General features: G+C 39.5%; 2 protein-coding genes and 2 long non-coding RNA genes across 10 annotated transcripts; 2 read left to right on the top strand and 2 right to left on the bottom strand.

The window, feature by feature from the left end:
* The first annotated feature begins 36,383 nt into the window (after window positions 1-36,383).
* LOC128256352 (uncharacterized) lies at window positions 36,384-38,060 on the top strand. Of its 2 annotated transcripts, XR_008267750.1 has the most exons (5): window positions 36,389-36,595; window positions 36,786-36,820; window positions 36,896-37,158; window positions 37,268-37,383; window positions 37,447-38,060. It is a non-coding gene; the product is annotated as an uncharacterized LOC128256352 (long non-coding RNA). The 2 variants fall into 2 exon arrangements; XR_008267751.1 differs by having other exon boundaries at window positions 36,384-36,595; window positions 36,902-37,158; window positions 37,268-38,060.
* LOC128256353 (uncharacterized) lies at window positions 37,385-38,882 on the bottom strand. 3 transcript variants are annotated; one of them, XR_008267754.1, is made up of 3 exons: window positions 38,737-38,882; window positions 38,056-38,250; window positions 37,385-37,994 (listed from the first exon to the last, which is right to left on the bottom strand). It is a non-coding gene; the product is annotated as an uncharacterized LOC128256353 (long non-coding RNA). The 3 variants fall into 3 exon arrangements; XR_008267752.1 differs by having other exon boundaries at window positions 38,056-38,641; window positions 38,737-38,853; XR_008267753.1 differs by having other exon boundaries at window positions 38,056-38,568; window positions 38,737-38,835.
* Window positions 38,883-39,673: 791 nt separating this feature from the next.
* On the top strand, window positions 39,674-41,467 carry LOC128256350 (cyclin-K). 2 transcript variants are annotated; one of them, XM_052986650.1, is made up of 2 exons: window positions 39,674-40,137; window positions 40,189-41,467. In XM_052986650.1, exons 1-2 carry the CDS (start codon window positions 39,781-39,783, stop codon window positions 40,963-40,965), a joined length of 1,134 nt encoding a protein of 377 aa, XP_052842610.1. In that variant the 5' UTR covers window positions 39,674-39,780; the 3' UTR covers window positions 40,966-41,467. The 2 variants fall into 2 exon arrangements, with proteins under 2 accessions (XP_052842610.1, XP_052842609.1); XM_052986649.1 differs by having other exon boundaries at window positions 39,674-41,467.
* A 417-nt stretch (window positions 41,468-41,884) lies between these two features.
* Window positions 41,885-85,259, bottom strand: LOC128256348 (uncharacterized). 3 transcript variants are annotated; one of them, XM_052986646.1, is made up of 5 exons: window positions 85,006-85,259; window positions 83,516-84,931; window positions 83,169-83,456; window positions 82,978-83,104; window positions 41,885-42,521 (listed from the first exon to the last, which is right to left on the bottom strand). In XM_052986646.1, the coding sequence occupies exons 1-5, from the start codon at window positions 85,144-85,146 to the stop codon at window positions 42,367-42,369; spliced, it is 2,127 nt and encodes a 708-aa protein (XP_052842606.1). In that variant the 5' UTR covers window positions 85,147-85,259; the 3' UTR covers window positions 41,885-42,366. The 3 variants fall into 3 exon arrangements, with proteins under 3 accessions (XP_052842606.1, XP_052842605.1, XP_052842607.1); XM_052986645.1 differs by having other exon boundaries at window positions 83,516-84,924; window positions 85,002-85,162; XM_052986647.1 differs by having other exon boundaries at window positions 83,516-84,920; window positions 85,002-85,134.
* Window positions 85,260-144,179: the final 58,920 nt, after the last annotated feature.

The raw sequence follows: 144,179 nt of genomic DNA, 5'->3' as shown, positions 1-144,179 counted from the left end.
TTAGTCCAGACTGGCTTAAGCGTTGAATTGTAGAGCAGGATATTGAAGTCTAGGCAGAGGGGGGAGCGAGTGTTTATCAGCCAATGAAGGCTATTGGATTTTAGTTTTAGATGAATTTTCTTAGCTTCGATATGTCTCCGCCATGTAAGTCTCCTGTCTAGGTGGACGCCAAGGTACGTTACATCGTGAGTTTGTGGAAGTGGCGTCTTATTCAGAGTTAGCGGGGGGCACGTTTGTCTGTTAAGAGTAAACGTTATGTGCTTACACTTTTGCGCATTTATTTTTATACGCCAGTCTGATAACCACCTCTCCACTACCACGAGATGATCAGCTAGTAGTACTGTTGCCTAAATTGGACATTTGGACGGACTTAGGATCGCGGTATCGTCTGCGAATGCAGAAGTATTTAGCCGCTCGTTAGTGGGAATAGCTGAGGTGTAAAGGTGGAACTCCATCCTCTATCGTGGAATCGTCGGATGTTGTAGTGTTGCATCTCACGGCGAAGGCTCTGTTGTAAAAGTACGATTCAAGTATCCTGTGAGTGTTTTCCGGCAGTAAAATTCTGATTTTTTGTATAAGGCCATCGAGCCAGACTCGATCGAAGGCCTGAAAAACGTCAAGGAATACTGCACTGCAATATTCCCGAAGCTCGAATGCAGTTCGTATTTCTGTTCTTAAACTGTTGACTTGCTTTATTGTTCCATGGCTTTCTGGAAGACCAAATTGATGTGCCGGAATATAGTTGTGCTCATTCAGATATGGGATTATGCGCGTGAAAAGGCATTTTTCAAGCTGTTTTGACAGACACTAGAGTAAACTTATCGGTCTGTATGAAGCTGGTATTGTGTGATCTTTTCCTGGCTTTGGGATCATTAGGATTACAGACTTTTACCATTTTTTTGGGAAGTAGCCAAGTCGTGTACTCCCGTTCAAGAGTTTACAAATTACCTTAACTGCACAGTTTGGGAGTTCAATTAGCATCTTAGGAGCTATAAGATCACCGCCTGGGGCCTTTTTTGTTTTTAATTGCTCGCTGATGACTTTTGCAACTTCGTTTGGTTGAAACAGAATTGGCGCCGTCTCAGTTCCAATTCGAATTGACGGCGACGGTAGTGTGATGGAATTATTTGCAGGGTTTGGCTGAAAAACATTTCGAAGGTGCAAAGCAAATGTACAGGCTCTGTCTTTGTCGCTTCTGGCCCATCTGCCTGAAGAGTCTCTTTCTTTCGGCCGGCGCACTTAGATTTGGGTGGGCCCTCCACAGGTGATGCTTGGTGCTGGTGGGTGAAAGTTTCTCAATGTACTGGCGTTGTGCTATTTCTTCTTCGTGCCTTAGAGCCCTGGTAAGTCTGCGACCAGCTTCCTTAAGACTATGTTTTGAGGATGGCGATCTGCTGGTTTGCCAAGCACGCCTCAAACGTCTTTTCTCCAAACAAGCTTTTCGATTTCATGGTTAGTTTTATGTTGGTGTGTGTGCCCATCCCTCCCTTGCGGTGTAGAGACTTTGGCTGCTGCGACGAGTACAGACTCCAGTGCATCGGCATAGCAGCCGATGTCCTCCTTGATGTTGAGCTGTGGAGTTAGTTCAATGTGGGAAGTTACTTACTTTTTTAACTTTAGCCAGTTGGTTCGATGCGACGTCAGCCTGCAATGGTGCTCGATTAATTCCAGGTTTTGAAGAAAAGTTATTAGCACTGGTGAGTGGTCCGATGATAGATCCAAAAGCGATTTTGCAGATATTAGATTGCGAGGAATATTTTTTGTCACAGCAAAATCAATTAAATCAGGTAGTTTTCTAAGATCTGTAGGCCAGTATGTAGGACTGCCTGGTGAAACGAAGTCCAGTTTGTTGCATATTTTGATGAGTGCATTATATAGTTGCCTTCCTTTGGGGTCACAAGGCGGGATCCCCAGTGTGTGTGCTTGGTCTTCGGAGACTATAAGGCGGGGTGGGCAGTAGACAGCGGCAATGGCGAGGTTGCAGTTGCCCAATTTTATCGATGTAGCTTGCAAACCGTTGGTGAAAGTGGTGTTTGATGCGGTCTCTTATTAGGATGCCGGATCCGCCATGTGCTTTACCATCTGGATGCCGTATTTGAAAGTAATATTTGCTGGTGAGATGCGTTTCTGCCAGAAAAATAAAGTCGATTTGGTTTTCGTTCAGAAATTGAGTTATTTCAGATATATGCCGTGAAACACCGTTGGCGTTCCACAGAGTTATTCGAAGGCTAGGCATAATTTATTTGGACTGCTGAGCTGCAAGCATTTGTAACAAGATATTTTGGTTTTGTATTATAGTTTGCATGGCGGTTTTCATGAAGGACATAAATTCCATCATATTTTGTTGCAAAGTTATCATCATAGTTTCCATGTTACTTTGTAGCTGTCCCATGGCCTGCTGTATGTTATCAATTTTCGGCTCTATGTGAGCTGTGCCTGATCTTAGAGCACTGGAGTAGGAAATGACGTTGGTGGTAATTGAAGGCCCAAATTATGACCTGGCTGATTTTGCGAAAAAAATTTCCGGTGTCGTTTGTGATTTCATGTAAATGTTCTGGCGTGCCGTTGTCACTCGTTGCATACGACTTTTCATCTCCTTGAAGACTGGACAGCCTCTGTAGTTCGCTGTGTGGTTTCCTTGGCAATTTATACACTTTTTATTGAAAAAGTTTCCACAAGCTACACAAACTGGCCTGAGGGTGCAGTACGCCTTGGTGTGTCCGTATTCCTGGCAATTTGTGCATTGCACTGGCCCGTTCCGTTTGTGCGGCTCTTCTACTGTGATCCTACGGTGCAGAAGGTACTCCAACTTGTAGATAGAATGCACTGCGTTTTTTTTTTTCAAAGTTCTGCTGTCTGGCTCCAGCTCGACCTTGAAAAGTGGTTGCGGCTTCTTGTTTTTGTTTATAATATTTATAACTTTTTTTGCGCAAAAACCGTTTTCTTTTAAAGCCTCTATAATTTCGAAGGGGGTCACATCGGGTTCTATTCCCGTGAGCACAACTTGTAAGCCTTTGCAACTTTTCAGCTGGTATGTGTAGTAATTCTTTTTGACATCGTTTAAATACTTCGACACTGCTCGGAAATAATCTTCTGTTTTGGTTTGAAGTTTGGTTTCGCTTTTATTCCCTTTCATAAGCGGAATAACATGAAAGATATCTTATACGACAAGCTCCACTACTTTGTTGACTAGGACGTTGGAGATCTTCTCCCGAACAGAGATAGGTGGGGGCTTAAGTTTCTTTGGGGCTAATTCTTCAGACTCTGTTTCAGGCTCCGCAAGAATGGAAAATCTATTTTCATTTAATGGCCCGAAACTTTCAGGGGCTTTGTTGACACGGTTTTCTTTTGGGCATATTGCCGTCAGATTTTTTTGGGGGTGTTAGCTTGCGCTTGAAAATATTAATGTAGCGATCCATGCCTGTCTGCATAGCCGAACCCGCTTGCAGAATTGACATTTCACCTACCGTAGCTTTGTTTTTGCCGTTTGACCCGATTTTTGAAGAAGAGAGTGGAGTCGTTTTTGCATTGTTGGCGGCAGAGACCGTTGTAGTTGACGTAGTAGTTGCTGTTGTTGTTGCACTAGGTGGCAGAAGCTCGGTTGGAGTTTTGCATTGCTCACTCCATGTCGTTTGAGCGGTGAAAAGTAGGGCGGGTGAGCAAAAACTAGCTCTCTGGTTTTCGGCGGTCAGTAAACTTGCACTTTCTTGCACTTTCGGTTCTAGAGTATTACTCGTGAAAGATAAATAAGCATTGTTACGGGCCAAGGAGAGACGACGTTTGTCTTGCTCTCTCTGAGATTTTTCACGGGCTTCGTCTTGTTTTTTTTTTGGCTTTGAGTGCGCTGATCCACGTTCTTACTCATTTGTTTATTGTTTGTGCGTAAAGATTAATTAATTGGTTAATTATAACTTTAGCTTAAGATATGCGAGTTGAGTTGTTTTTCCGGAGCGTTAAGAATACACTTCTACACGCGACCGGAGCTGATTGACGAATTGAAAGAAATAAAAAAAATTTTTTCATTGACAGTCGTTTTGACGTTGATTGTGCCCTGGCCCAAAGCTGACAAGGTTTCATTACCAGCTGCTCCGATCCAACTCGGATACTCAAACTTCCCAAATTGCTCGAAATACTTCGCAGTCTTCACAACGTGTTTCGTTGCACCGTTGTCTATCCACCAGTCGAGCTCTGAGTTCGCTTCTGCTGCAAACACGCCATTGTGGCTGGTTGCTCGGCTTCGGCCGTCCATCCTCTTTCCATTTTATGCAGTTCCTGACCCAGTGACCCTTTTTCTTGCAAAGCGGCAGATATCAAATCTCCGACCAGATGCTCCTAAATCCTGACGGTGCTCCTTTTGTGCTGTGGTAGAAAAAGCCTCCCGGTTTTGCTTTTCGTCATTTTCTATTGTTCTAAAATTCATCGAAAGTCTTTTCTTCTCCTTTTGTCAGAAGCATCCAGCTTTGACGAAACGTTTGAAAAGTTTTTGGCAAATATTGCAGCGTTTTTCAAACAAGTATTATACCTGACAGCTCATTTCCATTTTTAGCCATAAGAGCTGGATTAAAATCGTTCAAAAGACTTCGCAACTATGTGGGTTGATACATCGTTACCTGGATTCCAAGCGAAAGCGAAAAACTCGTTGCATATCCTGAATACCTGGTCCTTTGTTGTTGCTTCAAACTGATTTTTCAAAGCTTCACACGTATTGTGTGCCGTCTCTTCTGGTACACGTAGTCCGTGACCGCAGTGGTAATCATGGATTTCGCATAGCTGATGGCCTTTGGAAAAAAATTGCTCTGCTCCTTGTGCTTCTTTTGTATTGCTGTTGAGGCACCTTCTATGAAGAGATCCGATTTGACGATCTTCCCGTTCAACGCGTCGAGAGCACCGCCCTGATAATCTATCAGATCTCAAATTTTTCTTTTCCAAATCGTTCAATCGGTCGCACTTGAGACATTCGTAAAGTGCTTCGCCAATTCCATCGTAATCGAGAAAAATATACTTTTTTCTATTTCTTTAAAATGAATAAAACGTTCCTGCGCACATAACCTTTTACAACTTTTACTGCTTTAGTTAAACGCTTGTTTCTTTACTTTCTTCGATAGCTTCTTGGTGTGTACACATGTGTGTGCTTATAGAACGAAGGAATACAGAATAGTTTTGGATGTGCGTGGTAGCGAGAACACATTTTGCTTATACATAACACATCTCCTCCTTTAATTAAGAACTATTTAGATTTTCTGAAGTACTTTGGCTTAAAACGATCGACTTCCTGGCGAACACGGCTGCTTTAGCGTACTGGTATGCCGGAAAGACGTCGTGTAGATTGTTTCTGCCTCGGCTGCTGGGTAGGAGCTGCTGCACATTCAGGAGGACGAGAAACGGGAACAGGATCAGGTTGCTGAACAACTGGCGGGGTTGGCGGTCGATCTTGTTGCTGTATTTCTTGATTGAATGAAGGCTTTGGCACTTCAGGAATCCACCACAACTCTGGAGGTCTCTCGATTGAGTTGTTTGCTGACAACTTTTGGTTTCAGCTGGTTGAAACAACTTTGGTACTCTCTTGGTGGTGTAGGATTGTTGCACTTGCAGATGCTACAAGACTGAGCAATGCTTTTGATGTCATCGTCTATTGTAGGCCACCAAACATGTTGTCTTGCCAACTGCTTCATTCGAACAATGCCCCAATGTCCTTCATGTAAGAGTTTTAAGATATGGGCACGTAGACTGGCTGGAATTATAATACGATTTGCGTCTGTGTGTAGGCAAAGCAGTTGTTTGTTGATTGTGAGAGCAAACTTTCGGTTAAAGTAAGGCAATAGGGCTTCATTGCCTGGCTGGAGTTTTTCTGGCCATCCTTCAGATAAGTACTGCAGGACCTGCTTGAGAACACTGTATTTGTCCATGTGGTTGCGAATGAGCTCAGAATTTATCGGTGGTGACACTTCGTTTTAAGTGCGAAAACAATGGGTTACTCCCCGCCACCTGGCTGAAAATGCGAAAGGTCTACCTGTTGTGGACCAAAAAGGAAGGCTACGTCTTTTCTGCGAAGTTGGTTCAATGGAGCAGCCAACTGCGAATAGTTCGGAATAAAATTACAATAACAATTAACTTTACCCATGAATGCTTCCAATTGTTGTAAGTTAGAAGGCGGACACAATAGTTTTACAGCCGCCAAGCCTGAGCTGTCTGGGAGAATGCCGTTTGCGCGTTTCTTCGCCCTAAATATTCTATTTCGTCCTTGAAAAAAAAGCATTTTTGCCTTTTCTTCCGTACCGTTCTCTTGAAGAGGGCTTAGAACTCGGTCGATTCGGTTCAGATGTTCCTCGCTTGTAGGTGCTGAGATGATGATGTCATCTAAATAGTTGCCAAAACCTTCTATTCCCTTTAGAAGTTGCTCGAGGAATCTTTGGAAGATGGCTGGTGCGCTTGCAATCCCGTAAGAAGACGCTGATATTGAAATAGGCCCAGTGGTGTGTTTACCAACATGATTTCCTTCGAAGCCTCATCTTATTTCATCTGCAGATAGGCATCCTTGAGGTCTATCTTGCTGATCTGCTTACCATGACGAATGATGTGAAATAGAGCTTCTTTTGTTGGTGTTTTAATATTTCAAAATCAATAACTTTACTTCACGGTTATTTACTTGACCCGGCCATTTGACATTTGACTTGACATACTTTGACATACATACGCCTGAACTTGCATTTTTCTCTCTGGTGAGTTTGACCACAACCAGAGCAAGATTTAAGAACACCTTTAAACGATCTGGCATCGTTTCCACTGCTTGCTGGCTTTTTTGTGTTGGTGTGGATCGCATTGATTGGATCCTGTTTGTATATGTTCTCTTTTAGCCCTGCAACGGTTTTTGTTGTTGTCTCATAGGTATGAGTACATATTCAAGAGTTGGCTGTGACTTTTGAAGAGCAGATGTCCGGACTGCATCATACGGAGTACGTACTATGATCTGAACTCGTATCATCTCATCTACATAATTTGACAAACAACCATTTGCGTTGCAAACAAATTGGCATTCACGAGCGATCCCGCGCAAGTCGGCTACCCACTCTCTATGTGTTTGTGTGTGCTTCTTGTCTCTTTTGAAAAACTCGTAGCGCGCTGCTACAATATGACGTTTTTGTGGAATGGAGGACACATAGATAATTCACCCGCGTGGTTTGAATCACTAGCAACTGGAGAAGCGTTTTTTCTAGGATTGGTTGCATCCATGTTCGTTGTTGTTTAATAAGAGCTGCTGTACATTCTTCCTGTTGAGCAAGCATTGTCTGGATTATATTCTGATCTGCGGGTATCTTGATGAAAACCAACGACTACGCGACACTGTATTACACAAAAACGATGTGTTTTTGCGGCTGATAACACGGTTTACACAAGAATGTTGTATTCCTGCGGCGGCTTTACGATTTACACAAAAGCGATATATTCTTGTGGCTGAGATTCTTCTTTTTATCCTCGTCGCCAATAATGTTGTGCTTGGGAAGAAGCGTTCTCGGTGAGTGCTTGGTACAGACTGACTTTATTCGGAGATCAGCGAGAGAATGAACATGAGTAACTTGTATGTATACATCTGTGTGCTTATAGAACGAAGGAATACAGAATAGTTTTGGATGTGCGAGGTAGCGAGAATACATCTTGCTTATACATAACACAATCGATGTGATATTTAAAGCGCCCTCTGACTTGAAACATGTATCTTCAACAGAAATAATATTATAGATTTATTATAGTCATTACATAGTTCTCTAAATGGTTTATGCATATCATAGTTTGATCTACAGTGTTTAAAAAATAAGAGGAATATAGTGATACGATTGAGCACTGAGAAATGTAGGCGGCTCAGTAGCTCGGTACTCTTTACATAAGATAAGGTTTGCATGCCAGTTAAGGCCCCGTAATGCAAATACTAAAAAGTTATTTTTTCACAGACCCTATTTCGTCTATATGCAGACCGTGTCGGGGACTCCAAACTGGTGGGCTGTACTCCAGGAGATTTTTGTGACATACGGATCAACGAATTCCTTTGACCACCTTCAATAGAATTTCATAAAACCATGTTTAAAAAATGTCAATATCCGTTTGTAAGTCTGAACTGCGGAAAATATTGCAATACTGCAGGCATAACTTAACGTCATCCGCGTACATATGGACGCGCGACTTTGTCAAGACTAAGGACAGAATAACATGGGATGGAATGGAAAAACTATAAGAATACAATTTATTTTAATAGGAAAGAAGGAGGTGGGAGTTTAGTTCTTTCAAGAGGGAGCAGAAGAGGGAGCTGACGAAGTAGATGGCAAACTAGTCGGGCCCCGACTGGGAAGACTGACTTACCATTATATGTTGCGGCATATGGTTTCAAAAAGCTCGTTTGGGACAGTGATTTTGAAAGATAAAATGTCCCTAGCGAAAGAAAAGTTTAATTTTTCCATTTTAACAATAACATTATCGGCTTTATTTTTATCTTGTATAAAAACAAATATTTGTTTCCCAAGTGAAGCCACTGAAAGCGCTTTCAGAACAACAGCCGGTATTCCGGACAAAATATACACTTGGGGGATACTTGGGTTTTGTGGGTTCATTGTGAAACCACAGCGGACAAATAAAAAAGTTGGGAAGTTCCTGGCTGCACACTCTCCGCTACTGATTTGCTTGCTGATGACTGCAGGGTGATCACCTTTGGCTGCCTACAACCAGCGGCCTTTTTGCGCTTAGGGGACTCCGTTAATAGCTTACGGCTATTGACCTGCGAGTCCAGCGCAAAGTGCAGCTCATCTGCTAGAAGGCCGCCTTTAGTTTGTCGCATTAACGATTGTAAGGATGCTCTCTGGCCGGGGTACAGATCTCAGTCAGATCCAGGAGTCCTTTACAAGAAATTTGTAAATCACCGAAACACCGGACTAGAGAGTTTCATTCAACGAGTGAATGAGTCGTTTGGCTGGGTCACGCCGAAGGTTCTCATGGACGTCTCGAGAGAGAGAGAGTAATGTCCGAGTTGATCGCGCCGTATCTTGCTCCGAAGTTAAAAATCCCACGGGCTGGGCCTTGGGGCTAAGCCAAGCCAGGCGAACGATTTCACGAGGGTGGGAACGCCGGATGATCCCACTGGTCACTCCCGCGATTGGGACATGTAAGTCGTTTTCCGCGTGCTGGAGGCCAAAAATCCACCGGGCTGGACCTTTGGGCGAGGCCAAGCCTGGACACCATTTCGCGAGAGTGGGGCTGGCAGGGGACTTCACGCGCAAGTCGTTTTCCACGTATCGGAGGTCAAAAATCCACCGGGCTGCACTTTCGGGCGAGGCCAAGCCGGGTATAATTTGTCGGACGTGGGGGGGATTAAAGGGAAAAGGATGGCGGTATGGTCGACCAGTCGGGAATGATGTCCGCGCACAGGTCTTTTACACTACGAGGAGGAAAGCTAGGTTACTAGAACAGACGGGCCGGGTGTCCGCGTGCCGGTCGCAGGCGCTACGAGGAGGAAAGCTAGGGTACTAGACCAGACGGTATGCGCTACGAGGGGGGGAAATCTAAGATACTAGACCAGACGGGACGGGTGTCCACGTGCGGGTCTCAAATACTACGATGAGGGAGGCTGAGATACTAGACCAGACGGGCCGGGTGTCCGCGTACAGGTCTCAAATACTACTAAGAGGGAAGCTAGGATACTAGACCAGACGGGCCGGGTGTCCGCGTACAGGACACTTCCCCAACTGTGCTCATCCGATCGACCCACTCATCGAGTGGAAAGATCGCTTGCTCGACCAGGTCCTTATGGATATTTTGGAGATCGGTTCGACCGAATCCGCCGCCAGGGATACCTCGCCGAGTGCGAGCGACCGATGACGGTCGAAGCAAGCGCCGTGCCGACTTCTGCAATGGAGTTGGCGGAATCAACGGAAGGGGAGGATGACCTCTGCCCATTACCGGAGGGCTGGATTGGTGGCAGCGGCTTACGTTACCTACCCAGACGTATTGTCCAGGAGATCAGGAGGAAGGCTGCGACCCGGGCAAGCCGCGGACGCCGAGTCCGAATAGCCGTAGGAGGCGACGGACTCCGGTTCATTGTCACCATCAAAAGCGACGGGCGCCTCTTTATCGCGAAACGGAAGAAGGGGGGGATGTAACGTACACACCTAATACAATAGTTGGTAGTATGTAAGGTTATAGGTGTAAGCGACTTATCATTAATAATAAATATTAAGTTGGTAGTATGTAAGGTTATAGGTGTAAGCGGCGTATTATGGATAATAAATATTAAGTTGAGACCGAATATAAAGCCATAGTTAAGTTCCAAACCCGAAAGGGCAACGCTAGCCGATATTTATAGCCTGATTCCATTGCCGCATTAGTGGACATTTTAAATGTGCCTGATTCCATTGGCGCATTAGCATTTAGTTAATGCTACTCCGACATGTGAGTGGCACGAGCAGCTGATCTGGGTTTGTTTACTTTAGCATTTTGGCAAATCCAAAAGAAATTAATCAAAATTAATGAACATGAGTGAGTTTACTAAACTCTGAAATACTCAGCAGGACATCCATAATGCGACCGAGGCATTTGCCAACTTGAACGACAAGGGAGAGAAGCTGATTGCGTTGTTATGACGGGTTTGCAATGTAGACCACCACAGTTTCTATAAAGGGCAAGGATCCTCGTATATGTGGGACTTATTTCATGCCAGAGATCCAGCAGTAATGCATTGTGGTACTGCGAGCAGAATTTGCAGCGTGCGCTCTAGGTTTCAGTCATTTTTATACAAAATAGATTTTATATTCAAAAGACATCAGAAATTGCGCCAACCTTGCATATAGAAAACAGCTGTTGTAGTGGTGGCACGAACAAAATATCGTTCAACATCGGTATTTTCCGGTATTTTTTCTAAAAATGTTCGGGGCGAATGGTTTTTAATCGCATTTAAAAATCGCATTTATTTTAAATGCGGCATTTAGCCTTATGGGATTCCCTGTGTAATAGCCTGATTCCATTGCCGCATTAGTGGACTTTTTAAATGTGCCTGATTCCATTGGCGCATTAGCATTTAGCTAATGCTACTCCGACTTGTGAGTGGCACGAGCAGCTGATCTGCGTTTGTTTACTTATGCATTTTGGCAAATCCAAAAGAAATTAATTAAAATTAATGAACATGAGTGAGTTTACTAAACTCTGTAATGCTCAGCAGGACATCTATAATGCGACCAAGGCATTTGCCAACTTGGACGACAAGGAAGAGAAGCTGATTGCGTTGTTATGACGGGTTTGCAATGGAGACCACCACAGTTTCCAAAAAGGGCTAGGATCCCCGTATACGTGGGAGTTATTTAATGCCAGAGATCCATCAGTAATGCATTGTGGTACTGCCACGCTGCATTGCAGCCTGCGCCGTAGATTTCAGTCATTTTTATACAAAATAGATTTTATATTCAAAAGACATCAAAAATTGCGCCAACCTTGCATATAGAAAACAGCTGTTGTAGTGGTGGCACGAACCAAATATCGTTCAGCATCGGTATTTTCCGGTATTTTATTTTAAAATGTTCGGGGCGAATGGTTTTTAATCGCATTTAAAAATCGCATTTATTTTAAATGCGGCATTTAGCCTTATGGGATTCCCTGTGTAAATAAATGCGCATTAGGCTAAATGCGTTTTAATGCGTCAATGGAATCAGGCTATAGTAACTTAATAGAAAATACTAGAAAGTAAGGAATATACCAGAAATCCCGAACGTGAGAAAAGGGGAGCGTGGGGAAAGTGGTCATACAACGATCGAGTTGGCGGTCTCTTGTGTCGGAATCGTAAGACGGGACGGACGTGTCTCCCGCAGTAACTTTTGGTGTAATCCGAAGTAACGCCACGACCGAGCGACAGCACGCGGAAAGTCAATAAGTGGGCTGATCAGTGTTTTGAGGTTAGTGTACATAATATTCCTCTCTGTTAACCAAAGACGGTGTAGCGGACTCGTAGGAGGGTATTCGATAAATAAAACAATCTAGCAAAAAATATAGAAAAGAAGTGAAAGTGAAATCCCTCGTTTGTGAGGTAGTCGATCAGTAGCTTCTCTCCCCGTAGTGCATGTGACCTGTACGCGGACACCCGGCCCGTCTGATCAGGTATCCTAGCTTTCCTCCCCGTAGTATTTGTGACCTCTACGCGGACACCCGGCCCTTCTGGTCTAGTATCCTAGCTTCCCTCCCCGTAGTATTTGTGACCTGTACGCGGACACCCGTCCCGTCTGCTCTAGTATCCTAGCTTCCCTCCTCGTAGTATTCGTGACCTGTACGGGGACACTTGTCCCGTCTGGTCTAGTATCCTAGCTTCCCTCCTCGTAGCGCACGGACACCCGGCCCGTCTGGTCTAGTACCCTAGCTTTCCTCCTCGTAGTGCATGTGACTTGCGCGCGGCTGGTCAATCATACCGCCATCCTTTTCCCTTCATTCCCCCCGCGTCCGTCAAATTCTACCAGGCTTGGCGTCGCCCGAAGGTCCAGCTCTGTGGATTTTTGCCTCTGACACGCGGAAAACTACTGTAACGAACTGATTTCTTTGTTATCTGCTCGCTACGAATATCGTGCGGCTAGCTCAGAAGAAGTATGTGTTCGTCCCACCAAATATATATATATGTGACCGCCCTGTTGCTCAGTGAAAACGCACAGAAAGATTGGGAGTATACAGTGATCTTTTATTCGCTGACTTAACCCTCGACCTGGGTGGTGTATTGATAATGTAGAACTATGTTCTGCCGTCGTCTCCTTCCCACGTTGAACGTCTCGCTGGATCGTGCTGGCTGCGAAGTGGGGTCTCCCTCGCCGGTTTTGCTGGTGGTGTCTTCTGCTGCCTTTGGCTCGGCGGGTTTATAGGGATTAGGGATGCGTCACCGTTCCAGACTAGGGTGAACAGGCACTGTGCTCTCAAGGCGTACGCCTTTCGCAGCCGCAGCCGTCCTGTCCCTTGCTCTGCCCCGGCCGGTCGCACCGGTCGTCGGCTCAGTTTCTACCTGACGGTTCAGGCGTACGCCGGAAGCCGCCAACGCAGTCCCTGGGTCAAACGCCAGGTTCTAGACGAACGCTTCCACCCTACCCTCTCTGCCGCAGGCTTAAGAATTCGAAGTTCGTTGTTCGTCGTCCTGGGGTCATCGTTGTCCTTGTTCTGCCTCCAGGTATCTCGACCGGCTCTGCTCCTTGTTGGCGACTCGGTAAGCTACCGTTCTGGGACTCTAGCGGTGGACCGCTGTGCTCTCAACGCATACGCCTTTCGAGACACCAGCTGAACAAACGCGCGTCCTTCCGGGCTAGTCGCACCAGGACCTTGAACAGTTCCTGCAGGACGATCAGGCATACGCCGGAGTTCGCCAATGCAGTCCTTGTAGGCAGGCTCCGCTCCTTGTTGGCGACTCGGTAAGCTGCCGTTCTGGGACTCTAGCGGTGGACCGCTGTGCTCTCAACTACCGTTACTGCGGGCGAATTCGCCGCGTAACTGGTAACTGGTAAGCCACTGCTTGCATGCGCTTACTCTGCTTGCTTTCTAGCCTGCGGGGAGTTATTCAACTCCTCACATTCTCCCCTTACTTCGGGAATGAAAAAGAGACTCGCTGTTCTCTCTGCCTTGGTATACTCCACATTCTGACATCCTTCCCTCGACGTGTCTTCTAATTGTACTTGTCCTCGTTTACTTGTAGTCTTCTAGTCGACTCGCTCCTCCAGATGGTTCCCACGACGCTCACAGCTCCTTCTTGAGTTCCACAGCGCCGATCCTCCTTCCAGATTTTGAATCTCCCGCCCCAGACGTTTCCCCCGTAGACTTTAAATTCCCGCCCAGACGTTTCCCCGTAGACTTTTGAATTCCCGCTCCAGACGTTTTCCCCGTAGACTTTTGAAATCCCGCTCCAGACGTTTTCCCCGCCCCAGATGTTTCCCCCGATGACTTTCTCGATCTCCGTGATTTGTCCTCTCCGTCGGATGGTCACTCTACGTCGTGCCGATCGGTCTCCAGTTGTTATCGGTGCCGTGACCCAACGTGGCGTTGCCACCCGATGTTATCGATGTTCCACAGTGTGACTCCTTGTGCCGATATTTCCAGTATTTTGTGCCCACCGATCGACACTATCGTCTAGTGCCAATCGGCCGTCATGAATCGAAGTGCCCCCATCCCTTGATTATAGTGATTTCGCACAATGATATGGTAAGCGCAATTTCCTTTCTATTTCTTGTTTACTTATTGTCTCTTTCCTTCAAAGCTTGGCGCAGGACTGCAGAGTTGACCTTTCCTGCCCTTGGGGCCGGGGTCAATGACCCTGCTAGGTTCATCACTTTCTTGCGTCGTTCTGTGTTTAGTTGGCAAGTGGTTTGTTTCCCTCGCGACCCCGGTTTTCATGTGTATCTCTCATTTCAGATTGCCGGATCAGCTGTAGTGCATTCTATGTGTGTGTATTTTCCTTCTTTTTTTTTAAATAGTGGCCGTTTTTGTGTGTGCGCGTCATTTTCGTGTTTTCCGGCTTGGCATGCTAATTAATTTAACTGTGGCCGTTTATGTGTGTGCGCGTTATTTTCGTGTTTTTCCGGCTTGGCATGCTACGGTAAAGCTCTCGAGCTGTACCGTCTGGTCGTGGTCTTCCGCGATTCGTACAGAGTCTGCCGATGCTACGGATTATTGCTGGCCTGCGGTCTTTTCGGTTTCTTGTCCTGTGCATCACCTAATTCTTCGCGGCGTATTAACGGATGACTCTGGCTTCATGCCCGACGCAGAATCTGTTTGCCTCGTTGTCTGGGTCACTGTACCTCCTTGTGTCCTGCGTTCTATACAGACTCTGGTACTTGTGCCCGACGATATAGTCCGTACTTTTTGTCGTTGCATGTTCGTGTTGTCCTTGCTTGTCTGTACCGAGTTCTTGTGTTTGTTGCTTAAGCTCACTGACGTGGACGGTTCGTTCTTTTTGAGTATCCTTGTGGCGGATTCTACAAATGACTGGTGAGACGAAGTCTATAACCGTGTACGGTCCGTCATATCTCGGCGCTAGCTTCGCCGCGAAACCCTCGGCTGCCTTTGACAAATGGTGCTCCTTCGCCCAGACTGTGTCCCCTATTGTTGGATTCCATTGCCTCCTTCGTATATTGTAATGCCTGGCTTGGTCCTGAGCAGCTTTCTCCATGTTCCGGCGCACAATTTCGAAGATCTCCTTCATCTTATTGGCCTTATCTTCAAGTGTTTCCGTCTGCTTTCTTGTGCCGATGGTTTTCCTGTCGTACAGGGCGCTGGGCAGTCGAGGCTCTCGAGCCTGCGTGAGGAAACACGGGGAGTACCCTGTTGATTCCGACGTACTTGAGTTTACCGCTAGCATAATCTCCGGCCACTTCTCGTCCCAATTCCACTGGTTCTGTCCCGCAAACTGCACTATCATGGTTTTAACTGTTCGGTTTGCTCTTTCCGTTGAATTCTCCTGCGGTGTATATGGTGCTGTGAATTGTTGCTTAATGCCCATTTCGTTGAGGAACTTTTTGAATGCGCGGCTGGCAAACTGAACTCCATTGTCCGTTATTACCACCTTTGGGGCTCCGAATCTAGCGATGACTCTTTCTCGGAACGCCTTTTGAAGTGTTTCTGCCGTTGCTGCTCGCAGTGGCACCAACTCTGTCCACTTTGAAAAGCTATCTATCAGCACTAGCAGCATCTGGTTGCCATGCTTCGACCTGGGCAATGGTCCGACAAAGTCTGCACATACAGTTGCCCATGGTTCTTCGGGTATTTGCGTCAGCATTTTCCCAGCTGCCTGCATCTGGTTAGGCTTGTATTTGAGGCATGTCTCGCATTTCCGTACGTGGGCTCGGGCGTCCCTATGCATTCCTGGCCAGTAATATCGAGCCGCCAGCCTTGTAATCGTTTTCCGAAATCCCACGTGTCCAGCGGCTGGTGCGGGATATGCCTGTATAACTCGCCTCCCTCTATGAGGTAGTCCGGAAACTTCTGTGGCTGTGTGTTAATCTTCTCACACATATCCTTGATCCAGCTGGATGTTCCCTGCGTGTCCTCCGGAGTTTCCTTGGCTATCCTCAAGGCTTCTGGCAGAGGCTGTCTTGACAGTGCATCAGCGACCACGTTAAGCTGCCCCTTCCTGTACGATATTTCAAAATCATACTGCTGCAGCTCCAGGGCCCACCTCTCTATTCTTCCTGAGGGACTTTCGATGCTGTTCAACCATTTAAGCGCCATATGGTCAGTCACCACTTTGAAGTGGTGTCTCTCCAAGTATGGTTTGAGCTTCCGGATTGCCCACACGATTGCCATTCCTTTTCGCTGGTTGAATAGTTCTTTTCCGCGCCATTCAGGATCCAGCTTGAATATGAAATGACTTTTTCGTCGCTTTCAGTTTCCTGCGTCAGGACTGCCCCTATACCATAATCGCTTGCGTCCGTCTGCAGTACGAATGGTTTATCGAAATCTGGGCACGCCAGCACAGGATCGGCCACTAGCTTTGCCTTCACCTCCTCGAATGCTTGCTGGTGCTCTGCAGTCCATGTCCATTTAGTGCCCTTCCGCAATAGTTTATTTAGTGGCTTCACTATTCGCGCAAAGTCGGGCACGAATCGCCTGTACCACGATGCTAAGCCCAAGTATTGGCGCAGTTCCCGGATGGCTTTGGGTGGTTCCAGCTCGGCTATGGCTGCTACTTTTTCGGGATCAGTGCCGATTCCTTGGTTTGTAACGCGGTGTCCCAGGTAAAGCAGTTCGCTTTTGAAGAAATGACATTTTTCGGGATTTATCCTGAGGTTTGCCTGTTTAAGGCGTCGGAAAACTTCTCTCAGGTTCCTTCTGTGTTTTTCCAGTGTTCGTCCGATCACGATGATGTCGTTTTGGTATGCAAACGCGTGTGGTGACATCTTTGATCCAATAACCTGGTCCAGTGCTCTCTGGAAAGTCGCCGAGGCTGAGTGTAAGCTAAATGGCATTACTTTCCGAATTCGATCTCCACCTCGAGCTGCGTGTTTATCCCGCTGCACCTGCCATCTGCCAACCTAACTTGCCTTCTCGTCCATAGGCAGCCAGTATATCCGCCAGCTCTTCGCTTATAAAACTCGCTGTTGCTCCGGTGTCGATTATGGCTTTGTGGGAGGTTCCGCCAATCTTTACCGCTGCGGATAACTGCTGCTCTTCTTCGATTAATTCGCCAGTTAGTTTGGAGAGACAACACCTTGCGACCCCTGCTCGCCTCTCTGCGGCTGAGATCGCGGGCCATTTCCCGATCTCTGGCAGCACTCTACACTTCTAACACCAACCTTGCCGCAATTCCAGCAGAATAATAGACGCTGGTTTTGCCATCCTCTGGCCCAGTTCCCGTAACCGCCACACCGCCTACATGCTTCGTGTGGGTTCACGATGTGTGTCTGTGACTTGTGGTTTCTTGGTGCTGCGCTGGGTGGCCTCTGATTGGTAGCAAGTGGCCTCCATAACGTGTTCTGGTGGTTGTAGGTGTTTGGAGTCTATTGGCTTGGTCCGTCGATGGGTGCTTGGTGTCCGCCTTCTTCTTCGCATCTTCTACACGCGACTTGTTGTGGTGCTGTTGCTTTGCTTCGCGAGAATTTGTTTTCTTGAATAAATGCTTCCCGCTCTTTCTCGAGTTCTTCATACTCGTCAGCCAGCACCATTAGAGACTCTAGATCGTCTATCTTATACGTCCTCAGGGAAATCCTCAGTTCAGGCGTGCAGTTTTCCTTTATCAGCTCAAGTGTTTCCTTTGCGGAGTAGCCGAGTGGTCTCATCATGGTCAGCATGTCAACCATATAGTCCTTGAACGACTCTCTGAAGCCCTGTTTCCTTTGTTTGACCTGATCTGCGAGCTTTGAGAATAAACCCTTTGGCAGGAAATACGCTGTCGCTGAACTCTCCCCATATCCTCCAGTGTTTATTGTTTGATATAAACCACTTTAGGACCTTGCCTTGCAGTAATTCAGGCATGGCTCGGGGAATGAGGTTCAGGTTCAAACCGTATGTGTTTGCTGACCATTCCACTTGTTCCAGAAACTCCAGTGGTTTCTCCGTGCCGTCAAACTTGAACGACCATTCCCTGTATTGCTTTACGACTCCTGCATAGTCTGGTGCGCTAGGCCTTTGCTGTTCTGTTCTTCTTTCTTGGCTTGGGCCCCTGGATCTTCCTGCCTCCTTCATGCTCTCCACGCCCAGGCTAGCTATGAGCTGTTCGGCGTCTGGGACTTGCAACTTGCCGCTTGAGCCTGGTTTGTCGTACAATTCCTCCAGCTCAGCTTAAATTTCCGCCATTCCTGGGTCGTTTTGTGTCTTCGTAACATACTCTGAAAGGGCTTTTCGCATGTCGTCTGACCTGCCTCCCAGGATGATGCCAAGCCTGGCTGCCACCTTTGGGAAATCCTCTTTCTTGTGGAGATAGATCCAATTTTTCCCCATTTATGTATAATGCTGTATTTTCACTGTCAGGACAATCAAGTTGGGCGCCAGATGTAACGAACTGATTTCTTTGTTGTCTGCTCGCTACGAATATCATGCGGCTAGCTCAGAAGATGTAAGTGTTCGTCCCACATCTGCCCTGTTGCTCAGTGAAAACGCACAGAAAGATTGGGAGTATACAGTGATCTTTCATTCGCTGACTTAACCCTCGACCTGGGTGGTGTATTGATAATGTAGAACTATGTTCTGCCGTCGTCTCCTTCCCACGTTGAACGTCTCGCTGGATCGTGCTGGCTGCGAAGTGGGGTCTCCCTCGCCGGTTTCGCTTGTGGTGTCTTCTGCTGCCTTTGGCTCGGCGGGTTTATAGGGACTAGGGATGCGTCACCATTCCCAGACTAGGGTGAACAGGCACTGTGCTCTCAAGGCGTACGCCTTTCGCTTTGTCCCGGCCGGTCGCACCGGACGTCGGCTCAGTTTCTACCTGACGGTTCAGGCGTACGCCGAAAGCCGCCAACGCAGACCCTGGGTCAAACGCCAGGTTCTAGACGAACGCTTCCACACTACCCTCTCTACCGCAGGCTTAAGAATTCGAAGTATACGCTGCTCGCACGACGCTCGTTGTTCGTCGTCCTATGGTCGTTGTTCTTGTTCTGCCTCCAGGTATCTCGACCGGCTCTGCTACTTGTTGGCGACTCGGTAAGCTGCCGTTCTGGGACTCTAGCGGTGGACCGCTGTGCTCTCAACGCATACGCCTTTCGAGACACCAGCTGAACAAACGCGCGCCCTTCCGGGCAAGTCGCACCAGGACCTTGTACAGTTCCTGCAGGACGATCAGGCATACGCCGGAGTTCGCCAATGCAGTCCTTGTAGGCAGGCTCCGCTCCTTGTTGGCGACTCGGTAAGCTGCCGTTCTGGGACTCTAGCGGTGGACCGCTGTGCTCTCAACGCGCATACGCCTTTCGAGACACCAGCTAAACAAACAAGCGTCCTTCCGGGCTAGTCGCACCAGGACCTTGTACAGTTCCTGCAGGACGATCAGGCATACGCCGGAGTTCGCCAATGCAGTCCTTGTAGGCAGGCAGATAGTTCTAGACAACTTTCCTTCTGAGCCCACGGTTCTTCGTCGAAGGACTCTATTTGTTTTAACTCTGCCGGACACGCCGGGTGGGATGCCAAGCTCAAATCGCGACTGAAGTTGTGACTTCAGCTACCTGTGTCTCAATTCGGAGACTTTAGCTCTAAGTCCCAAACGTCTCGACGTAGCGATCTTGTTTCCTTGATGACTCCGCACGGCTGTACTTGCTCCTTCACGTTGTTTCACTAATTACTGGTTCACTTGATGACTGTTACTTGTTGACTTGGTAGAAATCGACTGATCCAGCTTCTTGCGCTCGGCCGGTTTATATAGGCCTCCATTTACCGCTAGTTATCGGCGTCTCCTTGCCTCCTGGTCCAAACTCCACGGTTTTACCGTTCGACCTTTCGCCCTCTGCGCACGGCACCAATATCAGGGTCCAAAGTCCGGTGCCGTCCCCTTACTTCCTTCTGCCCACGGCCCTTCGCCGCTCTCTTCTATTGCTGTCCCTCTCGGACTCTCTTTGTCCTTGTCTGGTGCTCAGTGCACCACTCTCTCTCGCCGCACAACCGTTACTACGGGCGAATTCGCCGCGTAACTGGTAACTGGTAAGCCACTGCTTGCATGCGCTTACTCTGCTTGCTTTCTAGCCTGCGGGGAGTTATTCAACTCCTCACATTCTCCCCTTACTTCGGGAATGAAAAAGAGACTCGCTGTTCTCTCTGCCTTGGTATACTCCACATTCTGACATCCTTCCCTCGACGTGTCTTCTCATTGTACTTGTCCTCGTTTACTTGTAGTCTTCTAGTCGACTCGCTCCTCCAGATGGTTCCCACGACGCTCACAGCTCCTTCTTGAGTTCCACAGCGCCGATCCTCCTTCCAGATTTTGAATCTCCCGCCCCAGACGTTTCCCCCGTAGACTTTAAATTCCCGCCCAGACGTTTCCCCGTAGACTTTTGAATTCCCGCTCCAGACGTTTTCCCCGTAGACTTTTGAAATCCCGCTCCAGACGTTTTCCCCGCCCCAGATGTTTCCCCCGATGACTTTCTCGATCTCCGTGATTTGTCCTCTCCGTCGGATGGTCACTCTACGTCGTGCCGATCGGTCTCCAGTTGTTATCGGTGCCGTGACCCAACGTGGCGTTGCCACCCGATGTTATCGATGTTCCACAGTGTGACTCCTTGTGCCGATATTTCCAGTATTTTGTGCCCACCGATCGACACTATCGTCTAGTGCCAATCGGCCGTCATGAATCGAAATGCCCCCATCCCTTGTTTATAGTGATTTCGCACAATGATATGGTAAGCGCAATTACCTTTCTATTTCTTGTTTACTTATTGTCTCTTTCCTTCAAAGCTTGGCGCAGGACTGCAGAGTAGACCTTTCCTGCCCTTGGGGCCGGGGTCAATGACCCTGCTAGGTTCATCACTTTCTTGCGTCGTTCTGTGTTTAGTTGGCAAGTGGTTTGTTTCCCTCGCGACCCCGGTTTTCATGTATATCTCTCATTTCAGATTGCCGGATCAGCTGTAGTGCATTCTATGTGTGTGTATTTTCCTTCTTTTTTTTAAATAGTGGCCGTTTTTGTGTGTGCGCGTCATTTTCGTGTTTTCCGGCTTGGCATGCTAATTAATTTAACTGTGGCCGTTTATGTGTGTGCGCGTTATTTTCGTGTTTTTCCGGCTTGGCATGCTACGGTAAAGCTCTCGAGCTGTACCGTCTCCCCTCTTTCCTCGGGAAACAAAGATCTGGTCGTGGTCTTCCGCGATTCGTACAGAGTCTGCCGATGCTACGGATTATTGCTGGCCTGCGGTCTTTTCGGTTTCTTGTCCTGTGCATCACCTAATTCTTCGCGGCGTATTAACGGATGACTCTGGCTTCATGCCCGACGCAGAATCTGTTTGCCTCGTTGTCTGGGTCACTGTACCTCCTTGTGTCCTGCGTTCTATACAGACTCTGGTACTTGTGCCCGACGATATAGTCCGTACTTTTTGTCGTTGAATGCTCGTGTTACCCTGCGGTCTATATAGACTCTGGCTAATGCCCGACGATATAGTCCGCACTTTTTGACGTTGCATGCTCGTGTTATCCTGCGGTCTATATAGACTCTGGCCTATGCCTGACGCTATAGTCCGCACTTTTTGTCGTTGCATGTTCGTGTTGTCCTTGCTTGTCTGTACCGAGTTCTTGTGTTTGTTGCTTAAACTCACGGACGTGGACGGTTCGTTCTTTTTGAGTATCCTTGTGGCGGATTCTACAAATGACTGGTGAGACGAAGTCTATAACCGTGTACGGTCCGTCATATCTCGGCGCTAGCTTCGCCGCGAAACCCTCGGCTGCCTTTGACAAATGGTGCTCCTTCGCCCAGACTGTGTCCCCTATTGTTGGATTCCATTGCCTCCTTCGTATATTGTAATGCCTGGCTTGGTCCTGAGCAGCTTTCTCCATGTTCCGGCGCACAATTTCGAAGATCTCCTTCATCTTATTGGCCTTATCTTCAAGTGTTTCCGTCTGCTTTCTTGTGCCGATGGTTTTCCTGTCGTACAGGGCGCTGGGCAGTCGAGGCTCTCGAGCCTGCGTGAGGAAACACGGGGAGTACCCTGTTGATTCCGACGTACTTGAGTTTACCGCTAGCATAATCTCCGGCCACTTCTCGTCCCAATTCCACTGGTTCTGTCCCGCAAACTGCACTATCATGGTTTTAACTGTTCGGTTTGCTCTTTCCGTTGAATTCTCCTGCGGTGTATATGGTGCTGTGAATTGTTGCTTAATGCCCATTTCGTTGAGGAACTTTTTGAATGCGCGACTGGCAAACTGAACTCCATTGTCCGTTATTACCACCTTTGGGGCTCCGAATCTAGCGATGACTCTTTCTCGGAACGCCTTTTGAAGTGTTTCTGCCGTTGCTGCTCGCAGTGGCACCAACTCTGTCCACTTTGAAAAGCTATCTATCAGCACTAGCAGCATCTGGTTGCCATGCTTCGACCTGGGCAATGGTCCGACAAAGTCTGCACATACAGTTGCCCATGGTTCTTCGGGTATTTGCGTCAGCATTTTCCCAGCTGCCTGCATCTGGTTAGGCTTGTATTTGAGGCATGTCTCGCATTTCCGTACGTGGGCTCGGGCGTCCCTATGCATTCCTGGCCAGTAATATCGAGCCGCCAGCCTTGTAATCGTTTTCCGAAATCCCACGTGTCCAGCGGCTGGTGAGTCGTGATTCTCCTTCAGGACTGTTTCCCTCAGCCTTCGCTGCCTGCTCTGTGCGGGATATGCCTGTATAACGCGCCTCCCTCTATGAGGTAGTCCGGAAACTTCTGTGGCTGTGTGTTAATCTTCTCACACATATCCTTGATCCAGCTGGATGTTCCCTGCGTGTCCTCCGGAGTTTCCTTGGCTATCCTCAAGGCTTCTGGCAGAGGCTGTCTTGACAGTGCATCAGCGACCACGTTAAGCTGCCCCTTCCTGTACGATATTTCAAAATCATACTGCTGCAGCTCCAGGGCCCACCTCTCTATTCTTCCTGAGGGACTTTCGATGCTGTTCAACCATTTAAGCGCCATATGGTCAGTCACCACTTTGAAGTGGTGTCTCTCCAAGTATGGTTTGAGCTTCCGGATTGCCCACACGATTGCCATTCCTTTTCGCTGGTTGAATAGTTCTTTTCCGCGCCATTCAGGATCCAGCTTGAATATGAAATGACTTTTTCGTCGCTTTCAGTTTCCTGCGTCAGGACTGCCCCTATACCATAATCGCTTGCGTCCGTCTGCAGTACGAATGGTTTATCGAAATCTGGGCACGCCAGCACAGGATCGGCCACTAGCTTTGCCTTCACCTCCTCGAATGCTTGCTGGTGCTCTGCAGTCCATGTCCATTTAGTGCCCTCCCGCAATAGGTCATTTAGTGGCTTCACTATTCGCGCAAAGTCGGGCACGAATCGCCTGTACCACGATGCTAAGCCCAAGTATTGGCGCAGTTCCCGGATGGTTTTGGGTGGTTCCAGCTCGGCTATGGCTGCTACTTTTTCGGGATCAGTGCCGATTCCTTGGTTTGTAACGCGGTGTCCCAGGTAAAGCAGTTCGCTTTTGAAGAAATGACATTTTTCGGGATTTATCCTGAGGTTTGCCTGTTTAAGGCGTCGGAAAACTTCTCTCAGGTTCCTTCTGTGTTTTTCCAGTGTTCGTCCGATCACGATGATGTCGTTTTGGTATGCAAACGCGTGTGGTGACATCTTTGATCCAATAACCTGGTCCAGTGCTCTCTGGAAAGTCGCCGAGGCTGAGTGTAAGCTAAATGGCATTACTTTCCGAATTCGATCTCCACCTCGAGCTGCGTGTTTATCCCGCTGCACCTGCCATCTGCCAACCTAACTTGCCTTCTCGTCCATAGGCAGCCAGTATATACGCCAGCTCTTCGCTTATAAAACTCGCTGTTGCTCCGGTGTCGATTATGGCTTTGTGGGAGGTTCCGCCAATCTTTACCGCTGCGGATAACTGCTGCTCTTCTTCGATTAATTCGCCAGTTAGTTTGGAGAGACAACACCTTGCGACCCCTGCTCGCCTCTCTGCGGCTGAGATCGCGGGCCATTTCCCGATCTCTGGCAGCACTCTACACTTCTAACACCAACCTTGCCGCAATTCCAGCAGAATAATAGACGCTGGTTTTGCCATCCTCTGGCCCAGTTCCCGTAACCGCCACACCGCCTACATGCTTCGTGTGGGTTCACGATGTGTGTCTGTGACTTGTGGTTTCTTGGTGCTGCGCTGGGTGGCCTCTGATTGGTAGCAAGTGGCCTCCATAACGTGTTCTGGTGGTTGTAGGTGTTTGGAGTCTATTGGCTTGGTCCGTCGATGGGTGCTTGGTGTCCGCCTTCTTCTTCGCATCTTCTACACGCGACTTGTTGTGGTGCTGTTGCTTTGCTTCGCGAGAATTTGTTTTCTTGAATAAATGCTTCCCGCTCTTTCTCGAGTTCTTCATACTCGTCAGCCAGCACCATTAGAGACTCTAGATCGTCTTATACGTCCTCAGGGAAATCCTCAGTTCAGGCGTGCAGTTTTCCTTTATCAGCTCGAGTGTTTCCTTTGGGGAGTAGCCGAGTGGTCTCATCATGGTCAGCATGTCAACCATATAGTCCTTGAACGACTCTCTGAAGCCCTGTTTCCTTTGTTTGACCTGATCTGCGAGCTTTGAGAAGAAACCCTTTGGCAGGAAATTCGCTGTCGCTGAACTCTCCCCATATCCTCCAGTGTTTATTGTTTGATATAAACCACTTTAGGACCTTGCCTTGGAGTAATTCAGGCATGGCTCGGGGAATGAGGTTCAGGTTCAAACCGTATGTGTTTGCTGACCATTCCACTTGTTCCAGAAACTCCAGTGGTTTCTCCGTGCCGTCAAACTTGAACGACCATTCCCTGTCTTGCTTTACGACTCCTGCATAGTCTGGTGCGCTAGGCCTTTGCTGTTCTGTTCTTCTTTCTTGGCTTGGGCCCCTGGATCTTCCTGCCTCCTTCATGCTCTCCACGCCCAGGCTAGCTATGAGCTGTTCGGCGTCTGGGACTTGCAACTTGCCGCTTAAGCCTGGTTTGTCGTACAATTCCTCCAGCTCAGCCCAAATTTCCGCCATTCCTGGGTCGTTTTGTGTCTTCGTAACATACTCTGAAAGGGCTTTTCGCATGTCGTCTGACCTGCCTCCCAGGATGATGCCAAGCCTGGCTGCCACCTTTGGGAAATCCTCTTTCTTGTGGAGATAGATCCAATTTTTCCCCATTTCTGTATAATGCTGTATTTTCACTGTCAGGACAATCACGTTGGGCGCCAGATGTAACGAACTGATTTCTTTGTTGTCTGCTCGCTACGAATATCATGCGGCTAGCTCAGAAGATGTAGGTGTTCGTCCCACCAAATTTGTATATACATGACTGCCCTGTTGCTCAGTGAAAACGCACAGAAAGATTGGGAGTATACAGTGATCTTTTATTCGCTGACTTAACCCTCGACCAGGGTGGTGTATTGATAATGTAGAACTATGTTCTGCCGTCGTCTCCTTCCCACGTTGAACGTCTCGCTGGATCGTGCTGGCTGCGAAGTGGGGTCTCCCTCGCCGGTTTCGCTTGTGGTGTCTTCTGCTGCCTTTGGCTCGGCGGGTTTATAGGGACTAGGGATGCGTCACCATTCCCAGACTAGGGTGAACAGGCACTGTGCTCTCAAGGCGTACGCCTTTCGCTTTGTCCCGGCCGGTCGCACCGGACGTCGGCTCAGTTTCTACCTGACGGTTCAGGCGTACGCCGAAAGCCGCCAACGCAGACCCTGGGTCAAACGCCAGGTTCTAGACGAACGCTTCCACACTACCCTCTCTACCGCAGGCTTAAGAATTCGAAGTATACGCTGCTCGCACGACGCTCGTTGTTCGTCGTCCTATGGTCGTTGTTCTTGTTCTGCCTCCAGGTATCTCGACCGGCTCTGCTCCTTGTTGGCGACTCGGTAAGCTGCCATTCTGGGACTCTAGCGGTGGACCGCTGTGCTCTCAACGCATACGCCTTTCGAGACACCAGCTGAACAAACGCGCGCCCTTCCGGGCTAGTCGCACCAGGACCTTGTACAGTTCCTGCAGGACGATCAGGCATACGCCGGAGTTCGCCAATGCAGTCCTTGTAGGCAGGCTCCGCTCCTTGTTGGCGACTCGGTAAGCTGCCGTTCTGGGACTCTAGCGGTGGACCGCTGTGCTCTCAACGCGCATACGCCTTTCGAGACACCAGCTGAACAAACGCGCGTCCTTCCGGGCTAGTCGCACCAGGACCTTGTACAGTTCCTGCAGGACGATCAGGCATACGCCGGAGTTCGCCAATGCAGTCCTTGTAGGCAGGCAGCTAGTTCTAGACAACTTTCCTTCTGAGCCCACGGTTCTTCGTCGAAGGATTCTATTTGTTGTGAAAAAGCGCCGGGACTTAGCCGTGTGATGCCGTAAGGACCTCAGCTACCTGTGTCTCAATTCGGAGACTTTAGCTCTAAGTCCCGAACGTCTCGACGTAGCGATCTTGTTTCCTTGATGACTCCGCACGGCTTTACTTGCTCCTTCACGTTGTTTCACTGGTTACTGGTTCACTTGATGACTGTTACTTGTTGACTTGGTAGAAATCGACTGATCCAGCTTCCTGCGCTCGGCCGGCTTATATAGGCCTCCATTTACCGCTAGTTATCGGCGTCTCCTTGCCTCCTGGTCCAAACTCCACGGTTTTACCATTCGACCTTTCGGCCTCTGCGCACGGCACCAATATCAGGGTCCAAAGTCCGGTGCCGTCCCGTTACTTCCTTCTGCCCACGGCCCTTCGCCGCCCTCTTCTATTGCTGTCCCTCTCGGACTTTCCTTGTCCTTGTCTGGTGCTCAGTGCACCACTCTCTGTCGCCGCACTACCGTTACTACGGGCGAATTCGCCGCGTAACTGGTAACTGGTAGGCCACTGCTCGCATGCGCTTACTCCGCTTTCTTTCTAACTTGTGGGGAGTTATTCAACTACTCACACGACTTACGCACCCCAATCGCGGAAGTGACCAGTGAGATCACCCGGCGTTTCCACTCTCGTGAAATCGTTTGCCCGACTTGGCCTCGCCCCAAGGTCCAGCGCGTTGGATTTTGAACTCCGGAGCAAGATACGACGAGATCATCTCCGACATCACTCTCTCTCCCGACGTCCATAAGAACCTTCCGCGTGACCCCCCAAACGACTCATTCACTCGTTGAGAGAAACTCTCTAGTCCGGTGTTTCGGTGATTTACAAATTTCTTGTAAAGGACTCCTGGATCTGACTGAGATCTTAACCCCGGCCAGAGAGCATCCTTGCAATCTTATTAATTATTTAATTAAATTAAAAGTTTTTTTCCATACTATAGTTATTGTTACTTCATTATTAAACCACTTATTCTTTTAATAAATTCTTCTTTTTTTTTTGTTTGATTTAGGTAAATACATTTTTTAGAAATTTCTCTCAGAATTGCCTTGTATTTTGAGGTGGCAAATAAGGTTAAGATCGATGCCCAAGCGGTAGATTTTGCATTTTTTTTTAGATATGGGTTAGGGTCGATCTAGTTGGGCATTCTTTCGTAGTCTACATGCTTATTTGGCCGAGGAAATTCCTTGTTGAGTTAAACAAGAGTGTTCCCTGCTGCCACTGCTGATCACTGAGAAATTAGGGGTGCTCCCGAATGCAAATCCAAAGGCTTGACAAATAGGGTGCATCCCAAGGCAACTGCAGGTCGCTGACCAAGGTGGTTTTTCTCTGAGCAACTTGGATTAAGGCGATGCGGGTGCTCGTCAGAAAGAGCCGGTCAATGTGGGTGCTCCTCAGGACACATTTGGACTGCCGGCCGATGCTCCCCTGGACAAATTTTTACGTTGGAAAAATCACTTTGAGGGAAATTCTATCTGCCGCGTGCTTCTGTATATCACAACTTTACCGAATTGGTACGAAGAAAATTTTCCACGTCTGACTGCCACGCCGGTTCAATTAAGAAGAAAGTTCAAAAATCATGCGGCGTCGGTTTCGGCCATTGCCAGAAATTTCTGCCAGATGAGAAGTCCGCCGTTTCGGATTAGAACAAGCTTTTCACCGACAAAAAGCTTACCGACACTAAATTTGAAGATGCATCTGGCTAGTCTCTAAAGGTCACTTACTACCAAATTAAAGCATGCTTCTAGGCTGAACATAACTAAAAAAAACGTTCTTCTGGCGCCGCTACATTTTACAGGTGCCATAGGAAGGTAAAAAGCTAATAGCCACATCCAGTACATTTTCTATCTTTTATTAATTTTTGATTGGATTTCACATTGTTTTGAGCACTCGGAAGAAGAATACGTTGACGGTAGTCCGGTGGCAGTGTGAATTTCAGTTTCATTTTTCACCGTCTTCCCATTGTTCACCCAAAACATACTGTAATATGAATTGGCTATTAAGCAAACTGAGATATATGTTCCTTACCTCACGCTTCTAGCCGATATTTAGCCGAAGTTTTATCGGTGCAGCCTTCTTTTCACGCATTCCATCCCTGAAAAATTGTGAAACTCCGATTCAAACAGAACACATCCACCATCCGATAACTGCTGACCTGAACAGCAGGACATAAACAAAGATTGTAGACTTGTTGAATTTGTTTATATTTTGATGAGCCACAGCATTTTGATGAGATACAACATCTTCTAAACGGCACCACCGATTTCTAAATGTGCGCGAGAGCTCTCTGGACATGATCTAAGGCCTAATACTAGATCCTCCGATACACCAATCTTTAATTTAGAGGTGTTTGCGCACTTGGCGCTTGTATTTGAAGTTACTAGTTGTAGGGCAAGAACGGGAGCCAATTAAGCTTTCGTACATTCGCTCTTGCGAATTCGTCCCGTCTCTCTCCACCGTAGCATAAGTTAGGTTCTAAGAGAAATTATTGAAATATTAAATTTAGTGATCAATCGAGCTCAGCGTATCCACTCCCTTTTCGTCGTCGTACTTTCGCAAAAATTTTTACACAAATTATCGCAAAATAAATCGTCTCGAACCTACTGCAGTCACAAGTTTCGCGTTCTTAATACAAAACAGTATTAAATTTTCATGGTGACCCCGACGTGATCGCAGTAGTGTTCGCGAGTTGTTTTAATTTTTTTCGGTGAAAAACTATAACAATTACCAACAAACACACAAAACCAATTTATTGGTGTCGGATCGGCCAAAAAATTAAATTCACCAAAATTTCGTTGCTGGAAATTTTCTGCCGTTCCTTGTGTTGCCCAAGACGTTTCTGCAAATTTAATTGCTTAATTTGCTGCTGCCGCCAAATGGATGTGAAAAAGGAAGTTGCAATTATGAAGTAGGCCAACCAGGTATAGAGTGCTAAAAGTTGAAAAGTTGTTTTGGCCCATCTTTCAACTTTTTGCATTCGTGTAAAAATCGGTAGATATTGAGCATTCTAACCAAGAAATAAAAATTTGCACGTACTAACAACCAAAATTCTGCAATAAACATAATATTTCGAATTATATGTGAATCGCTTTGGCCCATAAACAAGCAAATAAAATACTCGTCGTCCACCCAATTAGTGGGAACTTAATTCCCCCAATTTTCGTCGTAGTGAGCACCAATTTAGGGTATAAATAAAACAGCTGGAAAAGAGTGCAAATTGTGAAAAGTGTAGTTCTCAAAAATTAGAGGAAAAAACGTTCGCCGCAGTTTGTCTGAACATTTTGCCGCGCTTTTCAGAATTTTCCCGCGATTTTCCAATTTTTACGCGCTTTTCATAATGTTTGTGCGCCTGATGCCGAATCAGGATTATATATTCGTTGCCCTTAGTTATCGGTCAGTGTATCATTCTCCGTTAGCATTTGCCTAGGAAGAGCCGCTAGCCGCGTACACATACACACGCACACCGACACCGCTGCCGCTATTTCCAGTTATCTTTGGTCGTTTTCGTTCTCGATCGCTGCAGCAGTGCAATTTTCGGTCTGCCTAAACGTTTGTTCGTTTTTTTCGGTACGCTTGAGCTTGATCGTTAGCTCCCCTAAAGTGCGTGCGTGCGGCATATACTGTCGCAGGGTTTATCTAAAAAAAAAAATATAAAAACCCTATTTAGATATTTTTTGCTGTAATTCTCTCGGCACTTAGCTCCCCTACACTGTGTGCGATCAGTATATTACTCGTTGACTTTTTATTATATTATTTAACAAATAAATAATTTAATAAAAATAAATATTTAACTTCTCTTCGATACCAACAAAATAAATACAAATAAACGCAATGGCAACTATGGATATCGAAGAGCTTAAACACCAACGAGATGTTTGCATAAAAAGTATTAACCGAACTTATCGCCATTTAAAAGAAGCTAAATTATCAGTAAATCCGGTTGAGCTCGAGTGTCGATTAGAGATTCTAAATACGCACATTGAAAATGCTTCACTTTTGCACAACCAAATAGAAGTAAAAGATACAAAAGATGTATACCGCGAAAAGTTGGAAGAGAGGGCCGTAATGAAAAAGTCATTGCTGATTTCGATTTTCAATAAGTGTAAACAAAATAATATCGAGAAATCCGCTCCGCCAGCAAATCGCCCGCCTCAATGCCGTCTACCGAGCGTTGCTCTCCCAACTTTTAGCGGAAAACACTCCGAATTTAAAAATTTTATAAGCCTTTTCGAAACTTTCGTTGACAAAGATGACACTTATGGTGATTGAAAAATTCATTCATTTAATTTCGTGTTTAGCTGGAGACGCTTTAGGAACAGTTAGGGCCTTTCAAGTCACTGCTGAAAATTATCCCAAAGCTTTTGCTAGCCTGAAGCGGGTGTACGATAATGAGTGTCTTATTTTTTTTGACAAGATATCGACACTTATAAATTTGCAAAAAATTTCCCAGCCTTCAGCTACAGCCTTGAGAACCCTCATCGACACGGTCACAGCCTTGTATGACTCCTTGCTGTCTATTGGGGATAATAGACGCATTACTTATGCTATTTTAATACATCTGGTAATGAGCAAGGTCGATGCAGGAACTAAAAGAAAATGGGAAGAACAGTTAGATTGTACTTCCCTTCCACTTTGGAGCGAATGTGAGGCGGCCCTCAACAGGCGATACCAACACATGGTAGCAGAAGAGACTTCCAAGCCCAAAACTGTTCAGCAGACCCAATCTAACCCTAAAGAAGAATGGAAATAGGAGTTTTTGTTTGTCGCTGCCAGGAACGACTCTGTTCAATGCATGTATTGCAACTCAGCTGAACATCAGATTGGAAACTGCGCTTCCTTCGCAGCCCTAACAGTTCAGCAAAGATTCGATTTCGCTAAAAGATCACACTTATGCATTAACTGCTTAAGAAATGGTCACACGGTCAAAAAATGCAAATCGAACAGATGTAGAGTGTGCAATTCCTCACATCACACTTTGCTACACATATATTCCCCAAACACCAATCTCGCGTTGCCACCCCCTTCTCAGCCCACGCTCATACAGGAGTCTCCATCCAAGTCGCATGTTTTGCATGCGAATGCGTCGGATCGAGTCATTCTTGCAACTGCTGTTGTGAGCGTTTAAACCAAAAGTGGCGAGTTTGTATTAGCTCGAGCGTTGCTCGACTCTGGTTCACAAATAAACTTTGTGACCGATGAGCTCGCTCAGAGGGTCAAAATTACAAGAGAGGACGTGTGCATGAGCTTGCGAGGCATTGGTGCAACTAATGCCCAAGCCACAAAAAAAATACACACTATTGTGAAGTCGCGAGTAGGGAACAGCCAGTTGTCGTCCGATTTTTGGATTATGATAAATATTTCTGGTTATCATCCGGATCAAACGGTGAACACCAGCGGGGTAAGGGTGCCTGAAAATATTCAGTTGGCAGATCCATTCTTCTTCAAGCCCCAAAAAATAGATATGCTTATCGGCGCTGATACTTTCTTTGAACTTTTATCTATTGGCCAGATTAAGCAGGGGCCTGAACTCCCCATCTTACAAAAGACAGTTCTCGGCTGCATAGTGTCAGGGAGATGTGCCTCTGAAAATAATGTTAAGGCTGAAAAAATGGTACATCTCAGCTGCCAGGAGGAAGCGTTGGAGTCAATTGACACAACCCTGCAGAAATTTTGATCTGTGGAGAACTTGCCGCCCAAGACTAAAGTCCATACTCCTGAGCAACAACACTGTCAACAACACTTTGGGAAAAATACTCAAAGATTGTCGTCCGGTAGATTTTCGGTTCGTTTGCCGTTCAAATCTGACCCAAATACTCTTGGTTCGTCATACGAAGTTGCGAAACGTAGATTTTTGTCGCTAGAAAGGAAATTGCCACAAAGTACTTCAACTAAGGTGAGAGTAGTTTTTGATGCATCGAGCCGTACTTCCACGCAGGTAGCGTTGCAACACATCTTGATGGTAGGCCCAACTATCCAAGAGAAGCTGTACTCGTCTCTGCTTCGGTTTAGATTGCATAAGTTTGCTCTTGCGGTGGACGTCAAAAAGATGTATCGCCAAATAATGGTGGACGAAGCTGACCGAAACTTCCAGCTCATAGTATGGAGACAAGATCCTTCTGAGTCCCTGAAAATCTTTAAGTTTAACACCGTCACATATGGAACTTGGCCAGCACCCTTTTTGGCGATTCGTTGTTTAATGCGGCTAGGAGATGGCGCAAGCAACTCATCCAAAAGCCGCAAAAGTTATTCAGAATGATTTTTATGTTGACGACTTGTTGACTGGCGCCGGATGCGTTGAGGACCTGCAAAGCCTTCGAGACGAAGTTTCTTAGGTCTTGCAAGAGGCAGGCTTTGAATTGGCAAAGTGGTTTTCAAACTGCCCAGAGTTATCCGCATCTGATAGCGCTGTAATGCCACTTATGGCAGACTTAAACGTAACTAAGACCCTTGGCGTGGTTTGGTTACCGGTTAAAGATTACTTTTAATTTCGGTTGGATGACTCTTTCCTGGATCTTTGCGCGACAAAGCGAAATATTTTGTCGGTGACTGCTCGACTATTCGACCCACTTGGCCTCTTCGAAAATTTTATTGGGACGAGTCGCTACCGATGCAGTTGCTTACATCGTGGAAGACGTTTAAAGCCACGCTTCTGCAGCTGCCGAAAATTAAGGTATCACGATTCGTCAACACAGATCCACAAGTCCCGATTCAAATACATGGTTTCGCTGACGCTTCCATGCGAGCGTACTGAGCGTGCATCTACTTTCGTACTCAAACTGCTGAAGGTTTGAAAGTGTCTTTATTGACCGCCAAATCGAAAGTAGCTCCCCTCAAGACGAAAACTTTGCCTCGCCTTGAGCTGTGTGCAGCTCACCTTTTAGCAGATATCTATAATCGTATCTGGCCATTGCTAAGTTGTCCCATTGAGAATGTTTTCCTGTGGACAGACTCCGAGATCCCTTTACACTGGATCAAAACCCATTCCTCGTCGTTGTCGGTTTTTGTTTCGAACCGGGTTGCAGAAATTCACGAGTGGTCGGAGAAAGCAATTTGGAGACACGTTTCCACGAAAGTCAACCCAGCAGACTTAGATGTGACGTAGAAGAGCTTACAAAGTCCATTTGGTTTGGTGGGCCTTCGTTCTTGCCCGACTCTGAAAATAATTGGCCTCTAAATAGTGTCGATGGAGCTACGCAAATCGGCACTAGCTCTCGTAGTCAGCCCAAGGCAAAATTATGTGCTTCAGAAAATAGAGTCCATTTCGTCGCACGTGAAGCTTCTGAGAGTGTTCGTGTGGGCTTTTCGTTTTATTCAAAGGTGCAAAAAGGTGTCGAAGCCCTTTGAAAAAAGTATTTTGCCAAGAGAACTGGATTCCGCTTTTGAGAAAATTGTCGAAGTTATGCCATTTCACAAATTCAGGGACGACATAAGTAAAATTCGGAAAAATAAACCGGGAACAACGAATGTTCAAAAGTTAAACCCTTTTCTTTAGGAAAATAAATTAGATTGGTGTTCCTCGACATTGCTACGAGTTGGGGGTTGGTTATTGAATGCTCCTATTGCTGTCTAAAAGCTCACAGTTCGTCAGATCCTATGTGTCATACCTGCACGTTACGAACTGTCACGCAGGCCCACGAGCTCTCTTAAGTCGTCTGCGCGAGAAAATATGGCTAGTTAATGCTCAAGAAGTCTGCCGACGAACAGTTCGGTCGTGCATGCGCTGCAAGCCGCAACTCTTGACGCAAATTATGGGAAACTTGTCAGCAGATAGACTTCGAGCCTTCCGCCCGTTCAATATTTGTGTCGTAGTTCGTCTGTTTTGCGTCCAAAGCGGTCCAATCTGAATTAGTGAATTAGTCCACCGACTGGCCCTGTTGCGCGATCTGGGCTGAAGGCGCTTGTACTGGAAGTTACTAGTTGTAGGGCAAGAACGGGAGCCAATAAAGCTTTCGTCCGTTCGCTCTTGCGAATTCGCCCCGTCTCTCGCCACCGTAGCACAAGTTAGGTTCTAAGAGAAATTATTCAAGCTTCAGCGTATCCACTCCCTTTTCGTCGTCGTACTTTCGCAAAAGTTTTCACACAAATTATCGCAAAATAAATCGTCTCGAACCTACTGCAGTCACAAATTTCGCGTTCTTAATACAAAACAGTATTAAATTTTCAAAAGGAATTATTATGAGCCAGTCAGAAAAACGCATCCTGGACAAAATAATAAGCCGGGTTGATGAAGCTACAGGAATTGTTAATGAGCTCTTTGGCTCTATAAGATCAAGTGGCGGATCTACAGGCACTTGGGGATCGTGTTGCGGCATTGGAGATGAAACTGGCGGCGCGTCAGCTTGTGAGTTGCGGATTCACGGCTTCCCCTATGTGGAAGGGAAAACATCAAATCTATTTTCAACACAATGTGCTTTTTACTCAACCTCAAACCGCCTCTCAAGCATGCAACTGCAGTTTTTTCGAGGCGAGGACTGGTCCACGTAAAATTTTCTGGGAATGATGGCATCTTATGTGTCGAGCGTATTGAACAGCTATTCGTTTCATCGCACTCTGTTATGGACAATTGAATCGCTGGAACCAATCGCTTTCGTAGTCAAACGGAGCAACCGGTTTAAGAATATCTGTCTGTATTTTAACTTTTAAAAGTAACTTTAATTTTTACTTTAATTATACTTATGTTAATCTTTGCAGTTTTTTGTGATGACAAATGTTTTCAATAGCATCACGGTAAATAGCATGATACGGGTTCTTAAAAATTATAAAAAATGTCTTAGTGTGGTACATACAAATGCCCTAAGCTTGTTAAAAAAAAATTGATGAATTTAAGTATATCTTTTTTAAATCAAATGTCGATGTTATTTGCGTATCAGAAACTTGGTTTATTCGATCTTTTTGATCGTGCTGGCTATAAATTAATTCGTTCTGATCGCGCTGGTAATGCTGGAGAATTAGCGATATACAAGATTCGGTGAAATTGAATATACTTTTATTAAGCTAACCAACCAAATCTCAGAGAACAAAACAAAAAAAACAAAATAATCAATTATGACTCCAATGAAAATATTTTAAAAGAAAAGAGTCGTATAGGGTATTTCCACAGAGATCCATCCACCTTCCACCAACCGTTGAAGGGACGCCATAAGGTTTTGCCGTTCCAAAAACTTCCTAGTTAGTCCGCCGTTAAAATTTGACGGACTTTGACGAAAAAATTTATGCGATAGTTAGCCGATGTTTCTGCGGTCCAACCCACTTTCCACACAGTCCATCCCAGAAAAACCTTTGGAATTTTTGACAAATGTGAAACTCCGGTTTTCACATTCCACCTTCCGATTTCAGCTGATCTTAACAACTGTAGCTGGTCAAAACATAATCAAAGATGGTTCACCTGTTGACTTTGTTTACGTTTTGACGAGCCACAGCTGTTCAGATCAGCTGAAATCTGTAGGTGGATGTACTCTGTGGAAAACGGAGTTTTACATTAGTTTCCAACCGCTTCCAACGGATGGACTGTGTGAAAAGAGGGCATTAAAGAAAACTTTAAAGAAATTAAATTAATGGTTACTGACAGAAAAAAGAGTCTCCTATGCGACCAGATTTCTCAGTATTTGATCTTCTTGACCGATAACATATTTGACAACAACTTTAAAAGTATTGACTATTCAAAACTTGAGCTAGAATTAAGAAATTGTGATTGGTCACCTACATTTTATATGTCTAATGTTGAATCGCAACTGACGCTGTTAAACGCCAATATTGATCGCATGTTCAATAGCTGCGACCGTTTGAAACAACAACTATAAAAACGGCCCAACCCATGGCTTAATACCAACATTTAAAGGCAATCCAATTAAGGGATAATGCTTATATGAGGTGGATGCGTTATATATGTATTATATTAGTTTAAGAAGTATATTCCGAGACCTCCGAAGCAGCTTTAGAAATTTGATCAACACAAATAATCGAGAAAATTTTAATAATGAGTTTAGTAGTGCAACAGCCAATATGGTTGACCTGTTGACTTTGTTTACGTTTTGACGAGCCGCAGCTGTTCAGATCAACTGAATTTGGAAGGTGGATGTGGTCTTTGGAAATTGGAGTTCCACATATGTCCAAAATTCCGACTGTTTTCCACAGATAGACTGTTTCAGAAGAAGGTTTTAGTATTAAAATTGTTATATTGTAATCGTAAGAAAAATTTTGGAATTGTTTTTCATAAAACAGCTATAATCTGTTCTTAAAAAACCATAAATATATGATAGAGACCATATCAAGATAATATTGTAAAATTTTGAATGAATATATTTTCAACCAATCGATTATGACAACAATTATTCTGAATTCCAGAGTTAATTCCAAAGTGTTCAGATACACTGACACAAGTAAGTTCACGTAAATAAAAATCTTTTACGCTCCGTGCTGAAACATACAACAACAATTTTATTCATACAAAAAAGTTCCAGTTCCCAGGGATTGATTCCGACTCATCGAACGTCTCTAACTTGACGATTACCATCACTATCGCAAATCAAAACAAAACAAAAGTGTAGTTACATCAAAAACTGAGAAAAGTTGACAAAATTGATGGCTTGGGTGTAATTGCCACGACGCACCCACCCTTCCTTGGATGCCCCAAAGCTAATGTTGGAGGCACACCCCATCTCCGGCAGACCGGAGTCTATTCCTGGTGGATTAGGATCGGCTCATCTCCCCGCCCAAGGTAACTCACACAAACATTTCGAACGTTTGTTTACATTTAATTTTGTGCAAGATTGATGATAAAACACATTCAGATTTAATTCCTACTCATAATCTACTCTTTTCGTTAGCAACACTTAAGGCCGATCACAGAACGTCGCCCAGATGAGAAGTTGAAGAAGAATTTAGACGTTGTTGGTCGCGCGGCTAGGGTGCGGAATTAAGCCTCTAATTCCAGATTATATGAGTATTTGAAAAAATGTTGAAAGTACGATTTCATTAATTAATAACTACAACTTATTTATTGCAGAGTTGAACGATGGTTATAGTCGAGCCTGGTCGAAGCTGCAGCAAGAAGAAAACACCGCTAGCGGCGAAAACCGGCGCGAGTGCGCACAGAGCCAAATGGTCCGAAGGGTAGCTCGCGTTTGCGCCAGAGGAGCCGGAGACAGTGCGTCGGTGGTCCCAGAGATGACCACGTAGTCAGCGCGGGTATTCGTTCCCGGAACGGACTCATCGAGGGAATCTCCGTATGTGGCCGCCTCGTAGGCAGTTGCTGGAGGCTGCCGATGCTGCTGCTGCTGACGCTGCTGCTGCTGCCGATGCTGCTGCTGATGCTGCTGCGGCTGATGCTGCTGCTGATCGCTGCTGCTTCTGCGGCTGATGCTACTGCTGATGCTGATCGCTGCTGCTTTTGCGGCTAATGCTGCTGCTGATGCTGATCGCTGCTGCTTCTGCGGCTGATGCTGCTGATGATGCTGATCGCTGCTGCAGCTGGTGAACGACCAGGTTAGCTAAGTATTTTGCCCTCCCGCGTCATCCAAATTTCCGGGGCCCTTTCGAAAGGGTCCCCGGCGGCTTTAATATTTTTAAAAACCACTGTTATTTATAAGTTTATGACCAATAAATAACTACTCACTTCAAGTTGTCTAAGCTCTAATAATTAAATTACGGAACTCCTATTCTTTTTACACGACCGTTCGTCCACGACTTTTTTCACCAACTGAACTAAAACCCTGACCTACTCCAGAGTCGTTTGCCGTTTTCACTACCGCTCTCTCAAAATGGGCAAGTGAACGCATTCAAGGCTATTTAACCCAACGAGCAAAACGCGCTAAAAAAATTTGTCATAAAATTTTTAAATACATTTTTTTAAATTTCTTTTATTTATTGCCTAGTCCCTGAGAGCACCATCCACCATCTCTAAAAAAGATGATCGGTTGGGTTTTGCCGTGCCAAAAATTTTCCAATTATTCCTTAATGGTGGAATTAACGTTTTTAACCGCACGTTTCTAGTCGATATTAAGCCGATTTTGTGTCGGTGCAACTCCAAAGTCTTGGCGCGAATGAATCTGAATTGACATGGCGGCCATCTATGTTTCTGTAAGCCAGAGGCGTGGTCGAAGGAGAAGGGGGGCTGGGTAGGTAAACGCTTTCCCAAGCAGCAGTTTGAATACGGAGTAGATATTAGCCATTATTTTAAAGGTCAGGTAACCATTCAAAAACTAATTTATAGCAATTAAAATAAAATAAAAGCAGGAAATAGTGCTTATAAAAGAGTTTGATAGAGTTAAATACCCCCTCAAAAAATTCTGCTTACGCCACTGTGACTCTTGATGTATGGTGGCTCCGCGGGAAGACCAGTCCACCATCCCTGAATTATCCCAACTGTTCGCTTAGATGGGCTCTGTGGGACTGGGCTATTAGCTAACTGCTTTGCTACGAAACACAAGAAAATTAATTAATTAATTGGCTCCTAACCATCGATGCTATCGATATTGCCATCGATTGTTTGACAGCTTTGAACAAGTAGAGGTAGAGATGTTTTTGGTGAAAAACGTCGATGTTTCATCGATGTTAAGAAAGAAATTTGTTTTGCTGAAGCTTCGCGTTACTTTTTCGGAGATGGCTCCTCCACAATTTCATCTGAATTTAATGTTTCTAAAAAAGTCATATTGTTATACAAACACCATGTGAACGTATATTGCGCACTTATTTACACAGGGTATCCCATAAGGATAAAGGCCGCATTTCAAATAAATGCGATTAAAAACCATTCTGCCCGAACGTTTTAGAAAAAATACCGATGTTTAACGATATTTTGTTTGTGCCACCACCACAACAGCTGTTTTTTAAATTCAAGGCTGGAGCAATTTTTGATGTCTTTTGAATATAAAATCTATTTTATATAAAAATTACTGAAACCTAGAGCGCACGCTGCAAATTTTGCTCGCAGTATCACAATGCATTACTGCTGGATCTCTGGCATAAAATACCTCCCACATATTCGGGGATCCTTGCCCTTTTTAGAAACTGTGGTGGACTCCATTGAAAACCCGTCATAACAACGCTATCATTTTCTCTTCCTTGTCGTCCAAATTGGCAAATGCCTCGGTCGCATTATGGATATCCTGCTAAGCATTAAAGAGTTGAGTAAACTCACTTCGATGCGTAGTTAGAGATGGAAAACATCGATGTTGGCTTGTGGAACATCGATGTTACCGATGTTTTGAAAACATCGATGTTACCGATGCTTTAAAAACATCGATGTTTCTCACCTCTGTGAGGAAGGTGTCGAAGTGCTCCCAAAGGCTGCAAGTCGTGTTTATTTAGCACCGAAAATAAACCCGAAATCTTTTCTGAGATGCCGTGCTGGTACTACGACAAGAAGGAGCTGCGCGAGACGCCGTCGATCCTGGACGGCATAGACTTTGAGACGGAGCGACGCTACCGCAAGGAGGGCGCCCGCTTTATCATGGAGTGTGGCACAAAGATGGGCCTGGGCCACAACACGATGGCCACTGGCGTGGTGTACTTCCACCGATTCTACATGTTCCACTCGTTCCGCAGCTTCCCGCGCTACGTGACTGCCTGTTGCTGTCTCTTTTTTGCCGGCAAGGTGGAGGAGACGCCAAAAAAGTGCCGCGACATTATTAAGATGGCGCGCGGCATTCTAAACGACAATTACTTCTTTTCGTTTGGTGAGGATCCCAAAGAAGAGGTGATGACGCTGGAGCGCATCCTGCTGCAGACTATTAAATTTGACTTGCAGGTAGAGCACCCGTATACCTTTCTGCTAAAGTACGCAAAGTGCTTCAAGGGCGACCAGCAGAAGCTGCAGAAAATGGTTCAAATGGCTTGGAACTTTGTCAACGACTCTCTTAGCACCGTGGTCTGTCTTCAGTGGGAGCCGGAAATCATAGCCGTGGCTCTTATCCACTTGGCCAGCAAGCTGAGCAAGTTCACTGTGCAGGACTGGGAGGGCCGCCAGCCACAGCACCAGCGCTGGTGGGACATGTTCGTGTCAGACGTAACAATGGAGATCCTCGAGGACATCTGTCACCAGGTGTTGGACCTGTACCAGTCCACCCAAAAGGAAGCCCTTCAGCCCAGTAGCCCGCCACAAAAGCCACCCAGCCTGGCGGACAGCCCAAATCCCACGGACATCGTGTTTTCTACGGTGCAACAACAAAAGCCGCCACCCCCAAGTGGAAACGATAGCTTGCTGGAAGTTAGCAACATCCAGAGCATCAAGACGCTGCCCATCCTGTGTACCGGTTCTAGCCCTGGGTTCCATCCGTCTACACATGGCCCAACGCCTCTTGTCCATACCCCCGGCTACCACCCTTACCACGCTCCGCCACCACCTCCTCCGCCGGTCGTGCCCATGCCGCCCTACCCCTCTCCCAGCTGGGCAATCCAGCAGCAGCCGCCCACACATTACGGTAGCGGCGCGGCACCTCCTCCGCCAATGCCACCCAATCTGCCCCCCGGCCCTAGTGGCTACTATAGCGCCGGCGGTCGACAACCTCAGCAGCGATACCAGTAAAGGGACATGATGGTTCGGACCGAAGATAACCGAATTAAAATATTAATTATTCATAACGCGTAATTATATTTAAAAAAAAAAGCGTTTTAACTTACATTTACGGATTTAGAATTGGGCAGGGACCAAGTTGAATTGTTTCACGAGTGGGCAATTAAATTTCTTGGCTACTTAAACTTTTATTCAAATTTGGTTTCCTTGTATGCAGCTCCGAAATTCATCACTGCATAAATCACCCTTTCATCAGTCTGTCCACTGCAACGCCGGCATATTTGACATTTTTACTCGACAATCGTAGCAAACGTGAAAAAATAGAAATTGGAAACTTGGGACGAATTTTTGGCGTTGATTCACAAATTATAAAATCTGGTAAACCGGTTATAAAAATTTAAACGCAGGCTAATTCTCTTATACTTAAAATTGTTGTTTATTTATTCAAAGATTACTTAATTAAAAACGAAAAAGTAGAAAATAAAGGTCACAGCTTATTTTAACCAAAGAACAAGGTAAACTCATAATATTTTTGGCCATTAATAAAAAATATAAATATATATTGTAGTTTTATCACCCTTGTAATCAAGAACAATTTTGATTACGTATTGAATTTTAAGAGTATGAGATTTTATGGGTTATATTGGCTAAAAATTGTATATTTTTAAACGTATCTCGAAATATTGGATATCGCTAATGTCCAGAGACTGTTATGGCGATACTTTGGCTAAAACGAAAACTTTAATTAATAGGAAGATTTTCCAATAATTCTTCAGGACGAGAAGGCATATTAGTTCAGGCTCCAAACAATTTGTTTTGCAGGACCAGCACTCGACGTACAGGCCCACAACAAAGCGCAATAATAAACCAACAGGTTTATCTAGGGTCGCCCCAATATTAAAAAACGTTTAAAAAAAATTACATTTTTAACCAAAATCACCCAAAAAAACGCACTGGTAAGGGAGTGGGGTACCATTTTATCAAAAAAGAAATTGATAGAATAAATTCAAAAAGTAATGAAACTCTACTTAACATTTTTTAATGACCATTATTTTTATGAGTTATTTGGTTCAAATTAGGTTATTAATTTAAAAAAAATAGATATGTATATATAAAGTTAAGTATTTTTTGAATGAATAAACAACAATGTTGAGCATCAGAGAAATAAGCTGTGAGCCCCTGTACGAGGTGCGATACTGCATGCTTCTGTGCTTACGCATGTACATAATTGTTTCTAGTTATGTTTTAGTGGAGGTGGCAGATACATTGATAACGGTACTATATGAATTTTGCAAACGTAGTTAACTGTTTTTGCCGCTCACGTGGGTCATGTCTGTGTAGACCCAGTAAACCCTTGCGTGTGTATCTGGGTGAGTTCGTGTGGGAGTAAGTAGAAAGGTTTGCGAGTACACCCTAACATTTGCGAGTCAAAGTTAGCTCTCCGCTCTCGTAATACTGCGGGATCATTAGAACTTCAGGCAGGGCGCGACTGCAGGAAGGCGTCGACGAAGCCTGTGCCGATGTAAATGCCGCTACCGTTGCCTGCCTCACAATATGGCCAACTTTTCCTGAAAGCAGAAAAAACAAAAATTTAAAATTTAATAAAGAACAGGCACACACCGTAAACACAATAGGCGATGTTTTTTTTTTTTAAATATGTTCTATGTAGTTTTCACTGATGAAAAATCCTTACGGAATCAAAATTCCCTTTGTTACTTCTTGTACGCAATGCAACTCCGCCAGCAAAGAAATAAATTGTTTTGAAATACTTTGCGATAAGTTAACGTGCAAATGATATTTGTATCCATTCTTTATTATTGCACAATAAAAGTGGTTAATAACATATATATTTTACTTTTTAAAAATTGTTTTGTGGCTGCAAGGGCTGTCATGGTAAAAAAAAAGTATTTTCTTGGTGTTTATTTTAAGCAAACCCTTTTGTGTTCGTGTTATGAAAGGAATTTAATCTAAGTTAAATTTAAAAGTGGTTTTGTGCTTATTACCGCCACTAACCATACAACATATACACTGGTCATTTCATACAACGATTTTGGACACAAAAAAACGGAAAGCGGGAGGCCCCCCGTGCTCACAGCAGCAGGCCCCTGCACTTTGTGTGCGTTCGGGTTTTTTGCTCTCTCATTCTTATTCTCATTTTTATTCTCGCGCACTCATTGCACGAGTTCAGTCGTTTAGTCGCAGAGAGGAGCTTTTTGAAGAAGGCTGCCCTGCGCTTGAATTCGTCTTTGTATGTACGCGTGATCATGCATTCTCATACACGGGAGCATGTGTGCGTTTATTTCATTTCGGCGCATCAAGAATATTTTGTCTTTTGCCATAATATTTATATAATAATATAATATATTTTATAATTTTATTTTTTAATGATTCGCAGTGTAATTTTAATTGTCTTTAAACAAGTAATAAATAATAAAATACTTTATATATTTTTGTAAAGGTAAATGAAACAATTATAAAAATCGGAATTTTTTGTTTAAATGTTATTTTAATGATAATAATTTTAAATTTTAATTGTACCAATATCTTGGATTAAAACGAATTGTTTAAAGACAATAATAATTGTTAAAGACAATTAAAATTACACTGCGAGTCATTAAAAAATAAATCAATCAAAGATCACTTAACACAACATTTAAAACAAGTGTCCTAAAAGCCCGCTTTCCTTAAAAGCAATCGTCGGTAGGGTATGCAGGCACCAACCGCTCGCAAAACATCGACACAAGATTTAGTTTGAAGTTTTCTCAACCACTGAAGATCAGTCGGTGTTTTAAGTGATACCACTGCGATATACCCTGTTCTCATCTCAGTGGACTGATTACTATTAATTCGAATACATACATATATGTAAAACATTTTACTGCTACCACTGATTTGAATTTGTAAAAAAAATAAAATGTATGCTGAAATATTATTAAATATATTATAACATATAATATTGATATTTTTATCATAACCCAATAGTAAATACGCCCATATTCTTAGGGTACCAACTTTGAAAAGTAGCAAAAGACAAACTATTCTTGATGCGCCGAAATGATATAAACGCGCACGTGCTCCCGTGTATGAAAATGCATGATCACGCATATATACAAAGACGAGTTCAAGCGTAGGGCAGCCTTCTTCAAAAAGCGCCCCTCTTTGACTAAATGACTGAACTCGTGCAATGAGTGCGCGAACATTAAAATGAGAATAAGAACGAGAGAGCAAAAAACCCGAACGCACACGAAGTGCAGGGGCCTGCTGCTGTGAGCACGGGGGGCCTCCCGCTTTCGGTTTTTTTGTGTCCAAAATCGTTGTATAAAATGACCACTCTATATGTTGTATGGTTAGTGTTACCGCTTAATTTAGTGTACTAATCGTGCGAAACGTGTTCTTTTTTCATCGAACTCGGCAACCCTTTTTTTTAACTTTTGCAATAAAAAAGTGAATTGATTTCCAAACAACCTTAAAAATGCATTGTGAGCTAATAACGGAAATGTAAGTAGGAAATAAGATTAAAATGTACATATTAATCGACTATTTTCAGGCGGAAGCACAAGAAAACAAATCAAAATAAAATATTCCCCGATTTCATGATAAACAAATAAGGAAGCATACTTCGGCAAGCCGAAGTTTATATACCCTTGCAGCAAAAACTAAATATTCTTGAAAACATTAAAATTATGATTTACTTGCGTATATGTTTAAAAACATTGAAGATATGATAATTTGCAGTTAAAATATTCAATGCTTCCTATGGCAGCTATATGATATTGTTTTCCGATTTCAATAAAATTATAAGTCAAATTATTAATAAGTCAAACAAAATTTTTGAAAAAAGTTACAAAATAGAAAAATATCACTTACAAAGAAAAATTGATGATGTGTTTTTAATGTTTCCATGGGAAAACCATAATTCTGAAATATTCAAGCATTACTATATGTCGATGAACTAAAAAATAATTAAGAAACAGCAAAGTTATAAATTTTTTTATATTTTTTTTACCGAATGTTCCTATGGGAGCTATATGATATAGTCGTCTGATTTTAATAAAATGTAAACCGTAATTCTAAAACATTCAACTTTAACTATACGTCGAATAACTAAAAAAAAAAATTGAAAAACAGCAAAGTTATAATTTTTTTTTAATTTATTTTTCCAATTGTTCCTATGGGAGCTGTATGCTATAGTCGTCCGATCCGACTCGTTCCGACTTATATAATACCTGCAATAGAAAGACAACTTTTGAGAAAATTTCATGCAGATAGCTTTAAAACTGACATGGCTAGAGCGACTCTCCTAGTGATGCTGATCAAGAATATATATACTTTATAGGGTCGGAAATGTCTCCTTCACTGCGTTGCAAACTTCTGACTGAAATTATAATACCCTCTGCAAGGGTATAAAAATGAAGACATCGCCAGGTGCTTTAAGGAAGGATACCGTGTGGCCGTTGATGCCAGACGGCGTGGAACAAGTTAGACTTTTAATACTTTTTAATTATTAATAAATATTATAACATTTATCATTTATAGGTATGGTGTAACTGTAAAGCCGCTGTGAAGAAAAAGCGGAAAATAGAAGGGAATCTTTTGCTACCGGTAAGGGCATATAACGGATGCAGAGATTTTTGTTGCAGCATTATGTGGACTTTACCAAATGGTCGATTGGACCGAAGGAGGAAAGTCCTTTGACCTCCCTGATTTGGATCAAGCTGAGGTTCATGACCTAGTAAGGATTACTAAAAAGAGTTAATACAAACGGCTAAAAGCACATCCCAAATCTGCTAGTACAAACTAATAAAAATGGTCTGGTCCTGCCGTCCTACCAAATAAAAGACTCATGACAAGCGCCGGGGTAAGTGGCTTCTATTAAAAGCATATCTATATTATAGTTGCATTCCTAAGAGAAACATGTATAGGGGTATATATTAATAAATTATTTAAGTACAAACCATTGCATTAATGCTGAAGTAGCCTTTTCGATTTAAATATAGTGAAGGGATTTGACTGGCTTTGTAATCCTTCGATCGCCCGATGTCACTCGAGTTCAAAAACTCTTTAGGTAACGGCTTTATAGCAGCAGGTGGATATAACGCAAAACATCAATATTGGGAGCTCTCGTCTCGCTAACCCTAAAGATCGTCAATTATACAAAGCTACCACCACCCCAGCCAAATAAGAGTTTGTTTCACCGGGTAGACCTACCTACTGATCCAAAAAACCACCCAGATATAACTGATTTTTATGTAAAAAGTAGAGTGCAGCCAAGTTTAAACGGCGCTGAAACACAAGCAGATGTCATCTGACCAGCCAAAACTTCTGAATCGAGCCCAATTTCAAGCTTCCACATTGAGCTCCAAAAAAATAAGCTTCGAGGCTAATATTTAAACCCATTAAAAGAATTTCAGACGTTATGTCATCCGCTGCCGAACACTCTACGTCAGAGCACATGGCCAATACCATCACAGGACAACACTAAATGTAGATCCTTCGTCATTAATTATTTAAAGGACAGCTGAGCCCAAAAACAGCTCCTGGCTATAAATTAATTTCGCCCAAGATGATAATCGAATCGAGCTACCTTAATGTGCAGTTATATGGGTTACTGCAATTTTTAACTCTGTACATACATAAATGGGGATACTTACTTCACCAATGGATACAATAAGTTATACAATGATCCCAAACCAGGCAAAGATAAAACTCAACCATCTTCGTAGCGACTCATCAGTCTACACCCTTGCTTATCAAATAACTTCCGAAACAGAAACGGCCTTTGAGGGAAATACAGGGAACTGATTCCTCACTGTAAGATGCAAAACCTTTACCACTGACGATCACAACATCGAAGAGGGGTACCTTAAGGAAGCGTACTAGGTTTAATCTTGTACACTTTTTACACATCGTACAGGGTTTTTAAAAATCAAAGAAAAAAATAAAAATTTGGCGGTTGGCAATCTTAATCATTTAATTTGTTCCAAGTAGATTTGTTTACATCAATTTTTGAATATGATATCTTTCAAATGGCCGCCTCTGGCGTTGATGGCGTATTGCGCCCTTTTTGCAGCAACATTTCGGCCGGAATAGCGGCTATTTCTTCACGAATGTTGTCCTTGAGCTCTTCTAGGGTCCTTGGCTTGTTAACGTAAACCTTTGACTTCAAATATCCCCACAAGAAGTCAGGTGGTGGCTTTTTTTTTTTGCTTATTTACGGTCCCATTCAATGTGAAATGGGCTTCATAGGACATGATAATTTTGTTCCAAAATTGATCGTCATCTTCGGCCATTTCGATGACTCTCGCGTGGCGTGTATTGTTCCATGGTAAAAATCTGCTTGGACTGACGCTTCAAACGCGGTATGTCATTAAGCGATCTGGCATCTCTGTCAAAAGTTATGGCGTCGTCAGATGGGTCCGTCGAATATGGGCAACCCTGTACATCTATACAAGCCATCAAACGGTGTTATCAACCTGCCGTTGAATATCTCCAAATACTGCTACCGAACATACAAAAATTTCGTGGCTGTAGAAAAGTGGCTAGCTGACTGGCGTACACAAGCCAACGAGCAAAAATGTAACCATATCACGATTACGCTCAACCGAGACATTTGCTCACCTTTAATAATACATTAATTTCAAACGATGTCATTCATCTTGGTATACACCATACTTGAAGAAAACAAATAGAAGCAAAAAATACCTGCCTAAAACTGAAGGTCAGCAGTTTCCATGGGCTTAATAACTCCCGCTCTCCGCTTCAATGGAAACAGCAGTAACAAAGAGATTATCAAACGATCGCAATCTATAACTCTGAGAACAATCAGAGTATATTGGCAAAGTCTACATCCACAGATACCAGGATATAAAACCCGTAAAAGAAGAAATGGAGAGCAGAAAAGTTAACTATAACACCAGTCTGTCAATACATAAAAATCATATAAGCTAGATAAATACCATTGTAAAGTTAAGGTTTGAATACTTCTTGTTAGTCTTTTAAGCAACATGACACGGTCCAATAAATATAATTAAACATTAAAAAAGTAAAAAAAAACTATCCGCTTTGCAGCTGCGGTTTGAATTAATTGGAGTTAGTTTTGGGGGCCGTCAAGAATCATCTAGAGACGAATGACGAATTAAAGCACGTGATTAAATTCGCCATTGAGGACCATACCCTCCTACTGCAAGGCCTGCCGGATCCCTATTATAAATAACCTCAATGTTGGTGCTATTTAATACTATTCGGGGCCACCCTGTATGTTCAATTTTTTTTATTTTTTGTAAACGATTAAGATTAAACAAATCCTGCTCTACTATAGCTCATTTTAAAAATAATTAAATTATCTTTATACCCTTGCAGAGGGTATTATAATTTCAGTCAGAAGTTTGCAACGCAGTGAAGGAGACATCTCCGACCCTATAAAGTATATATATTCTTGATCAGCAGCACTAGGAGAGTCGATCTAGCCATGTCCGTCTGTCCGTCCGTCTGTCCGTCCGTTTCTACGCAAACTAGTCTCTCAGTGTTAAAGCTATCTGCATGAAACTTTCCCAAAAGTTGTCTTTCTATTGCAGGTAGTATATAAGTCGGAACGAGCCAGATCGGACGACTATAGCATATAGCTCCCATAGGAACAATCGGAAAAATATATGAAAAAAAATTATAACTTTGCTGTTTTTAATTTTTTGTTTAGTTCTTCGAGATATAGTAATGGTTTAATATTTCAGAATTACGGTTTTAATTTCATTAAAATCGGACGACTATAGCATATAGCTCCCATAGGAACAATCGGAAAAATAAATGAAAAAAAATTATAACTTTTTTGTTTTTTAATTTTTTGTTTAGTTCTTCGACATATAGCAATGTTTAATTATTTCAGAATTATGGTATAAATTTTATCAAAATCGGACGTCTATAGCATATAACTCCAATAGAAATAATAAAAATATATAAAATAACTATCTAATAATTGAGCTGCAATTCATCATAGTTTCAATGTTTTTTTTTAGCACATACTCAAGTAAATCATAATTTAAATGTTTTCAAAAGTATTTAATTAATGCAATAGCTGCAAGGGTATATGAACTTCGGCTTGCCGAAGTTTGCTTTACATTTTTATACTATTTATAGCCGCAGAATTGAAAGTCTGCTGTGAAGGCCGGTTCGTAACGAGTAACACACCAATCGAAAGGCATTGCTTAATAAATTAGGATTGCATAGCAAGACTTTAAGAAACTTATTTTGTTCAGGAGAAAGGGCGGTGAATGTGACATACTAAACATTATTTTAAGTGGATTTCTTAGGCGCGGGTTGGTAAAATATTCCAATTTTTTGTCTACTTAAATTTTTTATTGTGTTGGGCAGATCGTTACAAAAAAAGTTTGTTTTACGACTTTTTGAAAAAATAGCTTATATGACGGAAAATCGCTGAAAATAGCTAAACTTTGCACGGCTATAACTTCTAAACTAGTGAGGTATATCGTTAATAAATAATGTACAAAGTAGTGGGCCAAGTTGGCTCCCTTGTGTGAAGTAACTTGGATCATTTTAGAGACAAACCCTTTTTTTTGTAAGGATTTAGGGAAATTTGATAAAAAAAATATTTAAATCTTATTGATTACGGCGTCATTTCCGATAGTTTGTTGGAAAAAAGGTATCTCCGCGTTGACAGCAGAACTTTTTACTGAATCATCAGAAGTAAAAAATACGTGATTTAGTTAAGACCGTTTACTATTTATTGGACGAGGACAAAAATGTCAAAATTGTATTTTTGATAGGCATTTTTACTATTAATGCATATATTTGTAAAAATTTATCGACGTTTTTATTTTTTTAAATTGTTGTAATTGAATTAAAAAATCATCTCGAAGACCTATGCAAAATATTATTAAGATCGGTTGAGTAGCTCGCGAGAAATCTTAACAATCGCCTTTGAAAAAACGGTGGGTAGCGCACAACTTTTCAAAGCTGTATCTCCAAAACTCAAATAAACAAAAAAAAAAACAATTTTTTGAAAATACTTTTAATTGATTCTACAACTATTCAAAAATATAATTTTTAAGTTTTAGGACGATATCTTAATTTTTATAGAAGTACACATCTTTTAGAAAATTATGTAAATTATATTTATATACAATTTTTCTGTATTTAAAACTTTATACGCGTTTTTCTTGAAACTCATTTTTTTTTATTTTTTGTAAACGATTGAGATTAAACAAATCCTGCTCTACTATAGCTCATTTTAAAGATAATTAATTTATCTTTTGTTTTTTAATTTTAAACTCTCTTTTTATGTATGGAAAAATCCTTTTTTTAAAATAAATGTGGGTAAAAATCAATTTTTACATATTTTTAAAATTTCACATCGAAGGTTTTATCTTAAAGTTTTTTTGTTGCAGAAGACAATTTAGAGTGCTGAAATGTACAGAGTGCTGGATTGTATTGAGGTGCCATCGTCACAGCGTACAATTCAATATTAAAAATGTTTTTTGTTCTGGAATCCTGCTCCGAAATTAAAAAAAACCAAACCAAAATGCCGGTTTCTTAAAAACAAATTTTATTTTCGAACACAATATCTGCATTAAATTGCTTTTAAAAATTATTTATTTGTCGGTAAGAAAAAATCTTCGATTTATTACTTTAAAAATATTTCAAACAATTTTAAGCAGAACTGGAAATAAAAAATAAAATTGGCATGAAAGCAGGTGAACAACGTTTAAATTAAAAAAAATGGAGCAATAGAAAAAATGTTGAGTGTCACTTTCTGAATCAGGGAGTACATTTGTGGAGGATTTCGTCGATTTAAATTTGAAAACCCGTGATATGCAGAGGGTATTATAATTTCAGCCAGAAGTTTGCAACGCAGTGAAGGAGACGTTTCCGACCCTATAAAGTATATATATTCTTGATCAGCATCACTGGGAGAGTCGATATAGCCATGTTCGAATGTCCGCCTATCCGTCCGTTTGTACGCAAACTAGTTTCAGTTTTAAAGCTATCTGCATGAAACTTTCCCAAAAGTTGTCTTTTGCAGGTAGTATATAAGTCGAAACGAGCCGGATCGGACGACTATAGCATAAAGCTCCCATAGGAAAAATCGAAAAAATAAATGAAAAAAATTATAACTTTGCTGTTCTTTAATTTTATTTTTAGTTCTTCGACATATATGTAGCAATGGTTAAATATTTCAGAATTACGGTTTAAATTCCATCAAAATCGGACGACTTTAACATAAAACTCCAAAAGAAACAATAAAAATATAAAAAAAAAAATTTAATTTTAACTTTTTTACATTGTTATACTATATATAGCCGCAGAATTGAAAGTCTGCTGTGAAGGCCGGTTCGTAACGAGTAACACACCAATCGAAAGGCATTGCTAAATTAATTAGGATTGCATAGCAAGACTTTAAGAAAATTATTTTGTTCAGGAGAAAGGGCGGTGAATGTGACATACTAAACATTATTTTAAGTGGATTTCTTAGGCGCGGGTTGGTAAAATATTCCAATTTTTTGTCTACTTAAATTTTTTGTTGTGTTGGGCAGATCGTTACAAAAAAAGTTTGTTTTACGACTTTTTAAAAAACTAGCTTATATGACGGAAAATCGCTGAAAATAGCTAAACTTTGCACGGCTATAACTTCTAAACTAGTGAGGTATATCGTTAATAAATAATGTAAAAAGTAGTGGGCCAAGTTGGCTCCCTTGTGGGACGCCTGATGTAACTTGGATCATTTTAGAGACAAATCCTTTTTTTTTGTAAGGATTTAGTGAAATTTGATAAAAAAAATATTTAAATCTTATCTATTACGGATGCTAACTCGCATATCGTAAACTAAAGTTTTAATTAATTAATTATTTAATCTTTACGCACTATCAAAAAAAAAATAAGTAAGAACGTGGATCAGCGCACTCAACGCCAAAAACAACAAGACGAAGCCCGTGAAAAAGCTCAGAGAGAGCAAGACAAACGTCGTCTCTCCTTGGCCCGTAACAATGCTTATTTCTCTTTCACAAGTAATACTCTAGATTCGAAAGTGCAAGAAAGTGCAAGTTTACTGACCGCTGAAAACCAGAGATCTAGTTCTTGCTCTCCCGCCCTACTTTTCACCGCTCAAACGCCATGGAGTGAGCAATGCAAAACTCCAACCGAGCTTCTGCCACCTAGTGCAACAACAACAGCAACTACTACGTCAACTACAACGGTCTCTGTCGCCAACAATGCAATAACGACTCCACTCTCTTCTTCAAAAATCGGGTCAAACGGCAAAAACAAAGCTACGGTAGGTGAAATGTCAATTCCGCAAGCGGGTTCGGCTATGCAGACAGGCATGGATCGCTACATTAATATTTTCAAGCGCAAGCTAACACCCCCAAAAAAATCTGACGGCAATATGCCCAAAATAAACCGTACCAACCAAAGGATCTGAAAATCTCGGGCCATTAAATCAAAATAGATTTTCCATTCTGGCGGAGCCTGAAAAAGAGTCTGAAGAATTAGCCCCAAAGAAACTTAAGCCACCACCTATCTTTGTTCGGGAGAAGATCTCCAACATCCTGGTCAACAAAATAGTTGAGCTTGTCGGAAAAGATAACTTTCATGTCATTCCCCTTATGAAAGGGAATATAAGCGAAACCAAACTTCAAACCAAAACAGAAGATGATTCCCGAGCACTTAAACGATGTCAAAAAGAATTACTAGACATACCAGCTGAAAAGTTGCAAAGTTGTGCTCACGGGAATATAACCCGATGTGACCCCCTCCGAAATTATAGAGGCTTTAAAAGGAAACGGTTTTTACGCAAAACATGTTATAAATATTATAAACAAAAACAAGAAGCCGCAACCACTTTTCAAGGTCGAGCTGGAGCCAGACACCAGAACTTTGAAAAAAAACGCAGTTCACCCAATCTTCAAGTTGCAGTACCTCCTGCACCGTAGGATCACAGTTGAAGAGCCGCACAAACGGAACGGGCCAGTGCAATGCACAAATTGCCAGAAATACGGACACACCAGGGCTTACAGCACCCTCAGGTCAGTTTGTGTAGCTTGTGGAAACTGCCACGGCTCCGAACCCTGCCCTGCCAACAAGGAAGATTCTCTCACTAAAAAATGTGTAAACTGCCAAGGAAACCACACAGCAAACTACAGAGGCTGTCCAGTCTACAAGGAGATGAAAAGTCGTATGCAACGAGCAACAACGGCACGCCGGAACATCTTAATGAAATCACAAACGACACCGGAAGTTTTCTTCGCAAAAGCAGCCAGGTCATCAATTGGGCCCTCAATTGCCACCAACGGCATTTCCTACGCCAGTGCTCTAAGATCAGGCACAGCTCACATAGAGCTGAAAATCGATAACATACAGCAGGCCATGAAACAGCCACAAAGTAACATGGAAACTATGATGATAACTTTGCAACAAAATATGATGGAATTTATGTCCTTCATGAAAACCGCCATGCAAACTCTAATACAAAACCAAAATATCTTGTTAGAAATGCTTGCAGCTCAGCAGTCCAAATAAATTATGCCTAGCCTTCGAATAACTCTGTGGAACGCCAACGGTGTTTCACAGCATGTACCTGAAATAACTCAATTTCTGAACGAAAACCACATCGACGTTATGTTGCTGGCAGAAACGCATCTCACCAGCAGATATAACTTTCAAATACGGGGATACACGTTCTACGGCACCGATCATCCAGATGGTAAAGCACATGGCGGAACCGGCATCCTAATAAGAGACCGCATCAAACACCACTTTCACCAACGGTTTGCCAAAAATTATCTGCAAGCTACATCGATAAAATTACAATTGGGCAACTGCAACCTTGCCATTGCCGCTGTCTACTGCCCAACCTTGCCATTGCCGCTGTCTACTGCCCACCCCGCTTTACAGTCTTAGAAGACCAATTCATGGACTTCTACAATTCACTTGGAGAGCTATTTATAGCAGCAGGTGATTACAACGCCAAGCAAACACACTGGGGATCCCGCCTTGTGACCCCCAAAGGAACGCAACTATATAATGCACTCATCAAAACATGCAACAAACTGGACTACGTTTCACCAGGCAGTCCTACATACTGGCCTACAGATCCTAGGAAACTACCTGATTTAATTGATTTTGCTGTGACAAAAAACATTCCTCGCAATTTAATATCTGCAAAGTCGCTTTTGGATCTATCATCGGACCACTCACCAGTGCTAATAACTTTTCTTCAAAACCTGGAACTAATCGAGCACCCTGGCAGGCTGACGTCGCATCGAACCAACTGGCTGAAGTTCAAAAAGTACGTTAGTTCCCACATTGAACTAACTCATCAGCTCATCATCAAGGAGGACATCGACTGCTATGCCGATGCACTGGAGTCTGTACTCGTCGCAGCAGCCAAAGTCTCTACACCGCAAGGGAGGGATGGGCACACACACCAGCACAAGACTAACCTTGAAATCGAACAGCTTGTTTTGGAGAAAAGACGTTTGAGGCGTGCTTGGCAAACCAGCAGATCGCCATCCTCAAAACATAGCCTTAAGGAAGCTGGTCGCAGACTTACCAGGGCTCTAAAGCACTAAGAAGAAAAAGCACAACGCCAGTACATTGAGAAACTTTCACCCACCAGCACCAAGCATCCCTTGTGGAGGGCCCCCCCAAATCTAAGTGCGCCGGCCGAAACAGTAACTCCCAAAAGAGACTCTTCAGGCAGCTGGGCCAGAAGCGACAAAGACAGAGCTTGTACATTTGCTTTACACCTTCGAACTGTTTTTCAGCCAAACCCTGAAAATAACTCATTCACACTACCGTCGCCGTCAATTCAAATTGGAACTGAGACGACGCCAATTCTGTTTCAACCAAACGAAGTTGCAAAAGTCAGCGAGCAATTAAAAACAAAAAAGGCCCCAGGAGATGATCTAATAACTCCTAAGATGCTCATTGAACTCCCAAACTGTGCAGTTGAGGAAATTTGTAAACTCTTGAACGGAATTACACGACTTGGCTACTTCCCAAAAAAATGGAAAAAGTCGGTAATCATAATGATCCCAAAGCCAGGAAAAGATCACACAATACCAGCTTCATACAGACCGATAAGTTTACTCTCGTGTCTGTCAAAACTGATCGAAAAATGCCTTCTGACGCGCATAATCCCACATCTGAAAGAGCACAACATTATTCCGGCACATCAATTTGGCCATGGAACAATAGAGCAAGTCAATAGATTAACAACAATAGATTAACAACATTCGAGCTTCGGGAATACTGCAGTGCGGTATTCCTTGACGTTGCGCAGGCTTGCGACCGAGTCTGACTCGATGGCCTTATGCATAAAATCAGAATGTTACTGCCGGAAAACACTCACAGGATACTTGAGTCATACCTTTACAACAGAGCATTCGCCGTGAGATGCAACACTACAATATCCGACGATTACACGATAGAGGCTGGAGTTCCACAAGGTAGCGCCCTTGGTCCAACTCTATTTCTCCTCTACACCGCAGATATTCCCACGAACGAGCGGCTAACTACTTCTACATTCGCAGACGATACCGCGATCCTAAGTTGGTCCAAATGCCCAATTCAGGCAACAGCACTACTAGCTGATGATCTCGTGGTAGCGGAGTGGTGGTTATCAGACTGTTGTACAAAAATAAATGCGCAAAAGTGTAAACACATAACGTTTGCTCTTAACAGACAAACGTGTCCCCCGCTAACTCTGAATAACACGCCACTTCCACAAACTGACGATGTAACGTACCTTGGCGTCCACCTAGACAGGAGACTTACATGGCGGAGACATATCGAAGCTAAGAAAATTCATCTAAAACTAAAATCCAATAGCCTTCATTGGCTCATACGCTTAAGCCAGTCTGGACTTACGGCTCCCAATTGCGGGGAAAAGCGAGCAGCAGTAACATCGATATTATCCAGCGAGCACAATAAAAAATACTGAGTACTATCACTGGGGCACCTTGGTATGTTCGGAACGACAACATCCACAGAGATCTTGGCATTCTACCCGTAAAAGATGAAATATCAAAACAAAAAGCGTCCTACCACACCAAACTAACTTCTCATTTAAACCAGCTCACCAGGGGCCTAGCCAGGGTTTCCAACCGGACCCGACTACAACGAAATGACCTTCCAGCTCAGCAATAGTTATAAGAGCCCTTTCATCTCGCGTTAGTCATCTTGACTGTCAGATATAGTTTTAATTTAAGATTTATATACTTATTGTTAGTCTCAATTCAGAGAAGATTCAATAAATAAAATGCATATGTAAACAAAAAAGAAATCTATTACGGCGTCATTTTCCATAGTTCCAAGGTCTCTCCGCGTTGACAGCAGAACTTTTTACTGGATCATCAGAAGTAAAAAATACGTGTTTTAGTTAAGACTCAGAAGTACATTTTTTTGGTCGAGGACAAAAAAGTTAAAATTGTATTTTTGACAGGCAGTTTTACTATTAATGCATATTTTTGTACAAATTTATCGACGTTTTTATTTTTTAAATTGCTGTAATTGAATTAAAAAATCATCTCGAAGACCTATGCAAAATATTATTAAGATCGGTTGAGTAGCTCGCGAGAAATCTTAACAATCGCCTTTGAAAACACGGTTTCGACAAAAAGTGACAATACAAGTGGGTAGCGCACAACTTTTCAAAGCTGTATCTATAAAACTTAAATCAAAAAAAAAAAACAATTTTTTGAAAATACTTTTAATTGATTCTACAACTATTCAAAAATATAATTTTTAAGTTTTAGGACGATATCTTAATTTTTATAGAAGTTACACCACTTTTAGAAAATGATGTAAATTATTTTTATATACAATTTTTCTGTATCCAAAACTTTATACGCGTTTTTCTTGAAACTTATTTTTTTTTATTTTTTGTAAACGATTGAGATTAAACAAATCCTGCTCTACTAAAGCTCATTTTAAAGATAATTAATTTATCTTTTGTTTTTTAATTTTAAACTCTCTTTTTATGTATGGAAAAATCCTTTTTTAAAATAAATGTGGGTAAAAATCAATTTTTACATATTTTTAAAATTTTACATCGAAGGTTTTATCTTAAAGTTTTTTGTTTCAGAAGACAATTTAGAGTGCTGGAATGTACGGAGTGCTGGAATGTACAGAGTGCTGGAATGTATTGAGGTGCCATGATCACAGCGTACAATCCAATTTTAAAAATGTTTTTTGTTCTGGAATCCTGCTCGGAAATTAAAAAAAACCAAACCAAAATGCCGGTTTCTTAAAAACAAATTTTATTTTCGAACACAATATCGGCATTAAATTGCTTTCAATAAAAAAATCTTCGATTTATTACTAAAAAAATATTTAAAACATATTTTAAGCAGAAAAACAGGCGAGCAACGTTTAAATTAAAAAAAAATGGTGCCATAGAAAAAATGTTGAGTGTCATTTTCTGAATCAGGGAGTACATCTGTGGAGGATTTCGTCGATTTAAATTTGAAAACCCGTGATATAACTTATTTTTCTAAAATAATATGATAAATACAAAAATAAATAAATCAAAAGATTTTTTATGTTTATAAATTGTGTAAAATCCTTAATCTACTTTGAAATAGTTAATTATTTTTTATCTGAGTACTTACTATTTTCATGGCAATTACCAATTACTCATAGGTTGCGACAATTTTTACTATTAAATAGTTGATTTCTACCCATGATTCTTTTGTGTTTAGTTAGGGTGACAGGAGTTTTGTTCAGAAATCAGCTGACTAATGTAGATTTGACATCCGTTGTTAGTTATAATTTGTGATCATTTATTTTTTATACCCTTGCAGAGGGTATTATAATTTCAGTCAGAAGTTTGCAACGCAGTGAAGGACACGTTTCCGACCCTATAAAGTATATATATTCTTGATCAGCATCACTGGGAGAGTCGATATAGCCATGTTCGTCTGTCCGCCTATCCGTCCGTTTGTACGCAAACTAGTTTAAGTTTTAAAGCTATCTGCATGAAACTTTCCCAAAAGTTGTCTTTTGCAGGTAGTATATAAGTCGAAACGAGCCGGATCGGACGACTATAGCATAAAGCTCCCATAGGAAAAATCGAAAAAATAAATGAAAAAAATTATAACTTTGCTGTTCTTTAATTTTATTTTAGTTCTTCGACATATATGTAGCAATGGTTAAATATTTCAGAATTACGGTTTAAATTCCATCAAAATCGGACGACTTTAACATAAAACTCCCAAAAAAAACAATAAAAATATAAAAAAAAATTTTAATTTTAACTTTTTTACATTGTTATACTATATATAGCCGCAGAATTGAAAGTCTGCTGTGAAGGCCGGTTCGTAACGAGTAACACACCAATCGAAAGGCATTGCTAAATTAATTAGGATTGCATAGCAAGACTTTAAGAAAATTATTTTGTTCAGGAGAAAGGGCGGTGAATGTGACATACTAAACATTATTTTAAGTGGATTTCTTAGGCGCGGGTTGGCAAAAATATTCCAATTTGTTGTTTACTTAAATTTTTTGTTGTGTTGGGCAGATCGTTACAAAAAAAGTTTGTTTTACGACTTTTTGAAAAACTAGCTTATATGACGGAAAATCGCTGAAAATAGCTAAACTTTGCACGGCTATAACTTCTAAACTAGTGAGGTATATCGTTAATAAATAATGTAAAAAGTAGTGGGCCAAGTTGGCTCCCTTGTGGGACGCCTGAAGTAACTTGGACAATTTTAGAGACAAATTCTTTTTTTTTTGCAAGGATTTAGTGCAATTTGATAAAACAAGAAAGGAAGCAAACTTTGGCAAGCCGAATCATATACCCATGCAGCTATTGCAAGAATTAAATATTTTTGAAAACATTAAAATTATGATTTACTTGCGTATATGTTGAAAAACATTGAGGCTATGATGATTTGCAGCTCAATTATTAGATAGTTATTTTATATATTTTTATTATTTCTATGATATAGTCGTCCGATTTTGATGAAATTTAAACCGTAATTCTGAAATATTTAACCATTACTATATGTCGAAGAATTAATAGAAAAATTTAAAAACAGCAAAGTTATAATTTTTGTTGTATTTTTTTTCGATTGTTCCTGGGGGAGCTATATGATATAGTCGTCCGATTTTGATGAAATTTAAACCGTAATTCTGAAATATTTAACCATTACTATATGTCGAAGAATTAATAGAAAAAATTTAAAAACAGCAAAGTTATAGTGATGCTGATCAAGAATATATATACTTTATAGGGTCGGAGATGTCTCCTTCACTGCGTTGCAAACTTCTGACTGAAATTATAATACCATCTGCAAGGGTATAAAAATATTTAAATCTTATCTTTTACGGCGTCATTTCCGATAGTTCATTGGAAAAAAGGTCTCTCCGCGTTGACAGCAGAACTATTTACTAGATCATCAGAAGTAAAAAATACGTGTTTTAGTTAAGACCGTTTACTATTTATTGGACGAGGACAAAAAAGTCAAAATTGTATTTTTGACAGGCATTTTTACTATTAATGCATATTTCTGTAAAAAGTATCGACGTTTTTATTTTTTTAATTTGTTGTAATTGAATTTAAAAATCATCTCGAAGACCTTTGAAAAATATTATTAAGATCGGTTGAGTAGCTCGCGAGAAATCTTAACAATCGCCTTTGAAAACACGGTTTCGAGAAAAAGTGACAATACAAGTGGGTAGCGCACAACTTTTCAAAGCTGTATCCCCAAAACTCAAAACAACAAAAAAAAAAATTTTTTTGAAAATACTTTTAATTGATCTACACCACTTTTAGAAAATTATGTAAATTATATTTATATACAATTTTTCTGTATCCAAACCTTTATACGCGTTTTTCTTGAAACTCTTTTTTTTTAATTTTTTGTAAACGAGATTATACAAATCCTGCCTACTATAGCTTATTTTAAAGATAATTAAATTATCTTTTTTTTTTAATTTTAAACTCTCTACAAAAAGTATGGAAAAATCCATTAATCCATTTAAAAAACAAGAAAGGAAGCAAACTTCGGCAAGCCAAAGTTTATATACCCTTGCAGCTATTGCAAGAATTAAATATTTTTGAAAACATTAAAAATAGTATTTACTTGCGTATATGTCTAAAAACATTGAAGCAATGATGATTTGCAGCTCAATTATTAGGTAGTTATTTTATATAATTTTATTATTTCTATGGGAGCTATATGATATAGTCGTCCTATTTCGATGAAATTTTAACCGTAATTCTGAAATATTTATCCATTACTATATGTCGAAGAACTTATAGAAAAATTTAAAAACACCAAGGTTATACTTTTTTTTTATTTACTTTTATGATTGTTCCTATGGGAGCTATATGGTATAGTCGTCCGATTTTGATGAAATTTAAACCGTAATTCTGAAATATTTATCCATTACTATATCTCGAAGAACTAAAAAAAAAATTAAAAAACAGAAAAGTTATAATTTTTTTTCATTTATTTTTATGATTGTTCCTATGGGAGCTATATGCTATAGTCGTCCGATTTTGATGAAATTTAAACCGTAATTCTGAAATATTTAACCATTACTATATCTCGAAGAACTAAAAAAAAAATTAAAAAACAGAAAAGTTAAAATTTTTTTTCATTTATTTTTCCGATTGTTCCGATGGGAGCTATATGCTATAGTCGTCCGATTTTGATAAAATTTAAACCATAATTCGGAAATATTAAACCATTACTAAATGTCGAAGAACTAAAAAAAAATTAAAAAACAGCAAAGTTATAATTTTTTTTCATTTATTTTTCCGATTGTTCCTATGGGAGCTATATGCTATAGTCCTCCGATCCCTGTTTCAGAAAATGACACTCAACATTTTTTCTATGGCACCATTTTTATACCCTTGCATAGGGTATTATAATTTCAGTCAGAAGTTTGCAACGCAGTGAAGGAGACTTTTCCGACCCTATTAAGTATATATATTCTTGATCAGCATCACTAGTAGAGTCGATCTAGCCATGTCCTTCTGTCCGTCCGTCTGTCCGTCCGTCTGTCCGTCCGTTTATATGCAAACTAGTCTCTCAGTTTTAAAGCTATCTGCATGAAACTTTCCCAAAAGTTGTCTTTCTATTGCAGGTAGTATATAAGTCGGAACGAGCCGGATCGGACGACTTTAGCATATAGCTCCCATAGGAACAATCGGAAAAATAAATGAAAAAAAATTATAACTTTGCTGTTTTTTAATTTTTTGTTTAGTTCTTCGAGATATAGTAATGGTTTAATATTTCAGAATTACGGTTTTAATTTCATCAAAATCGGACGACTATAGCATATAGCTCCCATAGGAACAATCGGAAAAATAAATGAAAAAAAATTATAACTTTTCTGTTTTTTAATTTTTTGTTTAGTTCTTCGACAATTAGCAATGTTTAATTATTTCAGAATTATGGTATAAATTTTATCAAAATCGGACGTCTATAGCATATAGCTCCAATAGAAATAATAAAAATATATAAAATAACTATCTAATAATTGAGCTGCAATTCATCATAGTTTCAATGTTTTTTTTAGCACATACTCAAGTAAATCATAATTTAAATGTTTTCAAAAGTATTTAATTAATGCAATAGCTGCAAGGGTATATGAACTTCGGCTTGCCGAAGTTTGCTTTACATTTTATACTATTTATAGCCGCAGAATTGAAAGTCTGCTGTGAAGGCCGGTTCGTAACGAGTAACACACCAATCGAAAGGCATTGCTTAATAAATTAGGATTGCATAGCAAGACTTTAAGAAATTTATTTTGTTCAGGAGAAAGGGCGGTGAATGTGACATACTAAACATTATTTTAAGTGGATTTCTTAGGCGCGGGTTGGTAAAATATTCCAATTTTTTGTCTACTTAAATTTTTTATTGTGTTGGGCAGATCGTTACAAAAAAAAGTTTGTTTTACGACTTTTTGAAAAAATAGCTTATATGACGGAAAATCGCTGAAAATAGCTAAACTTTGCACGGCTATAACTTCTAAACTAGTGAGGTATATCGTTAATAAATAATGTACAAAGTAGTGGGCCAAGTTGGCTCCCTTGTGTGAAGTAACTTGGATCATTTTAGAGACAAACCCTTTTTTTTGTAAGGATTTAGGGAAATTTGATAAAAAAAATATTTAAATCTTATTTATTACGGCGTCATTTCCGATAGTTTGTTGGAAAAAAGGTATCTCCGCGTTGACAGCAGAACTTTTTACTGAATCATCAGAAGTAAAAAATACGTGTTTTAGTTAAGACCGTTTACTATTTATTGGACGAGGACAAAAATGTCAAAATTGTATTTTTGATAGGCATTTTTACTATTAATGCATATATTTGTAAAAATTTATCGACGTTTTTATTTTTTAAATTGTTGTAATTGAATTAAAAAATCATCTCGAAGACCTATGCAAAATATTATTAAGATCGGTTGAGTAGCTCGCGAGAAATCTTAACAATCGCCTTTGAAAACACGGTGGGTAGCGCACAACTTTTCAAAGCTGTATCTCCAAAACTCAAATAAACAAAAAAAAAAACAATTTTTTGAAAATACTTTTAATTGATTCTACAACTATTCAAAAATATAATTTTTAAGTTTTAGGACGATATCTTAATTTTTATAGAAGTACACATCTTTTAGAAAATTATGTAAATTATATTTATATACAATTTTTCTGTATTTAAAACTTTATACGCGTTTTTCTTGAAACTCATTTTTTTTATTTTTTGTAAACGAAAAAACAATTTTTTGAAAATACTTTTAATTGATTCTACAACTATTCAAAAATATAATTTTTAAGTTTTAGGACGATATCTTAATTTTTATAGAAGTACACATCTTTTAGAAAATTATGTAAATTATATTTATATACAATTTTTCTGTATTTAAAACTTTATACGCGTTTTTCTTGAAACTCATTTTTTTTTATTTTTTGTAAACGATTGAGATTAAACAAATCCTGCTCTACTATAGCTCATTTTAAAGATAATTAATTTATCTTTTGTTTTTTAATTTTAAACTCTCTTTTTATGTATGGAAAAATCCTTTTTTTAAAATAAATGTGGGTAAAAATCAATTTTTACATATTTTTAAAATTTCACATCGAAGGTTTTATCTTAAAGTTTTTTTGTTGCAGAAGACAATTTAGAGTGCTGAAATGTACAGAGTGCTGGATTGTATTGAGGTGCCATCGTCACAGCGTACAATTCAATATTAAAAATGTTTTTTGTTCTGGAATCCTGCTCCGAAATTAAAAAAAACCAAACCAAAATGCCGGTTTCTTAAAAACAAATTTTATTTTCGAACACAATATCTGCATTAAATTGCTTTTAAAAATTATTTATTTGTCGGTAAGAAAAAAATCTTCGATTTATTACTTTAAAAATATTTCAAACAATTTTAAGCAGAACTGGAAATAAAAAATAAAATTGGCATGAAAGCAGGTGAACAACGTTTAAATTAAAAAAAATGGAGCAATAGAAAAAATGTTGAGTGTCACTTTCTGAATCAGGGAGTACATTTGTGGAGGATTTCGTCGATTTAAATTTGAAAACCCGTGATATGCAGAGGGTATTATAATTTCAGCCAGAAGTTTGCAACGCAGTGAAGGACACGTTTCCGACCCTATAAAGTATATATATTCTTGATCAGCATCACTGGGAGAGTCGATATAGCCATGTTCGTCTGTCCGCCTATCCGTCCGTTTGTACGCAAACTAGTTTAAGTTTTAAAGCTATCTGCATGAAACTTTCCCAAAAGTTGTCTTTTGCAGGTAGTATATAAGTCGAAACGAGCCGGATCGGACGACTATAGCATAAAGCTCCCATAGGAAAAATCGAAAAAATAAATGAAAAAAATTATAACTTTGCTGTTCTTTAATTTTATTTTTAGTTCTTCGACATATATGTAGCAATGGTTAAATATTTCAGAATTACGGTTTAAATTCCATCAAAATCGGACGACTTTAACATAAAACTCCCAAAAAAAACAATAAAAATATAAAAAAAAATTTTAATTTTAACTTTTTTACATTGTTATACTATATATAGCCGCAGAATTGAAAGTCTGCTGTGAAGGCCGGTTCGTAACGAGTAACACACCAATCGAAAGGCATTGCTAAATTAATTAGGATTGCATAGCAAGACTTTAAGAAAATTATTTTGTTCAGGAGAAAGGGCGGTGAATGTGACATACTAAACATTATTTTAAGTGGATTTCTTAGGCGCGGGTTGGCAAAAATATTCCAATTTGTTGTTTACTTAAATTTTTGTTGTGTTGGGCAGATCGTTACAAAAAAAGTTTGTTTTACGACTTTTTGAAAAACTAGCTTATATGACGGAAAATCGCTGAAAATAGCTAAACTTTGCACGGCTATAACTTCTAAACTAGTGAGGTATATCGTTAATAAATAATGTAAAAAGTAGTGGGCCAAGTTGGCTCCCTTGTGGGACGCCTGAAGTAACTTGGACAATTTTAGAGACAAATTCTTTTTTTTTTGCAAGGATTTAGTGCAATTTGATAAAACAAGAAAGGAAGCAAACTTTGGCAAGCCGAATCATATACCCATGCAGCTATTGCAAGAATTAAATATTTTTGAAAACATTAAAATTATGATTTACTTGCGTATATGTTGAAAAACATTGAGGCTATGATGATTTGCAGCTCAATTATTAGATAGTTATTTTATATATTTTTATTATTTCTATGATATAGTCGTCCGATTTTGATGAAATTTAAACCGTAATTCTGAAATATTTAACCATTACTATATGTCGAAGAATTAATAGAAAAATTTAAAAACAGCAAAGTTATAATTTTTGTTGTATTTTTTTCGATTGTTCCTGGGGGAGCTATATGATATAGTCGTCCGATTTTGATGAAATTTAAACCGTAATTCTGAAATATTTAACCATTACTATATGTCGAAGAATTAATAGAAAAAATTTAAAAACAGCAAAGTTATAGTGATGCTGATCAAGAATATATATACTTTATAGGGTCGGAGATGTCTCCTTCACTGCGTTGCAAACTTCTGACTGAAATTATAATACCATCTGCAAGGGTATAAAAATATTTAAATCTTATCTTTTACGGCGTCATTTCCGATAGTTCATTGGAAAAAAGGTCTCTCCGCGTTGACAGCAGAACTATTTACTAGATCATCAGAAGTAAAAAATACGTGTTTTAGTTAAGACCGTTTACTATTTATTGGACGAGGACAAAAAAGTCAAAATTGTATTTTTGACAGGCATTTTTACTATTAATGCATATTTCTGTAAAAAGTATCGACGTTTTTATTTTTTTAATTTGTTGTAATTGAATTTAAAAATCATCTCGAAGACCTTTGAAAAATATTATTAAGATCGGTTGAGTAGCTCGCGAGAAATCTTAACAATCGCCTTTGAAAACACGGTTTCGAGAAAAAGTGACAATACAAGTGGGTAGCGCACAACTTTTCAAAGCTGTATCCCCAAAACTCAAAACAACAAAAAAAAAAATTTTTTTGAAAATACTTTTAATTGATCTACACCACTTTTAGAAAATTATGTAAATTATATTTATATACAATTTTTCTGTATCCAAACCTTTATACGCGTTTTTCTTGAAACTCTTTTTTTTTAATTTTTTGTAAACGAGATTATACAAATCCTGCCTACTATAGCTTATTTTAAAGATAATTAAATTATCTTTTTTTTTTAATTTTAAACTCTCTACAAAAAGTATGGAAAAATCCATTAATCCATTTAAAAAACAAGAAAGGAAGCAAACTTCGGCAAGCCAAAGTTTATATACCCTTGCAGCTATTGCAAGAATTAAATATTTTTGAAAACATTAAAAATAGTATTTACTTGCGTATATGTCTAAAAACATTGAAGCAATGATGATTTGCAGCTCAATTATTAGGTAGTTATTTTATATAATTTTATTATTTCTATGGGAGCTATATGATATAGTCGTCCTATTTCGATGAAATTTTAACCGTAATTCTGAAATATTTATCCATTACTATATGTCGAAGAACTTATAGAAAAATTTAAAAACACCAAGGTTATACTTTTTTTTTATTTACTTTTATGATTGTTCCTATGGGAGCTATATGGTATAGTCGTCCGATTTTGATGAAATTTAAACCGTAATTCTGAAATATTTATCCATTACTATATCTCGAAGAACTAAAAAAAAAAATTAAAAAACAGAAAAGTTATAATTTTTTTTCATTTATTTTTATGATTGTTCCTATGGGAGCTATATGCTATAGTCGTCCGATTTTGATGAAATTTAAACCGTAATTCTGAAATATTTAACCATTACTATATCTCGAAGAACTAAAAAAAAAATTAAAAAACAGAAAAGTTAAAATTTTTTTTCATTTATTTTTCCGATTGTTCCGATGGGAGCTATATGCTATAGTCGTCCGATTTTGATAAAATTTAAACCATAATTCGGAAATATTAAACCATTACTAAATGTCGAAGAACTAAAAAAAAATTAAAAAACAGCAAAGTTATAATTTTTTTTCATTTATTTTTCCGATTGTTCCTATGGGAGCTATATGCTATAGTCCTCCGATCCCTGTTTCAGAAAATGACACTCAACATTTTTTCTATGGCACCATTTTTATACCCTTGCATAGGGTATTATAATTTCAGTCAGAAGTTTGCAACGCAGTGAAGGAGACTTTTCCGACCCTATTAAGTATATATTCTTGATCAGCATCACTAGTAGAGTCGATCTAGCCATGTCCTTCTGTCCGTCCGTCTGTCCGTCCGTCTGTCCGTCCGTTTATATGCAAACTAGTCTCTCAGTTTTAAAGCTATCTGCATGAAACTTTCCCAAAAGTTGTCTTTCTATTGCAGGTAGTATATAAGTCGGAACGAGCCGGATCGGACGACTTTAGCATATAGCTCCCATAGGAACAATCGGAAAAATAAATGAAAAAAAATTATAACTTTGCTGTTTTTTAATTTTTTGTTTAGTTCTTCGAGATATAGTAATGGTTTAATATTTCAGAATTACGGTTTTAATTTCATCAAAATCGGACGACTATAGCATATAGCTCCCATAGGAACAATCGGAAAAATAAATGAAAAAAAATTATAACTTTTCTGTTTTTTAATTTTTTGTTTAGTTCTTCGACAATTAGCAATGTTTAATTATTTCAGAATTATGGTATAAATTTTATCAAAATCGGACGTCTATAGCATATAGCTCCAATAGAAATAATAAAAATATATAAAATAACTATCTAATAATTGAGCTGCAATTCATCATAGTTTCAATGTTTTTTTTTAGCACATACTCAAGTAAATCATAATTTAAATGTTTTCAAAAGTATTTAATTAATGCAATAGCTGCAAGGGTATATGAACTTCGGCTTGCCGAAGTTTGCTTTACATTTTTATACTATTTATAGCCGCAGAATTGAAAGTCTGCTGTGAAGGCCGGTTCGTAACGAGTAACACACCAATCGAAAGGCATTGCTTAATAAATTAGGATTGCATAGCAAGACTTTAAGAAATTTATTTTGTTCAGGAGAAAGGGCGGTGAATGTGACATACTAAACATTATTTTAAGTGGATTTCTTAGGCGCGGGTTGGTAAAATATTCCAATTTTTTGTCTACTTAAATTTTTTATTGTGTTGGGCAGATCGTTACAAAAAAAAGTTTGTTTTACGACTTTTTGAAAAAATAGCTTATATGACGGAAAATCGCTGAAAATAGCTAAACTTTGCACGGCTATAACTTCTAAACTAGTGAGGTATATCGTTAATAAATAATGTACAAAGTAGTGGGCCAAGTTGGCTCCCTTGTGTGAAGTAACTTGGATCATTTTAGAGACAAACCCTTTTTTTGTAAGGATTTAGGGAAATTTGATAAAAAAAATATTTAAATCTTATTTATTACGGCGTCATTTCCGATAGTTTGTTGGAAAAAAGGTATCTCCGCGTTGACAGCAGAACTTTTTACTGAATCATCAGAAGTAAAAAATACGTGTTTTAGTTAAGACCGTTTACTATTTATTGGACGAGGACAAAAATGTCAAAATTGTATTTTTGATAGGCATTTTTACTATTAATGCATATATTTGTAAAAATTTATCGACGTTTTTATTTTTTTAAATTGTTGTAATTGAATTAAAAAATCATCTCGAAGACCTATGCAAAATATTATTAAGATCGGTTGAGTAGCTCGCGAGAAATCTTAACAATCGCCTTTGAAAACACGGTGGGTAGCGCACAACTTTTCAAAGCTGTATCTCCAAAACTCAAATAAACAAAAAAAAAACAATTTTTTGAAAATACTTTTAATTGATTCTACAACTATTCAAAAATATAATTTTTAAGTTTTAGGACGATATCTTAATTTTTATAGAAGTACACATCTTTTAGAAAATTATGTAAATTATATTTATATACAATTTTTCTGTATTTAAAACTTTATACGCGTTTTTCTTGAAACTCATTTTTTTTATTTTTTGTAAACGAAAAAACAATTTTTGAAAATACTTTTAATTGATTCTACAACTATTCAAAAATATAATTTTTAAGTTTTAGGACGATATCTTAATTTTTATAGAAGTACACATCTTTTAGAAAATTATGTAAATTATATTTATATACAATTTTTCTGTATTTAAAACTTTATACGCGTTTTTCTTGAAACTCATTTTTTTTTATTTTTTGTAAACGATTGAGATTAAACAAATCCTGCTCTACTATAGCTCATTTTAAAGATAATTAATTTATCTTTTGTTTTTTAATTTTAAACTCTCTTTTTATGTATGGAAAAATCCTTTTTTTAAAATAAATGTGGGTAAAAATCAATTTTTACATATTTTTAAAATTTCACATCGAAGGTTTTATCTTAAAGTTTTTTTGTTGCAGAAGACAATTTAGAGTGCTGAAATGTACAGAGTGCTGGATTGTATTGAGGTGCCATCGTCACAGCGTACAATTCAATATTAAAAATGTTTTTTGTTCTGGAATCCTGCTCCGAAATTAAAAAAAACCAAACCAAAATGCCGGTTTCTTAAAAACAAATTTTATTTTCGAACACAATATCTGCATTAAATTGCTTTTAAAAATTATTTATTTGTCGGTAAGAAAAAATCTTCGATTTATTACTTTAAAAATATTTCAAACAATTTTAAGCAGAACTGGAAATAAAAAATAAAATTGGCATGAAAGCAGGTGAACAACGTTTAAATTAAAAAAAATGGAGCAATAGAAAAAATGTTGAGTGTCACTTTCTGAATCAGGGAGTACATTTGTGGAGGATTTCGTCGATTTAAATTTGAAAACCCGTGATATGCAGAGGGTATTATAATTTCAGCCAGAAGTTTGCAACGCAGTGAAGGACACGTTTCCGACCCTATAAAGTATATATATTCTTGATCAGCATCACTGGGAGAGTCGATATAGCCATGTTCGTCTGTCCGCCTATCCGTCCGTTTGTACGCAAACTAGTTTAAGTTTTAAAGCTATCTGCATGAAACTTTCCCAAAAGTTGTCTTTTGCAGGTAGTATATAAGTCGAAACGAGCCGGATCGGACGACTATAGCATAAAGCTCCCATAGGAAAAATCGAAAAAATAAATGAAAAAAATTATAACTTTGCTGTTCTTTAATTTTATTTTTAGTTCTTCGACATATATGTAGCAATGGTTAAATATTTCAGAATTACGGTTTAAATTCCATCAAAATCGGACGACTTTAACATAAAACTCCCAAAAAAACAATAAAAATATAAAAAAAAATTTTAATTTTAACTTTTTTACATTGTTATACTATATATAGCCGCAGAATTGAAAGTCTGCTGTGAAGGCCGGTTCGTAACGAGTAACACACCAATCGAAAGGCATTGCTAAATTAATTAGGATTGCATAGCAAGACTTTAAGAAAATTATTTTGTTCAGGAGAAAGGGCGGTGAATGTGACATACTAAACATTATTTTAAGTGGATTTCTTAGGCGCGGGTTGGCAAAAATATTCCAATTTGTTGTTTACTTAAATTTTTTGTTGTGTTGGGCAGATCGTTACAAAAAAAGTTTGTTTTACGACTTTTTGAAAAACTAGCTTATATGACGGAAAATCGCTGAAAATAGCTAAACTTTGCACGGCTATAACTTCTAAACTAGTGAGGTATATCGTTAATAAATAATGTAAAAAGTAGTGGGCCAAGTTGGCTCCCTTGTGGGACGCCTGAAGTAACTTGGACAATTTTAGAGACAAATTCTTTTTTTTTTGCAAGGATTTAGTGCAATTTGATAAAACAAGAAAGGAAGCAAACTTTGGCAAGCCGAATCATATACCCATGCAGCTATTGCAAGAATTAAATATTTTTGAAAACATTAAAATTATGATTTACTTGCGTATATGTTGAAAAACATTGAAGCTATGATGATTTGCAGCTCAATTATTAGATAGTTATTTTATATATTTTTATTATTTCTATGATATAGTCGTCCGATTTTGATGAAATTTAAACCGTAATTCTGAAATATTTAACCATTACTATATGTCGAAGAATTAATAGAAAAATTTAAAAACAGCAAAGTTATAATTTTTGTTGTATTTTTTTTCGATTGTTCCTGGGGGAGCTATATGATATAGTCGTCCGATTTTGATGAAATTTAAACCGTAATTCTGAAATATTTAACCATTACTATATGTCGAAGAATTAATAGAAAAAATTTAAAAACAGCAAAGTTATAGTGATGCTGATCAAGAATATATATACTTTATAGGGTCGGAGATGTCTCCTTCACTGCGTTGCAAACTTCTGACTGAAATTATAATACCATCTGCAAGGGTATAAAAATATTTAAATCTTATCTTTTACGGCGTCATTTCCGATAGTTCATTGGAAAAAAGGTCTCTCCGCGTTGACAGCAGAACTATTTACTAGATCATCAGAAGTAAAAAATACGTGTTTTAGTTAAGACCGTTTACTATTTATTGGACGAGGACAAAAAAGTCAAAATTGTATTTTTGACAGGCATTTTTACTATTAATGCATATTTCTGTAAAAAGTATCGACGTTTTTATTTTTTTAATTTGTTGTAATTGAATTTAAAAATCATCTCGAAGACCTTTGAAAAATATTATTAAGATCGGTTGAGTAGCTCGCGAGAAATCTTAACAATCGCCTTTGAAAACACGGTTTCGAGAAAAAGTGACAATACAAGTGGGTAGCGCACAACTTTTCAAAGCTGTATCCCCAAAACTCAAAACAACAAAAAAAAAAATTTTTTTGAAAATACTTTTAATTGATCTACACCACTTTTAGAAAATTATGTAAATTATATTTATATACAATTTTTCTGTATCCAAACCTTTATACGCGTTTTTCTTGAAACTCTTTTTTTTTAATTTTTTGTAAACGAGATTATACAAATCCTGCCTACTATAGCTTATTTTAAAGATAATTAAATTATCTTTTTTTTTTAATTTTAAACTCTCTACAAAAAGTATGGAAAAATCCATTAATCCATTTAAAAAACAAGAAAGGAAGCAAACTTCGGCAAGCCAAAGTTTATATACCCTTGCAGCTATTGCAAGAATTAAATATTTTTGAAAACATTAAAAATAGTATTTACTTGCGTATATGTCTAAAAACATTGAAGCAATGATGATTTGCAGCTCAATTATTAGGTAGTTATTTTATATAATTTTATTATTTCTATGGGAGCTATATGATATAGTCGTCCTATTTCGATGAAATTTTAACCGTAATTCTGAAATATTTATCCATTACTATATGTCGAAGAACTTATAGAAAAATTTAAAAACACCAAGGTTATACTTTTTTTTTATTTACTTTTATGATTGTTCCTATGGGAGCTATATGGTATAGTCGTCCGATTTTGATGAAATTTAAACCGTAATTCTGAAATATTTATCCATTACTATATCTCGAAGAACTAAAAAAAAAATTAAAAAACAGAAAAGTTATAATTTTTTTTCATTTATTTTTATGATTGTTCCTATGGGAGCTATATGCTATAGTCGTCCGATTTTGATGAAATTTAAACCGTAATTCTGAAATATTTAACCATTACTATATCTCGAAGAACTAAAAAAAAAATTAAAAAACAGAAAAGTTAAAATTTTTTTTCATTTATTTTTCCGATTGTTCCGATGGGAGCTATATGCTATAGTCGTCCGATTTTGATAAAATTTAAACCATAATTCGGAAATATTAAACCATTACTAAATGTCGAAGAACTAAAAAAAAATTAAAAAACAGCAAAGTTATAATTTTTTTTCATTTATTTTTCCGATTGTTCCTATGGGAGCTATATGCTATAGTCCTCCGATCCCTGTTTCAGAAAATGACACTCAACATTTTTTCTATGGCACCATTTTTATACCCTTGCATAGGGTATTATAATTTCAGTCAGAAGTTTGCAACGCAGTGAAGGAGACTTTTCCGACCCTATTAAGTATATATATTCTTGATCAGCATCACTAGTAGAGTCGATCTAGCCATGTCCTTCTGTCCGTCCGTCTGTCCGTCCGTCTGTCCGTCCGTTTATATGCAAACTAGTCTCTCAGTTTTAAAGCTATCTGCATGAAACTTTCCCAAAAGTTGTCTTTCTATTGCAGGTAGTATATAAGTCGGAACGAGCCGGATCGGACGACTATAGCATATAGCTCCCATAGGAACAATCGGAAAAATAAATGAAAAAAAATTATAACTTTGCTGTTTTTTAATTTTTTGTTTAGTTCTTCGAGATATAGTAATGGTTTAATATTTCAGAATTACGGTTTTAATTTCATCAAAATCGGACGACTATAGCATATAGCTCCCATAGGAACAATCGGAAAAATAAATGAAAAAAAATTATAACTTTTCTGTTTTTTAATTTTTTGTTTAGTTCTTCGACAATTAGCAATGTTTAATTATTTCAGAATTATGGTATAAATTTTATCAAAATCGGACGTCTATAGCATATAGCTCCAATAGAAATAATAAAAATATATAAAATAACTATATAATAATTGAGCTGCAATTCATCATAGTTTCAATGTTTTTTTTTAGCACATACTCAAGTAAATCATAATTTAAATGTTTTCAAAAGTATTTAATTAATGCAATAGCTGCAAGGGTATATGAACTTCGGCTTGCCGAAGTTTGCTTTACATTTTTATACTATTTATAGCCGCAGAATTGAAAGTCTGCTGTGAAGGCCGGTTCGTAACGAGTAACACACCAATCGAAAGGCATTGCTTAATAAATTAGGATTGCATAGCAAGACTTTAAGAAATTTATTTTGTTCAGGAGAAAGGGCGGTGAATGTGACATACTAAACATTATTTTAAGTGGATTTCTTAGGCGCGGGTTGGTAAAATATTCCAATTTTTTGTCTACTTAAATTTTTTATTGTGTTGGGCAGATCGTTACAAAAAAAAGTTTGTTTTACGACTTTTTGAAAAAATAGCTTATATGACGGAAAATCGCTGAAAATAGCTAAACTTTGCACGGCTATAACTTCTAAACTAGTGAGGTATATCGTTAATAAATAATGTACAAAGTAGTGGGCCAAGTTGGCTCCCTTGTGTGAAGTAACTTGGATCATTTTAGAGACAACCCCTTTTTTTTGTAAGGATTTAGGGAAATTTGATAAAAAAAATATTTAAATCTTATTTATTACGGCGTCATTTCCGATAGTTTGTTGGAAAAAAGGTATCTCCGCGTTGACAGCAGAACTTTTTACTGAATCATCAGAAGTAAAAAATACGTGTTTTAGTTAAGACCGTTTACTATTTATTGGACGAGGACAAAAATGTCAAAATTGTATTTTTGATAGGCATTTTTACTATTAATGCATATATTTGTAAAAATTTATCGACGTTTTTATTTTTTTAAATTGTTGTAATTGAATTAAAAAATCATCTCGAAGACCTATGCAAAATATTATTAAGATCGGTTGAGTAGCTCGCGAGAAATCTTAACAATCGCCTTTGAAAACACGGTGGGTAGCGCACAACTTTTCAAAGCTGTATCTCCAAAACTCAAATAAACAAAAAAAAAAACAATTTTTTGAAAATACTTTTAATTGATTCTACAACTATTCAAAAATATAATTTTTAAGTTTTAGGACGATATCTTAATTTTTATAGAAGTACACATCTTTTAGAAAATTATGTAAATTATATTTATATACAATTTTTCTGTATTTAAAACTTTATACGCGTTTTTCTTGAAACTCATTTTTTTTTATTTTTTGTAAACGAAAAAACAATTTTTTGAAAATACTTTTAATTGATTCTACAACTATTCAAAAATATAATTTTTAAGTTTTAGGACGATATCTTAATTTTTATAGAAGTACACATCTTTTAGAAAATTATGTAAATTATATTTATATACAATTTTTCTGTATTTAAAACTTTATACGCGTTTTTCTTGAAACTCATTTTTTTTTATTTTTTGTAAACGATTGAGATTAAACAAATCCTGCTCTACTATAGCTCATTTTAAAGATAATTAATTTATCTTTTGTTTTTTAATTTTAAACTCTCTTTTTATGTATGGAAAAATCCTTTTTTTAAAATAAATGTGGGTAAAAATCAATTTTTACATATTTTTAAAATTTCACATCGAAGGTTTTATCTTAAAGTTTTTTTGTTGCAGAAGACAATTTAGAGTGCTGAAATGTACAGAGTGCTGGATTGTATTGAGGTGCCATCGTCACAGCGTACAATTCAATATTAAAAATGTTTTTTGTTCTGGAATCCTGCTCCGAAATTAAAAAAAACCAAACCAAAATGCCGGTTTCTTAAAAACAAATTTTATTTTCGAACACAATATCTGCATTAAATTGCTTTTAAAAATTATTTATTTGTCGGTAAGAAAAAATCTTCGATTTATTACTTTAAAAATATTTCAAACAATTTTAAGCAGAACTGGAAATAAAAAATAAAATTGGCATGAAAGCAGGTGAACAACGTTTAAATTAAAAAAAATGGAGCAATAGAAAAAATGTTGAGTGTCACTTTCTGAATCAGGGAGTACATTTGTGGAGGATTTCGTCGATTTAAATTTGAAAACCCGTGATATGCAGAGGGTATTATAATTTCAGCCAGAAGTTTGCAACGCAGTGAAGGAGACGTTTCCGACCCTATAAAGTATATATATTCTTGATCAGCATCACTGGGAGAGTCGATATAGCCATGTTCGAATGTCCGCCTATCCGTCCGTTTGTACGCAAACTAGTTTCAGTTTTAAAGCTATATAAGTCGAAACGAGCCGGATCGGAGGACTATAGCATAAAGCTCCCATAGGAAAAATCGAAAAAATAAATGAAAAAAATTATAACTTTGCTGTTCTTTAATTTTATTTTTAGTTCTTCGACATATATGTAGCAATGGTTAAATATTTCAGAATTACGGTTTAAATTCCATCAAAATCGGACGACTTTAACATAAAACTCCCAAAAAAACAATAAAAATATTAAAAAAAAATTTTAATTTTAACTTTTTTACATTGTTATACTATATATAGCCGCAGAATTGAAAGTCTGCTGTGAAGGCCGGTTCGTAACGAGTAACACACCAATCGAAAGGCATTGCTAAATTAATTAGGATTGCATAGCAAGACTTTAAGAAAATTATTTTGTTCAGGAGAAAGGGCGGTGAATGTGACATACTAAACATTATTTTAAGTGGATTTCTTAGGCGCGGGTTGGCAAAAATATTCCAATTTGTTGTTTACTTAAATTTTTTGTTGTGTTGGGCAGATCGTTACAAAAAAAGTTTGTTTTACGACTTTTTGAAAAACTAGCTTATATGACGGAAAATCGCTGAAAATAGCTAAACTTTGCACGGCTATAACTTCTAAACTAGTGAGGTATATCGTTAATAAATAATGTAAAAAGTAGTGGGCCAAGTTGGCTCCCTTGTGGGACGCCTGAAGTAACTTGGACAATTTTAGAGACAAATTCTTTTTTTTTTGCAAGGATTTAGTGCAATTTGATAAAACAAGAAAGGAAGCAAACTTTGGCAAGCCGAATCATATACCCATGCAGCTATTGCAAGAATTAAATATTTTTGAAAACATTAAAATTATGATTTGCTTGCGTATATGTTGAAAAACATTGAAGCTATGATGATTTGCAGCTCAATTATTAGATAGTTATTTTATATATTTTTATTATTTCTATGATATAGTCGTTCGATTTTGATGAAATTTAAACCGTAATTCTGAAATATTTAACCATTACTATATGTCGAAGAATTAATAGAAAAATTTAAAAACAGAAAGTTATAATTTTTGTTGTATTTTTTTTCGATTGTTCCTGGGGGAGCTATATGATATAGTCGTCCGATTTTGATGAAATTTAAACCGTAATTCTGAAATATTTAACCATTACTATATGTCGAAGAATTAATAGAAAAAATTTAAAAACAGCAAAGTTATAGTGATGCTGATCAAGAATATATATACTTTATAGGGTCGGAGATGTCTCCTTCACTGCGTTGCAAACTTCTGACTGAAATTATAATACCATCTGCAAGGGTATAAAAATATTTAAATCTTATCTTTTACGGCGTCATTTCCGATAGTTCATTGGAAAAAAGGTCTCTCCGCGTTGACAGCAGAACTATTTACTAGATCATCAGAAGTAAAAAATACGTGTTTTAGTTAAGACCGTTTACTATTTATTGGACGAGGACAAAAAAGTCAAAATTGTATTTTTGACAGGCATTTTTACTATTAATGCATATTTCTGTAAAAAGTATCGACGTTTTTATTTTTTTAATTTGTTGTAATTGAATTTAAAAATCATCTCGAAGACCTTTGAAAAATATTATTAAGATCGGTTGAGTAGCTCGCGAGAAATCTTAACAATCGCCTTTGAAAACACGGTTTCGAGAAAAAGTGACAATACAAGTGGGTAGCGCACAACTTTTCAAAGCTGTATCCCCAAAACTCAAAACAACAAAAAAAAAAATTTTTTTGAAAATACTTTTAATTGATCTACACCACTTTTAGAAAATTATGTAAATTATATTTATATACAATTTTTCTGTATCCAAACCTTTATACGCGTTTTTCTTGAAACTCTTTTTTTTTAATTTTTTGTAAACGAGATTATACAAATCCTGCCTACTATAGCTTATTTTAAAGATAATTAAATTATCTTTTTTTTTTAATTTTAAACTCTCTACAAAAAGTATGGAAAAATCCATTAATCCATTTAAAAAACAAGAAAGGAAGCAAACTTCGGCAAGCCAAAGTTTATATACCCTTGCAGCTATTGCAAGAATTAAATATTTTTGAAAACATTAAAAATAGTATTTACTTGCGTATATGTCTAAAAACATTGAAGCAATTATTAGGTAGTTATTTTAAATAATTTTATTATTTCTATGGGAGCTATATGATATAGTCGTCCTATTTCGATGAAATTTTAACCGTAATTCTGAAATATTTATCCATTACTATATGTCGAAGAACTTATAGAAAAATTTAAAAACACCAAGGTTATACTTTTTTTTTATTTACTTTTATGATTGTTCCTATGGGAGCTATATGGTATAGTCGTCCGATTTTGATGAAATTTAAACCGTAATTCTGAAATATTTATCCATTACTATATCTCGAAGAACTAAAAAAAAAATTAAAAAACAGAAAAGTTATAATTTTTTTTCATTTATTTTTATGATTGTTCCTATGGGAGCTATATGCTATAGTCGTCCGATTTTGATGAAATTTAAACCGTAATTCTGAAATATTTAACCATTACTATATCTCGAAGAACTAAAAAAAAAATTAAAAAACAGAAAAGTTATAATTTTTTTTCATTTATTTTTCCGATTGTTCCTATGGGAGCTATATGCTATAGTCCTCCGATCCCTGTTTCAGAAAATGACACTCAACATTTTTTCTATGGCACCATTTTTATACCCTTGCAGAGGGTATTATAATTTCAGTCAGAAGTTTGCAACGCAGTGAAGGAGACTTTTCCGACCCTATTAAGTATATATATTCTTGATCAGCATCACTAGTAGAGTCGATCTAGCCATGTCCTTCTGTCCGTCCGTCTGTCCGTCCGTCTGTCCGTCCGTTTATATGCAAACTAGTCTCTCAGTTTTAAAGCTATCTGCATGAAACTTTCCCAAAAGTTGTCTTTCTATTGCAGGTAGTATATAAGTCGGAACGAGCCGGATCGGACGACTATAGCATATAGCTCCCATAGGAACAATCGGAAAAATAAATGAAAAAAAATTATAACTTTGCTGTTTTTTAATTTTTTGTTTAGTTCTTCGAGATATAGTAATGGTTTAATATTTCAGAATTACGGTTTTAATTTCATCAAAATCGGACGACTATAGCATATAGCTCCCATAGGAACAATCGGAAAAATAAATGAAAAAAAATTATAACTTTTCTGTTTTTTAATTTTTTGTTTAGTTCTTCGACATATAGCAATGTTTAATTATTTCAGAATTATGGTATAAATTTTATCAAAATCGGACGTCTATAGCATATAGCTCCAATAGAAATAATAAAAATATATAAAATAACTATCTAATAATTGAGCTGCAATTCATCATAGTTTCAATGTTTTTTTTTAGCACATACTCAAGTAAATCATAATTTAAATGTTTTCAAAAGTATTTAATTAATGCAATAGCTGCAAGGGTATATGAACTTCGGCTTGCCGAAGTTTGCTTTACATTTTTATACTATTTATAGCCGCAGAATTGAAAGTCTGCTGTGAAGGCCGGTTCGTAACGAGTAACACACCAATCGAAAGGCATTGCTTAATAAATTAGGATTGCATAGCAAGACTTTAAGAAAATTATTTTGTTCAGGAGAAAGGGCGGTGAATGTGACATGCTAAACATTATTTTAAGTGGATTTCTTAGGCGCGGGTTGGTAAAATATTCAAATTTTTTGTCTACTTAAATTTTTATTGTGTTGGGCAAATTGTTACAAAAAAAGTTTGTTTTACGACTTTTTGAAAAACTAGCTTATATGACGGAAAATCGCTGAAAATAGCTAAACTTTGCACGGCTATAACTTCTAAACTAGTAAGGTATATCGTTAATAAATAATGTAAAAAGTAGTGGGCCAAGTTGGCTCCCTTGTCGGACGCCTGAAGTAACTTGGATCATTTTAGCGACAAATCCAAAAATATTTAAATCTTAACTATTACGGCGTCATTTCCGATAGTTCTCTCCGCGTTGACAGCAGAACTTTTTACTGGATCATCAGAAGTAAAAAATACGTGTTTTAGTTAAGACCGTTTACTATTTATTGGACGAGGACAAAAAAGTCAAAATTGTATTTTTGACAGGCATTTTTACTATTAATGCATATTTCTTCGTCGGTAAGAAAACATCTTCGATTTAGTACTAAAAAATTTTTAAAACATATTTTAAGCAGAACTGGAAATAAAAAAATAAAATTGGCATGAAAAAAGAGGTGAACAACGTTTAAATTAAAAAAAAAATGGTGCCATAGAAAAAATGTTGAGTGTCATTTTCTGAATCAGGGAGTACATCTGTGGAGGATTTCGTCGATTTAAATTTGAAAACCCGTGATATAACTTATTTCAAAAATAATATGATAAATACAAAAATAAATAAATCAAAAGATTATTTATGTTTATAAATTGTGTAAAACCCTTAATCTACTATTGAAATAGTTAATTTTTTTTATCTGTGTACTTAACATTTTTATAGGTAAAATACTATTTTCATGGCAATTACCAATTACTCATAGGTTGCGACAATGATGATTCTTTTGTGTGTAGTTAGGGAATATATATACTTTATAGGGTCGGAGATGTCTCCTTCACTGCGTTGCAAACTTCTGACTGAAATTGTAATACCCTCTGCAAGGGTATAAAAATATTTAAATCTTATCTATTACGGCGTCATTTCCGATAGTTCCTTGGAAAAAAGGTCTCTCCGCATTGACAGCAGAACTTTTTACTGGATCATCAGAAGTAAAAAATACGTGTTTTAGTTAAGACCGTTTACTACTTATTGGACGAGGACAAAAATGTCAAAATTGTATTTTTGACAGGCATTTTTACTATTAATGCATATTTATGTAAAAAGTATCGACGTTTTTATTTTTTTAATTTGTTGTAATTGAATTTAAAAATCATCTCGAAGACCTATGCAAAATATTATTAAGATCGGTTGAGTAGCTCGCGATAAATCTTAACAATCGCATTTGAAAACACGGTTTCGAGAAAAAGTGACAATACAAGTGGGTAGCGCACAACTTTTCAAAGCTGTATCTCCAAAACTCAAATCAACAAAAAAAAACAATTTTTTGAAAATACTTTTAATTGATTCTACAACTATTCAAAAATATAATTTTTAAGTTTTAGGACGATATCTTAATTTTTATAGAAGTACACATCTTTTAGAAAATTATGTAAATTATATTTATATACAATTTTTCTGTATTTAAAACTTTATACGCGTTTTTCTTGAAACTCATTTTTTTTTATTTTTTGTAAACGAAAAAACAATTTTTTGAAAATACTTTTAATTGATTCTACAACTATTCAAAAATATAATTTTTAAGTTTTAGGACGATATCTTAATTTTTATAGAAGTACACATCTTTTAGAAAATTATGTAAATTATATTTATATACAATTTTTCTGTATTTAAAACTTTATACGCGTTTTTCTTGAAACTCATTTTTTTTTATTTTTTGTAAACGATTGAGATTAAACAAATCCTGCTCTACTATAGCTCATTTTAAAGATAATTAATTTATCTTTTGTTTTTTAATTTTAAACTCTCTTTTTATGTATGGAAAAATCCTTTTTTTTAAATAAATGTGGGTAAAAATCAATTTTTACATATTTTTAAAATTTCACATCGAAGGTTTTATCTTAAAGTTTTTTTGTTTCAGAAGGCAATTTAGAGTGCTGAAATGTACAGAGTGCTGGATTGTATTGAGGCGCCATGGTCACAGCGTACAATCCAATATTAAAAATGTTTTTTTGTTTTGGAATCCTGCTCCGAAATTCAAAAAAAACAACCAAAATGCCGGTTTCTTGAAAACAAATTTTATTTTCGAACACAATATCGGCATTAAATTGCTTTTAATAAATTATAAATTTGTCGGTAAGAAAACATCTTCGATTTAGTACTAAAAAATTTTTAAAACATATTTTAAGCAGAACTGGAAATAAAAAGTAAAATTGGCATGAAAAGAGGTGAACAACGTTTAAATTAAAAAAAAAATGGTGCCATAGAAAATGTTGAGTGTCATTTTCTGAATAAGGGAGTACATCTGTGGAGGATTTCGTCGATTTAAATTTGAAAACCCGTGATATAACTTATTTCAAAAATAATATGATAAATACAAAAATAAATAAATCAAAAGATTATTTATGTTTATAAATTGTGTAAAACCCTACTATTGAAATAGTTAATTATATTTTATCTGTGTACTTAACATCTTTATAGGTAAAATACTATTTTCATGGCAATTACCAATTACTCATAGGTTGCGACAACTTTTAGTTGTCGATGTGATTCTTTTGTGTGTAGTTAGGGTGACAGGGGTTTTGTTCAGAAATCAGCTGACTAATGTAGATTTGACATCCGCTGTTAGTTATAATTTGTGATCATTTATATTTTATACCCTTGCAGAGGGTATTATAATTTCAGTCAGAAGTTTGCAACGCAGTGAAGGAGACGTTTCCGACCCTATAAATTATATATATTCTTGATCAGCATCAACGGGAGAGTCGATATAGCCAGTTTTAAAGCTATATGCATGAAACTTTCCCAAAAGTTGTCTTTTGCAGGTAGTATATAAGTGGAAACGAGCCGGATCGAACGACTATAGCATATAGCTTCCATAGGAAAAATCGAAAAAATAAATGAAAAAAATTATAACTTTGCTGTGTTTTAATTTTTTTTTTAGTACTTCGACATAAATGGTTAAATATTTCAGAATTACGGTTTAAGGACGACTTTAACATAAGGCTCCCAAGGAAACAATAAAAATATAAAAAAAATGTAAATTTTAACTTTTTTACATTGTTATACTATTTATAGCCGCAGAATTGAAAGTCTGCTGTGAAGACCGGTTCGTAACGAAAAACACACCAATCGAAAGGCATTGCTTAATAAATTAGGATTGCATTGCAAGACTTTAAGAAAATTATTTTGTTCAGGAGAAAGGGCGGTGAATGTGACACACTAAACATTATTTTAAGTGGATTTCTTAGGCGCGGGTTGGTAAAATATTCCAATTTTTTGTCTACTTAAATTTTTATTGTGTTGGGCAGATCGTGACAAAAAAAGTTTGTTTTACGACTTTTTGAAAAACTAGCTTATATGATGGAAAATCGCTGAAAATAGCTAAACTTTGCACGGCTATAACTTCTAAACTGGTGAAGCTACAAGTGATATATGTCACTAAAAAAGTATTGTGATGTTGTTAAAAATTGTTAGAGCCAATTTTTGTTTACATTTAACGTCTATAGCCCTTGAGATTCCTTAACTTTTGGAATATAATAAATGCAATAAATAAATACACTTTTTAAATGTTCCCGTTCAACGCTGAGATACAAATGCCTGTGTAGGCAAAATACCTGGATAAAGCGGTCCGAACTGGAACATTTAAAAAGCGTATTTATTTAGTCAAATGTTCATTCAATTTTCGTCACAAAATTTGGTAACATATATTTTGTATGCTGAATATGCGATCGTCACGACTTTTTTTTCCTCGCTAGGAAGTGTTGTATGACTTTGAATTTAACTGAACTTATGATATGTGCGCCAGTTAGTTTAAAATTAACAAGGATAGATCTTATTTGCTTAGTTCCTTTTTCAACGAAGCTGGGTTTGGGATATAGGATAAATGCCTGCGCATAAAAAAAGCCGATTGCTTGTATATTTCCCAAGTTTTTAAACTGAGCGGGTAACTTTCTCGGAAACAATCAGACAGATGGGAGGGGTCGGAAATGCCTATATGAGATACAGTTCTTACAAAAATTTGTATATCCTCTGCAAAAATTAAAAACGTCTTACCCAACACATTCGTGCAATGAAAGCGCGCATTTAACTGCCGCAGGAGAGACAGATCTCGATAACGTTTCCAGGCATCGAGTATGTCGGCCACTTTAATGGGCACCAATTCAGTAGTGCCTACATCTTTCTATAAACGAGGGGAATGACCATAGTTATAAAAAGGGTATGACCCACAATAATATAAAACCAACCCGCTTAAATTGCACGATTATCTGCTTGTGGGTCACCAGCTCGATCAGCCGTTTGACCTTGCGGTGGTTTCCTTGACGCTTTGAGGCCTGCGTAAGTAGCTGCTTAAGATTGACACTGCTGTCCGTCTTCCGCCGTTTTGACAGCAGGTTAAAATAGCTATGCAGTATCTCCCTGTCGTAGGTCACGTGCAGTTTGTCCAGCGCCTGCACTAGGTGCTTCTCATCGCATGTCTTATCTGTAAACAGTCGCGCCACCAGCGGCTCACTTGGAAAGCTTTTGTTGAGCAGCTTCACCGGCAAGAGATGATTCCATTACACACATTTTGACACCAGCACCATTCGCTTACCTGTACGATGTTAAAATTATTATCACACGAAATAATTTTTTGGTTGTAGGCTGGACCCAAACTGAGGTCGGGAACTGTTCCGGCTCCTGAGAAATCGAGCCATCCGGCGTACAGGCTATTACCAAAGTATCCTGGCGAGCCACTACGACAGCGCGTCTGCTCCGCCCAGGCGTAGAGCGAAAGGCTACTGCCTCGCCCTCCCACTTGCCTTCGGCACTTGGGGCACGTGCTTTGGTCCAGAGACTTGCCGATGGTGTTAGCCAAGAACTCCTTTTCCAGACAGTCTAGGCAGTTTTCCTCATTATAGCTTAAGTCGAAATGGGCCATACAGGAGGAAGATGAGGCTATGGCCAATACAGCCGCCGATGCGACCAAAATGGGAGGCGCTTGACTCTGCCCCAGCCCTGATTGCTGCTTCTCCCATGATGACACCGAGGTTCCCCGGAAATCAGTGCAACTGTAACAACGTTCGTCGAAACTGATCGAGGGCTGAGTGCGGCGCGACTTGGATGAGGAGCTACTTTTGGACATTACAGACGAGGACTGGGATAGTCGCTTTGGCTTAGCACCCGTCACTTTGGGCTCCGGATGTTCGCTGGGCACGGTTTTGCTACGCCCAAAACTAGAGTCGGTGTACAAGGCGTTTGGCAGCGAGTGTGCTTGGGCCGACTCAACCAAATGTCCATCCCCAGTGGACTCCACTTTGTCTGCACCACCTATCAGCTCTTCTAAATCGATGTCAATGCCACTTCCTCCACTGTCTCTGTCCTTGATTTGGTTCAGATTCAAGCTTATACGAGCGAACTTCTTGCTAAGGCGCTGCTTCTGCTGTTGAAACACATCCTCCTGCAAAAAATCGTCGATAGGCGAGCTGTACAGTTGCCTTCCTTGCATAGGAGTGGCCAAGGATATGCCGCTTATCTGGCTATAGTCGCGCTGCATCAGCAACAGATTGGCCTGCGGCATTATGCCCATATCCTGAGCTCCTCCGGTGAATTCCAGCTCCGAGGACGGGTCCGGTTCAAAGTCCATTTCCAAGAACTCGGTTTCATCATCGACGCCTCGTTCAGCACTGACGGGTCCTAGGTCGAAGTCTAGGTGATCCCGCCCTCTGCCCATGGTCGCGGTCCCCAAGTCAATGTCAAAGCCAGCCCCGCCCCCGCGGTAGGCGTAGACACAGTCGTCTGAGTTGATCGACATCTCTTCCGCGTCCAGGTCGTCGTCGTCCAATATGATGAGATCGTCACCGTAAAAGTTGTCGCTGGAATAGCTCAGATTTTCAGTCGAGTTGTTCATGGAAGTGCGACTGGAGCTCAGGACACCGGCAGCCACTTCAGTAGGCGAGAGGGCAGCGGCAGTCTGTTCGTAGCCAGTCACGTCTAGATCAAAATCGCAGTAGACGGCGCTTTCTATCTGCTGAAAGGAACAGAGAAAGTATTTTGTATATGTTTTCTGTGGACACGACGCTGGCCGGCAGGAGAATCACTTGCCTTATCACCGATTTTGGATGAGAGTGTCAATGCAGCGCAATCTCTTGCCTTGACCTCGACAACTCCACCAGCAGCATTGTCATCGTTATTCGCGACTATGGCCTGCGCTGACGTTGTTGCCCGTTTTTGCTTAGTACCCATTGTTTATGTCCCACGTTCACAACAGACTTCGCTGAGTAAGAGATCCCGAAACCGCCTTTCGATCGCATCAGGGCCAATGTACCTATTTATTTCACGAAAACCCATTCCATCTGAAGCCTAGAGATGGCAGCGATACGGGACAGAGACAAAATTTTAAACAGTTATCTGCATATACTCCCTTCACACAGGCCATTAAAAGACTATTCCCACAGGCGACGTTTCTGCAACAGCGCACACTGGGCCAGTGGGTACAAGTTTTGGGCCAAAGTCCATTTATATGTTTACAAAATTAATAAAATAGGTATAGCGCCCTTAGATTGATTAACATAACAACTAAAAATATTATTAGGCTTAATTTTGTACTTGTTTTATAAAAATTGATAACTTTAAGGAATAAGAAATTTGTTCGCGTATTGATCCTTCAGGTACCCTGGGGATATGAAGTGGTTTCATTAATAATAAATTTCTTGATCAATTAACTATCCGCCGATTGCGCACGGTTTTGCTTTAAATTGCGGGTACAATGGTTTATGATATTGACCTAATCTGAAGGAAAGGCAGTTTTATAGCCTGATTCCAATGGCGCTTAAGTAGACTTTTTAAATGTACCTGATTCCATTGGCGCATTTTGCATTTAGCTAATCCGACATTGTAATGGCACAAACAGCTGATCTGGGTTTGTTTACTTTTGAGTTGTCGCAAATCAAAACGAAATGAATTAAAAATCATCAATACGAGTGAGTTTACGGTACAGTTTCTATAAATGATAAAAGATCCCCGTAAATGTGGCAGTTTTTTCCTGTCAGAGATCCAGCAGTTCAATTTGTGGTCCTGCGACCAGGATTTCCTGCGTGTGCTCTTGCTTTCAGTGATTTATAGCCTGATTCCATTGCCGCATTAAAACGCATTTAGCCAAATGCGCATTTATTTGCACAGGGAATTCCATAAGGCTAATTGCCCCATTGAATATTAAGGCGAAAACCCGCGCATGTGGGTTTTTTCCCGCCAAAGATACAGCAGTAACAACATGATGGATCAGTAATCAGTGATCAACTTTATTTTGCGGACCGCTTTATAGCGTATTTCTACCGATATCCATCCACCTTCCACCATCCGTTGAAGGGATGGTCCATAATGTTTTGCCGTTCCAAAAATTTCCCAGTCACTCCGTCGTTGAAATTTGACGGAATAATTTATGGGATAGTTAGCCGATTTTTTTGCGGTGCAGCCCTGTTCCAACGCAGTCCATCCCTGAAAAACCGTTGAGAATTTTGAAAAAGTGAAACTCCGAATTCCGCAGAGCACATCACCCTTCCTTTTTTTTTTAAATCAAAGAAAAAAATAAAAATTTGGCGGTTGGCAATCTTAATCATTTAATTTGTTCCAAGTAGATTTGTTTACATCAATTTTTGAATATGATATCTTTCAAATGGCCGCCTCTGGCGTTGATGGCGTATTGTGCCCTTTTTGCAGCATTTTCCATCGTTTTCGCCAACATTTCGGCCGGAATAGCGGCTATTTCTTCACGAATGTTGTCCTTGAGCTCTTCTAGGGTCCTTAGCTTGTTAACGTAAGCCTTTGACTTCAAATATCCTTACAAGAAGAAGTTAGGCGGCGTCAAATCGGGCGAACGCGGTGGCTTTTTTGTGCTTATTTACGGTCCCATTCAATGTGAAATGGGCTTCATCGGACATGATAATTTTGTTCCAAAATTGATCGTCATCTTCGGCCATTTCGATGCCTCTCGCGTGGCGTGTATTGTTCCATGGTAAAAATCTGCTTGGACTGACGCTTCAAACGCGGTATGTCATTAAGCGATCTGGCATCTCTGTCAAAAGTTATGGCGTCGTCAGATGGGTCCGTCGAATATGGGCAACCCTGTACATTCTGCAGTCGTAAAAATTATCGGCTTGGAACCTATCAGTATCGAGATGTTTCGCGCCAGAAACAGCTGTGCTTTACAAAAACAACAAGTTTAGACAGGTGTTCGTACGAGTATATTTTTTTATTAAGAAAGATAAAGTGGTTAATTTTTTTTTCCATTTACCTCTTGACCAATGGTCTAGTCTTTTTCGTCCACCACCGATACTAAAGCACTGTAAACTCTGGCTTCGTAAATCAGTACATATGTTTCGAACATGAAAATTTAACGCACACAGTAACTTTCTCACCTTTGTAATGTCCTACCTATTGACCCGCACAGTTCTCATTTTTTCTTAGTCAAGAGTTTCAGGACGGAATTATGCTAGCAGAGACGGGCTTAAGTTATTGAAAAACATTGTCTGATTGGGACTTATGGTACGCGACTTGCAAACAGCCTGCGGGGGGATTCTTCGACACTGTAATTCAACAACACCCGCCTACATAAACTAATTTTTAATATCCCAATGCTCTTTGACTTTCTACGATGACTACGTTATTATTTACTCAAAACTACATTGACAAACGGCCTAAATATTACACCTTTTTGATTGGTGGCTACCAAGTTGTTCGGGCAGCCATGAATCTTTACCCACCCTACCTTTAATTTTCTAGCACCGAGTTTGAAAATCCCAATTTGTAAACGACATTCGCTTTCGGTTCATATTACCGTTCAAAGAGAATTTAAGAACTTTAGCAAGACATTACAATATGCATTTTCTTTATTTCAGAAGTATAATATTTCTTTCATTTTGGTTTCTTATCTATCGCTATATCTTAACTAACACATTATTTATTTCAAGGTTCTGTTTTCTAAATTATCCGCGCTTACAAGGAATATTCGTTATAGGTTATTTGAGTGTGCTGCTTTGCAACTCACAAAGAAAATAATAATCAAACTTATAGGTTTCTTACAAACGTGAATGATACGGGCTAATTCAGGACATATATGTAGGTTCATATACAACGAGAATTACACTCACCCAACTGTAGGTTTCGTCGAAGGTCTTCGTCGTTCTGCTTTCTTAATCTTCTTTCTATACAATGTTTAGGCTGGGCTAAAAATTAAGTAAGGTCTTATAGCCGGATTTCATTGGCGCATTAAAACGCATTTAGCCTAATGCGCATTTATTTACACATAAGGCTAATGCCGCATTTAAAATAAATACGATCATTTAATGCGATAAAAAATCATTCGCCCCGAAAGTTTTTAGAAAAAATACCGGAAAATGCCGATGCTGAAAGATATTTTGTTCGAACCACCACTACAACAGCTGTTTTCTGTATGCAAGGTTGGCACAATTTTTAATTTCCGTCGAATATAAAATCTATTTTTTTTTTAAATGACTGAAAACAAGAGCGCTGCAAATTCTGCTCGCAGTACCACAATGCATTACTGCTGGATATCTGGCAGGAAATAACTCCCACATATACGGGGATCGTTGCCCTTTTTAGAAACTGTGGTGGTCTCCATTGCAAACCCGTCAAACAACACCATCAGATTCCCTTCCTTGTCGTCCAAGTTGGCAAATGCCTTGGTCGCGTTATGAATGTCCTGCTGAGCATTAAAGAGTTTAAATTAATTTTTGTTTGGATTTGCCAAAATTCAAAAGTAAACAAACCCAGATCAGCTGTTCGGGCCACTCACATCTCGGAGTAGCGTTAGGTAAACGCTAATGCGCCATCGGAATCAGGTACATTTAAAAAGTCCTCTAATGCGGCAATGGAATCAGGCTATAAGTCGCCTGCGCTCCGGGTTGGCCGATTCGCTTCTGGTAGCTTTGTGGTGGTGCTGCCCCTTTTTCGCTGTTCCGCTGTTGTGACACCGCTTGCAAGGCGTTGAGGTGCTGTGGTACCTCTGTTTGCGCACTTGGCGCTTGTAGAGAAACAGTTTGTTATCCGGACGTGTCGAAGCATGGATAGAGCCCATCCAAAAATTAGTACAGTTTTGTAGTCCACGGTTGAGGATCCACTGAAGGCCACTAGCTTGCAGCGTCGTAGTTAGTTCTCGAAAGCGCTCACAGTTTGACCGCCAAGGTTGCTTGTTCGAAACACTCGAAAACTTTTATGTGAGGACGGGCCGTACGGTTTGAAAATCACTGCCTCCACTGGGTTGTTTGTGACTTATCTCTGCTCTGGTTGCTTGATCTCTTTATGCTTGGTGATAGAGATCGTTAAGCTGCAGCCGCAGTGTAGGCAGCCGACACGGGATTTAAATACTTCTTGGCTTTTAGCCTGATGAGTTTCGTGGCCGTTGGTACTGCTGATATCACCTGTCTTCAAGCCGCTGGCGCTTGCGATTTCACCGATTCCTTTAACTGGGTCTCGTCCGCTTCCTGGATCGTAAAAAGGTTGGTAGATCCCCGTGGTTACGCATGCTAGCGCACAATTTTTATAAAGCTAACCATGCTTACCTGGTCACGTGAGTTTGGTTGCGCTGTTTGCAGAAAAATAACTTTGCCATGCATTTCATGGCTTTACCATTCAGTCGGAACTTTAATGTCATCAGCTGTTAATGTTAATCGATAGGTAACTATCGCGTATATTTGCAACTCTGCTTGGTAGTGTGTGTTGCGAATGGCACGGTGCTTATGTTAAACGTTAATGTTTAAATTAAGACAGTTTTGGTTAAAAAAAAATCAAACGGAACCTGCCCACTACAACCACAGATTAATGCTGGAACTTGCTTCTGAGGATTAATCTGAGAAAAGGCCGTTACTGTCGAAGGTCCCTAGCATGATAGGTTCCTTGAAGTTTTCCTTGCAAATCTTCTATTACATAGTAACAGCTTCCTGATTTTTCTCGGGCTCTGCATTTCAGCCACTGGGGATTAAGTTTTGCATTGATATTTTTGGCAAAGTTACTTTGACCAAAATTTCTCTTAATAATTATTGTCCTACTTTAAAAGAGACTGAGCGAGTACGCAAATTAAAGTGTTGTGCTTGCTGTTATCCCGCGCAAATCATATTTGTCTTCAGCCGTTTCCTTTGTAACTGCATTTCATCATCTTGTACCAGCACGTTGAGGGGTTCGCCGAGTAACTTCAATGGTTTCAAAAGATGAAAATCGGATCCGTGGGTAATCATATCAAATCCGAGCATGGCATGATACTGTGAACATCCAATACTTTGGTGATACGAGCTCCGCAAGGCGCAGCTGATCGCTGGAATATGTTCATCCCATTCTCGTTGGTCCTCTTTAAGGTACGCCCTTGTTTCGGCAATGATCGAGCGATTGACGCGTTCTGAAGCGAATATACTGCAGTGTACATGTGATTGATTCCCCAGGGGGTCAACCAGGCATTAAACTCTATGGACTTAAGTTGGGAACCATTATCGCTTACTATCGGCTCCGGAACTCCGCACATGAAGAAAATTTGATATTCCTGTATCTTTTTGGCCGTGAAGGTTTGCAAACGGCATAGCCAGTGATATTTAGTAAAGTGATCTAATACAATTAGCCCTGTACTTCCGTGTTTGCTTCTTCAATACGGTCCTACGATGACGTCGTATAAGCGCTGAAATGGTCTGTCAGAAAACACTAGATTAATAACGGGTGGTTTTAATACTGCATTTGTAGGTTTTGACATTTTGCAAACCTCCAACGGGCGTATATAGTCACGTATTTCTGACACGATTCCGGGCCAAAAGAATTTTCGTCGAATCAGTTATACCGTTTTGTTCATTCCGCCATGCGCACAATTTATGTCTTCATGAGCCCGCTAAATCACCTGCCTCGTCATTTGTGTGGGAGTCCAAAGCTTCCACGCTTCCTGGAACTCTTCGGCACCTTCGACTTGAGACTTAGAACGTATATTTATGAGCTCATTCTCCACTTTGAGATTTGGATATTGCTGCTTGCTTTTGTATTTGTATTTTATTATACAATTTTATCCTAACGCTACAAGTTTGGAACTTAAAGGTTAATGCGTTAGTCACTCAGAGTTGCAAATATTTAGTTGGTACATTATACTTAAAACTAAAATTTCATAAAAACTAACCTAAGTCGCCTTTTATTTTTACTTTAATTTACGTAATAGTATTTTTAAGGTGTGTTATCTTGAATTGCGTGGCACTGCTAATAGTTTTAAGATGGTTGGGGAGCGAGCTGATTCCATGATCGAATAGCATTAATTAAAAATTGTCTTTCGGATGTCAGTGATCTAGGTCTTATGCAAGTAAGATTGTTTGCTCTTCTAGAGGATGTAAACTGAAATTTTTCACAAAGATAAGAAGGTTCTTTTTGGAAAATAATTTTTTGCAGAAAAATTTATTTTCGCATCTTTATCCATTCATTTAGCGAGATATCGAATATTTTCTGCAAAAATTCGGAAATCACGTGATTTCTTTATGGTAGGTTGAAATATACCTGGCTATGCAATTAAATAGTACTTTAATTTTGTTTTTACTGGTAGTGTTGTAATGATGCTCTCTGGCCGGGGTACAGATCTCAGTCAGACCCAGGAGACCTTTACAAGAAATTTGTAAACCACCGAAACACCGGACTAGAGAGTTTCATTCAACGAGTGAATGAGTCGTTTGGGGGGTCACGCAGGGGTTCTCATGGACGTCGAGAGAGAGAGAGAGAGTAATGTCCGAGTTGATCGCGCCGTATCTTGCTCCGGAGTTAAAAATCCCACGGGCTGGACCTTGGGACGAGGCCAAGCCAGGACACTATTTCGCGAGAGTGGGGCCGGCAGGGGACGTTATGCGCTAGTCGTTTTCCACGTATCGGAGGTCAAAAATCCACCGGGCTGGACCTTCGGGCGAGGCCACGCCGGGTAGAATTTGTCGGACGTGGGGGGTTGAAGGGAAAAGGATGGCAGTATGGTTGACCAGTCGGGAATGATGTCTGCGCACAGGTCACTTACACTACGAGGAGGAAAACTAGGTTACTAGACCAGACGGGCCGGGTGTCCGCGTGCCGGTCGCATGCGCTACGAGGGGGGGAAATCTAAGATTCTAGACCAGACGGGCCGGGTGTCCACGTACAGGTCTCAAATACTACGGGGAGGGAAGCTAGGATACTAGACCAGACGGTCCGGGTGTCCACGTACAGGTCTCAAATACTACGGGGAGGGAAGCTAGGATACTAGACCAGACGGGCCGGTTGTCCACGTACAGGTCTCAAATACTACGGGGAGGGAAGCTAGGATACTAGACCAGACGGGCGGGTGTCCACGTACAGGTCACATGCACTACGAGGAGAAAAGCTACTGATCGACTACGAAAAAAAGAATCACAAACGAGGGATTTCACTTTTACTTCTTCTCTTTATTTTTTTTCTAGATTATTTTATTTATCTAATACCCTCCTACAAGTCCACTACACCGTCTTTACTTAACGGGGAGGAATATTATGTACACTAACCTCAAAACACTGATCAGCCCACTTATTCACTGGTCGCGTGCCGTCGTGCGGTCGAGGCGTCACTCGGATTACACGGAAAATTACTGCGGGAGACACGTCCGCCCCGTCTTACCATTCCGACACAAGAAGACCGCTCACCCGATCGGTGTATGACCCCCTCCCCCACGCTCCCTTTTTCTCGCTTTCGGGATTTCTGGTATATTCCTTAATTTCTAGTATTTTCTATTACTCACTAAATATCGGTTGGCATTGCCACTCGGGTTTGGAACTTAACTACGGCTTAATATTCGGTTCCAACTTAATATTTTTTATCCACTATGCGTCGCTTACACCAATAACCTTACATACTACTAACTTAATATTTATTATTCATGATAAGTCGCTTACACCTATAAGCTTACACACTACCAAAAATTGTATCGTACACCGTCTAGGTGTGTACGTTACACCCCCCCCCTTTCTTCTCGTGGGGCGATAAAGAGGCGCCCGTCACTCTTGATGGTGACGATGAACCGGAGTCCGTCGCCTCCTATGGCTATGCGGACTCGGCGTCCGCGGCCGGTCCGGGCCGCTACCTTCCTACCTGACGGCGTAGCTAACAAAAGACTCGGTCTTAATCTGTTACAATGGTTATACAATGGTTATTAGACTAGTTGTTAGACTATCCTGCGGCTGTATGCCGCTTACTGTATCGGATCGCTCGGTACGGTAATATTATTGTCGATCCTATCTGGAGTGGCTCCTGCGTAGTATGGTTTAAGCTGGGATATGTTGGCGATCCGCCGCTGTCGATCTCCGGGGCGCTGGAGGCGTACCAAGTTCGGAGATGTGAACTTGTAAGGGCCGTCATACTTGGCAGCAAGTTTGGCGGCGAATCCCTCGGCTGCTTTCGATAAGGGATGTTGTCGCAGCCAAACTTGACCGCCGAGCGAGGGTCTCCATTCTCGCCTTCGTAGGTTATAATGTCTCGCCTGGTCTTGAGACGCTCGCTGAAGATTCGCTCGTACTATGTCGAAGATTCCTTTGAGGTGAGACGTCTTGTCTTCAGGACCTGTATGCACGACCGCCGATCCGGGGGTGAGTTCATCATACAGCATCGCAGGCAAGCGTAGTTCCCGTCCTTGAGTTAGGAACGCGGGGCTTTACCCCGTCGAATCCGATATACTGCTATTGATCGCGAGGGATATCTCTGGCAACATATTATCCCACGAACTCTGGTCGCCTTCCGACAGCTGGGATATCAGCGTCTTCACAGTGCGGTTGGTCCTTTCTGTGGGATTCTCCTGTGGGCAATATGGAGCCGTGTACTGGATTTCTACGCTGAGCTTGGTGAAATAGTCTTTTAGGACCCGGCTTGTGAATTGGGTCCCATTGTCACATACGAAGTATGCGTTCCCGAAACGCTTTCTGCACTTGAGCTGCGGTGGCTTTCCGGAGTGGGATCAGTTCTACCCATTTCGAGAATACGTCGTGAAACACCAGAAGCATAGTATTTCCTTTCGACCGGGGTAGTGGACCTACAAAGTCCGCACAGAGAAAGGTTTACTGACGATCCGGGTTAGCATTTTACCTGCCGCTTTGGTTTGTTCCGTCTTAAACTTTTGACTAGATTCACAATGGCGAACATGGCGTTTCGCGTCGCGATACATACCGGGCCAGAAATACCTCTGGGTCAGACGCGTGATCGTTTTTCGGACTCCCAAGTGTCCTGCGGTCGGAGAATCGTGGCACTCACGTAAGACGCGGCCTCTACGGGAAGTGGGCACACAGAGCTTCCACGGGAAGTAGTCCTCATCGTCAGCTCAGTAGCCCATGTTCCTGTAGAGCTGGTCGTTTTCGATCATGTAGTCGGCGAACATCTCGGGTTCCTCCTGTAATCGGTCTTTCATCCTTTTGATCCAGTCGCAGTGGTCCTCGAGTTTGACAGCGCCTTGCAGTACCTCACAAGGCTGTCGAGAAAGTGTGTCGGCCACGACGTTCAATTTCCCTCGTCGATAGCGTACGTCGAATTGGAATTGCTGCAATTCTAGCGCCCAACGCGCTATTCGGCCGGAAGGGCTCTCAATAGAATTAAGCCACTTAAGAGCTAGATGGTCGGTAACGACCTCGAATCGGTACCCTTCCAGGTAGCACCGCATCTTCCTGATTGCCCAGATTATGGCCAGACACTCTTTCTCCGTCGAAATCCGGACAGCCTAATACGGGAGCAGTAGTCAGGCATCTTTTAATTTCTTCCAAGGCGGCTTGCTGTTCTGGTCCCCAGGTCCACTTCCGTCCTTTCTTTAGTAGCGCAGTCATCGGTTGCACGATAGTCGCGAAACTAGGGACAAATCGCCGATACCACGAAGCCATCCCGATCCATTGACGGAGTTCCTTTAAGTTAGAGGAGGCTTTAAACCCGTTGATCGCAGACACCTTCTCGGGATCAGTCTGAATTCCGTCGCTGGCCGAGATAAACGAGTTTCTGCTTGAAGAAGCAACACTTCTTTGGATTTATCCTTAAGTTCGCCGCCCGCAATCTGCGGAAAACTTCCGAGAGATGAGCGAAGTGCTGTTCTTCTGTCGCGCTTATGATAATAATATCGTCTAGGTAAGCGAAGGCGACCGGTTCCATCTCCACACCGATTACACTATCCAGAGCGCGTTGAAACGTGGCACTGGCAGAATGCAGCCCGAAGGGCATGACCATCCATTGGTACAATCCTCTCCCAGGAACCGTGAATGCTGTATATTGGCGACTATCCCTAGCCATGGGAATTTGCCAATAGCCGTGCTTCAAGTCCAACGTGGAGATATATCGGGCGTGGCGTAATTTCTCCAGAATGTGATTGATTCTCGGGACTGGGTAGGCGTCGGGCACTGAGTGTGCGTTTAACTGACGGTAGTCTACACACATGCGCCAATCGCCAGTCTTCTTCTTGACCAATACGATGGGAGCGCTGTGCGGGCTTCTGGAAGGTTCGATGGCCCCGTCACGGAGCAGTTCGTCTACTTGGGCATCGATGACATGTTGCATCGCGGGGTTCCGGGGATAATACCTTTGTTTTACGGGCTTGTCGTCGCGCATGACGATAGTGTGCTCGGCGACGTGAGACACCCCATGCAGCTGCTCGAATAAGGCCAGTTCCCGATCGATGAAACTTTGTTGCGCCGGACTCAATAGTGTGCTCTGTTGCTGCTCGTCGTTTTCTACCGTCCCCATCCTAATGGGCGCGCCGGCGTCGATGTTCGAGGTCGTAACTCGTATAGGAATAGGACTGGGTGTCTCTGCTTCTTCTGGCCTGGCAGTTCCCAAATGGGCCCCAACCGCAACAGGGCGTACTGTTTCCTCCTGGCTGCCTCGCGTCTTTATAAGTACTGGCTGTAAGAGAGGGTCTCCTGCCGCTTGGGCTTCATTTTGCAAGTCGAGGGTAGCTCGACCACATCGCACCTGAGTTCCCGCTACTTTGAAGAAGTCCATCCCAAGTATTACACGATCTAACATGGTGGGCATTACTAACATAGGTAAGAGCACCGTAGTGCCGGCCAACGTAACCGAGGCTCGCCAGAGCTTCGTCACATCCAGACATGACCGGTCGGCCAACGCTATTCTAGTGACAACATCCTGTAACTCGCCTGCACTCGCGGCCAGGCGAGTAAAACTTTCGCTGACGAAACTCCTCGATGCCCCTGTATCAATGGTGGCGTCCACCCGTTGTCCTCCGACTTCTATCGCTGCTGTGATGAGCCCGCCGTGTAACCTTAAGGGGGGTTTTACTGGGATCGGGTTGCTGCTTCGTTCGTCTCTGCCGCACCCGGGTTCCGGTGGAGGCGTTCCCCGTTTCCCGACACATTTCGACGGCAACAGTCTATTGTTAAAACTCCTGGTCGCCCATAGTCCCAACAGAAATCCCGACGTGGGTTGGTGCAGTTCCTTTGGAGATGTCCGTTCTCCCCACAGCGATTACAACCCCGCCGTATGTCCACTCGAGAGGTTCCTTGACCGATCATCTGGTGGGTCACGTGTCCTGTCTGCGTTGTATTCACCGGATTCCGGAATGGGTTCGGCGATCGGCGAAGTTGAGGTTCTTCTTGGTTCCTGTCCATGGTTGCTCTTGGCTCGCGTCGAGTCGTCTCGAGTTGTTTGACACTCTCATATTCTGTGGCCATATGGGTCAACTGTGTCAAAGTCACGAATTCACTGCGTTTAATATACAGTCGGTATTCTGGAGCCATGTTTTCGTATGCCCGGTACAATTCTTCCTCTTCTCGATAACCGGCTTGCTGCATCTTGGTTCTGAGCTCGATCAAGTAGGTCTTGAAGGGCTCTCCTCTCCGCTGCACGTGGGTCCGTATCTCATCTTCCAACCGCTCGAAATATCGAGGTGGTAGGAAGAAGTCGAGGAATTCCCTCCTGAAAGTTCCCCATGAGGCCGACTGTAGGTGGCTCGTGCGAAACCACCGTGCCGCTGGGCCCTCCGAGATCTCAGACATAGCGCTAGGTACCTCCTCTGGATTCTTCCTGTACGTCGTCATCTTTTCCTCGAGCGTGGCGATGAGAGTCAACGGATCCAGCTCCCATCAAACCGCAAATTCCATTTATGCATCTTCTCGGGGAGCAGATGTTGAGTGGGAGCCGTGCTGCTCCGTGCGTCTCGTCCTTGTAGATCGGCAGGTAAGCGGGCGTCTACCGATGGCGTCCAGGTACCGTGCGTCGATCCTAGGTGAATCCCTCGATGGCGGGCTGGAGTCCCGATCGATGTAGCTTCGGAAGTCATGGGAATGGTGAGGGATTCCGTGAGTTGTCCCGTCTCACCGTTCCTTCCTGAAGGATTCGGGCTTGGGGCCCGGCTGCTATATTGCTCCTGCAACTGAGCCAGTTGGTCCCACACACTCTGTGGTAACGACCCTGTGCTGACGAGGCTGGCGAATGCCCTCCTGGTCTCCTCGACGGTACCGTCGGCTTTAAAACCAAACTCCAGGGCGCGAGAGCTGAGTTCGTCTTTTCGGCGAGCGTATATCCAGCGGACTCCTATACCTGGATTCTTAATAAAATCGGCTTCTTCGTACTCACCGTCGGATTCCTTAGGGTTACTTATTGTTTGTTGTCCTCTTCGATTTAGTTTAGTGTTGACTTCCTTTTCAAGTCTTCTAGGTCCTTCCGGAGATCGGATGTGAACGGTTCGGGTGACTCTTCCCTTCCTTTTCTTCAGTGGGTCTTTAAGCCACTTGGATGATTCTCTAGCTAGTCTCGGTGTCCCTGTTCGGGCGCCACTTGTAATGATGCTCTCTGGCCGGGGTACAGATCTCAGTCAGATCCAGGAGTCCTTTACAAGAAATTTGTAAATCACCGAAACACCGGACTAGAGAGTTTTATTCAACGAGTGAATGAGTCGTTTGGGGGGGGGAGGGGTCGTTCACGTCGAAGGTTCTCATGGACGTCGAGAGAGAGAGAGTAATGTCCGAGTTGATCGCGCCGCATCTTGCTCCGGAGTTAAAAATCCCACGGGCTGGACCTTGGGACGAGGCCAAGCCAGGCGAACGATTTCACGAGGGTGGGAACGCCGGGTGATCCCACTAGTCACTTCCGCGATTGGGACACTAAGCCGTTTTCGGCGTTCCGAAGGCCAAAAAATCCACCGTGCTGGCCCTTCGAGCGAGGCCAAGCCAGGACACTATTTTGCGAGAGTGGGGCCGGCAGGGGACGTTATGCGCAAGTCGTTTTCCACGTATCGGAGGTCAAAAATCCACCGGGCTGGACCTTCGGGCGAGGCCAAGCCGGGTAGAATTTGTCGGACGTGGGGGGGATTGAAGGGAAAAGGTTGGCAGAATGGTCGACCAGTTGGGAATGATGTCCGCGCACAGGTTACTTACACTACGAGGAGGAAAACTAGGTTACTAGACCAGACGGGCCGGGTGTCCGCGTGCCGGTCGCATGCGCTACGAGGAGGAAAGCTGGGTTACTAGACCAGACGGGCCGGGTGTCCGCGTACCGGTCGCATGCGCTACGAGGGGGGGAAATCTAAGATACTAGACCAGACGGGACGGGTGTCCGCGTGCCGGTCGCATGCGCTACGAGGGGGGGAAATCTAAGATTCTAGACCAGACGGGCCGGGTGTCCACGTACAGATCTCAAATACTAAGGGGACCACATACAGGTCACATGAATAAAAGAATCACAAACGAGGGATTTCACTTTTACTTCTTCTCTTTATTTTTTTTCTAGATTATTTTATTTATCTAATACCCTCCTACAAGTCCGCTACACCGTCTTTACTTAACGGGGAGGAATATTATGTACACTAACCTCAAAACACTGATCAGCCCACTTATTCACTGGTCGCGTGCCGTCGCGCTGTCGAGGCGTCACTCGGATTACACGGAAAATTACTGCGGGAGACACGTCCGCCCCGTCTTACCATTCCGACACAAGAAGACCGCTCACCCGATCGGTGTATGACCCCCTCCCCCACGCTGCCTTTTTCTCGCTTTCGGGATTTCTGGTATATTCCTTAATTTCTATTTTTTTCGGGTTTGGAACCTAACTACAGCTTAATATTCGGTTCCAACTTAATATTTATTATCCACTATGCGTCGCTTACACCTATAACCTTACATACTACTAACTTAATATTTATTATTCATGATAAGTCGCTTACACCTATAAGCTTACACACTACCAAAAATTGTATCGTACACCGTCTAGGTGTGTACGTTACAGTGTCACAGTTTGAAAAAAACTTCTACTCCATAAAATAGCGCTGGAACAATGCAGGTTTTAGCTATTAGTATACATATATGGGTGGGCAGGCAATTTTTAATTACGGATAATGTCCTTATTATGCCATATGTTTTCCCTACAGACTTTGTAATATGATCATTCCAGGTAAGGGCTCTATTAAATGTGAAACGTAAGTTTACAGCTGTATCAACGTACTCAAGTGGCGTGTTATTCATACGCAGTGGCTGCAAATTTGTAGGTACGAAGACACAAGCATTGCATTGTCGGACATAAATTTATTAATTTGATCAGCCATGAGATTCTCAAATACCTTTAATAGGTATGGTAAAATGGAGATGGGTCTGTACTCATTATTTGATTTAGGAATCGGAATTATTTTTTCCGTTATCCAACAGTCCGGATAAGTAGTACTTTGAAGGACATCACACTGGTAAACACACATAAACCTAAATCTAATATCACAGACAGTTTCAGGTACAAATCGTGGGTTCAGATATTTATTTTCAGTGATTTCAGGTACTGTGCAGTTTAAGAACTTTTTATTAAGTTCATTTACATTTATGTCTGGTTCAAGTCTTGGTTTAACTTTGCATATTCCCAGGATTTTAATTATTTTCCATGCCTGAGCAGTGGAAGATGCGTTGTTGAATTTATGAGAATAGAAATTTGTCTTGGCGGTGTCACTTTTCGCTTTTTTTCTGAATGACTGCATAGGCTTGAGGTATTCTGCACCTGCTCCACTTATTGTACGCCCCGTCACGCTGTAATACTGCGTCTTTGATGTTTCTTTGAAACAACGGTATTTCAAGAAAACGAATAACTTTGCTACGAACAGGCACGAGACCATTATATAAGTTAACACCCAAAATAATACAATTTCCCAGGCAGAAAAAAAGAGTAAGCATCGATTGCACAACAAACAGCAAAGCAATGCCCTCAATAATACAATTTCCCAAACCGAAGAAGAGAGCATATATTGCACAACTAACAGCAAAGCAATGCCCTCAATAAAGCTCAAAAGAACTTAGTCACGTGCACTGAGCTTGCACCTTTTGGTCAGCGATCGTGGGAATGCAAAATAGCCAATTTCCAAAGTTGATCGAACTCAACTAAGTGCATACAATAAAAACAATAATTAAAATACACTGGCCAATTACAATTAAGTTTGGTCAACGGCAACGGCGACCAAGAGCAGCAACCAATAATATGAAAGAACGTCAGCAGAATCACCAAAAGCGGCAGAGACGGCGGCAGCAAAGGATCGACGCGTAGCTATAAAAAACAATTGTTTAACCTAAGTAAATCAGTTCTTAATCCAACTCAATAAAGAAAAAATTGATTTTTTTTATATCAAAATCATAATCAATCTTTTAACTTATAAATAACAAATATTGTTTTTTAAAAGGTTAACTTGTTCGTCTACTTTGGAAAGGGAATATATGTCATTCCAATTGCACAAATTAAAGGTGGAGTCCAAAAGGTCATACTTGATATTTCTAAAGACCCTAAAAACTATTGGATGGTCAAGGTATTGTAAGTCAAGTGCGTAAGTCAAGAATATGAGGTCATGTTTTGAAAACGATGGGACAATAAGTTGGTCATATGTAGCTACTTTGCCTGTATCAAAAAATAAATCTAAAAACGCTCCAGCTGTTTTAAAAACGAGTACCATCTTTTCCAAACAATGTTCTGCAGTCGAATTATTATATCATCCATATATCCTATATCCTATACATCCTTGTTCATCATTCGTAGAGTTCTATTGAGTTCGTAGAGTCCTGATTTGGTGATAAATGATGTGTATTTCTTGCTGTCTTCTTCTATAGCAACGTGGAAGAAGCCATTCTCCAAGTCCATCACTGTAAAATATCTCGCTTTTTGCAGCTTTTCCAGCACGTCGTCGATTACCGGAACGGGAAAGCAGTCCCTTAGCACCATCAATTCAGTTTACGAAAATCAACGCATATAGGCGACTAGAAAAGTTTGATGTAGATGGGTGTATAATTCCAGCAGCTAACCATTTATCGATCTGCTTCTAGACATCCTTTTCTTCGGCAATGGCGAATCGACTCGGAGACTGACGAAATGGGATGATCACGCCGTCTGGAACCTCTGCTACCAAATCCGCTGCCTTGTTGTTTTTTTATCAGCATAGACACTTCCTTTGCGTACTGGGAAGGAACATCGATTTCGCCATTTGTATTAATTATATTGTAAATACTTACCTGATTTGGTTCCTCACAAGCTTTCTCCCCTTGCAGGGAAGAAAACTTGTATCCTTCCGCAGACAATGACAGCTTGAACTTAGAGACGAAATCATATCTGAGCAGCGCATCATATTCAATGTCTTCATCGTCTATGACAACGAAGCTTTTTGAAGTCGTCACTTCGTCTACCGCGATATCGGCAAATAAACGTCCAATTGGGCATGTGATCTTCTTTCCCAGACCACGCAGCTTCGATTCACTTTTCTCCAAGATAACATTAGGAATTTTGTTGAAGATGATCTTTTTATCAGGCATTCCACTTCGACGCCGTTAAGGGTAACCTTCTTCATGCGATTCGCACTGCGCACAACTTGGACACTAGCAGCTAATCCAGGGCAATTTTTAGACATATGACCCTCTTTGTTGCATCTTAATCACTTCGTGGCGACCTTGCAATCCTTGCGAAAATGATCGGCAGATCCACAGTTAAAGCAATGACTATTTTTGTCGTTAAATTCGTGCAGCTTCTTCTAGTTTGGGGTCCAACTACTGTCGTTCGACGGGAACGGCTTATTTCCCTGCTCCTGCAGCTCTCTGAAAGATTTGCAATTATATAGAGTGTATTTGAAGTTGCTCCTCAGATTTAGGCCGTCCACAATGTAGCGTATTACAGAACGTGTATCTATGCTGCCAAGTGCTGCAATCTTCCTCATCTGCAAAAGATACTCGTGAAAAGATTCCTGCTTGCGTTTTTTTCGAGTACGGAGCTGCTCATAAAGATCCGCGCTGCACACGTATTGACGACTAAACTCCGTCTCCAGCAAAAGGAGCATCTCGGTGTATTGGTGTATGTGAGTAGAATCCAAAAACAATTTTTCTGTATTCGTCTTCTTGGCAAGAGCCTGTACATACATTTGCTTTATGTTCAGACCGTAAGCTTCAACATTCAGCTGAAAATTGTCAAACCAAAGCTTGACCGGTATGGATTCACCGTCAAACTCAGGAATGATTTTTGCAAAGCTTTCCGCAGTAATTGAGCTACTGGTTTTGTTCTGCTAGTAGATTCCCATTTTTAAGGCGAGGGCTGGACAAGATCCTTCAGGGTCCTTGTATTCTCGGCGATCGAACAGCTTTCAGTAGCCATAGTTCCGAAATTCTGACCACCACTTGCTTCTTCAAGTTTCTGCTTCTCGTTGTTCGGAGCAGTCATTCTAAGATTTTTTACTGCTGCGGCAACTGACCTTGTGTAGTACGGCTGTCTCCCTTTTACAACTGGTATCTTAGAAGGCTCCTGCTTTTTTGCCCTCTCACTCATCGGCGTTCGTAGCTCGCGTTTTATTTTATCTGAGACACCTCGGGACGGCGTAGTCACTTGCACTTTCTAGACTAGGACGAGCCCCCAAATGTGAGTTAAGAAGGTTAATCTCAACTTGCTTTTTATTATTATAATGTCAAGTATATATAAAAGATACAAAATGTTTGACTTTGTCGACTATTTCGGATTTTTTTTTTACGGCGTCACTTTTCATTCTCTCTGCTTCTGCTGAGTTCCTCCTTCTAGAACCCCCATTCTTCTATCATCAAAATAATCCATAACGCTTAACATTTATTTCCAGGGTTAACCACTAAGCGCATATGCGAGCTCCACGGGTTGTTTGAAGGCTCGATTACACCCAAGTTCAACGTGCGCTGTACTTCTTGGAAAATCAACCGTTCGACCGCTGGGAAATTGTTTAATTGGGTTAGCATAGCCCAAATCATTGTCATGCTGAATCAACGAAGTTTTTCCCAGACCGTGAGTAGCGAAATCGGGAAAAAATTTAATAACATCCGCGAGACGTTTTCTTTGTTCTACGTTTAAGTGTTTACTTGGCTTTCTTCCACCTCCGTTTTCTGGTTTGTTCCGTCTGTCAGTTCTTAAGCTGAGATGAGTCCTGGAGCGATGTTAAAAGCTTTCCAGAAGTCCATTCCTAGAATAATTCGGGTTGATATTGAAGGAATAATATACAAAGTCATGGGCTGCTCTTGACCCTTATAGGGCAAAGCAGAGCTTTCCGTCTGCTCTCTTGACACCTGAGGTGATTTTCTTATATTTGGGCTAGTCCATTGTTCAGTGGCCAAATCCGAGTTAATACAACTAATATTTGCTTGAAAATGCTCGACAGGGGCATATAATCTTCCATCTGTACCTTAAGTCACTACTGCTGATACTAACAACTTTCTCATCTTTTCTCTAACCTTTATGCAATTTCGTAACCGTATATCGTAAGGTTGCTGTGCATTAATCCGTGTAACATTTAATTGCTTAAAAATGTCTTCCCCTCTAGTGGGGAAGAAACTGTATTCCGAGACAATGTTAATTCGGGGCCACTCGAGGGTTTCCTCCGGAAACCCCCTTTTGTAGTTTTCCGTCCGTTTTTTGCAAAATGCGCATTGTGGCTTGTAGACATTTTTCTCGCCACACCCGTAGCTCTATCATTTGGACACACTTCCCATACGTGGCCTTCTTCCAACACGTAACTCTACGAAAAACTCTTTCTAGTGCCTGAATCTCGCCATCCTTGACTTCCGATAACGTGGATTCCTATTGCTCCTCCAATCCAGCAATCTGTCGTCGGTAGGCGCTTCGATCGATCCCTCTCTTGCCAGTTCTCTTGATAGCTTCTTGCCCAAGAAATTGTTCCCGTCGTTGCACAAGCTGTCTTAAATGAGCTACCGATTGTATTTGGACATATAAAAATGCTTCCCGAATTTCTGGATTCATGTTTCGCTGCAGTTGTTGCACTAGAATATAATCTTCTATAGGCAGAGTTAATCTAGAAACTAGCAGCATTATGACTTCGTAAAACAAATCGACAGATTCTCCGACCTTCTGTTTGCGAGCCCTAATTTCTTCATAAATCAAGTCATCTTTTTATACCCTTGCAAAAAATTTTTTTATTTTGTAATTTGTATAAAAAATTCTTTTTGATTAATTAATAATTTGACAGAAAAATGTGATTTCATTTGGAACTGACCAGATCTTGCGTTTCTAACAGAGTTTGGGCGCAAACACTAAATTTCGCTTCAGGCAATCCAGCGCCACTTCGTTGCTACGAGCCACAAAAATGATACCGTCTGTCTTTCATTATTTTTCTTTTATTAAATTTATTTTCCTTTCTTTTCTTTCTCTTTGAACGATAATTGACCGGTCGCAAATGAAGGGTGCAATACTAGGGTTTGTTATTGTCAAAAAAAAAACTATCTACGTTTCGTTACTCCTGCCGTATTCAGAAAAAAAACTTCCTGTTAACAGCTTTCAGCGGTCATCTTTTCGACCCAACATCGATGAGGATGAGATGATACTCCTATCTGAACACGAAACGGTTTTATTTTCTCACATGCGGGTAGAGCTTGATTTTCTTGTGAATATGGAAATAAGCTTTTGGGAATGGGTTTTTTTTTTGTTCTTGAAAATTACACTACGTTAGCAAATCGTATCAGCAATTAAAGCTAGTTTCACTCGGTGTTCAAACGCCTATCCTTTTTGAAATTTTCTTCCTACTCATTTAAGAAATTAACCTAACTTAAATACGACAACTAATTTGCAATCCATGCTACTGACCAGTGTTGACTTATAAGCGATCTTCCTGCTAATACCTTTCAGAACAACTTGGGGTGCTAATCGACCTTGAATCTTAAGTTCGGCATCGAGTTTATGCCCTCGGTCAAGCTTGTATGTGTAACAAATCCGCCGACCAGATCTCTCCTTTATCCTAAGTCTCTTGATGCTACTCCTCAAAAACTAAAATTAAAAAAAAAAATTACCAAAAAAAATATATATAAAAAAAAGGGTTTTGTATATATGAAACTGATTTAATTGCATCGATGGAATGAAGATGCTTTGCTCGGACCCACGCTGGGCGCCATTTTATGTAATGTCATACCTATCGATCCTGCACAGTTCTCGATTTTGCACGGATTCGCTAGGGGTCTCACCTACTCCTTCACGGCGATTGTTCGGTCATCCATGAATCTTTACCCACCCTACCTTTTATTTTCAATTTCCCATTTTGTAAACGACATTCGCTTTCGGTTCACATTACCGTTTAAAGAGTATTTAAAAACTTTAGCTAGTCATCGCTTCATACATTTTCTTTATTTCAAATGTATAATATTTCTTTCATTTTTCTTTCTAATCTATCGCTATATTTTAACTAACACATTATTTATTTCAAGGTTCTGTTTTCTAAATTTCTGCGCTTACAGGGAATTTTCGTTATAGGTTATTTGAGTGCTCTGCTTCGCAAACGAAGCATAAGCCGCTATATTCCACTTCAGCAAGAAGCATCCTTCGCATTCCTAATACAAACTGCTTTCTTATCTTTACAATGTTTAGGCTGGGCTAACAATTAAGCAAGGTCTTGGTCGCCTGCGTTATAGTAAGTTGTAGTTATTATTATTCAGAGAGGATTTAAACAAACAGTTGATGTTTTCGGTTAGGTTGTTCCAAACGCAATAATCGTTATTGTGGCTTGAGATTCAAACCTAACCTTCGCCAAAGAATTTTATGTGTTTATTAATTGGAATTGGTATAACATGATATAATTGATGGACAGTTGGCTCAAAAATTGGAACTCTTACCCTAAATATAATGTCTGTTTCATTTATTTGTGCCTGTATGTTTATTAGTTCATATACTTGTTAATTTGAAACAATTTTGAGCTCTTGACTCTCGACAAACTGTATAATTCTATCTAATTCAGTCTCTGCTAAAATGAATTTAGGCACAATCCGAAGTCTCGCTAGCAATATGCTCTCCGCAATTTTGTTCAAGTGCACTGCTAACAAATCAATACTGTAACTAATTCTATTCAAATGCTGGAGCATATGTATTTCGTTGTGCTCTTGTGTTAATTTCTTAAATACGTTATTTTTATTATTTTTTATAAACAAATTTATATCTTCCTGCTCCTGTTGTAAATGCTGTTTTTGGAATGTCCTGTTTTTCCATCTCAATCTGATGGTAACCGCTAGCCAAATCTAATACTGAGTTTATCAAGTACTTCGCCAATTACTGGCATCGGATACCTATCCTTTACTGTCTTTTCATTCAACTTCCTAAAACCGAACACCAATCTCCACTTTTGATTTCCTGATAAGTCTATCTTCTTTGGTACTAGCCAAACTGGTGCACTCAAAGGTGAGTGACTATGCCTAATAACTTCCTGTTCTAACAACTCCTGTATCAGATTCTTCATTTCTTCTGTTTAAATCCATATCTGTACGGCTTTTTATAGATAGGAATATCGTGCGTTGTTGGAATTGAGTGGGTTACCGCATTGGTAAATGTCAGTTGATTTCCCTTTGTGTGAAAAATACTTGAAAATTCCGAGTACAGTTTTAAAGGCTTGCCGCCTCTTCTGTATTAAGATGCAACATATATAGTTTTGCATGCCTTGGATCACCTCCGGTTAATTCCATTGTGTTAATTTCTCTGCTTACATACTGTTTAAATGGTCTAAGCATTTCCATTTCTAAATAATCTTTGGAATCATATGCAGTGACAACCAAGGGTTTTTCGAGGTATAATTTCTTTTCTTTTCCTGTGAAACTAACAACTTCCAGGTCGGCCTGTACCTTTCTTGCATTATAAATTCCTCCAGTTATTTCTAATCCTTCTTCCACTAGTGTTGTTTGTATCAAAAATGAACCATTGTTTATTGAAACTGGTAAGGTAACAATGGTTCTAGTCGCCTCCTCCGGGAAATGTATGTCAGTGGCCCTATTGGGCTTCAAATGGACCTTAACTGTCCCTGTCTTAGTTCTTAATACGAAATTTTCTAAATCTAAACTTGCACCTAACTTAATTAATATGTTAATTCCCAATAATTTATCAAACCAGGAATGGAAATGAAATAAAAAGAAATCAAACGATTCCCCTTTGGCAATTTCCTGCAGCTCAATATAACTTTTACATAACTGTTTATTTTATGACTTCCTATTGGTGTTTTAATAACAAAGTTTTCTTCCAATTGTAACTGTTGATCTTTACTAACTATTGCGGGATTTAGATATGAATTCGTAGCTCCTGAGTCTATTAAAATTTTGGTTCCTTTTTGTTCCTTCCTTTAACTACCACGTACGGTAATGTCGCCTGATGGGTATCCTTCCTTATATACCCTGTTTGTTTTTGGAGGCATTTTGACGAAAATTTCCTTCATCCTCAATGTTATTCAGCTCGTGCTCCTCTTCTCTTTCTACTGTATTTAATTGTCCTGACTTCCATCGCTTGGAACTTCTAGGCCCAGTTGATGAATATTCTGCAACCTCCTGTTTTGGCATAATTGCCTTTCTACTATCTTCATATCCTCTATTCCTGTTTTTCTCCCTATTCCACCTGAGGTTCCTATTATTTCATCCTTGTTGCTTATATCCTCCATTATCTCTGTTTTTATTATAACCAAAGTTCTGCCTGTTAATTCCTCCTGCAGTATTGAAATTATTGTTCCTATGTACCTCCTTAGACCGGTAATAAATGTCTCTCTCTCTCTTTGATCGCTATCTCGTATGCTTCCAAGAGCGTCTTTGGAAGTCTCCCCTGACAGCACTACCTAAATTGCCTTTTAGACCTATTACAAACGCCTCCAGACACGTTTCCTCATATAATTTCTTCTTTGCCCGAATTGTGATGGGGTTTGTATCTGTCCTGTCTATAACATTACACAATACCTTATGCACATCAGATGCCTCCGAGTAAAATAATTCTACTGTTAGTCTTTTATTTTCCAACTGATTTAATTCCGCCATTAAATCGGGTTCTGACCTCTTATCTGCAAAATGGGCTATCAAAATTCGTTTTAATTTCATCCCAATTTAATCCACAATTTGATTTTACCAAAATGTCATCGGCCTTTCCTTGGATTTTATTCCTTATATGCCTAAGGACCATCAGTCCCATCGGTGTTTGGTCCATTCCTCTACTCATTAAAAGGATCTCTTCTGCGTTTAACATAAACTCGTTTAAGCCTTTCTTTTTTCTCCCATATAAACGTGCATCGACCGGATCACATCGGAAATTTTTACAGTGCCTAACATCTCAAACGTTGCCTGTTGCATTCCTAAATTTTCCTGATGCGTCATTGTATTAGCTTCCCTGTTCTGTATTGCTCCAGAAGTTGAGGGCTCAAAATTTAATTGTTTCACTATCGTTGGCAATCTGGTAGCTTTTTGATAACTTTACTTCTAGTCAGAGGCCTAAGTGACTTTTTGACTTTGCAGATTTTTGACATTTACAATTTACTTTTGTTTACTCCTTAAATTATAATTTTTTGCTTATGCTTATTATAAATTTTCTTAGCTTTTTCCTGATGTGTCTTTAATAATTTCTTTTCCTTAAAAGTGAGGTGTGTGTCGATGTCTTTTATCTGTAAAATTTTGTTATTATCATTTGTTCAATTTGTTTTATTATTTTTTGAGAATGTATTGTGTTGGAAGTGTTGTGTATGTGTTTTTTGTTACCTTTCTTTACATACCCTTCTATACCCTGGCGCGATGAAGTGGTATCGGGTTCCCTTATATTTTTTTCTTTTGTAACACATATACATATTATTTTTATATTTTTCTTTATTTTTTTTCTATTATTATTGCGTTAAGCACCGATGCAGTGGTCTTCGATATGGCAACAATTTCTTCTTGTATGCGCTATGATTTATTCCTCTATTTATTTAACTTTAAGATTCACCAAATACCCTTGCGCGATGCAGTGGTCTTTGGGATTTCCTTGTCTGTTTACTTTTTTCTGTGATGTTGTCCATAAGTTACCCTAACTGGAATTCCTGCGCGATGCATTTATTCCAGCCACGAGCGGACAGTCACTTGCAATAGATATTTTCGTTTTATTATTATTATTTTTTTCATTTATTGGCAGGCAGAGTATCCAACCAGCGACCTGGGTTTCTTTCCCCAAGCTGCATGTTTGACGTTCGCGTCCAACATAGAACCTCGAACGTCATACTCGCAACTCACTCCGTGGAACTATATGGTTCGATGACGTTGCGGTTCGTCAAGTTGCGTTGCAACGATATTCACTGTCAACACATTATTTTAATTAATTTTATTGTTAATATATATGTGCAACCGTTCTTTTTTCTGTTTACACTACACACCTCACTTCCATCACATCACTATTTTAAATTACTGTTGCATATAAATTATAAAAATCGTATAAATCGTTCTCATCGTTCTCATCGTTCTCAGTTCTCCGGGTATGATATGTCCTTTTTCCTCCTTCCGGCTGCGCCAGTTATAGTAATTTGTAGTTATTATTATTCAGAGAGGATTTTAATAAACAGTTAATGTGTTCGGTTAGGTTGTTCCAAACGGAATAATATTTATTGTGGCTCAGATTCAAACCGAACCTTCGCCAAAGAATTGTATGTATATATTTACAATTATGTATGTGTGGGTGTATAAATGCTAACAAAGTATTTTCTAGAGCTCTGCTGAGTGGGTGTCGTTTAGCAACATCCTGCCTTGTGCTGATGTTGCATTTCTTATGTCAATCCTATGTGGGACAACGAAAGGCTAGCTGCCGGACGCTGTCCAATTGGAAGAAGGTAGCACGGGGAGGTTTAGGCGGTGGCCTAATCGATTGTACCGGTATGGTAACTCCTCCCCCCGAGAATGGAGCGATGCCCACATCTGTGGTATATCCAGAGCGACATTGTGCAGAAAAGTATTGGGGGTGAAGATTGTTTTTGTTTTTCTAATTCTCCATATTGCCAGTATCGTTAGAAGCACCAACATACCGTTTATTACGGAAAAATGTTTTTTCTGTACTTTTCCTATGTACACTACTTTTTTGAGGTTTCTCTTAACTTCGAGATGTAAAACTTGGAGGTTTAACTTTAAATATTATGTCTGTTTCATATATTTGTGCCTGTATGTTTATTAGTTCATATACTTGTTCATTTGAAACAATTTTGAGCCCTTGACTCTCGACAAACTGTATAATTCTATCTAATTCAGTCTCTGCTAAAATGAATTTAGGCACAATCCAAAGTTTCGCTAGCAATATGCTCTCCGCAATATTGTTCAAGTGCACTGCTAACAAATCAATACTGTAACTAATTCTATTCAAATGCTGGAGCATATGTATTTCGTTGTGCTCTTGTGTTAATTCCTTAAATACGTTATTTTTATAATTTTTTATAAACAAATTTATATCTTCCTGCTCCCTGTTTATATGCTTAGTAGTTTTCGTAAGCCTATTCAAGGTTTCCTGATAAAAGGTTCTTTGCTCGTCCGCTTCTTTTGTAAAAAACCTTGTTTCGTTTCTTAATTCTTTTATTCTATTTCCTATTTTCTCCTCATGATACGCGACCATATTTCCCGAAACTATTTTTATCATGCTTCCTAATCCATTAAAAATTCCCCTTTTTGACCCTTCACCTGGTAAAATTTTTCCTTAACCACCTAGACTGCCTCACCTGAGAACCTAACATTCGCTATGTCTAACAACCCGTTTTCGATCTGTGCAATATTACCTTCGTAGTCCTTAAAGTTTATTATATGGTCGAACGTCTTCGCTCCTACTATTACTCTTGCCTTTCCCAGCTCCATATTTACGATCGCTTCTTCTCGTTTTAGTGTTTGTACGTCCATTGTCTGTCCATGGACCAATATGCACCTGTAACCGTGATTGATTAGCTTTTATTTTGTTTAATTATTTTTTTAATTTTTGATTTATTTATTTTTTGTTTCCTTTTTGTAACGAATGTAACCCCATTATCCTCATCTACTGTGTGCTAACCTAGGTGTTATTCTCCTTCCTATGAACTACATATCCTTTTTCCAACTCCATGGGTTCTTTTCTTCCCTCATTTAGTTTTCGCGTCCTTTCCTGTTTTTGTCTTTCTAACCTGTCCTTAACTTCCTTATACACCTCCTCCTGATAAGCATTTAACTTTCTTAAGTACTCATGCTCCGTAACGAAATTGATCTTCCGTTCAAAAACGTGTGTTCTCCCCGAGAACAATTCGAACGGCTTCAATTTCGTACTGGAGTGTATTGAGTTATTATATGTTAGGAAAACTTCATCTAAAACTTCCTCATGCTAATTTTCAAGTTTTAAGTCCTTCCTTTTTTTCATATTTATTTTATAAATTTCTGTCAGCGTTAAATGAAGCGTTTCAACTGGACGATTGTTGAAACGACGTCACATGCAATTCGCTTCCGTATTGCCTACAGAAATCCCTGAATATTGCCGAGGCATACTCTGCGCCTTGGTCACATTCGATCTTTTTGGGGACCCCGTACTGATTGATTTAACAATATTTAAACTATCTCTTGCCGATATGGTGTACCCCACAGAAAACCTTGAAAACTTGTTTATTATTTTTATAACGTAGTTTTTGTTGATTGTGTATAAATCCGTTTTTCATAAATAAAAAATAAATGTCACGTCTCATCTTCCAAAACGTTTCATCTATCCCCTAAGATTACCTGGCGTACCTGGATACCTTTCTATTTATTCTCTTTGTTCACTAATATCTGTTATTTCCCGCATGAGGGTAAGACATCGTACTGCTTTATACAGTATGCTCTTGCTAAAATAACTTCGAAACGCTTCTTCAACCTTCTTAAAGACTTCGTCTGACGTGTATATCGCTCACATCCTGTATGGTTGTAATTAATTGTCCTTCATATTTTGTTCCTAGCAGGTGTCACCACTATTCTGTCTGGTGTCGGCCCAACCTCAAATATTAACTGGATATTAAAGTCATTCAGTGAATGCTACTTAATTCCAGTTCAGTTGTATGACCCGCACAAGTTGCTTGAGTTGACTCTAGTTCACTGTTGTGAAATTGTAGTTCAATTCTGCTCAAGGCGTCTGCCACGACCCCTTTTTGTAGGTCACCTCGTAGTCATATTCCAATATTTCAATATTGCACCTCACCAACTTGGAATTGGGTTCTTTAAATCCCATGAGCCAAGTTAGTGGGCGGTGATCTGTGACTGTTGTGAATTTGTGACCGAACAAGTATGGTCTGAAGTGTTTTATACCCCAAACTATGGCAAGCATTTCCTTCTCTACTGTGGAATAATTAACCTCAGCCTCATTTAAAGTTCTGCTCGCAAATGCGATTGGGCGATCACTTCCCATCGTTCCTTGTGATAACATCGCCCCAATAGTCAAGTCTCTGATCAGCTTTCGTTGCGAGCAGACGCGTTTTTCATTTCGTTATGACCCCATTTACGTGCTCTGAGTGCAATGTTGCCGTTACGCATGCGCAACTTCGCGGTTTTGAGGCTGTTCGATGTTCATCGCTTTGTCATCGCGCTTACCACACTTCTTGTGTTAATTTGCCTGAAGAGGCAATAAAATTGCTAACCATTATGCCGAATCTGTTGTGGCAATGTGATAGCTGCGTAGTGCAAGTTTGTTTCTGACAAGTTAAAAGTAAATTCTGACAGCAAATTCTCTTCTGGACGAGTTGGCTGTTGAGGTATCTGGATTGTCTGGGAAGACTGAAACAGTTGCTTCTTATATTCCCCCTGGAAGTGACTTTACGCTTTATCAGGCGCATATGAATAACATTGCCAGCCTACATGCCAGCATAGATGACTCTGTTGGTCTCGTTGTGACAGGTGATTTTAAGTTGGGATCTGTTGTATGGTCATGTGATCCGCAATCCCATGCTAAGGTGCCTGGCAATGTACACCAGCCACATGAAATTAATGTCATCGATGATTGTTATAGTATGGGCCTCACCCAGATAAATTACATCAATTCTATTGTTTATTCCTCGGTAAACCTTGCTGAATTTAGTATTTCTAGTTGTGATGTTCATCATAAGCCCTTATGCTTTAATGTTGAATTTTATAATTTCTTACCAGTTGTTAAGTTTATTCCTATGTATAATTTTAATCATGCCAGCTTGGTTGCCGTAAGTGATTGCCTCACGTCTATGGATTGGGTTTCCTTACTATCAAATGCTTGCATTCAGACCAACTACAATAACTTTCTTGTCGCTTTAAAAAATACTCTTGGCAGCACTTGTTCAACCAAGGTACGGGGTTCCTATAGGCTTTCTTGGTATACTAAAGGTCTCCAGAAATATAAAAATCTAAGAAACAAGTTCTACAAACGGTTAATTAGATGGGGTAATCCAGTGGATCGTGATAGATATAGACAACATAAGCGGGAATTTGAGTTTCTTAATAAATTTATTAACTATCAATACATTTCCGACATTGAAAATAGCTTAAAGTCAAATCCAAAATCGTTCTGGCGTTTTATTAATTCAAAGACATCTTATTCTTCCATACCGTCAACTGTGTCATATAACAATACTACCGCTAATTCTAAGAAAAATATTGCAAACTTCCTTTTTTCCGGTTAATTTTAAGCCAATTTGTGACTGGAATGAACAGAAAATTCTAAATAATATTCCAAAAATTTGTAATATTGGTTCCCTTGAAATAAATGATGAGGATATTTGCGAAGCTATTTCGCAATTTGACGACTCCATTAAACCGGACATTGATGGAGTTTCTTTATTTTTTCTTAAAAAATTTTATCATAGTCTTCTTCAACCCCTTAAGATAATCTTCTCGTCTTCGCTATCTCAGGGTAAATTTATTTCTAGATGGAAAATTGCCAATTCTACCGCTTCATAAAGGCGGAAGCAAGTCTGAGGTTTCTAATTACAGGCCTATTGCTAAAATAAGCAATATTGCAAAGCTATTCGAGAGAATTGTAGTTAAAAAATTATCCTTCCTGACACGTACTTATATTGACCCTCATCAGCACGGGTTCATGCCCGGTCGTTCTACGACCTCGAATTTAGCTACTTTAGCGAAACATTGCTTACAAGCCTTTGAGTTACATTCGCAAGTGGACACAGTTTATACTGATTTTGCCAAGGCTTTTGATAAGGTTTCTCACTCTGCCTTGCAAGCAAAACTTTTTAAGCTTGGTATTCACGGCTCTTTTCTTAATTGGATCTCTTCTTAAAACCGATCCTATCATGTTGAAGTCAGCGGGTTTGTTTCTTACTTCTATGAAGCAACATCTGGTCTTCCTCAAGGCAGTTCTCTTGGTCCTTTATTTTCATTAATGATATTTGTTTCTGCATTCAATCTGCCAAGTATTTTCTTTATGAGGATGACCTTAAAATATACATGCCAGTGAATTCCTTAAATGACAGTTATTTGCTACAATCGGACTTGAACAAAATCAGTTTATGGTGTATTCAGAACAATTTACCTCTCAACCTAAATAAATGTTATGTTGTTCGCTATAGTAAATGTAACTTAAATATTCTATCTACGCATGTTATTAATTCAATCACTCTCTGCACTTACTGAGATTATGGATCTTGGGGTCCTCTTCGACAGTAAATTTTTGTTTATTAACCATATAAACCATGTTCTGCCGAAGCATATGCAATGTTCGGATTTGTCAAAAGAAACACTATACTTTTTAAGTACCCATACTCACGTCTGACAGTGTTCTCAGCATTTGTGCGTTCAAGAGTGGAATATGCTTCTTTTATTTGGAACCCGTCAAGTGTTGTTCATATCAATAGAATTGAGAGGCTGCAGAAAAAATACCTAAAATTTGCACTTCAGCCGTTAAACTTTTCGGAACCTTTGCCAGCTTACTCTAGCCAATGTTACCTACTGCATACCTGCAGTCTAGTAGATCGGCGTTCGATAGCGAGCCTGCTCTTTATCAACGATGTTATAATTGGTAATATAGATAGTCCATTCATATTAAGCTCAATTAAATGCAATATCCCAGCCAGGAGTCTCCGTACTGTCATCCCATTTTTTGAAAGTGCTGCGAGGACTAACTATGCGCGGAATGAGCCAATCCTAAGAACTTTAAGACTTTTTAACTCTTTGCCACTAAGTATTCGATTGGTTTGGGGATCCAAGAAGGATGTGGTTAGGCAATTATTTAGGGAATATTTATACCCTTGCAGAGGGTATTATAATTTCAGTCAGAAGTTTGCAACGCAGTGAAGGAGACATCTCCGACCCTATAAAGTATATATATTCTTGATCAGTATCACTAGGCGAGTCGATCTAGCCATGTCCGTCTGTCCGTCCGTTTCTACGCAAACTAGTCTCTCAGTTTTAAAGCTATCTGAATGAAACTTTCCCAAACGTTGTCTTTCTATTGCAGGTAGTATATAAGTCGGAACGAGCCGGATCGGACGACTATAGCATATAGCTCCCATAGGTACAATCGAAAATATAAATAAAAAAATTATCACTTTGCTGTTTTTCAATTTATTTTTTAGTTCTTCGACATATAGTAATGGTTAAATAATTCAGAATTATGGTTTAAATTTCATCAAAATCGGACGACTATATCATATAGCTCCCATGAGAACAATCGGTAAAAAAAATTTTTTTTTAGTTCTTCGACATATAGTAACGGTTAAATATTTTAGCATTACGGTTTAAATTACAACAAAATCGGACGACTATATCATACAGCTCCCATGGAAATATTAAAAATATATAAAATAACTATCTAATAATTGAGCTGCAAATCATCATAGCTTCAATATTTTTAAACATATACGCAAGCAAATCATAATTTTAATGTTTTCAAAAATATTTAATTCTTGCAATATCTGCAAGGGTATATGAACTTCGGCTTGCCGAAAATTGCTTCCTTTCTTGTTTTTAATTAATATTTAGTTTTAAAGTTAAGTTAGCGCATAGCCAGATAAGAACTTATCCATCCATTGGCGAATAAATAAATAAATAAATGGCAAAATTGCTAGCATCTGTGGTTAAAATAAAGGGCTTTGTAAAATCTGGATATCTCAACAATGGATCATTGCATAACAACGTCTTGCAATATTTAAAAGTTTTTGTATACTCTTAATCTATGATTATTTGTTGTTTCCCTTTTAGTCTTTTAGTTATGGTTTGGTTATTTTTGAAAAATCTTTTATGAATTTTTTGTAATACCCCATAAGTCTAAGAAACGACTTTATTTCCTTTGGTGTTTTGAGCAAAGGAAAAAGCTTTATGGCCTCAATCTTCTTTGGGTTTGGTCTGACTCCTTCTTGTATCACTACATGCCCTAAATTCTAATTTTCCTTCTTTAAAAATTATGATTTATCTGTTTGAAGTTTAAAATTTGCTCCACTTATCCTTTTAAAAACTGTTCTCAAGTCTTGCATGTGACTTTGCAAAGACGGGGAATACACAATTATATCATCCATGTAGACCAGACAAATCTTGCCTACCAACTCTCCCATCAGGTTATTCATCACTCTTTGAAACGTCGCTGGAGCATTTGTCAATCCAAATGGCATCTGTTGTAAATGCTGTTTTTGGAATGTCCTGTTTTCCATCTCAATCTGATGGTAACCGCTAGCCAAATCTAATACTGAGTTTATCAAGTACTTCGCCAATTACTGGCATCGGATACCTATCCTTTACTGTCTTTTCATTCAACTTCCTAAAATCGAACACCAATCTCCACTTTTGTTTTCCTGATAAGTCTATCTTCTTTGGTACTAGCCAAACTGGTGCACTCAAAGGTGAGTGACTATGCCTAATAACTTCCTGTTCTAACAACTCCTGTATCAGACTTCATTTCTTCCCTTTGTTTAAATCCATATCTGTACGGCTTTTTATAGATAGAATTATCGTCCGTTGTTGGAATTGAGTGGGTTACGCATTGGTAAATGTCAGTTGATTTCCCTTTGTGTGAAAAATACTTAGAAATTCCGAATACAGTTTTTTTAAGGCTTGCCGCCGCTTCTGTATTAAGATGCAACATATCCCATTTTGCATGCCTTGCATCACCCCCGGTTAATTCCATTGTGTTCATTTCTCTGCTTACATACTTCTGTTTAAATGGTCTAAGCATTTCGAATTGTACATAATCTTTGGAATCATATGCAGTGACAACCAAGGGTTTTTCGAGGTATAATTTCTTTTCTTTTCCTGTGAAACTAACAACTTCCAGGTCGGCCTGTACCTTTCTTGCATTATATATTCCGCAAGTTATTTCTAACCCTTCTTCCACTAGTGTTGTTTGTATCAAAAATGAACCATTGTTTATTGAAACTGGTAAGGTAACAATGGTTCTAGTCGCCTCCTCCGGGAAATGTATGTCAGTGGCCCTATTGGGCTTCAAATGGACCTTAACTGTCCCTGTCTTAGTTCTTAATACGAAATTTTCTAAATTTAAACTTGCACCTAACTTAATTAATATGTTAATTCCCAATAATTTATCAAACCAGGAATGGAAATGAAATAAAACAAGAAGGAAAGCAAACTTCGGCAAGCCGAAGTTCATATACCCTTGCAGCTATTGCATTAATTAAATACTTTTGAAAACATTTAAATTATGATTTACTTGAGTATGTGCTAAAAAAAACATTGAAACTATGATTATTTGCAGCTCAATTATTAGATAGTTATTTTATATATTTTTATTATTTCTATGGGAGCTATATGCTATAGACGTCCGATTTTGATAAAATTTATACCATAATTCTGAAATAATTAAACATTGCTATATGTCGAAGAACTAAACAAACAATTAAAAAACAGAAAAGTTATAATTTTTTTTCATTTATTTTTCCGATTGTTCCTATGGGAGCTATATGCTATAGTCGTCCGATTTTGATGAAATTAAAACCGTAATTCTGAAATATTAAACCATTACTATATCTCGAAAAACTAAACAAACTTCGGCAAGCCGAAGTTCATATACCCTTGCAGCTATTGCATTAATTAAATACTTTTGAAAACATTTAAATTATGATTTACTTGAGTATGTGCTAAAAAAAAACATTGAAACTATGATTATTTGCAGCTCAATTATTAGATAGTTATTTTATATATTTTTATTATTTCTATGGGAGCTATATGCTATAGACGTCCGATTTTGATAAAATTTATACCATAATTCTGAAATAATTAAACATTGCTATATGTCGAAGAACTAAACAAACAATTAAAAAACAGAAAAGTTATAATTTTTTTTCATTTATTTTTCCGATTGTTCCTATGGGAGCTATATGCTATAGTCGTCCGATTTTGATGAAATTAAAACCGTAATTCTGAAATATTAAACCATTACTATATCTCGAAGAACTAAACAAAAAATCAAAAAACAGCAAAGTTATAATTTTTTTTCATTTATTTTTCCGATTGTTCCTATGGGAGCTATATGCTATAGTCGTCCGATTCGGCTCGTTCCGACTTATATACTACCTGCAATAGAAAGACAACTTTTGGGAAAGTTTCATGCAGATAGCTTTAAAACTGAGAGACTAGTTTGCATATAAACGGACGGACAGACGGACGGACAGACGGACGGACAGACGGACATGGCTAGATCGACTCTACTAGAGATGCTGATCAAGAATATATATACTTTATAGGGTCGGAAACGTCTCCTTCACTGCGTTGCAAACTTCTGACTGAAATTATAATACCCTCTGCAAGGGTATAAAAATCAAACGATTCCCCTTTGGCAATTTCCTGCAGCTCAATATAACTTTTACATAACTGTTTATTTTATGACTTCCTATTGGTGTTTTAATAACAAAGTTTTCTTCCAATTGTAACTGTTGATCTTTACTAACTATTGCGGGATTTAGATATGAATTCGTAGCTCCCGAGTCTATTAAAATTTTGGTTCCTTTTTGTTCCTTCCTTTAACTACCACGTACGGTAATGTCGCCTGATGGGTATCCTTCCTTATATACCCTGTTTGTTTTTGGAGGCATTTTGACGAAAATTTCCTTCATCCTCAATGTTATTCAGCTCGTGCTCCTCTTCTCTTTCTACTGTATTTAATTGTCCTGACTGCCATCGCTTGGAACTTCTAGGCCCAGTTGATGAATATTCTGCAACCTCCTGTTTTGGCATAATTGCCTTTCTACTATCTTCATATCCTCTATTCCTGTTTTTCTCCCTATTCCACCTGAGGTTCCTATTATTTCATCCTTGTTGCTTATATCCTCCATTATCTCTGTTTTTATTATAACCAAAGTTATGCCTGTTAATTCCTCCTGCAGTATTGAAATTATTGTTCCTATGTACCTCCTTAGACCGGTAATAAATGTCTCTCTCTCTCTTTGATCGCTATCTCGTATGCTTCCAAGAGCGTCTTTGGAAGTCTTCCCCTGACAGCACTACCTTAATTGCCTTTTAGACCTATTACAAACGCCTCCAGACACGTTTCCTCATATAATTTCTTCTTTGCCCGAATTGTGATGGGGTTTGTATCTGTCCTGTCTATAACATTACACAATACCTTATGCACATCAGATGCCTCCGAGTAAAATAATTCTACTGTTAGTCTTTTATTTTCCAACTGATTTAATTCCGCCAGTAAATCGGGTTCTGACCTCTTATCTGCAAAATGGGCTATCAAAATTTACCAAAATGTCATCGGCCTTTCCTTGGATTTTATTCCTTATATGCCTAAGGACCATCAGTCCCATCGGTGTTTGGTCCATTCCTCTAATCATTGAAAGGATCTCTTTTGCGTTTAACATAAACTCGTTTAACCTTTCTTTTTTCTCGCATATAAACGTGCATCGACCAGATCACATCGGAAATTTTTACCGTGCCTAACATCTCAAACGTTGCCTGTTGCATTCCTAAATTTTCCTGATGCGTCATTGTTAGCTTCCCTGTTCTGTATTGCTCCAGAAGTTGAGGGCTCAAAATTTAATTGTTTCACTATCGTTGGCAAACTGGTAGCCTTTTTGATAACTTTACTTCCAGTCAGAGGCCTAAGTGACTCTTTGACTTTGCAGATGTTTGATGTTTTACAATTTTCTTTTGTTTACTCCTTAAATTATAATTTTTTGCTTATGCTTATAATAATTTTTCTTAGCTTTTTCCTGATGTGTCTTTAATAATTTCTTTTCCTTAAAAGTGAGGTGTGTGTCGGTGTCTTTTATCTGTTAAATTTTGTTATTATCATTTGTTCAATTTGTCTTATTAATTTTTGAGAATGTATTGTGTTGGAAGTGTTGTGCATGTGTTTTTGTTACCTTTCTTTACATACCCTTCTATACCCTTGCGCGATGCAGTGGTATCGGGTTCCCTTATATTTTTTTTCTTTTGTAACACATATACATATTATTTTTATATTTTTCTTTCTTTTTTTCTATTATTATTGCGTTAAGCACCGATGCAGTGGTTTCCGATATGGCAACAATTTCTTCTTGTATGCGCTATGATTTATTCCATCTTTTGTTTAACTTTAAGATTCACCAAATACCCTTGCGCGATGCAGTGTTCTTTGGGATTTCCTTGTCTGTTTACTTTTTTCTGTGATGGTGTACTAATGGCAGCAACTAATACAAATTTTTTTTTTTGTTTCTACACTTTTTTTTTTGCACCGTGCTGCAGCTAACTGGAATTCCTGCGAGATGCATTTATTCCAGCCACGAGCGGACAGTCACTTCCAATAGATATTTTCTTTTTATTATTCTTATTTTTTTCATTTATTGGCAGACAGAGTATCCAGCCAGCGACCTGGGTTTCTTTCCCCAAGCTGCATCTTTGACGTTCGCGTCCAACATCGAATCTCGAACGTCATACTCGCAACTCACTCCGTCGAACTATATGGTTCGATGAAGTTGCGGTTCGTCAGGTTGCATATCAACGATATTCACAGTCAACACATTATTTCAATTAATTTATTCTTGCCAATGTTCTTTGTTTTCTCCGGGTATGGTATGTCCTTTTTCCTCCTTCCGGCTGATAGGACCGGCTCCGCCAGTTGTAGTATGTTGTAGTTATTATTATTCAGAGAGGATTTTAATAAACAGTTAATGTGTTCGGTTCGGTTGTTCCAAAGGGAATAGTCTTTATTGTGGCTTGAGACTCAAACCGAACCTTCGCCAAAGAAATTTATGTGTTTACAATTATGTATGTGTGGGTGTATAAATGCTAAAAAAGTAATTTCTAGAGCTCTGCTGAGTGGGTGTCGTTTAGCAACATCCTGCCTTGTGCTGATGTTGCATTTCTTATGTCAATCCTATGTGGGACAATAAACGGCTAGCTGCCGGTCGCTGTCCAATTGGAAGATGGTAGCACGGGGAGGGTTAGGCGGTGGCGTAGTCGATGGTACCGGTATGGTAACTCTGGCGCTTGCGATAGAGGTTTTGTTCTCCGATTTCTTTAACTGGGTTTCGTCAGCTTCCTGGATCGTGAAAAGGCTGGTAGACTCCCGTGGTTAGGCATGCTAGCGTGCAATTTTTATAAAGCTAACCACGCTTACCTTGTCACGTGAGTTTGGTTGCGCTGTTTGCGGAAAAAGAACTTGACCGGAAATGCATGGCTCTACCATTCTCTCGGAACTTTAATGTCATAAGCTGTTTATGTTAATCGATAGGTCACCATTGCGTATATTTGTAACTCTGCTTGGTAGTGTGTGTTGCGAATGGCACGGTGCTTACGTAAAACGTTAATGTTTAAATTCAGACAGTTTTAGTTAAATAAAAAACAAACAGAACCAGCCCACTACACCTGTGCTTAACATTTCTAAACGAAATGTGGAGTATTTTATTTTCAAAGCACACGTAAAGCACTTCGTGCTTAACACATTCAAAGTAAAAAACATACACTTTACTTTATTATTTTCTATTTCGTACATCATTTTTACAGGTATACACAAATAATGAACATTTTATTACATTTCAGTAGTTATCCAAAACAGTTTTGTACATGATTATTATTTGAATTTTTAAACCAATAGCTTAATTGGCCAATTACAAAAAGGATATCGCGTTCTTTTTAACAAAAAGCTTAAACCTAAAATGTAGATAGCGAATTCTTAACGTTGGCTCGCCACATATAAAAAGCAAATTCTACCAAAATATATATATATAAATTATATTCAGGATTTTATGACTCTATAATCCGTATATAGCGTATTTCCACAGAGGTCCATCCATCTTCCACCATCCGTTGTAGGGATGGTCCATAAGGTTTTGCCGTTCCAAAAACTTCCCTATTAGTCCGCCGTTAAAACTTGACGGACTAATTTATACGATAGCTAGCCGATGTTTCTGCGGTGCATCTCTCTTTCTACGCAGTCTCTGTGGAAATCGGAGTTTCATATATGTTAAAAATTCCCGCCGTTTCCAACGGATTGACTGTGTGGAAAGAGGGCATTAGCCCTAAACAACTATTTCAACACAAAAAACTTCCTTAAATAATAACAAAAGCATTTAATAGCCTGATTTGTGAGCTTTTTAAACGTTCCTGATTCCATTGCCGAACGGCATAGACAACACTAGATGCTAAGTGCGTGCAGCACTTACAGTTCTTACAGTTCTTTCGTTTTATTCCTCTACTGCAGCGATTATCGGCAAGCAGTGGCCGAGCAGATGCAGTGGTGCGGCAGAGCGGCGCCAGAGGACTTAACAGCTCATAACTTCTAAGACATTAGTTGAAAAATTTGTGTGTATCAAAGGTATTACCGAAACACACACACAGAGTCCAACACCTAGGATCTAACTTATCTCAGAGTGACAGTACATACTTTCGGGATTTGTAGGTGTTAGAGTGGGCGAGGCTCCGTTTTCGTTAGAATCTGCATGCCAATTCCCAACCCTCTAGCTTTTATAGTTTTCGAGATCTCGACGTTCATACATACGGACAGACAGACGGACATGCCAAGATCGTATCGACTATTGATCCTGATCAAGAATATATAAACTTTACATGGTCGGAAACGCTTCCTTCTACCTGTTACATATTTTTAAACAAAAACAATATACGCTTTGAGTGTATTCAGCTGAACAACATGGTCACTGATCACTGATGGATTTCTTACGATAGTTCTGCTGAACGCGTAAGATCACTGATCATGATGCAAAAATTCTTCCATCATGATCAGCAAAAAAGGAGCGTAATAATAGTAATCGCTACCTTCTCTTGATACTTGATACATATCTGCTAGCCTATATCGGTGGTGCAACTTTCGATAAAAATATACAAAAAAATCGGAATATAAACAAGCCAAAAATAAAAAAAACAAGACAAGCAAAACTTTGTTAATTAATGTGGAATGTATCATAAACGTTCAGCAGAATAATCTTGTAATCTTGATCACTGCTTACTGATCCATCAGTGATCAGTGATCATATTGTTTTGCTGAACGCTTGTGATAAATTACGCATTAATTAATTAATATGTGTTTGTCATGTTTGTCTCTTACTATTGTTTTGTTTATATACACTATATACTATATGAATGTAAATATAGTGAAGGCAGTACAAATAAGACTTATCTTCGTTGTCATGGTTATGGTTAATATTTACCAACGCATTACAAAAATATCACGAACACAAGTAAAGAATTCAATGTAGAGCCGAGGAAAAGACAAAAACAAATTTAATTTGACTTAGCCATTCAAAGGTTCCCAGGTACCATTTTCTATAAGATTCACCTTGGCATGGCAAGCTTTCTTCCTGCATTATAGTTTTGTTATTGTTTTGGTTAGATTTTTATTTAATATCATTTTCTGTCCACTTCGCGCGATATCAATCACAACTTATCTCTAAATCACCGAGCTCCGCGCGACAATCAAATAGTCTAAGGCCACATGCAGATAACACTTAACTGCCCCAAAATATTAGTTTTGGGGTATTTTTTGTTTTTGTTATGAAACATGTTCCCAATTTATATTGACAATAATTGAAATGAAATGAATTTAAACGCAAATTTCTAAATCATTGTAACTTTTTCCCATTAAAATAGTTGGGGTCTTGTCAGTCACAACTTTTAACACATGTCTCTCGACCTATTTTCCTAACTTCTCTATGCACAACACCACAACAATACATTATAATTGAATTATGGCGTCTTTTGCTTGTGCACTTTAAAGCTTTCGTGAACACATCACCTACTTTTGAACGTGAAGAATCACATTCAACAATAAAAGGTTCTGTAAAATCAGCTGTTTTTAAACCTGAGCTGATGTGCGCAAAAGCTTTACCTGTTCAAATCAATCAAAGTCTTCTCCCTTTTTTGTTAAGTTGTAAGATCGGGGAGAAACCTTCTATATCAGGGGTGCTCACACCTATGCACATGAAGCATAATTGGTTTTTGTAAATGCACATGCTTATGGAGATGTGAGGGCCGGCACATTAGGTAAGCTTGCTGGGTACATTTTGCTATACACTAACAATTTTTCGTTTCCAGTCCAATTTGTAACTGATACGACCGAGGCAAAGCTTAAGCAATTACATTGTTTTTTTCTGGATGGCTAACCTCCGGAACTCACCATTTACATTGCGTCAAATTAATTATAAGACCGGCCTTGGTTAATAAACTTGCAATATCTGCAAGCAAAGCCAAGTGTTCAACAAAAATATTAGAGTTGGTAGTGGCTTTAAGCCGATTCCCACGGAGGAACTGCGAAAATAATAACTTTAGAATGCGTGTCTTTACTTACACTTGCAAATAGGAACTTCAGAACGGAGCGGAAACTTGGGGAGAGAGTTGGAGCCGGAGAGCGTGGGGACAGAGAATGGATAATGGTTTCTTGTTGTTTGGTAAGTTTGTGGCGGATGCAGTGTAGGGTCACTTTGGCCAAAAAAAAGGTTTCTTGAATGCAACGTGTGATGCCGATTATAGCATGTGAAATAGTTACAATTGCTTCTACAATTGCCAATTTGGGGGCGGTTTTCAAATCAATTTGCGCACATTTGTATCCTTTGAATATGACTATGATTAACGACCGTTAATTGTTGGAAGCGTAAGTATCGGTAAGTGGTTCTCACTAGAACACAATTCGCAGCTTTTGGGTGTTGGAATTATTCTCGTGGTGAATGAATATATTCTTTGAGATTCTTCTTTGGAAATTGTCTCTTTGTGCTGAATCGAATTTGAAGATCGGATGCCATCTACCGCCTCTAGGATTTGATGGTGATCAGTCAGGAATGAATAGTGCACGAAGGATTCTCAAGGATTGCTTCTTGTGCAATGAATTGCAAATGGAATAATGTTTTTAGGTTGCTATTGACTTGTGTACGATTTTCGTCAAGAAGATATTTGCTTGCAACTTATTGAAATCGGCCTACCGAAATAAGCACAGGACCATTTATGCCTGTGTCCACAGGTGTCAATTCTGTCTCGTTTTCACACCATCTGCATGCATATATATAGAAATAGTTTAACTAAGATATTTGTGTCCAAATCGTATTGTTTTCATAGGCTACGCCATGTAACTGATAATTGTAATCTGGAATACCCATAAGTAAATACAAGAGCATGTATTCCTAAGAACAAAAAATATATGAAAAAAAATAAAAAGAACTCTTGACGTAATACCAATTAATATTAAACTTATTACGCCGACTATTGCCACTGGTTTTGTACTAGCGGCACGCAACAAAAATACTTCGGCATTCTGAGTTCATTTGAATTCGTTCATTTGAGAACCCCCGACTTTGAACCGCAACAATACCAAAAAGTGCAAAGTGTACCAGTGTAAGATTTTATGAGCTCTGGGCATGTCATATTATTCTCTCTAGAGCCATAGTTTATGATCTGTTACTCAAACAAGAAAAGGTTGCAGTTCTTAGCACTTGTAATCTTTAAGTGCAGGACACTTGAGCTCACACCCTGCACAGAAAAAGATAACTCTGTCGCTCAGACAAGCAGATGCTGTCTCTACGTAGGCTAATGAAAAGACTAGAAAAAAAATCTTAGAAAAATAATTGGAAAAATAAAACATTTATTTACAATCCCTAAAAAAAAAAAAAATACAACATTTTTTGTGCAAGCGATTTTCGGCAGCAAACCGGTCGAACAGCGGCCAAGCAGCGGCAGAGGGGCAGCAGAACGGCAGCAGCGGCGCGGCACAGGGGCGGCAGAGGACTTCATAGCTTTGATAACTCCTAAAATAATAGCTCGCCTAGCTGAATACTCAGCGCTTGCATGGGCCAGATTGGATTTCGCCGGCCAGATTCCCGCTTACACGCGCATCCGGTGATGGCGCCAGATCAATGACCGTAGTCGAGTCAAGGCCGCCCTTGGTCTTTCCCAGTGTTTCCGCCAGCAGCTTGCTCCGGTTCTTCTTGTCATTTCGGCGACGGATCAGGAAGAAGAGGGCAAAGCAACCAAATAGAAGGGGCCTAAAATGGAGCCATGGGTAGCAGATTGCGTTGGCTTCATTCGTGAAGAAAATGTAGACTCAGTAAAGATGATTTTTGCCATTGCTGGAACGGCCGGTGCCTTATTCAGAACCCCATGGTGATTAATGTAAGATTCAAGCTTATTTGGTCGTCAAAGGTTACTAGGAACGTGCCGGCAAGGTTTTGATGAGTACTGCCGTCTGTTATGTTTGAAGCAGCTTCATTGATGATAAGCATGCCTACATCTACCACAACCACAGGCTGAAGATGGCTGCATTTCGGGTCGCAGTGAGCAAGAACACCGGACATCAACTGTTGAGCGCATGTTGAATTCACCAAATTTTTGCAGAAGGTTGTTCGCTCCCCGCAATCGGCTATAATGTTGTGTTGATCTTAATCTTATATTACGTTATTGTGTTATACGGGATAAATCATTAATTTTTTTCAAACTACTTTCGGTTTTGGGAACTTAACTACAAAATACAAAAGGTTATAATTTTGAATTATTTTTACTTTAGACACCGCCGACACATCAGCCACATTGACATTCGTAATGTGCTTATTCGTTATCTCTCTTACATCAATGTTATCTAAGATAACCGGACTCAACAAATTTACCATTGCTATTTTTTGCCAGAACTGTCACATACAGGTGGTCTGAGTCTATCTTATCTGACTTGCTAATGGAGTTTAATTGCTTTTGATGTCTATCTGGTTATTTTAAGACTGTATTAACTGCAATTGTGTGAAACTTTTTTGGAGTCCCTGCTATTACTTTTACTAGAGTACGAGATTTTCTTGGGAGCTTTGTCGTTAGCAATGCTGTTTCGTCCGCATAAGTCTCGTAAAATGTTATGTTAGCTGTGTGTCCAAGATATCAATACTCGTCCAAGATAGTAACGTCCCCGTCGCTTACCGGTATGTAATTTGAGTGTGAATAGTCGCTAAGTCGAAAAGTCGCGAACCCTGCCTTCGTTTATATGGTCTTGGGTATTTTCCTGAGCCTTCTTTAATTTCTATTTCAAGTTCAAGTTGGGGGTTGAATGAATAATTACTACAATTGCTCGCGAGCTGATAGGTTGAATGGAGGCAAATTTCGATTACTTAAAGACTGTTGAGGGATTTTCCTGAATTAAAGCGTGCAACAACAGGAAGTTCGCAATGTAATGCGTTGACGACGTCTGGCTTTACGACGTCTCTTAGGAGATGTAGTAGAGAGTCCTTTTTCCTGAACTGAATAGAACAAAGATTCAAGTCACTGGGTGTAGCGATTCTTCAATCACAATTTGATTTGCAAATCAATTTACTGGCTTTACTTCACTGTGAATAGTGGCGACGTCAAGGTCACCACAATTTTCTAGTGCGTTTACATTTTATCAGGAAAGAGCATCCGCCACATGATTCTGTTTACCAGGGGTATAAGCAACGGTGACATTGTGCTTATCGGCAAAAGCTTTCCTGCGTATTATTTTGCTATTGTCATTGTGTAGATCGTTAAATTTTGTACTCCATATAAATAATTGCTTAAGCTGTTTAACGCCCATACAATGGCTAGGAGTTCCTTTACACTTGCCGCAAGATGCTCTTCGTCATTGCGAAATTCCACCTGAAATAATGGCTTACCTTGAGATAGTACGGCACCTATGCCATGCTGTGAGGCATCTGTAGTGAGGTAAAAGGACTTACTAAAATCGGGATACATGGGGGTAACTTCTCTGATGCTAAAATATTCTTCAGTCGTTCGAAGGCCTCTTTTTGGGCTTGATTTAAATTTATCTCGATTTTTCTAGACTGATTCGCACCTTCTTTACCATTTTCGACATTTATAATGTTTTTGAGCGGACGAGAAATAGTAGCAAACCCTTTTATGAATCATCTATAATAACTAGCAAGCACCAAAAATGACCTAAGATTAAATAATGTTTTTGGTGGCTGAAAGTGTATAATTGCCTGTACCTTTTCTGGGAAAGTTTACTACAAATCCAAGGTATTTCACACTTTCTTTAAAATATGTGGATTTAATAATTCCATTGTTTACTGAAAAGGCCGTTTTTTCCTATATTTTTCCGCCGACTCTATCTGGTGGAATCCCGATTTAACTTTTCCTAATTTGACAGAAATTCCGATATATTAGGAATCGGGTACTAATCATCTCGGATTTTTTTATTTAGTTTCCTGAAATCAATGACCAGCTTCTTTTTTTTTGGCTATCTTTGTCAACACCCTTTTTACCTACAACACAGATGGGATTACTGTAGGGTCGGATAATGCCATCAGCAAGAAGTTGTTTAACTTCAGTATTGACAAAATCCAATCTTCCTGAGGGACGGGGTTCATTTTTAAATAAATACGCTCGTCATCCGTTGGAATTGTGGCAACCGTGTTTATGTTATGCGGTAGGGACGTAAGGGTCAGCAAATGCGTTTGCTTTTAATATAATCATTTTTGAAAATAATTTTTTATGAACATCGGTACGCCTTTATCATCAACTTTGACAAAATTTACATTCTTAAATTCAGCAAATTAAAAAGCCTCTATGCCACGTTTATGCTTTATAAGCTTCCACTTCTTGTGCGAGTGCTAATGCGGAGGGCATATCTTTGGGTTGGGCTAGGAATTCTGGGAGTCTTAGAGCATAGCTCCTAAATTTTCGTTCAAAATGGCGGCAGCACAAGGCTCCTGTGACATTTAAGTTTTATTAGTAAGAAGGGATAGCTTCTTTTCTACAATATTTCATCGTAAGACCTATTAATAGAAAGCTCTCCCTGTCTCATAGTGTCTAATTCTTGTTGGATTACATGCACCGGTGTTTTGTCGGAATTCACGTGTCCAGGCGCGCTGTGTTATAGGAAGCTAAAAACGCATCGGCATCACCCCTTACTTTATTTCTGATAATTGCTACCGCCTGTGTCTAGAGCTACCATTAAAAGGCTCAAAAACAGTGTATGCAGAGTAAGCAGCTGGTCTCCAAGAGACCAAATTTAGGGAAAGACTTCACAATGTCCAAAGGCTCTTCTCACTTTGTTCCATTGTCGATACTAATTGCTTCATAGGCTTTGACTTCTGTATTGGTTAGAGATATAAACCCTAAACTTCCGTCTAATTCTAGAAATTTTTGCTCAAAGGCCTTGTCCTGCGAATTTGGCGTTGCCTAAACCGCGCCGCGTAAGACCTCGGATATATCACTACTTGACATACTGACGCTGTTCCCCATGTAGACTGCAGATTCTATTACTTATAGTTGGATTATTTACTTCTATAGCTCTATAAAAAGTTTTCGTCACTACTATCAGTTCTTTTCCTTTCTGCATACATTTGGTCATTCAATTTATTAAAACGTAATTTCTGAATTGGAAATCAAATATTTTCTTGTTTTTTTTTTTAACTTTGATTCTATTTAAGAGATTAAAAATACTAGCCCTACATAAATTTTGTCAAGGTGAAACACAATATATTTTTTTGAAAAATTTTTAAGTGTTTTCCTGCGGGGTCGAATCGTTGTGGTGAATGCGGTTGCAGGTTATACCCAGTTTATTTATCCTCCAATAATATGTCCAGCAAATGTTCTTTGATTTTTGCAAGTTACGATATAATTGTTTTATTTTGTAAAAAAAATTTCACTCGAAAAAAATTGCTGGGTTTTTTGGCAAGTTACGACGTAGTTGCTTAATTTTGTAAACATATTTTCACTCAACAAAAAATTGTTAGGTTTTTAAGTTACGAATTTAAAAATTATTTTGTTTCCCTGGACTCAATTGGTTGCGAAGTAATTTTGATTTTGTTGCTTAACTGTAAATTTTTCCAAGTTTTTTCACTGCAACTTTTTCACTGTAATTGGACGTTTTATTCAGGATAATGTTTTGAATTTGTTATATTTATCTGGAAGTTTTACCAAGTTTTTTTTACAGTAACTGGAAGTTTTGTCAAGTTAATTTTACGACGATTGTGTTAATTTTTTTTCAAAACGTCTTTAAACGGGTTTTTTGGAAAAATTCTTTTTTGGAATTCACTAACGCGGAACTTTTTCAAGTTGGGTGCCAATTATAATAAATATTACTTTATTAGGTTTTGTAGAAAGATAGCCCGTTAGGTCAGGATAAGGGCTAGTGCAGCAACAACAACAGCATCAGCGAAAACAAACGACGTCATCGGCTATAAACAATCATCGAAGACAGTAACGAGAGCAGCTGCTAACTTAAATTAAATTAATCAATTAAATAATTAATTACATTTTATAAATTACATTAAAAAAAAAAACAAACAATTGCCCTCATAAAAAGGCAGGTAGATATTACAAACGCCATATAGGCCATTGAGGAGTTACCAAGCATGTCATTAGAGTTCATGAGGCAGTATAATAAATAAAGATCCGAATACAGCAGTAATTATTTGGCATAAGTTATAATTATACTTTAGAAATTCTCATAATAAACATCATAATAATAAACTGCTGGCAAGTTCCCCATAATTTGCGTCAATATTTGCGGCTTGCATCGAAAGCAGCGCATGCACGACCGAACTGTTCGTCGGCAGACTTCTTGAGCATTAACTAGCAATATGTTCTCGCGGAGACGACTTACGAGAGCTCGTGGGCCAGCGTGACAATTCGTAACGTGCAGGTATGGCACATAGGATCTGACGAACTGTGAGCTTTTAGAGAGCAACAACGGAAATTTTGCTTCGTACGGAATAGGAGCATTCAATAACCGACCCCCAACTCATAGCAATGTCGAATATTTTGAATATTCGTTGCTACAGGTTTATTTTTCCGAATTTTACTTATGTCGTCCCTGAATTCGTGAAATTGGATAGCTTCAACAATTTTCTCAAAAGCGAAATACATTTTCAAAGGGTTTTGACACCTTTCTACACCTTTGATTAAAACGGAAAATTCACACGAACAAACTCAGAAGCTTCAGGTGCAACGAAAAGGACTCTATTTTCTGAAGCAAATAATTTGGCTCCGGTTCGAAACAAAAACCGACAACGACGAGGGATGGGTTTTGATCCAGTGTAAAGGGATCTCGGAGTCTGTCCTCAGGAAAACATTCTCAATGGGACAATTTAGCAATGGCCTGATACGATTATAGAGATCTGCTAAAAGGTGAGCTACACACAGCTCAGGGCGGGGCAAAGTTTTCGTCTTGAGGGGAGCAACTTTTGATTTGGCGGTCAATAAAGACACTTTCAAACCTTCAGCAGTTTGAGTACGAACAAAGATGCACGCTCCATACGATCGCATGGAAGCGTCAGCGAAACCATGTATTTGAATCGGAACTTGTGGATCTGTGTTGACGAATCGCGATAGCTTAATTTTCGGCAGCTGAAGAAGCGTCGCCTAAAACGTCTCCCACGATGAGGGCAACTGCTTCGGTAGCGACTCGTCCCAATCTATTTTTCTAAGCCACAGTTCCTGCAATAACATCTTTGCCTTTGTGACCAAAGGACACAAAAAAAACCTGCCTCTTGCAAGACCTGAGAAACTTCGTCTCGAAGACTTTGCGGGTCGTCAACGCATCCGACGCCAGACAAAATAAAAATCATTCTGAATAACTTTTGCGGATTTTGGATGAATTGTTTGCGCCATCTCTTCTAGCCGCATTAGACACCGAATCGACAAAGAGGGTGCTGGCGAAGTTCCAGGTGTTTAACTTAAAGAATTTCAGGGACTCGGAAGGATCTCGTCTCCATTCTATGAGCTGAAAGTTTCGGTCAGCTTCGTCCACCATCATTTTGCGATACATCTTTTTGATGTCGGCCGCAAGGGCAAACTAATGCATTCGAACATGGACTTTACCCTTGGGCGGCAAGTCCTTCTCAGACCAAAATTTCTACAGGGTTGTGTCAATTGACTCCAACGCTTCCTCCTGGCAGCTGAGATGTACCATTTTTTCAATCTTTACTTTTTTTTTCAAATGCACATCTCCCTGAAACTATCCAGCCGAGAACTGCCTTTGTAAGATGGGAAGTTCAGGCCCCTGCTTTATCTGGCCAATAGATAAAAGTTCAACGAAAGTATCAGCGCCGATAAGCATATATATTTTTTGGGGCTTGAAGAAGAATGAATCTGCCAACTGAATATTTTTAGGCACCCTCCACCCGCTGGTGTTCTCCGTTTGATCCGGATGATAACCAGAAATATTTTTCAGGATCCAAAAATCGGACGACAACTGGATGTTCCCTACTCGCGACTTCACAATCATGAGTATTTTTTTGTGTGGCTTGGGCATTAGTCTAATGCCTCGCAAGCTCATGCACTCGTCCTCTTTTTTAATTTTGAGCCTCTAAGCGAGCTCATCGTTCATTAAGCTTATTTGTGAGCCAGAGTCGAGCAACGCTCGAGCTTATACAAACTCGCCACTTTTGGTTTGAACGCTCACAACAGCAGTTGCAAGAATGACTCGATACAAGGCTGTGACCGTGTCGATGAGACTTCTCAAGGCTGTAGCTGAAGGGTGGGAAATTTTTAGGAAATTAAAAAGTGACGATATGTTGTCAAAAAAATAAGACAATCATTATCGTACACCCGCTTCAGACTAACAAGGGCTTTGGGATAATTTTCCGCAGTGACTAACTGTTCCTAAAGCGTCTCCAGCTAAACACGAAATTAAATGATTTAATTTTTTAATATCGTGTAAAGTGTCATCTTTGTCAACGAAAGTTTCAAAAAGGCTTATCAAATTTTTAAATTTGGAGTGCGACCCTCTGCAGGCGGCATTGAGGCGGGCGATTTGCTGGCGGAGCGGTTTTCTCAATATTATTTTGCTTGCATTTATCTAAAATCGAAATCAGCAATGACTTTGTCAATACGGCCCTCTCTTCCAACTCTTCGCGGTATACATCTTTTGTATTTTTCACTTCGATTTGGTTTTGCAAAAGTGAAGCATTTTTAATGTGCGTATTTAGAATCTCTAATCGAAACTCAGGCTCAACCGGATTCACAGATAATTTGGCATCTTTTAAATAGCGATACGTTCGGTTAATACTTTTCATGCAAACATCTCGTTGGTGTTTAAGCTCTTCGATATTCTTGGTTGCCAATGCGTTTATTTTTTATTTGTTTTTGTTGATATCGAAGAAGTGTTAAATATTTATTTTTATTAATTATTTACGTGTTTAATAATCTAAAAAAAAAAACCAACCAAACGCACGCAAACCCTAAATAGGGTTTTTATATTTTTATACCCTTTCAGAGGGAATTATAATTTCAGTCAGAAGTTTGTAACGCAGTGAAGGAGACATCTCCGACCTTATAAGGTATATATATTCTTGATCAGCATCACTAACAGAGTCGATCTAGCCATGTCCGTCCGTCTGTCCGTTCGTCTGTCCGTCCGTCTGTCCGTCCGTCTGTCTGCCCGTCTGTCTGTCCGTCTGTCCGTCCGTTTCTACGCAAACTAGTCTCTCAGTTTTAAGGCTATCTGCATGAAACTTCCCCAAAAGTTGTCTTTCTATTGCAGGTAGTATATAAGTCGGATCGAGCCGGATCGGACGACTATAGCATATAGCTCCCATAGGAACAATCGGAAAAATAAATTTAAAAAATTATAACTTTTCTGTTTTTTTAATTTTTTTTTTGTTCTTCGAGATATAGTAATGGTTAAATATTTCAGAATTACGGTTTAAATTTCATCAAAATCGGACGTCTATATCATATAGCTCCCATAGGAACAATCGTATAACTGCCATAGGAACTATCGAATAATTAAGTTAACAAGTTAAGAAGCAAGCAGAGTGAGCGCATGCAAGCAGTGGCCTACCAGTTACCAGTTACGCGGCGAATTCGCCCGTAGTAACGGTAGGGCGGAGAGAGAGAGTGGTGAACTGAGCACCAGACAAAGCCAAGGAGAGTCCGAGAGGGACAGCCATACAAAAGAGCGGCGAAGGGCCGTGGGCAGAAGGAAGTAACGGGACGGCACCGGACTTTGGACCCTGATATTAGTGCCGGGCACAGAGGACGAAAGGTCGAACGGTAAAACCGTGGACTTTGGACCAGGAGGCAAGGAGACGCCGATAACTAGCGGTGAATGGAGGCCTATATAAACCGGCCGAGCGCAGGAAGCTGGATCAGTCGATTTCTATCAAGTCAACAAGTAACAGTCACCAAGTGAACAAGTAACCAGTGAAACATTGTGAAGGAGCAAACAAAGCCGTGCGGAGTCATCAAGGAAACAAGATCGCTACGTCGAGACGTTCGGGACTTAGAGGGAAAAAGCTTCGTGTGGGTTCACGATGTGTGTCTGTGACCTGTGGGCTCTTGGAGCTGCGCTGGGTGGTCTCTGATTGGTATTGGGTGGTCTCCATAACGTGCTCTGGTGGTTGTAGGTGTTTGGCGTCCATTGTCTTGGACCGTCAATAGGTGCTTGGTGTCCGCCTTCTTCGTCGCACCTTCTACACGTGACCTGTGGTGTTGTTGTTTTGCTTCGCGAGAATTTGTTTTCTTGAATAAATGCTTCTCGCTCTTTCTCGAGTTCTTCATACTCGTCAGCCAGCACCATTAGAGACTCTAGATCGTCTATCTTATATGTCCTCAGGGAAATCCTCAGGTCAGGCGTGCAGTTTTCCTTTATCTGCTCGAGTGTTTCCTTTGGGGAGTAGCCAAGTGGTCTCATCATGGTTTGCATGTCAACCATATAGTCCTTGAACGACTCTCTAAAGCCCTGTTTCCTTTGTTTGACCTGATCTGCGAGCTTTGTGAAGAAACCCCTTGGCAGGAAATACGTTTGAAAACTGTCGCTGAACTCTCCCCATGTCCTCCAGTGTTTATTGTTTGATATGAACCATGTAGTTTGTGGAAGTGGAATGGTCATACTACAGGCGAACGAGGACAAGTACGAGAAGACACGTCGAGGGAAGAATGTCAGAATGTGGAGTGTACCAAGGCAGAGAGAACAGCGAGTCTCTTTTTCATTCCCGAAGTAAGGGGAGAATGTGAGGAGTTGAATAACTCCCCACAAGTTAAGAAGCAAGCAGAGTGAGCGCATGCAAGCAGTGGCCTACCAGTTACCAGTTACGCGGCGAATTCGCCCGTAGTAACGGTAGGGCGGAGAGAGAGAGTGGTGAACTGAGCACCAGACAAAGCCAAGGAGAGTCCGAGAGGGACAGCAATACAAAAGAGCGGCGAAGGGCCGTGGGCAGAAGGAAGTAACGGGACGGCACCGGACTTTGGACCCTGATATTAGTGCCGGGCACAGAGGACGAAAGGTCGAACGGTAAAACCGTGGACTTTGGACCAGGAGGCAAGGAGACGCCGATAACTAGCGGTGAATGGAGGCCTATATAAACCGGCCGAGCGCAGGAAGCTGGATCAGTCGATTTCTATCAAGTCAACAAGTAACAGTCACCAAGTGAACAAGTAACCAGTGAAACATTGTGAAGGAGCAAACAAAGCCGTGCGGAGTCATCAAGGAAACAAGATCGCTACGTCGAGACGTTCGGGACTTAGAGCTAAAGTCTCCGAATTGAGACACAGGTAGCTGAGGTCCTTACGGCATCACACGGCTAAGTCCAGGCGCTTTGTTACAACTTCTGTCGCGATTTGAGCTTGGCATCCCACCCGGCGTGTCCGACAAAGTGAACAAATAGAGTCCTTCGACGAAGAACCGTGGGCTCAGAAGCAAAGTGTCCAGAACTAGCTACCTGCCTACAAGGACTGCATTGGCGATCGTCCTGCAGGAACTGTACAAGGTCCTGGTGCGACTAGCCCGGAAGGACGCGCGCTTGTTCAGCTGGTGTCTCGAAAGGCGTATGCGTTGAGAGCACAGCGGTCCACCGCTAGAGTCCCAGAACGGCAGCTTACCGAGTCGCCAACAAGGAGCGGAGCTGGTCGAGATAGCTGGAGGCGGACAAGGACAACGAGGACCCAGGACGACGAAAACGAGTGTCGAGCGAGCAGCCCACACGTCGAATTCTTAAGCCTGCGGCAGAGAGGGTAGGGTGGAAGCGTTCGTCTAGAACCTGGCGTTTGACCCAGGGACTGCGTTGGCGGCTTCCGGCGTACGCCTGAACCGTCAGGTAGAAACTGAGCCGACGTCCGGTGCGACCGGCCGGGACAGAGCAAGGGACAGGAGGCTGCGGCTGCGAAAGGCGTACGCCTTGAGAGCACAGTGCCTGTTCACCCTAGTCTGGGAACGGTGACGCATCCCTAGTCCCTGTAGACCCGCCGAGCCAAGGGTGGCAGAAGACATTCAACGTGGGAAGGAGACGACGGCAGGACGTGATTCTACATAACCAGTACACCACCCCGGTCGAGGGTCAAGTCGGCGAATAAAAGATCACTGCATACTCCCAATCTTTCTGTGTGTTTTCACTGGTCAAAGGGCGGTCACGTATATATAAATTTGGTGGGACGAACACTTACATCTTCTGAGCTAGCCGCACGACATTCGTAGCGAGCAGATAATAAAGAAAATCAGTTCGTTACATAAGCTGCAAATCATCATAGCTTCAATGTTTTTAAACATACACGCAAGTTAATCATAATTTTAACGTTTTCAAGAGTATTTAATTTTTGAAATAGCTGCAAGGGTATTTGAACTTCGGCTTGCCGAAGTTTGCTTCCTTTCTTGTTATTCAAGTTTTCAATAGGTTATGGGATCAGGCTACGCCTATTATAATTAGATCCGTGAAATTTTTTTAGGTGCTTTGTGAAATTACTTTGGTTTGCGCCACGTTGTGAAATTCTTGTGAAATTGTAGACTTCTGTGTTACTTACACACATACATATACATAGCTGTATGTGCGTTTGCGAAAAGTAGTATGGAAAAAGCAAAACGCAGCATTAAGCCTTTCAACGGCGAAAAGTACTCGGTGTGGAAATTCAGAATAAGAGCCCTTTTCGCAGAATTAGATGTCCTAAAAGTGATTGATGGGAATATTCCTGATAACATCGACGATTCCTGGAAAAAGGCAGAGCGTTGTGCAAAGAGCATTTTGATAGAATATCTTAGTGACTCCTTTCTCAATTTTGCGACAAGCGACAACACGGCGCGACAAATTCTCAGGAATTTGGACGAGATCTATGAGCGCAGGAGCCTCTTGTCGCAGTTAGCGATTACAAAGAGATTGCTGTCGCTTAAGTTGCAGAGTGACTATTATGTCATTTCAATTTTTTCGATGAACTAATGAGTGAGTTGTTGGCTTCAGAAGCCAAAATCGAAGAAATGGACAAAGTATCGCAATTTCTTTTGACCTTGCCATCGGCGTATAATAGGGTAATAACTGCTATCGAGACACTAGCTGAGGAAAATCTTACTTTAGCTTTTGTAAAGAACAGATTGCTAGACCACGAGATAAAAATTAAAAACGATAGCAAAGATACAAGTAGGAAAGTTATGAAAGCAACTGCATATAATAAAAATAATTATAAAAATAAATCGTTTAAAATACTAATATATTTAAAAATAATAATACTTTTATTCGCAAGCCATTCAATGCAAAAGAAAAGTTTAACATTAGGTGCCATCACTGTGGCAAAGAAGGGCACATGAAAAAGGATTGTTATGCGTATAAAAGAATAATAAACGATAAAAATAAAGAAAATAACAAACAAGCACAAACAGCAACAACCCAGCCCGGCTTCGCGTTTATGTTAAATCGTTTAAATAAAAACATGTCCAAAACTGGCGGTGAAACAGTGAAATTTATACTGGACTCTGGTGCTACAGACCATCTCGTAAATGATGAGAAACTCTTTGCTGATTCCATCGACCTGGAGTTGCCAATAAAAATAGCTGTCGCCAAGCATGGCGAATTTATTTTTGCAACGAAGCGCGGCAGTGTCAGACTGCACGACGGAAATCAAATCACGCTTGAGGATGTGCTTTATTGCCAGGAGGTTGCTGAAAACTTAATTTCTGTCAAGCGATTGCAGGAGGCTGGTGTGACTGTTATCTTTGGCAGTAACGGCGTAAAGATACGCAAGAATCGGTTTGTTGTTACTGAGAATTCAATACACCAATTCTTGAATTTAAGGCCTATACATTAAATGTGAAAACTAATGAATATCGTTTATGGCATGAGAGATTAGGTCACATTATTAAAGGAAAATTGCTAGAAATTAAAAGAAATTATTTATTTAGTGACAATAATCTTTAGGATAATGTTTATCCAGTTGATGAGATATGTGAATCATGCTTAAATGGTAAACAAACTAGGTTGCGTTTTGAAAAACATAAAAATAAAGAATACATAAAGAATACATCAATTTGTAATCCACTCTGATATATGCGGGCCAATAACACCTGTTTCAATTGACGACAAAAAAAATTGTGTTATATTTGTAGATCTATATACACATTATTGTGTAACGTTTTTAACGAAATACATATACACCGCAATTAAACGGTGTATCAGAGAGAATGATCAGAACGATCACTGAAAAAGCTCGTAGTATGGTATGTGGTGCTAAATTAGATAAAAGCTACTGGGGTGAAGCTGTTCTGACAGCAACCTATTTAATTAACAGGATTCCGACTAGGGCACTTGATGATAGTACAAAAACTCCATATGAAGCATGGCACAATAGAAAACCTAATTAAAAAAATATTTGAAAATATTTGGTTCTACAGTGTATGTTCATATTAAAAACAGAAAAAGAAAATTTGATGAAAAATCATGTAAAACTATTTTAGTTGGTTTTGAACCAAATGGCTTAATGAGAAATTTATTGTCGCAAGAGACGAAACAAATATGAATGAGAGTAAGGAAAGTGATTTAATTGATATCCTGAATGAGAGTAAGGAGTATGATAATGTTAATATCCTGAATGAGAGTAAGGAGTGTGTTAATGTTAATATCCTGAATGAGAGTAAGGAATAAGATAATATGATATCCTGAATGATGTTAATATCCTGAATGAGAGTCAGGAGTGTGATAATGTTGTTATCCTGAATGAGAATAAGGAGTATGATAATGTTAATATCCTGAATGAGAGTAAGGAGTGTGATAATGTTAATATCCTGAATGAGAGTAAGGAGCGTTATAATGTTAATATCCCGAATGAGTGTAAGGATAATGATACCGTTTGTAACCTGAATGAGAGTAAGGAGAAAGATAATATGAAAATATTTAATGAGAGTAAGGAAAATGATAAAATAAATTTTCAGAATGACAGTACGGAGAAAAGATTTGACTCAAAACAGCTCAGTGAAAATATTGAACGTATTTCTAGAAGAAATGATAGGCTAAAGAACAGGCAACAAATATCAGACAAGGAAGATGAAATAGATTACAATAACTATATTTTAAATGCTAATACAATCTTTAGTGATGTTCCAAGTTCCTTTGAAGAAATACAAAGTAGGAGTGACAAATCTTTATGGGAGTCTGCTAATAAAACCGAATTGGATGCCCATGAATATAATAATACCTGGTCAATTGTTAAGCGGCCTGAAAATATAAATATTGTTGATAGCAAATTGGTTTTTACTTTAAAGTCTGACGAATTTGGAAACCCAATAAGACACAAAGCTAGATTAGTGGCGCGTGGATTCACGCAGAAGTATCTTGTATATTATGAAGAAACATTTGCTCCTGTGGCTAGAATAGCCAGTTTTCGCTTCTTTTTATCTATTTCAATTCAATATGATTTAAAAATACATCACATGGATGTAAAAAGTGCTTTTCTGAATGGGAAATGAAAAGAAGAAATCTATATGAAAGTGCCTCAAGGTATATTGTGTAGTACAAATAGTGTATGTAAATTGAATAAAGCAATTTATGGTCTCAAACAAGCAGCAAGATGTTGATTTGAGGTATTTGAGCAAGCACTAAGGGAGTGTGGTTTCGTAAATTCACCGGTAGATAAATGTATTTATGTCCTTGATAAGGGTGACGTAAGAAAGAACATACATACATATATTTACTTCTTTATGTAGATGATTTAGTTATTTGCACAGCAGATATAGAAAAGATGAAATGTTTCAAATCATATTTAATGAACAAGTTGTTGGAAGAAATTCCACATTTTATTGGAATAAGAATAGAAATAAAAGATGGAAAAATATTTTTAAGTCAAGCTGCTTACATTAAAAAGATATTGAATAAGTTCAAAATTAGTGATTGTTAATATTTTAAGTCGATATATGAATAAAAATAATGCAGAATTATGGTTATGTTTAAAAAGGTATCTTAGATATTAAAAAGGGAATATAGATATAAAATTTGAATTTAAAAGGAATACAAGTTTTGAAAATAGATAGATAGGCAATGAAATTGATAGGAAAAGTACAACCGGGTTTCTATTCAAAATGTTTAACCAAAATCTTATCTGTTCGAATACGAAAAGGCAAAACTCAGTAGCTGCTTCGTCGACTGAAGCTGAATACATGGCCTTGTTCGAAGCTGTAAGAGAAGCCTTTTGGTTGAAGTCTTTATTAGAAAGTGTTCATATAAAATTTGAAAGACCTATAAAAATATATGAAGACAATCAGGAATGTATTAGTATAGCTAATAATCCCTCCTGTCATAAAAGATCCAAACATATTGATATTAAGTATCATTTTACTAGAGAGCAAGTTGAAAATAACAATATTTGTATTGAGTATATTTCCACAGAAAAGCAGCTTGCAGACTTCTTGTTCCGTTGCCAGTCGCAAGATTCAATGAACTGTGTAGCAAGATTGGACTACAAGAAGACGAGAAGACTGATTGATCTGTTGGAATTTAATTTAAAAAGACTATGAAATTTAAAATGTTATAATAAGAATTATGTTAAGTAATGATCTGATCGGGTTTCACTGGGTTTTCCCGAATCCTTTTTTGTACTCCCCAGAAAATGAACACACACCACTTTAGGATATACTTATTGTTATTGAAACTAATGAAATATTTTTTTAATGTTATTTTTGAGGGGGCGTGTTGAATATCCCATATTCAAAAATAACATTTAGTATCTTTTAAGTTATAAGATCTGTTATCTCTTAACGGTATTTTTGACTTTGTAATAGTCTGGTCTCTTTTTCAATATCCTCTCTCTCTTTTTTTGCGGTGTTGCTCGGAAGTGGTTGTGTTTGAAAAGAATAAAATAATAAATCAATATATATCCTATCAATCCCTTGCCTTTCGTTAGTTTTTATTCAAGTTTTCAATAATTGTTCCCAATAAAAATATTAAAAAAAAAATTTAAAAAAATTATACTTTTTTATTTTGTAATTTTTTTTTATATTCTTTATGATTAATTAATAATTTGACAGTTCAGAAATACGCTTTTAATTTTATTAAAATCGGAAATCGATATCATATATCTTCAATGTAAACATACACGCAAGTCTATCATAATTTTAATGTTTTCAAGAATATTTAATTTTTGCAATAGCTTCAAGGGTATATGGACTTCGGCTTGCCGAAGTTTGCTTCCTTTCTTGTTATTTATACCCTAAATTGGTGCTCACTATGACGAAGTTGGGGGAATTAAGTTTGCACTAATTGGGTTGACGACGAGTATTTTAATTGGCGTGCTCGAAATATATTATGTTTATTGCAGATTTATGATTGTAAGTACATGCAATTTTTTATTTCTTGGTTAGAATGCTCACTATCTACCGATTTTTACACGAATGCAAAAATTTAAAAGATGGGCCAAGACACAATTAACAAAATGCCACAGATGACTTTCAATTTTTAGCACTCTATACCTGGTTGGCCAACTCGACAATTGCAACTTCCTTTTTTCAATCCATATTCCAGTGACAGCAGGCAAATAAAACAATTCTTTAATTGCAGCGGCGACAAAGAAATGGCTTGGGAAAAAACCAAAGGAACGCAAAAAAGACGAAATTTATTTCGGAAGATTAAACTTCGTAATTTTTCAGTCGAACCGACACGAATAATTTGATTGTGTATGTTTGTTGGTAATTGTTCTAGTTTTTCACCGAAAAAATTGGTAAAAAAATCGCGAAGTTTACTGCGATCACTTCGGGGTCACCATGAAAATTTAATACTATTTTGTATTAACGAACGCAAAACTTGTGTGACTGCAGTAAGATTCGGCTGATTTATTTGCGATAATAACTTGTGTAAAAGTTAGCGAAAATTCGACGACGAAAGGAAGTGGTTTCGATGGAGTTCAAATGATCACTAAATTTAATGTTCCAATAATTTCTCTTAGAACCTAATGTACGCTAAGGTGCCGAGAGACGGGGCGAATTCACAAGAGCAAACGGACCGAAGCTATTGTATATTGGCTCCCGCTCTCGCCCTAAAAGCGCAAAGTGCGCAAACATTATGACTTTTAAAAACACGATAGAAAAAATAGAATTTTTTTGGAGAAAGTAATTTTTGTTTAAACATGTCGACCGGACTGATATCACTGATAGAAATTATGACGAAGAGTTAAATGATTTAGAGTTTGACATTTCGACAGTGACTAAGAACAAGAAGAAAAAACTCGAGGAAATTGTGCCAAGTAAGGTAGCAGTTACAAATCATAAAATGGATGATTTGCCAACGCTACCTAAAATGTATGTACCCACATTCTTTGGAGATTTCAAGAATCGGGACCTGTTTTATGCGTTATTTAATGAACTCATTATTTTAAGAGTGGACCTAAGTCAAACAAAATCAAAAGTGCTAATAAGTGTTCGGGTTGCAAGAAAAATCATCATTGCGTGCTACACTTAAATTACAATAAAAATATAAATAAAAAAAGTTAGCAAATGCATGATTTCGAAACAAGCGTGGCTTGCTACAGCACGAGTTTAAATTAAATCCTCAAATTGAGGTTTTAAAACATTAAAAGCTTTGATTGACAATGGTTCACAAAACACAATAATTTCGGAAAAATCTGCGCAGATTACCGAAAAGTCGATCTCTAAAGGAAATCAGTGGAGTGTCTTCCACAGGAAAGTGAATATCAAGGCACAAGGCTAAGCTTTTAAAAAATACAAGTTCTCAGAAAGTTTCAAAAATGGAAGCACTAATACTTCCAAAATTAATGGGGACTCTTCCAGTCAACGCAGTTAATGTTGGCAAATCAAAATGGAAGAATAATAATTTGGCTGACCTCGACTTTAATAAGATGGAGTTAAGATCTGATTATTGGGACAGATTTATATGCTCACAATCTGCAGAGTGGAGTGGTTAAAATAAATTGACTCCTCGGTCATTTATAGATGAATGCAAAAAAGCTCAATCCGGAGTCATAAGCCTATTAATAGACATCAATCATGGTCGACTTAATACTTGTACGAATTCAAATGAATTCAGAATGCTGAAATATATTTTTTTGCGTGCCGCAACTACAATACCATTGGCAATAGACGCCGCAATAAGTACAATACCAGTTGGACCGCGGAGAAAGGAATACGTCAAGAGATCCTTTCGTACTAATTTTAGTGAGCATAACTTGGGGTTTATATATGTCGGCGCACACTAAGAGTGTGTGGATGTTGGTTGAGTGTATGGGTATACAGTCTCTAGAAAATTCCAGAAGACTAATTTCATCAGTAAAGTAATATTGCATCAGCCTCTAACGGTGCTTTGTTTGGTTGTATGCGTGTTGTCGCTTAAGAAGTACCGTTTTAGCGAGGCGACAGCGTTGTGTCGCTGTCGCCGAGTGTGGTTCGGTGGTAAGCACAGAAAGAAGAAGGGATGACGGCAGTAGTTGCGTTCAGGATTTCGTGCGTGTGAAACCGAAACTCGCTGCGCTATTACAATGTCGGAAAATAATATCAATGCT

Source organism: Drosophila gunungcola, assembly GCF_025200985.1.
Source record: "Drosophila gunungcola strain Sukarami chromosome 2R unlocalized genomic scaffold, Dgunungcola_SK_2 000015F, whole genome shotgun sequence".
NCBI classification, from domain to species: Eukaryota; Metazoa; Arthropoda; class Insecta; order Diptera; family Drosophilidae; genus Drosophila; species Drosophila gunungcola.
Note: the sequence above shows the minus strand (reverse complement) of the source record. Positions and strands in the feature narration are given on the sequence as shown.

Bases quoted from the DNA above. Each gene is read 5' to 3' on its own strand.
- LOC128256350 (XM_052986649.1), top strand. From the start codon at position 39,781: ATGCCGTGCTGGTACTACGACAAGAAGGAGCTGCGCGAGACGCCGTCG.
- LOC128256348 (XM_052986646.1), bottom strand. From the start codon at position 85,146: ATGGGTACTAAGCAAAAACGGGCAACAACGTCAGCGCAGGCCATAGTC. The intron at 84,932-85,005 runs GCAAGTGATTCT...TGTTCCTTTCAG, and splicing joins CATCCAAAATCGGTGATAAG to CAGATAGAAAGCGCCGTCTA. The intron at 83,105-83,168 runs GTTGGTTTTATA...CCTCGTTTATAG, and splicing joins TAATCGTGCAATTTAAGCGG to AAAGATGTAGGCACTACTGA.